The sequence below is a fragment of the Dendrobates tinctorius genome, unplaced genomic scaffold, assembly GCF_039654945.1.
Source record: "Dendrobates tinctorius isolate UK_male_01 unplaced genomic scaffold, ASM3965494v1 ptg000032l, whole genome shotgun sequence".
NCBI classification, from domain to species: domain Eukaryota; kingdom Metazoa; phylum Chordata; class Amphibia; order Anura; family Dendrobatidae; genus Dendrobates; species Dendrobates tinctorius.
Genome location: NW_027361700.1, coordinates 3,808,680 through 3,952,858, shown reverse-complemented (window position 1 = coordinate 3,952,858; position 144,179 = coordinate 3,808,680).

The following is a 144,179-nucleotide window of genomic DNA, read 5'->3' as shown; positions in this document are numbered from 1 at the left end:
GGAAGACGATGAGGAGATGCCTGTGCTGAATGCAGAGATGGAGCAGGAGGAAGAGGGGGATGGTGACACTGTGCAGTTAGCTGAAAGTGCAGATGTAGCAGAGCCCACCCTGCGGGATGTATTCCAAGCTGTCTTATACTGCAAGACTGCCTTAACTGCTCTAACAAAGCAAGTGAATTGCTTGAAAGAAGAAATGGGAGGCATAAAAACATCTATGCAGAAAGTTATAGCCAGATTAACTGAGGTGGAGGACAGAGTTGGTGTAACAGAAGATCACTTAACCTCAGTGCAAAAGACACAACAACAGCACACTCAGAGGATCACGGTAGTAGCCAATAAAAATGATGACCTGGAAAACCGGTCACGTAGGAACAATTTGCGCATTGTGGGCATCCCTGAGAGAGCTGAGGGTGCTGACCCCACAGCCTTTATTGAAACCTGGCTGCTGGACAAGTTTGGTGCTGATAACTTGTCGAGAGTGTTTGCGGTGGAGCGTGCCCATCGCGTACCCATGAGACCCCCAGTGCCGGGAGATGGACCTCGCGCGATGCTAGCCAGAATCCTGAATTGCAGAGACAGGGACACTATCTTACGAAAGGCTGCAAAGTTGACAGATCTTAACCTGGAGGGCAAACGAATCGAAATATACCCGGATTACTCAGCCGAGGTGCAAAAGTTGCGACTGCGGTATGGCGAAGTGAAGAAACAGCTCCGCTCTTTGCATTTGAAATACTCTACAATTTATCCTGCTAAATTAAGAGTGGAAGCTTTTGGAAAGGTCATTTTTTTCCCGTCACCGGTTGAGGCTGCTTCGTGGTTGGAGCGCAACCGGAGCAAATTGAGAGAAGATAATGGCAATATGACCACATGACCCTGCTAGACTGATCACTGGACAGGGTTGTGGCGCTGCTTTACTCTGCGAAATAGGAGCGCAGAGGAGGGGGAGAACTCCCCACTGGGATCTACGTATTATGGTTAATTGTTTGACTAATGGTTCGGGACTATGCATACTGTTGACAATATGGCGGAGAGGCTGCCAATGATGGAGGAGGACACGACGCATGTTGAAGTGCGGAATACTGAGAAGTTGCTCAGGTTCTTTGAGCTCCCACTCTCATGTTGGGGAGAGAGTGTCAACTGCAAAAGGGGAAGGGTGGGGGGAGGGGAAGCGGAGAGGGATGAGGGGAGGTGGGTGGGGCGGATTTGTAGGGAGATGGGGGTTTTCATGCTGTTTGACCGGGTATGATTGGGACCACAATGTAATGATGTTACTTGATGATGATGGATTGTTCTTTCTAATGCACAATGAGTAACCGTACTGTTCGGATGTTAAGTTGGAATGTACGTGGTATATCTGATAAGGTTAAGAGGGCGGCTGTTCTGAATCATATCAAATCCTGTGAACCTATGATCGCGTGCTTGCAGGAGACACATCTCACTAGAGACACTATGCACTGGTTGTCAAGAGCCTGGATGCTAAAGACCTATCATTCTACTTATTCCTCGTACTCCAGGGGGGTGTCAGTCCTAATACACAAAAACACACATTATGAAGAGCTGGAAGTGCATGTAGACAGTGAAGGGCAGTATGTATGGATTGCTTGCAGATTGTTCGGACACAAAATGATTTTAGTGGCTTTATATATCCCTCCACCTTACTCTAAAAAGAAACTACAAGCAGTACTGGAACTGACGGGCAGATGGGGGGAGACTCCATTGTTGATTATGGGAGATGTTAACAACACTATGAATGATTTTTGGGATAAAGTACGACCGGCAGGTACGGAAGCTGGACAGGACAGGATGACTGCCTTTGGCAAGTATGTAGGGGAACTTGGGCTGGTAGATCTGTGGAGAGTACGAAATGAGGGTAAGAGAACTTTTTCATGTCATTCGGCAACACATGGAACACTGTCAAGGATAGACCTGGCTTTGGGGGATACCGCTATGGACGGGATGGTGGGGGAGGTGGAATACCTACAGAGGACTCTCTCGGATCATGGTCCTATGGTGGTCACGCTTCTGGTGAGATCTGCTCGGGGTCAGAGGGGAGGTTGGCGTCTTCACCCGACGTGGCTTAAAGTGGTGGATATGGGTGGCATAACCAAAGAGCTAGAGCGCTTCTTCCAAATGAACGAAGGGAGTACTGAGGCCACAACGGTATGGGATGCCATGAAGGCATTTACGAGGGGACTTTTTATAAGTGAGATTGCGAGGTGTAAGACCAAAACTAAATTGGCAGATCAACAAATAAAGGATGACCTGACAAGAGCAGAGGCAGACATGATTTTGGCGCCAACGAGTGAAGCTCACAATAGACTAAAATTGGCTCAGGAGGCAGTTGATAAACTGCACATGATGCAAGCTGAGAGGAAAAGGGCATTTCAGCAAGCTCAATTCTTTGAAGAAGGAGTAGGTCACTTGTTGGCGGTGATATCTGCGGCACAAAGGGAGTCTTCCAGGGTGTATAAACTGAGTGATCAAACAGGGGCGACTCTGACAGACACAAAGGACATACTGGAGGTCTTCAAGGCATATTACATGGCACTGTACACTTCGAGAGCACGGGACACAGAGGGGGATGTGGAGAAAGTTTTGGAAGGCATTTCACTACCTAAATTGTCTGAGGAAGATAGGTTGAGGTTGAAAGAACCTGTGAGTGTGAAGGAGGTGGAATGTGCAATACTGTCTATGCCCAATAACAAATCACCGGGAGCTGATGGTCTACCTGGGGAGGTGTACAGGGAGTTAGTGGAACTGCTGGCTCCGAAATTGAAATCTGTGCTTGATGAGGCTTTAGTGACGGGGGCACTGCCGAGATCAATGGAGGAAGCGGCGATAGTAGTTCTGCCGAAGGAGGGAAAAGATCCCATGGACGCGGAGTCGTACAGGCCCATTTCGTTGTTGACAACGGATGTCAAAATACTCGCTAAGATCCTGGCCACCCGGCTCACCGGGGTTGCGCATACCATTATACACGAGGACCAGTCGGGCTTTATGCCTAACCGCTCCACGGCTGTTAACTTAAGAAGATTATTTCTTAATATGCAACTGCCTGCTGATAATGGTGGCAGGAGAATAGTGATGTCATTGGACGCTAGGAAAGCATTTGATAGCGTGGAATGGCAATACTTATGGAAAATCATGGAACTGATGGGATTCGGCCCCGCGTTCATGGCCTGGGTGAAGTTATTGTACTCATCCCCAAAGGCGGTAGTTAAGGTGAATGGAGAACAGTCCGGGATGTTTGACTTGCATAGGGGCACAAGGCAGGGGTGTCCGCTGTCCCCGCTATTGTTCGCGGTGGCAGTGGAGCCCCTGGCGGCCAAGATTAGAGCTGAGAGGGGAGTGGTCGGATTTAAATTTGGGAAGCTGGAAGAAAAAATATCATTGTATGCCGACGACATCCTGTTGTTTTTGGAAAGTGCAGGAGAGACACTGGGGTGCGCGATGGATGTAATTAAACAATTTGGGAGCATTTCGGGACTGGAGATAAATTGGCACAAGTCTTATGTCATGGCTGTGGATAGAGCAATAGAAGCGGAGGAGATAGATGAGAGGGGGAAACAACTCCAGCTAGTTTCACAGTTTAAATACCTAGGGATATGGGTAGCTCTTCCACTGTCCCGATTCACAGATCTGAATTTGGTTCCTCTGCTAGAGAAATTTAAAGGGAAAATAGGTGCATGGTGCAAATTGGCTTTAACGGTAACGGGTAGAACTAACCTGATTAAGATGGTCCTTATGCCACAACTAATGTACGTTTTGCACAATTCGCCGATATGGCTACCAAAAAAACGGTTTCGGGGCATTGATTCTATCTTCAGATCCTTGATATGGGGCAAGAAGCAGGCACGGATTAAATTTGGAACTCTGCAAAAAGGAAAGGAAGAGGGAGGACTGGCCGCACCAAATCCATGGGTCTATTTCTTGGCAGTACAGGGCCAGCATGTCAGGGGATGGAGAGAGCTCAATTGTGGAGGAGCAGCTCACCGGGTGCTGGTACATGTGACGGGGAGACGCCCACTTATCCAGGGTCTAGAGGATGGTACCTTTAAGAAACTGGGAGCACCATATCCTACCATAGGCATGATTCAGAAGGTATGGGACACCATTAAAAGGATCAGAGGGGTGGATGAGCTAACTAGGTACTCACCGGTGTGGGACAATGAGCATCTGCCGGAACTTAATAAGCTGCGTCAAATGGGCAATTGGAAGGCGAAAGGAGTAAGATATGTGTGCCAGCTGCAGAGTGGAACGGACCTGAAGACCTTTGAGACATTGAGAGAGGAATTTGATTTGCCTTCGGTATGGGGGTTTCAATACTATATGCTTCGACATGCTTGGAGGGCACAGTGTAGATTGGGAGCCATGACGGTTCAGGGCGACATTGTACTAGAATTTGTGTGTATGAAAGGAGGGACGAGGGGAGTTATATCGAGCATATATCATGATCTACTACACTCCTATCTGGGGGACAATCACCTCACTGCAAAGAGTAAATGGGAGAGGGAGGTGGGTACCCTCACAACAGAACAATGGGAGACTATTCTTGAATATGTCCCGAAGATCTCTCTAAGCGAGCAGGCATGGCTCTCCCAATTATATGTAATACATAGAACATACAAAACACCGCTGGTCCTATTCAAGGCGGGCTTGAGGGGAGACTCTAGCTGCCCTAGATGTGGCACAGACCAGGCGGGACTGTTACATATGTTATGGTCGTGTCCGCGGCTGGTGGCATACTGGCTGGTCGTTATCAACAAAATTGAGAGAGCTTATGCATGTACGCTTGACAGGAATCCAGTGCTGTGTGTTTTGGGGGAGGTGGATGGGATACCTGTCTCATAACATTACAAAGTGGCAATAGCGAGGTTGCTGTATGTGGCACGCAAACTAATAGCACGAAAATGGAAGGATTCGGAACCCCCCACTAGGAGGGAATTTATTGCTCAGACACGTACGGTAATGCATTTAGAGGAAAGCATTTACAGGCGAAGGCATGGTGAAAGCACTTTCGAAAAAATATGGTCCGCCTGGATGGCGGTGATATGATTGCTAAGACTCTCAAGTATACCCGGCATAAGGAGTATTGGGGGAGGGGGGAGGGGGGGATGGCTTTGATTGTATTACTACAAGATATGTGAATTGTTACATTTATATTGATATCCACTGTTTATTGTTTAAAATCTTTTGAAACCTAAATAAAAATAACTGGTTTACAGAAATTGTGGGACAAATTTTGGTGTCATTTTTACCCACTTTCTGTGTGAAAATGTAAAATCTGGGGCTAAAACAAAATTTTGGTGGTAAAAATGTAGTTATTTTGTCTTCACTGCCCAATGTTATAAAATTCTTTGACACACCAATGGTGTCAATATGATCACTGCACCCTTAGATGAGGTCAATGAGGTGTAGTTTGTAAAATGGGGTCACTTATGGGGGGTTCTGCTGTTCTGTCACCTCATGGGCTTTCCCAGTAGGGCATGGCACCTGCAAATCATACCAGTAAAATCTGGCTCTTTTTGCATTCTGAGCTTTGCACTGTGCCTCAAAAGTAGTATTCCCCCACATATGGGGTATCAGTAAACTCAGGATAAATTGAACAACAAATTGTATAGTGCAATTTCTCTTGTTACCCTTATGAAAATCCAATATTTTGTGCTAAAAAAACATTTGTGGGGAAAATTTGATTTTTTTTCTTTTTACTGCTCTACGTTATAAACTTCTGTGATGCACCTGAGGGTTCATTGTGCTCTTCACATATCTAAAGTAGATCAGTTCCCTAAAGGGTCTAATTTCCAAAATGATGTCACTTGTGTGGGATTTTCACTGTTCAGGCACATCAGGGGCTCTCCAAAGGCGACATGGAGTTGGCCAATTGTTCCAGCAAATTTTGCACTCAAAAAGTCAAATGGCACTCTTTCCATTCTGAGCTATGCCATGCGCCCAGTGTTTTTCTCCCTCATATGGGGTATCAGTGTACTCAGAAGAAATTGCACAACAAATTTTGGGTCCATTTTTTCCTGTTAAACTCGTCAAAATAAAAAAATTGGATCTGAAGTTAATATTTGGGAAAAAAGTTAAATGTTCATTTTTTTTCCGGAATGAGAGTCCTCATTTTTTTTCCACATTCCAAAAATTCCTGTGAATCACCTGAAGGGTTAATAAACTTCTTCAATGTGGTTTTGAGCACCGTGAGGGGTGCAGTTTTAGAATGGTGTTACTTTTGGGTATCTTCTATCAAATAGACCCCTCAAAGTGACTTCAAATCCCTTAAAAAAAGGTGTTGTAAAAATGAGAAATTGCTGGTCAACTTTTGTTTTTTTCATAAATCCTTTTTATTAAGTTTTCAAATAAAGACAAAACATATAAGTACAAAAATCAAACTTTAGTAGTGCATCTCATAAGTAGCTTTACAAATACCCGCTTAATATGAACACTACAGAATTGCTTTTAGAAAACTGCCAAATATTATTACATTGTAACTCCCCCCTCCTCCCCCCTTCCCTCTAGTTTATCCATGTAATGCTTTCTGAATCATAAATGAACTTTGCATATCTCGACCTGGTTCTCCCTCTACTTTTTTGCCCCCTGTTTCATTACTGTGGATCTACCCCCAATCTCAAGCCACCCAATGTGCCCTGCAGGTCCTCTAGGTTGTATTAAGAAGTGTTCCTGAAGGGTGAAACCAGGGCGTGAATGTCCTCTCTGGAGAGTTGTTGAAGAATGAAATCCTTCCATTTTGAAAAAAAATTTGTCGTCTTACTGTCTTTGTCGCTCTCTGCTTCTACTTTCTCTAGAGTCATTACCCTCTTTAATTCCACCAACAGCTGATGGAGACCCGGTGTACTCCCCTCCACCCATTGTCTTAAAATAAGTCTTTTGATCAAGATTGCAACCGTATGCAATAGCTGAGTGTTTGATTTGGTCAGCCTTAAATCAGTGCTCTTATGGAAAATCCACAACGACTTGTCTAGTGGGAAGTGTATGTTCATCAAGCCACCTGCCCAATTCCTAACTTCCTCCCACTGAGTGTGTACGAGATCGCATTCCCATATACCGTGGAAAATATCTGTCCTGAGGGTGTCACATTTTGGGCAAGCCTGTCGCCTCTCCTTGTGAGTTTGTGTAACCGGTAGATTGAATCCTAATATGGCTCTGTGCATCATTCGGAAGTGAGTATCCCTCCATCTTTCATTGCTTACATGCTTACGCAGTTTATTCCATCCAGACAGAATCGATTCCCCCACCATTGGTTCCTGCAGTCTAGTTTCCCAACTCTTGAACAGTTCTTGTGGGCCCGAAGGCAGTAAGTTCCTCCCCATGGTCCGGTAGATGGTTGAGATATTCACGTCAGATATGTGTCTTAAGAGAAGATTGTCGAGTTCAGAAGAACAACATTCTTTATGTATGCCCCGTAATTTGGGAAATAAGTGATGTCGCAGATGATCATATTGTAAGATATGGGAAGGGTCAAGTCCCCACCCGGAAAAAAATCTCGTCTGCCGTTAACCATCTATTCTCTGGAATTTGCATCAGGTCCTCCATAGTTCTAATTCCTTTTTCCCTCCATATTTTAAACAGAGCATTATCTTTTCCCTGATGAAAGTCAGGATGTCCCCAAGGTGTCAAATATTTAGATATCCTCCATGACATGCCTAGTTTGCATCTTATAGCTTTCCAAGCCTCCCTAGTGTCCCGAAAGATCACTGGATTCCTCACCCTGTGGTCTAATGTCGCGCTTGAGGAGTGAAAAATCGCTGTGAGGTCCCAGGGCTTACACCAGTCGGACTCCAATGTGTAGTCTGAATGTTTGCTAGTGTGTCTTATCCAATCAAGAATGTGCCTGGTGATGCAGGCCAGATTGTACCCTCTAATGTTGGGCAATGCTATCCCCCCTCCTCCCTCGGTAGCATCAATGTACGTTTGCTAATTCTACTTTTTCTCCCTCTCCATAGAAAGTCAGAAAAGGCTTTGTTGAGCTTATTTATATCTATGTGTCTTAAAAGGAGGGGCAGTGTTTGCAGGGGATATAGTAGGCGGGAAAAGCTGATCATCTTGATCAAATAGTTCCTTCCCAAGAGCGACAGTGGCAAATCTTTCCATCTTGTTAGTTCTTGTATTATTTTATTTATAATGGGGGCAAAGTTGAGTCTATAGATGTCTCTAGTGTCTTTTCCCAAAAAGATCCCCAAGTATTTTATCGCCTTGCTTGCTATAGGTATTCCATGTATGGAAGCATGACCCCGTTCTAGTTGGCCAACTCCTTGAGGCCTATGAATAAGAAACAAAGCTTCACACTTAGTTATATGAAGCCTAAACCCCAATATCTCTCTGAAGGCATCCAGCTCCCTCATCAATCTAGGAAGGTCTCTATTTGGGTTTGCCATATAAAGGACAATATCGTCCGCAAATAAACTAGATTTTATCTCTCTTTCGCCCACTTTAATCTCCTGGAAGCTGGGGCCCGCATTAATAAACTTGCCAAGTGGTTCAATGGTCAAATTAAACAGTAGTGGTGAAAGGGGGCAGCCCTGTCTCTTGCCTCTCCCCAATGATATTGTGTCTGACAGAAACCTCGGTGTGTGAACTCTAGCTTTGGGATTAGAGTAGATCGATGACAAGAAGTTTCTGAAACTTCCCTGCACGCCAAACTTGTCCAGCACCTGCTCCAACCATGGCCACCCCACACTATCAAATGCTTTCTCTGCATCTAGCAGGACCATGGCCGGAGCTCCTCCCTTTTGGTCTCCCAACCTCACGGCCTCCAGCACCATCAATAATCGTCTTATGTTGCCTACCGCCGATTTTTCCCTCACAAATCCCGCTTGTTCAGGTCCCAATAGTTTAGGAAGAATCCCTGCCAGTCTGTCTGCCATAATTTTTGTCACGATTTTTAGGTCCTGGTTGATCAAAGAGATAGGGCGAAAGTTGGCCGGGTTATCCGTGGGTTTATCGCCCTTTGGGATGAGTTTAATATAAGCTGTGTTCATATGATCAGAAATGGTTCAGCCTCTTAGAAAATCATTGTATAGATTTTTCAAATGCGAGGCAACCTGGTCCTTCAAAATTTTATAGAGGCTGGAGTCAAACCCGTCCGGTCCAGGGGCCTTATGGATATTTAGATCCCTGATAACCCTAGAAATCTCTTCCTCCGTTATTTCCCTATTTAACTCTGATAGATCAGTTTCAGAGATCGACGGGAGTTCAATACCCTCCAACCATCTCCTTCCTTGCACCTGATCAGACCGTCAGGGCTTGTACAGAGAAGCGCAAAACCTCCCCAAAATGCTGTTTATTTCTCGCGGGTTAGTCGTTATGGAGTCATCCTGCCTTTTAAGTGCTGCTATTTGAGTCCCTGGGCGTCTACCTTTGGCTAGGTAAGCCATCATGCATCCAGCTTTGTCACCAAACCTATGGCACTCAGCATCCCTCAATGACTTCCCCACATCTCCTTCTTTCTAGCCCATGTGTCAAATTCTGACTTCTCTTCCAACCAAGCTCTTTTATTGACCTCAATGGGGTGCTCTTGGAACTTATTGTATGCTTGTCTGACAAAGTTACTTGTCTTTATATATTGTCACTCTCCTCAAAATCACTAAAGTGTGTGCTATGATTTTACCTCTGAGAACGGCTTTAGCCGCCTCCCAGAGTAGTGTGTGGTCCGTTGTAGATTGGTGGTTGTGGTGCAAGTACTCTGACCACCACTCTCCCAACAGTTTGGCAAAGTCTTTGTCTTTTTTTAAGAAATGAGGGAACCTCCATATTATGTCTGAGCCCTTTAGGTGCATATCGAATAAAGTCAGGACAACTGGGGCATGATCAGAAATGACTAGATCACGTATCTCAGCCTCTTTAACCTTGGCATTTAGGCTCTCACTAACCAGGAGCATCTCAATATGGGACCATGAGTTGTGCGGGTGTGAATAGTGGGTGTATTGCCGCTCGACCGGGTGTTGTTGCCTCCATACATCTCTGGTCCCCCCCATGTTAGAGCTACTTCCACCCCTCCCACATCTCGATCTATCCTCCGAATCCAGCATGACCTCATTCATATCTCCTCCAGTTATCAAGTTATGCGCGCCAGAAGTTATAATTGAGGTGCAAAGGGCCCGGAAAAACACATCCCTAGCCGAGTTGGGGGCATAAACATTGTGAATGTCTAATGTTCCACTAGGAGTTTCTAGGACCACTCTGACATGCATTCCCTGATCATCATATTGATACGTTACCAGTTTGTGTGGAAGAGTTTTATTGATCAGAAAGATCACCCCCGCCTGTCTTCCCTTGGCTCCCGATCCATAAACCTCACCCACCCAAAGTCTGTGCATGCGGAACATGTCATGTTGAGGCAAATGTGTCTCCTGGAGCAGGACTATGTCACCACGTAACCTTTTCAGGTGCCTGTGTACCAAAGACCTTTTTTCTGGGGTCTTAAGACCCTTAACATTCCATGTTATGATCTTAAGCATTCGTGTTAGCGATGTGGCTCAATAACAAACGGTCCGCCTGTGTATAGAGTACTGAGCAGGTTAACCAAAGTCCGCCCTCAGGTGTGTTATGAGGAGTGAACCAAATCTTGGCGAAAGCATCTGAAGTGCTACAGCACATACCAAGCCAAACCCACCTGGTCCCCAAACTGAATACCCCAACATGTGAAACATTTTCAACATTCCCTTCCCCACCCATCCCTCCCCCTCCTCCCCCTTGCCATGTATATCACTAGTACTTCCATTTTTTCCAACGTGACCCTCCACTACCTTCTCCTCATCCTGACCAACTTGACAGAATTGCAGTACCGGCTGGTTATAAAAAAAAAAACTTTGGAAATATAAAAGCCATGAAAATTGGAAACAAATAGAGAGCAATCAACGTATATCTACGTGTCCAGATGAGCGTGCTGTAACAACTCTCAAAAGTTTGTGAGACTTTCTTCTCTTTCGAGTAATCACGCAGCGTTTAAAGAACAGCATCAGTAGACAATGCCAGTGAGATCCTCCTGCCTGGAGATGTCCTTGTCGAAAAGTCTTCCCAGTGAAACTCTCATTCCTTCAGGCGAAATAAACGGTTGCCGTTTTCCTCACTTTCTCTATCCTCGTTGTGGTGTCCATTGGGAGATCTCGTGGAAGATGGCATGAGCTCCCTCATGGCTTCGCTGGAGTCCCTCCAAATTTTAAAGGAGCCATCCGTGCGCCTCGTTTTGAGGACAGCAGGGTAAAGTAGCTGGAATTGGATGCCTTTCTTGTAAAGAAGGTTGCAGACCTCACTGAAGGCCCTGCGTTTTTAGTGACTTTGGGTGAAAAGTCCTCAAAGATGACAACCTTATGCCCTTGGAGTATGAGTGGTTGTCGCCTGGCTCTAAAAAGGCGCAGAATTTTATCGTTATCCTTAACGTCCAAATATTTTTGCAATAGCCTGGCGAGGCTTCGGGTGCGTTGATCGTCGCGTCCCGCTCCACTTAGGCTAGTTTCACACTAGCTTATTTTCCATGCAGCGCTCGGCGCCGCTAAGCCCCGCCCCCTGCCGGCTCCCTGCCCGCCCCGTCCGGTCATCGCCATCTACTATCGCACACGGCTGCATGCGATCTGCGCACCTTATCTTTAGCATAGGGTGTGCAGACCGTGCGCTGACCGTGCGCTAGTAGGATTTTAGCGTGTGCTGCGCACTTTTGAAGGTGCGCCGAGCGTGCCAAAATGCAACATGGAGCGGTGATGACCAGATGGGGCGGGCAAGGAGCCGGCAGGAGGCTTAGCGGCGCCGAGCGCTTCATGGAAAATAAGCTAGTGTGAAACTAGCCTTAGACGCGTGTCTCTCGCCGGGTTCCCTCCAGGCGGGCCCACTCTGTGTGCTCTTTCAACCCTGCACTTATCTTGTACACCTAGGGCTGTAGGCAGTTCTTGTTCAAAAATGTCATTGAGTTGTTGATATGTGACAGATTCGGGCAGCCCCACTAACCACAAGTTATTTCTTCGGGACCTATTTTCTAGGTCCTCAAGTTGGTCCCTCAACCATTGCGCCTTGTTTTCGTGACGCTTCCAGCTCCTGTTCAAGCTGAATTGTCCTATCTTCCATGTCCGACACCCTCTGCTCCAAGTGTTCCAGCCTACTGGTGCTGCGCTGATATTTCATGAATCTCTTCCAAAGCGCCGTTTACTGCCTCCTTCACTGTGATTCTTATATCGCTGGTCAACTTTTAACCCTTATAACTTCCCAACAAGAAAAAATTTTGGTTCCAAAATTGTGCTGATGTAAAGTAGACATTGGAGAAATGATATTTATTAAGTATTTTGTGTGACATATCTCTGTGATAAATTAAAGTTGGAAAATTGCGAAATTTTAAATATTTTCACCAAATTTCTGCTTTTTTTCCACAAATAAACGCATGTCATATAAAATAAATTTTACCACTATCATGAAGCACAATATGTCAAGAAAAAGCAGTCTAAGAATCACCGGGATCCATTGACGTGTTCTAGAGATATTACCTCATAAAGGGACAGTGGTCAGAATTGTAAAAATTGGCCTGGTCATTAACATGCAAATCACTCTCGGGGGTAAAGGGGTTAATGCCCTAAAAAAATGCCAAAGAGAAAGCTGCTCTAAATAAAGCCACTTTGTCCACATTTCTACATACTATCACAAGTATCCGCATCAATTAAACCAATAATTGATAAGATATTAGAAGACGCTTGTACAAAGCCACTGTCTCTTTACCCCAACCCTTCACTATTTGTCTCACTGCAAAAACTTTTGTCATGTCTCTCTTCTGTAATTTCAGAAAAAAGGCTATCCCGACTAAACAAATAGACACCTTGCTCACCGACGCACTTGTTTGTCTTAATTCTCTTATATATTCTAACGTTACCGATAGCAATCCCGCTGCATCCCCTGGTACAATATCCTTTGCACATACCATCCAATCTTTCCACACTTTTGCATATCCTTGCCATGTTTCTGTTGACAATAAATTCCATACTAAACTGTCAAGTTTGTCTCTACTATGCTCCATAAGAAATTTGGGCAAGGCCAACTAACAGGATCCGCTGACCGATGAAGCTCTTTGAAGACTTGCATTTGAGAACAGGATAAAGCATCAGCCACAACATTCTACGTTCCTGGGACATGCTTGGCCCTCAACCAAATGTTGAAAACACCTATTCACTACATGTCTTATGCTAAGACAAGGAGAAATGTTGACGTTTGTGTATTGACAGCCGATACCACTGCGTTATTTTCCGTCCAGCAACAAATCCTTTTGTTGCTAAACATAACGCCCCACAATTCTAAAAGCCCCCATCACACATAGCGATCTCGCTAGCGAGATTGCTGCTGAGTCACAAGTTTTGTGACGCAACAGCGATCTCACCAGCGAGATCGCTGTGTGTGACACTGACCAGCGACTGACCCCCCTGTCCGTTATCGCTGATCGTCCTGGAATAGCCAGGATATTTTTTTGATCGCTGGTCTCCCGCTGGCCAGTACGCATCGCTGCGTGTGACAGGCGGGAGACCAGCGATCAGCGTGCTGGTAACTAAGGTCAATGCAGGGTTTCTAAGCACCAGGCGGTGCTTAGAAATCCGATGTGTACCTTAGTTACCAGCGCGCTGATGCAGGGAGCTGGTTACCAAGGTACACATCGGGCTTCTAAGTGACGCATGCCCCTTAGAAACCCGATGTGTACCTTAGTTACCAGCTCCCCGCATCAGCGCGCTGGTAACTAAAGTACACAGCGACGTCGCGCGCTCGGCGTCGCTAATGCTGATCACTGGTGAAGCTGTCTGTTTGACAGCTCACCAGTGATCATGTAGCGACTCACCAACGATCCTGACAAGTTGATATCGTTGTCGGGATCGCTGGTGAGTCGCTATGTGTGACCGGGGTTTAACACCACTACTATTTATTTATTTTACTCATTTATATAGAGCCATTAATTCCACAGCGCTTTACAGACATTAATGGCACTGTCCCCATTGGGGCTCACAATCTAGATTCCCTATCAGTATGTCTTTGGAATGAGGGAGGAAACCGGAGTACCCAGAGGAAACCCACGCAAACACTGGGATAACATACAAACTCCTTGCAGATGCTGTCCTAGGTGGGACCCCAGTGCTGCAAGGCTGCAGTGCTAACCACTGAGGCACTGTGCCCCTCAATAGATGCCACTGTGCCAAGTCATTTATTGGGGAGAACTCCAGGACTGTCATGATTCTGGTCAGACCCTCCTCCAACCAATAATTTGGCCACAGCCCCCCTACACCACTGATTACCAAATACCATCACTTCCCGCTAAATTCATAAATAGGCCAAGGTCATCACTGTAACACCTCCTCCTCTTGGAATAGTGTCCTACCACAGAAGGTATGTAGAAATTCTTTCCAAACCATTAGATTTTAGTTCATGTTCCGTGTCACTCTAATAAAATGGTGCTATTGCAAAATACCTCTAAAGACATTCTCCTGGTAAAACTCTACCCATGGGAATCATGCAAAAATCATGGAACCCAACAAAACCTGTAACTAATGTAAAATGACTTTCTACCATATTTTTCAGACTATAAGACGCACTTTTTTTCCCAAAAAACTTTGGGGGGAAATGGGGGTGCGTCTTATACTCGGAATATACTTACAAAATACTGTGGCGGCGGTCCCGGTCTGACGCTGCAGGGCGATGCAGCCTCCCTTCCCAGGCTGGTGCGGCGGTGGTGCTCTGTGGTGCAACGGAGGTGCGACAATGATGCTCTGTGGTGCGGAGGGCTCCGACGGTATTTTATTAAAGCCCAGAGGCCACCGCAGATCCATTGCTGCGATGCGGTGGCCTCCAGGAAAATGGCTGCCAGGGGCGGCTCATGCTCAGATTGAGATCTTGGGAAACGAGAACTCAAAGTGAGATCTTGCTGCCAAGATCTGAATCTGAGCATGTGCCGCCCCCAGAGGCCATTTTCCTGTAGGCCATCGCATCACAGCAATGGATCTGCGATGGCCTCCGGGCTTTCACAAAATGCCGGCGGAGCCCCACCACACCACAGCATCACCGCCGCACCTGTCGCATATTGCCGATGGAGCCCCGCTGCACCACAGAGCACCACCACCGCACATGTCGCAAAATGTCGGCGGAGCCCTGCCACACCACCGTAGAACCTGTCTCAAAATACCAGCAGAACCACCCGGAACCCCAGAGCACCACCGCCGCACCAGCCTGGGATGGGATTTATCCGAGGCAACTGCACCAGCCTTGACCACCAAACAACCCCTGTGAACACGCTCCCCTGTGACCACTCCACCTGTGCCGATCCCCCGGTAAGCTGAATTCGGACTGTAAGAAGGACCCCCATTTGACATATTTTTTTTCTCTATTTTCCTTCTGAAGATTTGGTGTGCGTCTTATGATCCGGTGCATCTTATAGTGCAAAAAATGCGCTAATTCTTAGCACTACTGACTTAAACCATGATGTGCTGAAATTTCTCGACTTTATCTATCCGCAGTAGTGATGAGCGAACCCCTGGATGCTCGGCCGAACATTTTAAAAAAGTGACATCAAGCTCATGAGTTAGTAATGGAGAGGCATCTATAAGACGTCTATCCATTACTAACCCCACAGTCATATTGTAAATAAAAAGCACCCAGAATAAAGTCCTTTATTTTAAATAAAAATTCACACCCTGTTTTACATTTGTATTTAACTTAAAAAACAAAGTTATACTCACCTACTCCCATTCAATAGAAGCCCTTGTCACCTGTAATAAACAGAAAATAATAAACAACCGTATCCCTCACTTGTCCTATGTGCAGATAATTCATACTGTCCCATGACGATTCGGATGATTTGGAGAGCGGTCACATCATTGATGGCTCTCCCTGCCAGCTGGCACACACTGGCAAGAGTGTAGTTGCTCCTATCAGTGTCTAGCGCTGAGCTCCCACAGTGAAAAAGTTCACTTGAGTTCACAGCTAAACCCCAGTGAACTTACGGCACCACTCGCTGTTTGAGAAAGTTCCACCTCCTTCATCAATTTTTCCCTAATTAAAACCGTATCAACTTGAACGGATTTTAAATTCGAACTAAACAATGACACTGCTGAAAACTGAAATGGTATCTGGAAACCCTTACAAAACCCCTTCCGCAGCATCTTTGCATCCTCCCTCTTGGTGTACCACTCTAGCCAATACAGCAAAATTTCCTTTTTCACTGGCATTCTTACTTGTGCTGGCGGCGCCCATTCTGGAGTTCTGCTTCCGTCTATGGAAGCACCACAATATTTTTATAATCCTGTACATCTCCCTTAAATAAATGGGTTTCCAAGAAAAGGTGCAAAATGTCTAGCATGTAACCCAATGATCCACATCTTCTGAGTGAGACCTCCTTGCATATTTAGGGTGCTATCACTATGACCTTCTTGGTATTCCAAAGCTGCATATTAGGCCAATGCTGACATTTCATACACATTCACAGTTTTATTCCTTCATCTGAATGAATGTAAATCCTTTCTGTCATTTGTAATTATGATTTCAGGGGTCCTGAGTGTTAATCTGATGGGCTGCAAGTGATCAATTGCTTTAAGAGTCCCTTGAAAGGCACGCTACTTAGTGCCAAAGCAATAAATATTGCACAATACTTAGTAGGTCATGGCTGCTATCCAAGCAGTAAGCAGCAGGATCAGATCGGACTCTGCTCAGCTACATGTCATCAGATGTCATGACAAAATGTCTGTAGCATTTACATTCCTTCCCAACAGATGTCAGCTATGAGGTAGCTGATCGTTCGTCAGCTTCTTGCTCATGGTCAAGTTCCCATGATCTGCAATCTCCAGGATCTCAGCCTTCAATTTTCTAAAAAAAATGGTCTTTTATTAACAGGCTCTATGATGCTATACAGTAGATGGAGGTTCTGCCTAAAAGCAGTCATAATCTCATTTGACCAAGTTCTCTCAGTACTTTTTTTTTTTTTTTGCTTCAATGCGTTTAAGCGAAAATAAAGCAACTTAAAAATAATAATAATGATCTCCTACAATTGTGCATCTACTGCTCATATGCAGTCTCCATGGTAACAGACTACACACAAATTATGTGTAGTCTGATCATATCCACTTCTATCTATCAGTTACCTCCTGAATGTATACTGTATAATATTGTACCAGAGGCTTCTGACTGGGGGTCAAAGGATAATGTTTCTACTTGGGGAGAGTGACATTCCTGACATGCCAGGGTAAGGAGACTTATAGGCCATGCAATGCTCCTCTGGGAAATTAAATATGCAAATTTTCTCTTCAGAGAGGAAGAGCACGTGAACGGCCAATAAGTCTCCTTACCCTCGAATGTCAGGCATTTCACTCTACATTAAGAGATATGCAATCCTTTACTCCACAATCAGGGGCCTCTCAATAAGTCAAATCAGATCTCAGGCTTTGCACTGAGGAGGGGCAACACCTCAAAACACGTGTCTGCAAATTAGGAATCTGGTTAGGCTTTTAATCTAAGTCATGTGGAAAGGCTAATTAAGGGTAGATATGGATGTTTAGGTTTGTTACTTTCAATAGGTGACACTAAAGTTCATGTCCTCTTCCTTTCTGAAGTGACAATTTGCATTATAATTATAGTAACCGTTATAATGATACTAGATGGAGGCCTGATGCTATCGCATCAGGAGGGTGGTAATATCACGATGGGGCAGTCTTTCCAGCGTTGAGAATCTCCCCCCCATGTGCTCACCCACCTATCCACTCTCTCTTTCCTCATGTGCTGACTTCTCCCATCTGTGCTCTCTTCTTTGACCTGTATACCCCATGTGCTATCCCACTTGTCTGCTGTCTCTCTCCTCCCTGTGCTGTGCTCTCCCCTCATGTGCTGTCCCGTTTGAGCTGTCTCCTCTCTGTGCTCTGTCTCTCTCACCCCTGTGTCTGACCGTGTACAGAACATACCACAGCACCTGGGCAGGGGAGGAAGCAAAAGACAATACTGACATTACAGCAGGAGATTGCAGAGGATATATTTTGTGAGGTAAAATATTGTTTAAAAACAGTCAGTGAAATATTTTACCTCACCTGTGATCCCCTGCTGTAGTATCAGTATTGTCTTTTGCTTCCTCCCCTGCCCAGGAGATGTGGTATGTTCCATACGCAGTCAAACACAGACAATTTTTAAAGTGAACTTTCGTTCATGGGAAAACCCCTTTAATGTGACCGGCTTCCTGTGCCTGTAGACATGTCGCGCATCTGCGCCTGCGTGGGATTCGCGCAGGCGCAGTGTGACGTTGTTCTGCCGGTGGTACTGCGCAGGAGGCTGCGTGAGTGTGAGTATGAGTGAATGTGAGTGAGTGTGTGACTGAGAGTGTGAATGTGAGTGTGTGTGTGTGTGGTGCGTACGGTGTATAGAGTGTGTGTGTGTTGCGACGGTGTTCCGCTGGTGGTACCCATCACTTGGGTGTCCCAATATGGCGTTCGGTGAACTTCCTCCGCTTGGAATTCTGGGATACGGTGACATCTGGACAGAACAGGAAATGAAAACATTACAAGGCAATTAAATACATAGATTATGCTATAGTTTATCAACTCGCTATGCAAGCTTTGCACAAGACTAGTGTCAATGATTTTTTAGATTTTGTACAATGCGCATGTTATTTGTATATTGTACTACTTTTGCTTTGGATGTCTTCACCAATCAGTCTTCAGGCTTTTTATGGGCGTCCATGTTATCTTGGAGTACTGTGTCAAGGGGTTGGTTGAAGACCTTGGAAATCTTGGAATTAGTTACAAAAGACAGACATCTAGCCTGAGGTGAAACATGACCACAGGTACAAGAGACTGACTATAAAGTAATGACTTATTCATCCGCACCTTCCTATCCCATAATTTATTTTTAGAGTTTGCTTGGCTCTTGCCATGAATATGGCTTTCTCATTATTGTCATATTCATAATAATTAGCACTGTCAGCTTTTTTCAGGTCAATTGACTTTTTGTTCTATGGAATTTCCTGCAATTAAGAAAAAAATGGCAAGGAGAATGGGTAATTAAAGATAACACCAGTCTGCATACTAAGACCTTCGTTACTGGGTGCCAGGAAAATGCCAGTTCCAGTTCAGTGTGGAAACATAAGTTGAGACTGTGAGAAGTTTTCTCTGATAGGCCGCGATAAGCCCGGCAGCTATATTCTCTCTGTGAAGAGGAAGACTGAGTGCAATACTGTAGACAGGCCGACTCTTTCTATTCCCCTAAGATAACTTTCTATGTTACTATGCTCCACTAAGTGCTTCCTCGCCTGCATCCAATAACATGACAGGTGATTTATCAAGTGAAATGAGCTTCACAGAAGCAGTTAATTCAAAGCGAAACTTTACTATTTATACTATCATTTCACTATACATTTGCTATATTAAAATTGTAACTTTAGTATATTATGGCATAATTCTATTTTTTTTTTTCTTTACAGTTGTACCATTTGTGCTATTTATAAGCAGTGGATTTTTCTCGGTATTAGCATCTTTACTTTTGGGAAGCTTTATGACATTATGGTCCATGACTGCTTAATATAAACAGCCGTATAACGATGTGTTCACACGTTCATGTTTTTTTTATGTGGTTTTTAGATAAAAAGCCAAAAATGGATTTTAAAAAAGGGCAAGTGTCAGTTCAAAACTTTATACTGTATGTGTCAACCATTTATTATCTGCTCATGGCTTTAGCATAAAAAAAACGGTATAAAAAAACCCTGAACTTCTAAAAACACATCTGAAGAAATGACAAAGAGGCGGTAAATATGAATTACGGTACATATGTAAGAGAGGTGAAAATAAACCTGCCACACATTTTAAAGAGAATAATAGTAATAATAATTTTGGCATTTATATACAGCTCTGGAAAAAATTAAGAGACCACCACACCAAAACCCTGTCATGGGCAGCCCATTTTCCAGACCTGAACCCCATTGAAAACCTCTGGAATGTAATTAAGAGGACGATGGATAGTCACAAGCCATCAAACAAAGAACTGCTTAAATTTTTGCGCCAGAAGCAGTGTGAAAGACTGGTGGCAAGCATGCCAAGACGCATGAAAGCTGTGATTAAAAATCATGGTTATTCCACAAAATATTGATTTCTGAACTCTTCCTGAGTTAAAACATTAGTATTGTTGTTTCTAAATGATTATGAACTTGTTTTCTTTGCATTATTTGAGGTCTGAAAGCACTGCATTTTTTTTTTAATTTTGACCATTTCTCTTTGTCAGAAAAAAAATACAAAATGTATTGCCTGGAAATTCGGAGACATGTTGTCAGAAGTTTATAGACTAAAAGAACAATTTACATTTTACTCAAAAATATACCTATAAAGGGAAAAATCAGACAAACTGAATATTTGGAAGTGGTCTCTTAATTTTTGCCAAAGCTGTAGGCACTGACTAGCCACTTAACTAGAGACACTTGCCAATTCAGGATTAGAGCTTTCCTGGATGGAAATTAGATACCATAGGTTACCTGGAGAAAACCTAAGTTAAAGCAAGGGGAGCAAATACCTTGGAGTAAATAAATAAATAGCAATAGTGCATGAAAATAAGGTATTTACGTAACATAATTTTGATATAAAAGTTAAAGCTTTCCCACCACATCAAGGTGACCCTATTTGGGATAGTCCTAACCTCTAGTGTTAAAACTTCTCCTCTGCTTGCTGAATTATTGCTATAATTCATCTGTTGCATTGTACTCAATATTCACTGCTGTATATCCATGGCTGGGGTCATTGTAGATATTATCTTGGGAATGGTGTTATAGCATACAGATGAAGCCAGGAGTAGTGTCTTTGATCATCTATCCACCCCCTGGTGTGTTGGAGCAGCTGCTAAATTATCCCAAACCAACTCCCACAATCCCTCTCTCCTGACCCTGTAGTGTGTCCTATAAATTTAGAAGCATTCTAAGGGGTGCATGCAGTGTGGTGTGCATGCATCCCCTCAGCAAAGCATCTGTAAGGATCTGAATTGCGTACCTGTTTTGCCTGGTCTTGCCCTTAGTTCTGCCAGATCTTGCCCTTATCTAAGATGGAGTTAGTGGCTTCATGGGGGTCATCTTGTTTCCTGTCTGATATTCCTTGTTTCCTGTCTGCTGCATATATGAAGGGACTGCACACTCTACCTTGCTTGTGTATCTCGTACTTCACCTGCTGCCAAGCTAGAAGGACTCGTATCTTGCCTGTCTCTTCTGTTCATCAGGATACCGCATTTGCTACTGGTCTGCCTCTCATCTGAAAGACTCTACTTCTCCGGATCTGCTCTGCACCCACCTCCGCTGTGGCCTGCTCTCTGCTAGGAGCCCAGTTCGGGCTCCGGACCTCTGGATCCTGCATTCCTGGGCTTGAACTCTCATAATCGGTCTGTACTGACAACACCCTTATATTCCTGAGTATGCCTTGTCTGCCTTAGAGCCACTGTTTGCATTTCACCTGTTAACTTAAACCTGTTTTCCTACAATATACTCTATTAAAGAGAATCTGTCACCCCATTTTTGGCCTATAAGATGCGGCCACCGCCATCAGAGGCTTATCTACAGCATTCTGTTGAGGGCAGAGTAAAGTACTGCAGTGTGCAGGCGCTGGGAAAGGTCAGAGAGGTCTGGTGCCGGCGCACTGCAGTACTCTGCTCTGCCCTCAACGGAGCAGATAAAGTACGCATGCACAGGAGCCAAGGGAGAAGCAAGGAGGAGGACATCATCGTATGAAGATGGGAGGCGCCGGATGGGACGGCGACACCCATCGGACCGGACCAAACGCCAGGGTGAGTATAATCTAACTCTTTTTTCTTATCTTTCAGGTTACATTGGGGCCTTATCTACAGCACAACAGAATGCTGTAGATAAGCCCCTGATGGTGGTGGCCGCAGCTGATAGGGCTAAAATGGGGTGACAGATCCCCTTTAAGTCTTGATATACCGTGTCTTTGTCTTCACTCTGATCCATGTCATCGGTCTCCATAGAATATCAAAACAATCTAATGACAACATCCCAGCAGCTAAGCATCTAGACAAAGCAGTTTATCCATGGCAGGAGACAGGTAACCCACACTTTGCTCTCCCTTTTAGCCATGTGCTTTATTTCTATCCTCCTGCGTTCCCTTGCCATCCACATTCACCGCCCCATCCCCCTCCATCATGACTCATACACATCAGCCCCTCTATACTTTCCTCTCCCATGTACAGCCTCCATGCACTTCTCACCTTCCTGAAAAACCTCAGCCCATCTTGCCCAAACACGTCACACAAAAAAACTTCTTAAAATTCCAATAACTATATAATCACAGAAAATTGCCCAATTTTATCTTTTATCCCCAATCATGGGTAATCTACCACAGTATAACTATATCACTTTTATGGTAACCAAAATGTAAGAAAAGATGGGTACCACACAATGGGGGCAGAGGGACCTCCAGGGATCTCCACCAGCTGATACTGGTAGGTACCAGAGATCATTGGCCTTACACCCTTAAAACTTTCACATGGTTAGTGCTGTTAGGAGGATTTCCAGAGAGGTAGCTGCACACCAGTCACTTTAAGCAATATATGCCTGTGGTAGTTAATTGTAATATTATAGGACATAATGGGTGTTTGCTTTCCCAATATCATTATTGGTGCATGATATGGGTGTTTCTTTGTGTCAATGACATAGATGTACTCTGCTGTAGTGGGATTTCCCATGGACTATTAAGTCCCTCTTTATTTCTGTTTAGCATCTTTCTCTTTGTATGTGTCATGATCCATGCTGGATCAGGACTGATAAAAAGCACAGGTAACCTTTTTATTCTTAAGCTGTGCTTAAGTTTGGTTTTTGCCCTCGGTGGCCATTAGGATTATTGCAATGTGGTGTCTTTTGTTCTAAGTTTGCCCCTAGTGGTGGTGAGCGTCATTGCACTCTGGTTTCTTTAGTTAAGTGCACATGATTATAATGCAGGTGTGATTGCTCTGGCTCTGCTATAAAAGAGTCACAGGGGTTGCAATCAGTGTTGGTGATAGTGTTCATTTCAACCATCCTTGGTGGAGGAAGTAGCTGGAGAGCATTCCTTGCAGCACTGTTTAGCCCTGATGTGGAAGGAGTCATAGGGGATTTCCTTGTAGCTCTGACAGAGCTTGGTGGCAGCGATTCAGGAGGAGAGCTGCATTCTGGTGGTGGACTCTGTTGCCAGGAGCAAGTGCAACAGAGTAAAGCTAAGTGGTGTTTCCCTGTTTGTGTTTTTCCTTAGTGTGTATTAGTACAGTGGTGGGGCCAGTGCCTGCGCCACTCAGCTCCCTAACAAGGGATAGGTGTAGTGTTATGAGCTCATTTTCTGCTCCACCAGTTGAGAGTTCCCTTTCCATTCTCCCTCTGGTGGTGACGGGAGATAGTGAGGTTGGTTTGAGTGGTAGTGATCTGCCACCTGGTGAGGAAGATAATGATTGGATCTCTGGAATATCAGACTGGATATAAGACAGCCAACGCCCTATCCAGGTGCTTGTGATTCAGTCTGCTTCTCAGGTCTAGGACTCAACTCTGTTCCAGTCTTCTCAAAGATAAGTTTGTTTTTTGCTAATGTTCACACTTGCTCTTGTTGTTCTTTTCAGTTTTTTGTGCGGTCAGCCAGCCCGGCTGGGCTGTGCTGAATTTCCACTCTTATTTGCCAAATTGCCTTTTTTTTGTCCCTTATTAGATTGGCCTCTTTTTGCTCTGTCTCAGAATATTACAGAGTGCTGATATAGTGGGAGAAGTCTAGTGACTTCAGGGTTAATTTTGCGATCAGTTGTGTTGGACATTTTGTAGGGTTTTTTTGGCAGACTGCAGACAGTGTCTTTCCTGTCCTTTCTAGTTAGTCGTGCCCCAGCGTTTGCTCAGCCTATTTTCCTGCCTTTGTTTGTGTTTTCAGCTTTTTTCACCATCAATACATGTGGGGGGCTGTCTCTCCTTTGGGGTCTGCTCTGGGGCAGGTAGTCTTCCTCTTTTCCTGCTTTAGGCTTATCTAGTTCTCTGGTTGTGACGAGGCGTCTAGGACCACAGTAGGAACACTCCACGACTGCTGCTAGTTGCGTGTTAGGATCAGGGGTCTGCAGTCTGCATAGTTACCATCCTCTTTGGTTTTCTGAGACTTAGCTTGTACTGTTTTTTATTTCCTCCTCGGCTACCCGTTCATAACAGTGTAGGGTGTGCTAGGGCGACAGGTTCCTGATCGGCGCCCGGTGCGGAACCGGCATAGGGAACGTTAGGAGCGTTAGGGACACTGACTCAGGGGAGTGCAGGAGGTCTCCACATCCCCTTTCCCTATCGCAGGGCCCACCGTTGTAACTGTTTCCCCTTTCCCCGTGTCTTGTTGTTTTAGTTACCGGCCAGTGGGTCGCGTCACACAGGACGGGTCATCGTGACCTTATCAAAAAAACAAACTTAAGCACAGCTTAAGAAAAAAATGGTTACCTGTGCTTTTTATCAGTCCTGATCCAGCATGGATCATGACAGTATGTTGGTTTTTATGGTAATAAAGGATGTAATTTTAATTGATATACCATTGTGTGGTACCCATCTTTTCTTACATTTTGGTTACCATAAAAGTGATATAATTCCAATAACTACTTGCTCTTTATCTCCCTACGCCTACTGATTTCGGGGGACATCTCCCCCGGTCCACAATCCGTCAACCCCTACTCTACCTCACATCGAAACCTTACTAACCTTATTAATATTAGTTGCACTCCCTCATCTCCTTCTTTTAATTGTGCCCTCTGGAATCCACGGTCTGTATGTAACAAAGTTCCGTTCCTGCACAATAATTTTCTGAACAACTCTCTTAATCTGTTGGCCCTCACTGAAAACCTGGATTCTGATACTGTCTCTCCTGCTGCCATTTCCCATGGTGGCTTACAATTCTCCCATTCGCCGAGACCCACACACAGGCTTGGTGGTGGAGTCAGCATAATCCTGTCCCCACAATGCACTTTCCAGGTCATCCCCCCAGTTACATCACTCTCATTCCCTTCTTTTGAAGTCCACACCATAAGGCTCTTCTGTCCCCTTTCCCTCAGAGTAGCTGTCATATACTGGTCCCCAGGTTCACCCACCCACTTCCTTGACCTTTTCTCTGCCTGGATGCTGCACTTCATGTCCTCAGAACTCCCAACCCTTATCCTGGGAGACTTCAACATCCACATTAACAGCCCCACTTATACATCTGCATCCCAGCTTCTATCACTAACCACTTCTCTCGGCCTCTCACAGCTCTCGACCTCTCAAACATACAAAGACGGTAATACCCTTGACCTAATCTTTGTCTAGCTCTTTTCAATCTCCTACCTTGATAACTCACCACTTTCCCTCTCTGACCACAATATTCTCTCTTTCACGCTCACAAATCCTGGCCCACCCCAGCACAATCCTGCCTACCACACATTCAGAAATCTACAAACCATTAACCCTTACACTTTTAGACTCCCTACACTCAACACTGTCCCCAATCTCCTCTTTTTCCTGTCCTGATCTGGCTGTACACCACTACAATGACACTCTTAGAAGCTCCCCTCACCCTCACAACCTCCAAGCACAAGTAAAACAGGCTTGGCTCACATCGCAAACTTGACTTCTCCAGCGATGCTCTAGGAGTGCTGAACTCTTATGGAGGAAAACTCGCACACCAGAAGACTTGATCCACTTCAAATTTATTTTAGGAACCTATAACTCTGCCCTTCACCTCGCCAAACAGATCTACTTCACCACCTTGATCTCCTCACTATCCAACAACCCCAAGAAACTTTTAACACCTTTCACTCCTTCCTCAGGCTGAAAGCACAAGCCCCTATCACAGACATTTGTGCTGATGACCTGGCCTCCCACTTTATAGAGAAAATAGATAATATCCATCAGGAAATCTGCTCCCAGCCACCAGGTACCGTGACTCCGATCCCTCCCTGCATTTTCCCTGGCTCAATCTCCACATTTAACTCCATCACAGAAGAAGAATTCTCCAGGCTCCTCTCTTCTTCTCGTCCGACTACATGCACTACTGACCCCATTCCCTCACAGCATCTCCAGTCTCTTTCTCCAGTTGTCACAGCTCACCTAACTACAATATTTAATCTCTCCCTCTCCTCGGGCATTTTCCTTTCCTCCTTCAAACACTCTATCATTACTCCATTATTAAAGAAACCCGCTCTCGACCCATCCTGTACAAACAACTACAGACCAGTCCCCAATCTCCCCTTGATTTCTAAACTCTTGGAGTGCCTGGTCTACTCCTGCCTTACCCGTTACCACGCCACTGACTCCCTTCTAGACCCTTCACAATCCAGCTTCCGCCCCCTGCATTTGACAGAAGCTGCACTCATCAAAGTGACTAATGACCTTCTGACAGCAAAATGTAATGGTGACCACTCTCTGCTCATTCTTCTCGACCTTTCTGCAGCTTTCGACACTGTTGACCACCATCTCCTACTCTCTAGGCTCCAGTCACTAGGCATTAAGGACACTGCTCTCTCCTGGTTCTCTTCCTATCTTTCTCACCGCTCCTTCAGTGTTTTGTTCGCTGGCTCCACTTCATCTCCTCTTTCTCTCACTGTTGGGGTACCTCAGGGCTCAGTCCTTGGCCCCCTTCTCTTCTCTCTCTACACGGCCCCAATCGGACAGACCATCAGGAGATTTGGGTTTCAGTACCATCTTTATGCTGATGACACACAACTATATATGTCATCCCCTCACTCCGCTGTACTGCAGAACGCCAGTGACTGTCTGTCCGCAGTCTCCAACATCATGTCCGCTCTCTATTTGAAACTTAACCTTTCCAAAACTGAACTTCTTCTGCTCCTGCCATCTACTAACCTCCCTTAATCTGACATTTCCCTTTCCGTGGGTGGCACCATAACTACACCCCGGCAGCAGGCGTACTGTGTGGGTGTTATGTTTGACACCAATCTCTCCTTCACCTCCCATATACAATTTCTTGTCCACTCTTGCCACTTACACCTAAAGAACATCTCTAGAATCTGCCCTTTTCTCACCATGGAAACAAAAACTCTCACTGTCGCCCTGATCCACTCCCACCTGGACTACTGTAACGCTCTATTAATTGGCCTCCCCCTCACTTGACTTTCCCCTCTCCAGTCCATCCTTAATGCAGCAGCCAGGGTCGTCTATCTGGCTCGTTGGTACTTGGACGCCTCCGATCTTCACCAGTCGTTACATTTCCAGCCCATTCATTATAGGATCCAATTCTCACCCACAAAGCTCTCCACTGTGCGGCACCCCATTACATCTCCTCCCTAATTTCTGTCTATCGGCCTAGCTGATCGCTGCGCTCTGCAAACGACTTTTGACTAACCTCTGCACTGATCCGTACCTCCCACTCCCGACTCCAAGACTTCTCCCGCGTTGCGCCAATCCTCTCGAATGCTCTACCCCAAGAAATTAGGACTAGCCACAACTTGCACAGTTTTAGGCACTCCCTCAAAACACATTTGTTCAGAGCAACCTTTCACGTTTCCTAATCAAAGTCATTTTATGTGTAAGTATGTGTGTGTGGAGCCCATTCTCTATCTCTATCTATCCCCCACTCCCTCAAGATGGCTGGACCATCATTGTAAATACACCCCTGTACTTTGTATCTCCCCCACCTCATTGTAGATTGTTAGCTCTCACAAGCAGGATTGTTTTATTTTGCTTTAATTATTGTATTATTGCTAACGTTGTTACTTATGACTAGAGTTGAGCGACTTTGGTCGGATCGGGTTTCATGAAACAAAATTTGAGTCGGATGAAACTGGTCCGACTAGGGCAAAAAAAGTCGGAGTTTCGTCCGAAACCCGACCCCAATGCAAGTCAATGGGGAATAAAAGTCGACATTGAGGAGATGAATGTCATCCACTCATTGCCGACTTTTATTCCCCATTGACTTGCATTGGGGTCGGGTTTTCGGACAAAACTCCGATTTTTTTTACCCTAGTCGGACCAGTTTCATCCGACTCAAATTTTGTTTCATGAAACCCGATCTGACCAAATTCGCTCAACTCAACTTACGACTGTGGTGTTTGAAACTGTTAAACTGTAAAGTGCTGCGGAATATGTTGTCGTTATATAAATAAAGATTATTATTATTATCATTATTATTTACCATATGTCAAATGACGTAAATGTGAATAAGTGCCGAGCAGGACCAAGACCCCGACTAATGGACACCCATTAGACACCCATTAGACACTGAGCTGAACATCACGTTTATTTTCTGCAGGGTATTTGCTCACGTTGTTTAGGTTTTGTCTGTTTAGTTGCCTACCCGTTGCATGCATTCCAACTTATATTCCCGTTCATTTCTTTAGGTTTTTGTTTCAGGTTACTTGGAGAACAGAATGCCATTGTTAAAAGGCTCAACTTGTCAGATGGATCCTCTAAGCCCAGATCTGGGTGGGCATTGATTCAGCAGTAGAAGGCACATATGAAGTGAGGAATTGAAGCATTGGAGGCCACAGGCAGACAAGTCACAGGAAAGCAGGTATGGAGCACGGACTTGAAGCACTGGAGGCCGCTTGTAGACAGGACACATGAAAGCAGATAGTGCACAGTAAAGCTCACAGTACCCAAGAGTCTTAATTCCTTGGTGGGCCTTATATACACCTAAGTAGATGATCAGATGGGAGAACATTGGGCCACTTGTAAAACTCTGGGTGGAAAATACTAATGTGGAGAATAGAAACAACATGTTTGGGGTACCCATTATGAAATCATCCATTAAATTTTTGGGAATACATCTAGGTTGAACAACAGATTCAAATTATAGCCTTAATTACAATCATTTGTTTGTGAAAATAGAGAGGGAACTGAAGAATTTGTCTGGTTTGCCAGTATTGTTGTTGGGTATACGGTAAATGATCTACTAAAAATTATGGAGTTTCCTTAGGCTACTTTACCCATTACAAATCACGACTGCTAAAACACAGAGACATAAATAGGCTGAATACGTTATTCACCTGTTTTCTATGGAGAAATAAGAGCCCTAGTATCAGTGCCATTGGTGGGATAAATATGCTTAACATTAGAGGATATAATTTAGCTTGTCTGATGAGACATGTAATTGACTGGAACCAACAGCACACAGGCAAAAATGCTCTATATATATATTTTTTTTTTCAGGGTGCAGCTGGGCCAAGATGGCTCTGTATACTGTGGCCTCTGTTCACACGGTATGCATTTTTTTAGTACTGGCTGACCCGCCTGATCTAATGATATGGGCATCATTAATAGGTTCAGCCAGATGCTTTGCATTTTCTGTGTGAACACTGCCACTACAGATTTTATTTTTTGCCGAAATACCAAGCGGCCATTTCCTGATTGTAGGCTGGCTGCCTCATCGGGTATTTTTGCACCTGTGCCATCTTATTGGGTCCGCTGCACCTTGTTAGTGCATTTGTTCTGTGGCCTGGGCAGGTAAGCATATTTGCCTGTGTGCTGGTGGTTTTTGTCTAACTTAGCCTTTTTTGGTGTTTTTCATGTAAGTGACTGGGCAAGAAAATCTAGTCATTATTCAGAATTTGCGTTGGAAAAAGAATTTTGTAAACCATAGAGCCTGAGCTCAATTCTTCACACATCCCTTGACGTCAGCGGTAGTCACTGACGCTGCGCAGACTCCCCTCCCAACCGGTGGTGAACTGACAGCGTGGGAATATGTTCAGAAACTTTCCCATGCTAATCAGTTCATCTCCGGTCAGGCGGGGAGGCTGCGCAGGCAGCTTTTCCTTCATTCCTCCTTGGTTTACAGCCGGGCCGGTCGCATTAGTGCCGCTCCCGGTTGTAAACTATTTAACCCCTTCAGATGGATTGCAGCGTGGGACTTGACTGTATGGCGGACAGGTATGGGAAATTGTTGCTTTTTTATTTTGAATTTTTTACAGGAGAACGATGGCTTTGATTGGATTGGAAGTGAAATAAAGATGGAAAAAATGTGTGTTTATTTATTTCATTAAAAGCCTTTATTCTTAATGTGTGTGTGTTTGTGTTTTAACCCTTTCAGACTAGTGGATTAATAATGGATAGGTGTCTTATTGACACGTCGTCATTATTAACCAGGCTTAATGTCACCTTACAATAGCAAAAACACAGCTCCAAAATTTAACACACATACACTACTAACATTATTAGTGAGGGGCTTATATAAATCTAACGGATATGCAATGGTTTACTGTATATAACCCATGTCTTATATCCTGTCGGCTTTTGCAATTATTTTACAAAAGCTGACAAATCAACCATCACCTATTCTGCTATCTATCTCTCCTTCAAATATATATATATATATATATATATACTGTATATACAGTATATTTGTGTGTGTGTGACATATACAGTGTATATATATATATATATATATATATATATATATATACAGTACAGACCAAAAGTTTGGACACACCTCATTCAAAGAGTTTTCTTTATTTTCATGACTATGAAAATTGTAGATTCACTCTGAAGGCATCAAAACTATGAATTAACACATGTGGAATTATATAATTAAGAAAAAAGTGTGAAACAACTGAAAATATGTCTCATATTCTAGGTTCTTCAAAGTAGCCACCTTTTGCTTTGATTACTGCTTTGCACACTCTTGGCATTCTCTTGATGAGCTTCAAGAGGTAGTCACCGGAAATGGTCTTCACTTCACAGGTGTGCCCTGTCAGGTTTAATAAGTGGGATTTCTTGCCTTATAAATGGGATTGGGACCATCAGTTGTGTTGTGCAGAAGTCTGGTGGATACACAGCTGATAGTCCTACTGACTAGACTGTTATAATTTGTATTATGGCAAGAAAAAAGCAGCTAAGTAAAGAAAAACGAGTGGCCATGATTACTTTAAGAAATGAAGGCCAGTCAGTCCGAAAAATTGGGAAATCTTTGAAAGTGTCCTCAAGTGCAGTGGCAAAAACCATCAAATGCTACAAAGAAACTGGCTCACATGATGACCATCCCAGGAAACGAAGACCAAGAGTCACCTCTGCTGCAGAGGATAAGTTCATCGGAGTCACCAGCCTCAGAAATCGCAGGTTAACAGCAGCTCAGATTAGAGACCAGGTCAATGCCACACAGAGTTCTAGCAGCAGACACATCTCTACAACAATTGTTAAGAGGAGACTTTGTGCAGCAGGCCTTCATGGTAAAATAGCTGCTAGGAAACCACTGCTAAGGACAGGCAACAAGCAGAAGAGACTTATTTGGGCTAAAGAACACAAAGAATGGACATTAGACCAGTGGAAATCTGTGTTTTGGTCTGATGAGTCCAAATTTGAGATCTTTGGTTCCAACCACCGTGTCTTTGTGCGATGCAGAAAAGGTGAACGGATGGACTCTACATGCCTGGTTCCCACTGTGAAACATGGAAGAGGAGGTGTGATGGTGTGGGGGTGCTTTGCTGGTGACACTGTTGGGGATTTATTCAAGATTGAATGCATACTGAACCAGCATGGCTACCACAGCATCTTGCAGCGGCATGCTATTCCATCCGGTTTGCGTTTAGTTGGACCATCATTTATTTTTCAACAGGACAATGACCACAAACACACCTCTAGGCTGTGTAAGGGCTATTTGACCAAGTAGGAGAGTGATGGGGTGCTACGCCAGATGACCTGGCCTCCAGAGTCACCAGACCTGAACCCAGCCGTGTGCATTCCTCAAAACACTGAAGGACTTTACAGAGGTCTTTCAGCTTCGACCACTGTACACCAGACAACTCCATGTCTGCCTGCAAACTGCCTGCCCGTGTATCCTTCCACAAATGAATTACAGCCTGCCTCTGTTCGCACAGCCTCTGAACCATGTGCAGGGTGGAGTTCCACCATGTTGCAAAGTTGATAATTAGGCGGTGCTTGGGAAGGTGGAGCAATCGCTGCAGCTTCTGCATACGACTAGAGTGTACGGGCGACCGGCGGATGTGCGAGCACAGTCTTCGCACCTTTTGGAGCAGGGGTGTTAACTCCGGATAATTATTGAGGAAGCACTGCACCACCAGGTACAAGGTCTGAGCCAGGCAAGGTACGTGTCTGAGTTTTGAAAGGACTATGGCTGCCACAAAATTCCGGCCGTTATCACTAACTACCTTGCCTGCCTCAAGATGTAGACCGACCAGCCATGGCTCAGTTTGTCACTGCAAGTAGTCGGCCAGTACCTCCGCGGTGTGTCTGTTGTCACCCAAACACATCATCTTCAACACAGCCTGCTGACGCTTACCACTAGCTGTTCGATAGTGGGACAACTCGTGTGCAACACTGGCAGCTGCGGATGGAGTGCTCGTGCGACTGTGCTCTGTGGACAAGCTTTCGCTTCTGGAGGAGGGTCGAACACCTACAGCCAACTGTTTCCTATACCGTGGGCTAGGCAGCACTGTCCCACCGCTGCTGTCCCCTGTGGACCCTGCATCCACCACATTAACCCAGTGCACAGTGATGGACACGTAATGGCACTGGCCATGCCTACTGGACCATGCATCTCTTGTGAGGTGCACCTTTCCACTCACTGATTGCTTGAGTGCATGGACAATGCGGTGTTTCACATGCACGTGGAGGGCTGGGATGGCTTTTCGCGAAAAGAAGTGCCGACTGGGTAGGTCATAGCGTGGTACTGCGTAGGCCATGAGCTCGCGGAAAGCTTTGCTTTCAACCAACCGGTAGGGCATCATCTCTAACGAGATTAGTTTGGCAATGTGGGCGTTCAAAGCCAGTGTACGCGGATGAGAGGATGAGTACTTTCTTGTCCTACTCAGAGTCTCTGGTAGGGTGAGCTGGACTTGAGAGCTGCATATGGTGGAACTAGCGGTGGACATGGCAGACTGAGAGAGGGTTGGTGATGGTGATGGTCTTGGTGGTGTTGCTGATGGCCTAGATTCAGTCTTTCGTAGCAATAACATTGTGATTCCATGACTGCTTTGCCCTTGCGACGACACCTCGACATTTGCTGCTGGTGGTGTGCTAACCGGTGGGCTTACAGTGGGGGAAGCGATGTAGCGTTGCTGACTACCTTCATTCGGAGCAGGTGCACATGTGGTACGTGAGGTTTGGTAGTCCGTCCACGCTTGCAAGTGCATGGTGGTTAAATGTCTAAGCATGCAACTGGTATTCAAATTTCTCAGATTTTTCCCTCAGCTAAAGGTCTTTGCGCACTTCTTGCAGGTAACTTTTGCCTGATCATTAGGATTTAGTTAAAAAAAGTGCCTACTATGGAAGACATTTTGAGACCTTGCACGCTGTGCTAATTTGACCATCTGGCCAAGCTGTCCTGCAACTCTTTTGGTTTTTGTAACATGTTTTTGGACTGCTACGGTCATGCCAGATAACAGCTGTTGCGATGTCGTTGCCTGCTGCGGATCCTCCTCCTCCTCTTCTGAGCTTTTGGCAGCGGCACCCTCTTCACCCAATGGATGCCAATCTGGTCAACAACTGGGTCATCCGTCACCTCCTCTTCAATTTCATGTGCACCTTCCTCTGTGTCACTGTGTAAGGTGGTATAGTATGCGGGAAGGGGCACCTGAGTTTCATCAGGTTCTGATTCTGCCTCAGTACACTGCGAGGACAATATAGTGCTCTGAGTGAATGTACCAGCAGAAAAATCTAGCAGTGGCTGTGCATCAGTGCACTCCATGTCAGATTCATCTTGGACTGTGGAATTCACGATTTGACTTGCTAACCCAGGTATGGTATGTGAAAAGAGCTCCATGGAGTAATCGGTAGTGTGGCCTGCCACATCCTTCACTTTTGGTAGGGGTGAATGACACAAGGAAAGGTGTTGTTCCTGACCAGGAGCCTCCACTGACAACTCAGTGCTTTTATTTTTTGAAACTTCAGAACAGGAGGCGAGAGAGCTGAAGCTCCGGCTTTAAAAGTGGTTTACCTACTCACAAAAAAGAGAGCCTTCGAGGCCTTGTGGAGCCAGACGATGATGCAGGCTCAACACCTCCTGCCTTAGGTGCTATTGTGCTTTTGCCACTACCAACAGATGCAACACCACCACCACCATCGGGACCAGCTGGCAACCCCCGCCCACTTCCATGGCGTCTTCCATCATACTTCCTCATTTTTGTGAACATGTACCCAAAATACCACCAGCTATATGGTACTGTAAAACAAGGTAGAAGGTGCATCTACAATTGGTGAGAATTTGAATCTCACTATAGATTTGAGGACGCAGAACTATTGTCTCAGGCCCAGTAGAGATTACACCTCAATGTAACAGGCTGAAATTGGATGGTGTATGACAAGGTGGAGGGTGTCTATAGGATTGGTGAGAATTTGAATCTCACTATAGATTTGAGGACGCAGAACTTTTTTCTCAGGCCCAGGAGAGATTACACCTCAATGTAACAGGCTGAAATTGGATGGTGTATGACAAGGTGGAGGGTGTCTATAGGATTGGTGAGAATTTGAATCTCACTATAGATTTGAGGATGCTGAACTATTGTCTCAGGCCCAGTAGAGATTACACCTCAATGTAACAGGCTGAAATTGGATGGTGTATGACAAGGTGGATGGTGTCTATAGGATTGGTGAGATTTTGAATCTCACTATAGATTTGAGGATGCAGAACTATTGTCTCAGGCCCAGGAGAGATTACACCTCAATTTAACAGGCTGAAATTGGATGGTGTATGAAAAGGTGGAGGGTGTCTATAGGATTGGTGAGAATTTGAATCTCACTATAGATTTGAGGACGCTGAACTATTGTCTCAGGCCCAGGAGAGATTACACCTCAATGTAACAGGCTGAAATTGGATGGCTTATGACAAGGTGGAGGGTGTCTATAGGATTGGTGAGAATTTGAATCTCACTATAGATTTGAGGACGCAGAACTATTGTCTCAGGCCCAGGAAAGATTACACCTCAATGTAACAGGCTGAAATTGGATGGTGTATGACAAGGTGGATGGTGTCTATAGGATTGGTGAGAATTTGAATCTCACTATAGATTTGAGGACTAGGAATGGGCGAATCTACTCGTTAGGACTCGTTACTCTGCGAGTAGTAGGGGACTCGCAGGAGTCGGTACTCTGCGAGTTTCCAAGCGATTACTCGCACAGTAACGAGTCCAATACAAATCAATGGCAATCCTAGTTTTTTCAGAGTTTAATACAAGCAATCCTAGTTTCTTAGCGATTTTGTGTCCCCCGCTGACACAAAATCGATAAGAAACTAGAATTGCTTGTATTAAACTCTGAAAAAAAAAAAAAATAGGAGTCTTAGGTCTCTCTCTCTCTCTCTCAGCACAGGAATCGCTGCAATACTCGCATCCCCATTCATTAACATTGGACTCGCTAGACTTGCAACGAATAGCGAGTTTCCGACTCGGACTCGTTACAGTCTAGCAATTCCGAGTATTTCAGGATTCGCCCATCCCTATTGAGGACGCAGAACTATTGTCTCAGGCCCAGTAGAGATTACACCTCAATGTAACAGGCTGAAATTGGATGGTGTATGACAACGTGGAGGTTGTCTATAGGATTGGTGAGAATTTGGATCTCACTATAGATTTGTGGACGCAGAACTATTGTCTCAGGCCCAGGAAAGATTACACCTCAATGTAACAGGCTGAAATTGGATGGTGTATGACAAGGTGGATGGTGTCTATAGGATTGGTGAGAATTTGAATCTCACTATAGATTTGAGGACGCAGAACTATTGTCTCAGGCCCAGTAGAGATTACACCTCAATGTAACAGGCTGAAATTGGATGGTGCATGACAACGTGGAGGTTGTCTATAGGATTGGTGAGAATTTGGATCTCACTATAGATTTGAGGACGCAGAACTATTGTCTCAGGCCCAGGAGAGATTACACCTCAATGTAACAGGCTGAAATTGGATGGTGTATGACAAGGTGGAGGGTGTCTTTAGGATTGGTGAGAATTTGAATCTCACTATAGATTTGAGGACGCTGAACTATTGTCTCAGGCCCAGTAGAGATTACACCTCAATGTAACAGGCTGAAATTGGATGGTGTATGACAAGGTGGAGGGTGTCTATAAGATTAGTGAGAATTTGGATCTCACTAGAGATTCGAGGACGCTGAACTATTGTCTCAGGCCCAGTAGAGATTACACCTCAATGTAACAGGCTGAAATTGGATGGTGTATGACAAGGTGGAGGGTGTCTATAGGATTGGTGAGAATTTGGATCTCACTAGAGATTTGAGGACGCTGACAATGATGCTCTCAGTCCAAGTATGGACGCAGGCAGCCTAATAAGCAGGACTGCTGCACACACAAAAGGGTGGAAAAATGAACGCTTGGTAACTGTGCAGAAAAGAGGAAGAAAAGTATTTTTGCTTTTAAAAAAGCAGTTTGCACAGCAGTGTGCAAACAACAATGCAGCTATCAGGGAGCCTTATAAGGCAGCCTAATAACCAACAGAGCTGATGCACAAAAATAGAGCCTCTCCTGTCACTGCACACAAAGTGTTGTGTTGTAAGTGGAAATCGCTAACAGCAGAAGCAGTTTTTTGGTTCTTCTTCCCTGCCTAACGCTCTCCCTTATTCTGAATCAACAGCAGCAACTCTCCCTAATGCTAATATCGGCAGAAGTAAGATGGCGGTCGGCATTCACGCCCTTTTATAGCCCATGTGACGTCACACAAACCCAGCCAATCACTTGCATGCCCTTCTCAAAGATGGTGGTGACCGATGCCTATGTCATCGCGTTGCCCACAGTGTGCATCCTCCATCATTGGCTGAAAAAGGGCGCTGGAAGCATCTTTTGAAACGCGACTGTGGCGCTCTGGTCGCCGACCTCGTGGCCGACCTCACGCTATGATCGGGTTTCGTTTCATGAAACCCGACTTCAGCGAAAGTCGCCGACTTCTGAATATGACCGACCCGTTTCGCTCAACTCTAGTGTGTCCTACTCCCTTCAGAGGAGAGCACAAACAGGCTCTAACCAGAGTAGAAAGTGGGAGGCCCCACTGCACAACTGAGCAACAAGACAAGTACATTAGAGTCTGTAGTTTGAGAAAGCGACGCCTCACAGGTCCTCAACTGGCAGCTTCATTAAATAGTACATGCAAAACGCCAGTGTCAACATCTACGGTGAAGAGGCGACTCCGGGATGCTGGCCTTCAGGGCAGAGTGGCAAAGACAAAGTCATATCTGAGACTGGCTAATAAAAGGAAAAGATTAATATGGGCAAAAGAACACAGACATTGGACAGAGGAAGATTGGTAAAAAGTGTTATGGACAGACAAATCCAAGTTTAAAGGGAATCTGTCACCCCTTTTTTGAGATATCATATAATGATATCATTCAATTGTGTGTCACATAAGGATTCTCTTAGTACTTTTGCTTCCCTTGACCCCACACCTTTCATACATAAATACCTTTTTTATATCGGTTCAGATGTATGTAAACTGCCACTGTCCGGTCCGATGGGCGGGGCTTATTCACCTGCTCCCCCCCTCCCTGTCTTGCTCTACGCATTTCTTCAGTTGAATAAGCCCCGCCCATCAGACCGGACTGTGGCAGTTTACATACATCTGAACTGATATAAAAAAGGTATTTATGCATGAAAGGTGCGGGGTCAGGGGGAAGCAAAAGTACTAAGAGAATCCTTATGTGACACACAATTGAATGATATCATTATATGATATGTCAAAAAAGGGGTGACAGATTCCCTTTAAGGGTGTTTGGATCACACAGAAGAACATTTGTGAGATGCAGAAGAACTGAAAAAATGCTGGAAATGTGCCTGACGTCATCTGTCAAGCATGGGGGAGGTAATGTGATGGTCTGGGGTAGCTTTGGTTCTGGTAAAGTGGGAGATTTGTACAAGGTGAAAGGGATTTTGAATAAGGAAGGCTATCGCTCCATTTTGCAATGCCATGCCATACCCTGTGGACAGCGCTTGATTGGAGCCAATTTCATCCTACAACAGGACAACGACCCAAAGCACACCTCCAAATTATGCGAGAACTATTTAGGGAAGAAGCAGGCAGCTGGTATTCTATCTGTAATGGAGTGGCCAGCGCAGTCACCCGATCTCAACCCCATTGAGCTATTGTGGGAGCAGCTTGACCGTATGATAAAATGAAAAAGTGCCCATCAAGCTAAACCAACTTGTGGAAGGGGCTTCTGGCAGCATGGGGTGAAATTTCTCCAGATTACCTCAGCAAATTAACTGCTAGAATGCCAAAGGTCTGCAATGCTGTAATTGCTGCAAAGGGAGCATTTTTTGACGAAAGCAAAGTTTGAAGGAGAAAATTATTATTTCAAATAAAAATCTTTTTTTCGAACCTTGTCAATGTCTGGACTAGATTTTAAATTTATTTGGCAACTCCTTTGATTAATAAAAGTATGAGTTTTCATGGAAAATACAAAATTGTCTGGGTGACCCCAAACTTTTGAATGGTAGTGTATATATATATATATATATATATATATATATACACACCTATACTATGTGTATATATTTATTCTATCTATTCTATTCTAACTTATTCTACTCTTTATTGTATGCGGCATCTGCCATCTTTTACTCTATCTATATATGTTTTGAAGATTACTTTGTTTAAAAACGATGTGTACTTTTTTTTACAATGCTATTTTAACATTAGCTTTTACATACAGAGAATTGCTCTATGTAAATCCTCATGTTAAAATCGCATTGCATATGGATTGCATGTCATACGCATGTCATACGGATGGTTCCGTGGAAAAATCGCACGGAAATCGCATTACACTCCCATGGCACTCGTCTGTTTTTTCGGTCTGGAAATCGGACTGTTTTTTTTCTTGCAAATGGGTATGAGCCCTAACACTAGGTGACTGAGAAAAGGGTCTAAGCCAAGAAGTGAGAGATAATGTATTGTGACTAGTGTTGAGCATTCCGATACCGCAAGTATCGGGTATCGGCCGATACTTGCTGTATCGGAATTCCGATACCGACTTCCGATATTTTTTCAATATCGGAATTCGGCATCGGAATCGGAAGTTCAGTTGATTGACAGCCTGACGTCATCATGATGCGCGGTGTGTGCGCATCATGATGCGCCGTCATTTCGGGCCTTCCGGGGGTCTCTGCCGGCCTGCCGGGGGGCTGTGCCGGCCTGCCGGGGGGCTGTGTGGACTGCCCGGGGTCTCTGCCGGCCTGCCGGGGGGCTGTGCCGGCCTGCCGGTGGTCTGTGCACCCTGTGGGGGTCTGTACCGGCCTGCCGGGGGGCTGTGCCGGCCTGCCGGGGGGCTGTGCTGATGTCCGGGGGTCTGTGCAAGCATCGTCCGATGGGACTACAAGTCCCATCGGGCGATGCCTGCTACCATGACAGTGATTGACACATTAGCCAATGATGGGACAGTAGTAGTCCCATCATCCGGCTAATGTGTTAAATGTTAAAAAAAAAAAAAAAAAAAAAAAATACTACATACATACTACATGCATGCTACATACATACTACATGCTACATACATACTACATATATACTACATACATACTACATACATGCTACATACATACTACATGCATGCTACATACATACTACATGCTACATACATACTACATGCATGCTACATACATACTACATATATACTACATACATACTACATACATGCTACATACATACTACATACATACTACATGCATGCTACATGCATACTACATATATACTACATGCATGCTACATGCTACATACATACTACATGCTACATACATACTACATATATACTACATACATACTACATACATGCTACATACATACTGCATGCTACATACATACTACATACATACTACATACATACTACATGCATGCTACATACATACTACATACATACTACATGCATGCTACATGCATGCTACATACATACTACATGCATGCTACATGCATGCTACATACATACTACATACATACTACATGCATGCTACATGCATACTACATATATACTACATGCATGCTACATACATACTACATGCTACATACATACTACATGCTACATACATACTACATATATACTACATACATACTACATACATGCTACATACATACTGCATGCTACATACATACTACATACATACTACATACATACTACATGCATGCTACATACATACTACATACATACTACATGCATGCTACATGCATGCTACATACATACTACATGCATGCTACATGCATGCTACATACATACTACATGCTACATACATACCACATACATACTACATACATGCTACATATATACTACATGCATGCTACATACATACTACATATATACTACATGCATGCTACATACATACTACATACATACCACATATATACTACATACATACAATACATACATAGACATACAGTACATATAACATAGAGTAACATACTTACCAATACTTGTCACATTGTTCCCCGAAGCCATTGTCTTTCCGGAATAAATATTAACATAACAAACCACAAAAATACTCACCCACGATCCGAAGCAGTCCACGAGTGTGTCCCACGACGATCTTGGGTAGAGAACGGCAGCATCAGATGATGCTGCCGTTCTCTACGGGCTGCAGGAATCCAATGACGGAAGGTAGGTATCCTTCCGCACTGTATTCCTCCGCCACTTAAAAAAAAAAAAGTCCCTAGTCTCACTTTATGCCATTGCTGCGTGGGAATTTCCCACACAGCAATGGCATAAAGTGAGACTAGGGACTTTTTTTTTTTTTAAGTGGCGGAGGAATACAGTGCGGAAGGATACCTACCTTCCGTCATTGGATTCCTGCAGCCCGTAGAGAACGGCAGCATCATCTGATGCTGCCGTTCTCTACCCAAGATCGTCGTGGGACACACTCGTGGACTGCTTCGGATCGTGGGTGAGTATTTTTGTGGTTTGTTATGTTAATATTTATTCCGGAAAGACAATGGCTTCGGGGAACAATGTGACAAGTATTGGTAAGTATGTTACTCTATGTTATATGTACTGTATGTCTATGTATGTATTGTATGAATGTATTGTATGTATGTAGTATATATGTGGTATGTATGTAGCATGTAGTATGTATGTAGTATGTATGTAGCATGCATGTAGCATGCAGTATGTATGTAGCATGCATGTAGTATATATGTAGTATGTATGTAGCATGTAGTATGTATGTAGCATGCATGTAGTATATATGTAGTATGTATGTAGCATGTAGTATGTATGTAGCATGCATGTAGTATATATGTAGCATGCATGTAGCATGCATGTAGTATGTATGTAGTATGTATGTAGTATATATGTAGTATGTATGTAGCATGTAGTATGTATGTAGTATGTATGTAGCATGCATGTAGCATGCAGTATGTATGTAGCATGCATGTAGTATATATGTAGTATGTATGTAGCATGTAGTATGTAGCATGCATGTAGTATATATGTAGTATGTAGCATGTAGTATGTATGTAGCATGCATGTAGTATATATGTGTTATGTATGTAGCATGTAGCATGCATGTAGCATGCATGTAGTATGTATGTAGTATATATGTGGTATGTATGTAGCATGCAGTATGTATGTAGCATGCATGTAGTATATATGTAGTATGTATGTTGCATGTAGTATGAATGTAGCATGTATGTAGTATGCATGTTGTATGTATGTAGCATGTAATTTTTTTTTTTTTTTACATTTAACACATTAGCCGGATGATGGGACTACTACTGTCCCATCATTGGCTAATGTGTCAATCACTGTCATGGTAGCAGGCATCGCCCGATGGGACTTGTAGTCCCATCGGACGATGCCTGCACAGACCCCCGGAGCCTGCACAGCCCCCCGGCAGGCCGGCACAGCCCCCCGGCAGGCCGGCACAGCCCCCCGGAGCCTGCACAGACCACCGGCAGGCCGGCACAGACCACCGGAGCCTGCACAGACCCCCTGGCAGGCCGGCACAGCCCCCCGAAAGGCCCGTACAGACCCCAGAGAGGCTGTACAAGGGCAGGAAAGGGTTTTTCTTATTCCGATACCGGAAGTCCCATAGACTTGAATGGGACTTCCGGTATCGGAATCGGCGATACCGATACTTTTTTTAAAGATCGGCCGATACCATCCGATACGATACTTTGAAGTATCGGACGGTATCGCTCAACTCTAATTGTGACATACTGATACTGACACAGAGAATGTGCCAGAGTTAAGAATAAAGCTGCTGAGGAGATAGCCAGTCATGAGATGGCAAACACAAAAAGGAATAAAGTGTCTTAGATAATAGTAGATTGGCTATGAAAATACAGGAAAATGTAACCAGACGAATTGTCCTCATTCATTAGAACACCTACTCTTGTGTTTAGCCCTATACAAGCTCTGACAGTGAAATAATCATAATACAGGTGACTGTGGAGCTATATAATTAGCATATGCACAATTAATAGCAAATTAGCATTCTGTGGTTTGCTTTAGCTCAGTTTTGTAAGAGGCAGGGCATCATTATCTTTACAAGCCATGATTGCTGTTTATTCTGCTATTATAATTAAAGGACCAGACGGAAGAATGCAACACACTTTTTATGGGGTTGATCTGGTGCATATTTTGTTATAGATTAGGTTGCATAATGTATTAATTTAATCACATTTACCCAGAATTTTTTTTTTTAAATCTGTGAGCATGGACAAACTACGAGTTGCTTTGTCTTATAGGCATTAAAGGTCATGTACTCTTTGCAAACCAAATGCAGGCCGCACTGTAATTTAGATGGCTCTAAGTTATGCTTCTCCACATTAATTCTGCTTTGTAGCTGGGATTGATTAGACTCATTGACAGTGTAAGGAGGTGACGGGGAACCTCACGTGCCTTCTTTCTTTTGGTCGCTGTTTGCACGATTGCATACGGCACCTCCTGGTTTATTAATGTTATATAATGTGATGACATGTACTGTAATGCAAATGTACTGTGTGTTGCTGTATTGTGTACATAATGTGTACTGCATAGCATGAGGGTTAAGATAGGATCTTAGATAGCATAGAGCCATAGGGTTTAAGGGGCCTTTACACATAGCGATATCGCTAGCGATATCGCTAAAGCGTCACCGATTGTGATACTTACCTCCGACCGGCTCCCCCGCTGTCTGTCGCTGATCGCGCGAGATCGTGCAGTTCCATTTCTCGTTGGTCGCTTCCTGCTGGGCTTTCTGCTGGCGTCGTCGAGCGACACGTGGACGCAGGCGGGAGGACATCAGGATCGCCGTGTCTGAAAGGTAAGTAATGACCGCTGCTGCGTCGCTACATCGCTGTGAGATCTGCCTGTGTGGCAGCTCACTAGCGACCATTTAGTGATGCACCAGCGATCCTGACCAGGTCGTATCGTCGGGACCGCTGGTGCATCGCTAAATGTAAAGGGGCCTTTAGAGTAGAGGGGGGCATTATAGAGTTAAGGGATAGAATTGCATAGAGTGATAATAGAGTATAGGCAGCACAAGGTAACTAAATGGGAGGAACAGCGCAGAGCAGGGAAGTATAGTCAGGATACTTCCTAATTAGAGCCAGAAGCCCGGGCAGCCTGCCCAAGGGCAGGACACATGCAGTGTAGGAGACAGTTGCAAGCCATGGGGATAAGCCTGTGGATGGCAGTAAGGGGCCCCAGGCTGGGGAATAGTGCAGATGGTCACCAGCTCAGCAGGACCATCCCCAGGAAGGATCAGGGGTCTATGACTGGGGCGGAAGTCGTTAGGATGGCACTCCCGGTACCTTTCGTAATTGGAACAGGACAAGGGGCTGACAGGGAGCTGGTGGCGCAGGAAGTACAGATGGGACATGGATTGTCCATGGAAACGGCCAGAATTGCCGGGAGAACAGAAGGAGAGAATATAGAAGGAATGAAGTCTGCTCGGAAGGCAGAGAAAGTGCAGGATATTCGGATCTGTGTGAATTGTGCTGCCAAAGTGATGAAAAAGTGATCAGAAAAGCTGAACTGTTTGAAAAAGACTGTGACTCTGCAGTGTTTTATGGAATCTGGAAACCCGAAGCTGGAGTGACAGAGACCGAGGGGACTCCAGCAACTGAAGTGAGTACTCTGCTGTACACATCACACACACAACAGAAAGGACTGTGTATTTTATCTGTAGGGCGTCAGGGTGTGGGAACACTACAACTCGTTGCCATGACTACCACCCTGGCCTCCTTACAGAACTGGCGCAGTCGACAGGATGCCGATACTTTATGTGCAGAGAGCGGAGAAGCCCTGAAGATAGCAGTTGTGAGAAAGTTAAAAATGGCAGCTGTTAATGACTTAACGATGGTGCCGAACACTGACAAAAAGATGGCGGTCAGTGGCGTGAAAACAGAGCGGTGCCGCCCATTGTGGGCGTCCTAAGAAGGAAAGGTGAAGAAGCAGTGGCCTGAGACGAGGCCACGTCCCAATGTGACTTGTGCCCGCCCAAGATGGGAGCAGGAGGAGAATGGGAGCTCTTTTTGCAGTGTATAGTGTACAGGTAATACAGGGAACACCAGTGACATTATACACAGGAGCTCTGTATATTGTGTCAGTGTACATGCAATACAGTGATCACCAGTGACATTATACAGAGGAGCTTTGTATATAGTGTCAGTGTACAGGTAATATAGTGATCACAAGTGACATTTTACACAGGAGCTCTGTATATAGTGTCAGTGTACAGGCAATACAGTGATCACCAGTGACATTATACAGAGGAGCTCTGTACACAGCATCAGTGTACAGGTAATACACTGACTCACCAGTCATTTCTGTAGTTGAAGTCCTTCATCTTCTTTCAGTGCAGACCGCCATCAGTTCTTCCAGCCAGGACTCGTCTCTGCAGAAAACAAGACACAGTTATCTATGGCTGATCGCTTCCATAGCACATTCCTCTCTTTTTTCCCCTGACTTCTACACATCAGATGAAGAAAAAAAGAGACATAGAGCCACCCTGCACAGTAACAGTAACAGGATTCACCTTTTGTTCTCCCTCAAGGAAGACAGTATCCTCAAAAGTAAATTAAATTACATCAGTAATAATGTCCCCTGATTGGCCCTTAAAGTAATTATGTCCTCATTTGCCACCATAACCCAATAATGTATGTTCCCCATCCTGACCTCCATACAGTATTTATGTCACCCCTTTATTTGTTAAGGTGCCAGATCCTGGGCTCCCTTTATTTTTAAGTCCCCATCCTGGACCCTCATGTCCACTTTAATAATGGTCCCCATCCTGGGCCTCTTCCAGTTCCAGTAATAATATCCCCATTCTGGGCCCCTTTGTTCAATGTCCCCATCCTAGGCCCCTATGTCACCCTGTCCTGGGCCCCTATGTCAGCCCTACGTCCACTACCTTGCCCAGTCATGGGGGGGATTCTTTTCACCTTCCCTGCTGCCAGCCTATGTGACGCCGACAGCCTGTCGCACAACAGAGTGCCCTGTCACAGCTGCAGCCAGCATTCATCTTGATGTTTTTTTTTTTTTTTAATCATATATGATCCACCATAAATGTACTTAGGCTGGTTTCACATTTGTGTTTTTTTGCGCTGCGTTTTTGTGCATATATGCGCATGCCTTTTTTTCCCTATCTTTAACATGGGTGAGCATTAGTATGCGTTTGTATGCGTTTTTCGTGAGCTGCGTTTTTTTCCGGTGTGCGTCCATAATTTCCAGACTCTACATGTTGCATTTTTTTGACCGCCCAACCGCTTTAAAAAAAACGCATGCGCACGTATGCTCAGGTTTTGCGCAAAAAATTAACATTACAGTCTATGGGTTCGCATTGGCATGCGCACGTATGCATTTTTTTGCACATGCGTTTTTTAACCCCTTAACCCCCAAGGGTGGTTTGCACGTTCATGACCGGGCCAATTTTTACAGTTCTGACCACTGTCCCTTTATGAGGTAATAACTCTTAAATGCTTCCATGGATCCCGGTGATTCTGACTTTGTTTTCTCGTGACATATTGTACTTCATGATAGTGGTAACATTTCATTCATATAACTTGCGTTTATTTGGGAAAAAAACGGAAATTTGGCGAAAATTTTGAAAATTTCGCAATTTTCCAACTTTGAACTTTTATGCCCTTAAATCACAGAGATACAGCACACAAAAAACTTAATAAGTAACATTTCCCACATGTTTACTTTACATCAGCACAATTTTGGAACCAAAATTTTTTTTTTGGAAGTTATAAGGGTTAAAAGTTGACCAGAGATTTCTCATTTTTGCAACACCATTTTATTTTTATGGACCACATCACATTTGAAGCCACTTTGAGGGGTCTATATGATAGAAAATACCCAAAAGTGACACCATTTTAAAAAATGCACCCCTTAAGGTGCTCAAAACCACATTCAAGAAGTTTATTAACCCTTCAGGTGCTTCACAGGAATTTTTTGAATATTTAAAAAAAATGAACATTTAAGTTTTTTTAACAGAAAAATACTTCTGGTTCAATTTTTTTTATTGTACCAAGTATATAAGTAGAAATTGGACTGGAAAACTTATTGTGCAATTTGTCCTGAGTACGCTGATACCTGATATGTGGGGGGGAACCACTGTTTCGGCTCATGACAGAGCTCAGAAGGGAAGGAGCGCCGTTTGACTTTTTCAATGCAAAATTGGCTGGAATTCAGATCGGATGCCATGTCACGTTTGGAGAGCCCCTGATGTACCTAATCAGTGGAAACCCCCCACAATTGACCCCATTTTGGAAACTAGACCCCCCAAGGAACTTATCTAGATCTGTGGTGAGAACTTTGAACCCACAAGGTCTCCACAGAAGTTTATAACGTACAGCGGTACAATTAAAAAATCATATTTTTTCCACAAAAATGATCTTTTCACCCCCAATTTTTATTTTCCCAAGGGTAACAGGACCCTAAAAGTTATTGTGCAATTTGTCCTGAGTACGCTGATACCCCATATGTGGGTGTAAATGACTATTTGGGCGCATGGCAGAGCTCGGAAGGGAAGCAGCGCCATTTGACGTTTTTGGCTGGAATTGAGATCGGACACCATGTCGCGTTTGGAAAGCCCCTGATGTACCTAAACAGTTGAAACCCCCCACAAGTGACCCCATTTTGGAAACTAGACCCCCCCAAAGAACTTATCTAGATATGTGGTGAGAACGTTGAACCCACAAGGGCTTCACAGAAGTTTATAACGTACAGCCGTACAATTAAAATATCATATTTTTTCCACAAAAATGATCTTTTCACCCTCAACTCTTACCTTTCCAAGGGTAACAGGACCCTAAAAGTTATTGTGCAATTTGTCCCGAGTACGCTGATACCCCATATGTGAGTGTAAACGACTATTTGGGCGCATGGCAGAGCTCGGAAGGGAAGCAGTGCCATTTCACGTTTTTGGCTGGAATTGAGATCGGACACCAAGTAGCGTTTGGAAAGCCCCTGATGTACCTAAACAGTTGAATCTCCCCACAAGTGACCCCATTTTGGAAACTAGACCCCCTAAGGAACTTATCTAGATGTGTGGTTAGCACTTTGAGCCCCCCAGTGCTTCACAGACGTTTATAAAGCCCGGGCGTGAAAATAAAAAAAATCGTATTTTTTCCACAAGCATGATCATTTAGTCCCCAATTTTTTTATTTTACCAAGGGTACCAGGAGAAAATGGACCCCAAAAGTTATTGTCCAATTTGTCCTGAGTACACCAATACCCCATATGTGGGAGAAAACTACTGTATGGGCACACGTCGGGGCTCGGAAGGGATGTAGTGACGTTTTGGAATGCAGACTTTGATGGAATGGTCTGCGGGTGTCATGTTGCCTTTGGAGAGCCCCTGATGTACTTAAACAGTGGAAACCCCCCACTAATGACACCATTTTGGAAACTAGACACACTAAGGAACTTATCTAGATGTGTGGTGAGCACTTTGAACCCCCAAGGGCTTCACACAAGTTTATAATGCCCGGGCGTGAAAATAAAAAAAAATCGTAGTTTTCCACAAACATGATCATTTAGTCCCCAATTTTTTTATTTTCCCTAGGGGACCAGGAGAAAATGGACCCCAAAAGTTGTTGACTGTTATGAGCTCATTTTCTCCTTCACCTTTGATGTCCGATGAACTCCCTCTGCTTGTGAAAGGAGGTAGTGAAATTGATTTGGATGGGAAAGACCTGTCATCTGAACAGGTGGAGTGTGATTGGACATCCGGAATCTCTGAGTGGATTTAAGGCCGCCGACGCCCTGCTGGGTTGCTGGTGATCCTCTCTGCTCTGAGCTCTGGCCTCCAGTTTAGTCCTGTCTACTAAAGCTAAGCTTTTGCTCTGCTATTGTTCCATGAGATTTTGTCTGGTTTACTTAGTGTTTGTGTTCAGCCAGCCCTGGTTGGGACTGGCTGAACTCCATTTTTGTCTCTGATCAGTTGATCTCTTTGCTCTGATTTCAGAATATACCTGAGTGCTGATATAGTGATTTTGAAGTCTAGTCTGTTTTCTCTCAGAAAGGAAATGGAACATCAACTGTTATTCACTGTCCTATTAAGGGAATAGAAGAATCCAGGATATCTATAAACAGAAAGATAGTGAGGAAACACTTAGCTAGCCTAAATGAATTCAAGTCTCCAGGTCCAGATGAATTACCCCCCAGAGTACTGAAGGAGATAGCAGAAGAAATTTTTGAACCCCTCTCTATAATCTTTGAAAATTCTTGGAGAACAGGAGAAGTGCCAGAAGACTGGAGAAGAGCAAATGTTGTTCCTATCTTCAAAAAGGGGAAGAAGGTGGACCCAGGTAACTATAGGCCGGTGAGTCTGACTTCTATACCAGGAAAGATCTTTGAACAAATTATTAAACAACATGTATGTCAATACCTGGATAAGAATGAAGTGATTAAACAGAGTCAGCATGGGTTTGTAACTAATAAGTCATGTCAGACTAACTTAATTTCCTTCTATGACGGTATCACTGATTGGGTGGATCAAGGAAATGCTGTAGATATAGTATATCTTGACTTCAGCAAAGCATTTGACAAAGTCTCTCATACAATCCTTATTGAAAAAATGACTAAGTATGGAATGGACAAGGCAACTGTTAGGTGGATTCATAACTGGCTTAGTGATCGGACCCAAAGAGTGGTCGTAAATGGCTGCACATCCAGTTGGAAGAATGTCTCAAGTGGGGTACCACAGGGCTCTGTCCTGGGCCCTGTATTGTTCAACATCTTTATCAACGATTTAGATGAAGGAATTGAGGGTAAACTGATTAAATTTGCTGATGACACAAAGCTAGGAGGGATACCTAATACTAGAGAAGAGAGAGAGAGGATTCAAAAAGATTTCAATAAACTGGAGAAGTGGGCAGCAACTAACAGAATGGTTTTTAACAGGGAGAAATGCAAAGTACTACATCTGGGCAATAAAAATGGAAAAAACATATATAGAATGGGAGGAATAGGGCTAAGTGACAGCACATGTGAAAAAGACTTGGGTATACTAATAGATCACAGACTGAATATGAGTCAACAGTGTGATGCAGCAGCAAAAAAGGCAAATGCAATTCTAGGATGTATTAACAGAAGCATACAGTCTAGATCACGTGAAGTCATTATTTCCCTCTACTCCTCTTTGGTCAGACCTCATCTGGAATATTGTGTCCAGTTTTGGGCACCACATTTTAAAAAAGACATCAACAAACTGGAGCAAGTTCAGAAAAGAGCGACCAGAATGGTGACCGGTCTGCAAACCCTGTCTTATGAGGAAAGGTTGCAGGATTTGGGAATGTTTAGTTTGCAAAAGAGAAGACTGAGAGGAGACTTAATAGCTGTCTACAAATATCTAAAGGGCTGTCACATTGTAGAAGGATCAACTTTATTCTCATTTGCACAAGGAAAGACTAGAAGCAATGGGATGAAACTGAATGGGAGGAGACACAGATTAGATATTAGAAAAAACTTTTTGACAGTTAGAGTGATCAATGAGTGGAACAGGCTGCCACGAGAAGTGGTGAGTTCTCCTTCAATGGAAGTCTTCAAACAGAGGCTGGACAGACATCTGACTGGGATGATTTAGCGAATCCTGCTTTGAGCAGGGGGTTGGACCAGATGGCCCAGGAGGTCCCTTCCAACTCTACGATTCTATGATTCTATGATTCTATGACTTCAGGGCTTTTTCTATCAGACGTGTTGGACATTATTTTTTGGCAGGGTTTTTGCGTGATTGCAGACAGTTGCTTTTTTTTTTCCTGTCCTATCTAGTTAGTGAGGGCCCCATAGTTTGCTCAGCCTGTCTTTCTGTCTGTATTTGTGTTTTCATCTGTTTTCACCGTCAATACATGTTGGGGGCTGTCTATTGCTCTGGGGTCTGCTCTGGGGCAGTTTAGATTTCCCCCTTCTTTCTTTAGGTTTATTCAGTTCTCCAGCTGTGAACGAGGTGTCTAGGACCACCGTAGGAACACCCCACGGCCACTGTTAGTTGTTGTGAATAGGATCAGGGGTCTGCAATCCGCTAGCTACCAACCTCTCCGGTTTTCTGGACTTAGCTTGTATTTTTGTTTTTTTCTCCTCCGGTGACTCATTTATAACAGTTGACCAATTTGTCCTGAGTACACTGATACCCCATATGTGGGAGAAAACTACTGTATAGGCACACGTCGGGGCTCGGAAGGGAAGTAGTGATGTTTTGGAATGCAGACTCTGATGGAATGGTCTGCGGGTGTCATGTTGCCTTTGGAGAGCCCCTGATGTACCTAAACAGTGGAAACCCCCCACAAATGACACCATTTTGGAAACTAGACCCCCTAAGGAACTTATGTAGATGTGTGGTGAGCATTTTGAACCCCCAAGGGCTTCACACAAGTTTATAATGCCCGGGCGTGAAAATAAAAAAATCGTAGTTTTCCACAAACATGGTCATTTAGTCCCCAATTTTTTTATTTTCCCAAGGGTACCAGGAGAAATTGGACCCCAAAAGTTGTTGTCCAATTTGTCCAGGGTACGCTGATACCTCATGTGTGGGAGAAAACTACTGCATGGGCACACGTCGGGGCTCGGAAGGAAAGTAGTGATGTTTTGGAATGCAGACTTTGATGGAATGGTCTGCGGGTGTCATGTGCGTTTGGAGAGCCTCTGATGTGCCTAAACTATTGAAACTCCCCACAAGTGACCCCATTTTGGAAACTAGACCCCCCATGTAACTTATCTAGATGTGTGGTGAGCACTTTGAACCCCCAAGTGCTTCACAGAAGTTTATAACGCCCAGGCGTGAAAATAAAAAAATCATTTTTTTCCACAAAAATGATATTTTTGCCCCCAATTTTTTATTTTCCTAAGGGCAACAGGAGAAATAGGACCCCAAAAGTTGTTTTGCAATTTGTCCTGAGTAGGATGATACCCCATATGTGGGGGTTAAACACTGTTTGGGCGCATGGCAGAGCTTGGAAGGGAAGGAACACCATTTGACTTATTCAACGCAGAATTGGCTGGAATTGAGATCAGACACCATGTTGCGTTTGGAGAACACCTGATGTGCCCAAACAGTGGAAACCCCCCAATTCTAACTCCAACCCTAACCCCAACACACCCCTATCCCTAGCCCTAGCTCTAGCCTTAACCCTAGCCCTAACCCTAGCCCTAACCCTAGCCCTAGTGTGGCGCCCCTGAGGCTCGGTTGCCACAGAGGTACTGCACCTTCTCCTAAGGTGTGGTGCCCCACCATCGAGGTAAGGTGGGAACTCCTGACCACACTCCAACACCCGCATCCCACACAGAGGATGGTTCAGCAGGGCCACATTGCAGCTTCAGGCTCGGGGTAGCAGAGCACCGTTCGTGGAACCCTGCTTCATAACACGAGATGTGCTGGGAGGTGGGTGGAGTTAGATATAAAAGAAGGGGAAAGTGTAGGATTTGAGGTCAGTCTGCAGAAGAGGGCAGGCGGAGTAGGAGATGACAGTCACTCAGTGAAGAGTGAGGATCCCTGGGAGAAGGGATGGAGGAAGGTGTGCTGCAGCTGCCTCAGTGACCTGAGCCAGCTGGCACGGAAAGGAAAGGAAGGAGAAGAGACGTAGATCTGAAACTGCAGCTTCCATAAAAGAGAAGGATAAGCACGGAACGAAGGAGAGAGAACAGAGAGGAGTCGTGGGTTGAGAGAGGAACCCTGCCTATAGGTTCTCAGCGCAAGGCCGGGCCCTGGTCTCTGAGGTTGTACGAACGCTTAGGCTACTTTCACACATCAGTTTTTTGCCGTCAGGCAGGATCCGGCTATTTTTAGAAAAAACGGATCCGGCATAAATTTTGGAGAACTGTAGAAACGGATCCGTTTTTCTGTTGGATCCGTCTAGCAGGTTATATCTGTTTCCTGGGGGCTGGCCAATTGGATCTGAGCATGCGCAGACTTAAAAAAACGGATCCGGTGGCTGGATCCGTCTTTTTCTGGATCCGGCGCATTCCGGCGCCCATAGACTTTCATTGTGGCAAAAAGCCGGAAGCGTCGGATCCGGCGCGTCCGGCTTTTTCGCCGGAGACAAAAAACGTTACAGTAGCCGTTTTTTCCAGACGCCGGAATGAGACAAGTAGCCGGATCCGGCAAAAAACGGATGAAACGCAATGCCATCCGGCGCTAATGCAAGTCAATGGGGAAAAACTGGATCCGGCATTGCATTTCGCCGGATCCGGTTTTACAAAAAAAAGCCGGATTGCGCCTGAAGGCAAAAAACTGATGTGTGAAAGAGGCCTTATGGTTCTGCAGCAGACACCGGTGGAGTAGTTAGCTGTAAATGCACTACTCCCATCAAAGACTTGGGACACAACAGCAACTGAATAGAGAGCCGGGATCCAGGAGGTCCCCGAGCAGACTACAGCTGTCTGTCATACAAGTAGAGTTCTAGGAACATCTGAAGAGAGGCATTCCAGGGTAACTAAGTACTGGAGTGCTTCGCACTTAAAGGCGCTATAGAGGAGATGTTCAGGAAAGGTACATGTTGGCGGAGTATGGGAAAGGAGAGTTCCATCTTGCCTGGAGGTTGACCGAGTCTCTCACCCGGAGGACACAGCGCGGAGGCAGGCACAGGGGTGCACTACAGACTGAGAGTAAAGCCTTGGATCTACAACCTCTGGTGTCCTCCATTCATTCAGCGCTGACACACTCAGCCCTGCTACATCTGGGCACCAGCGCCTACACTGCCCTGGGACTACAGCTCCACCTGTGGGGAGCTTCACCATCTATGCTGCACACACCATCAGTCCCAGCAGATCTGCATGCAGCATTGGCTTAACATCTTACTTGCCAAACACCACGGGTGGCGTCATGAACTATACCCATAAAAACTATAACATAAACCACCATTTTATTGGGCGCCCAGGGCCATGGACCAGGTGACCGCCACCGCAGCGCGTCCCCCTGATACCAGCCCGGGACCGAGTACCCCGCTCGCCCTGGGAGGGCGACCCACTAGCCCTAACCCTAGCCCAAACCCTAGCCCTAACCCTAGCCCTAATGGGAAAATGGAAATAAATACTTTTTTTAATTTTATTATTTTTCCCTAACTAAGGGGGTGATAACGGGGGGTTTGATTTACTATTTATGGCGGTTTTTATATTTGGCAGCTTTCACACGCTAAAAGACGCTTTTTATTGTAAAAATAGTTTTTGCATCACCACATATTGAGAGCTATAATTTTTTCCATATTTTGACCCACTGAGTCATGTGAGGTCTTATTTTTTGCCGGACGAGTTGACGCTTTTATTGGTATCATGGTCGGGCACGTGACGTATTTTGATCGCTTTTTATCCCGATTTTTGGGACGCAGAATGAACAAAAAACAGCGCTTCATGAATTTCTTTTGGGGGGTGCATTTACACCGTTCCGCGTGCGGTAAAATTGATAAAGCAGTTTTATTCTTCGGGTCAGTACGGTTACAGCAATACCTCGTTTATGCTTTTTTTATGTTTTGGCGCTTTTATGCAATAAAAACAATTTTATATAAAAAATAATTATTTTTGCATCGCTTTATTCTGCAAGCTATAACGTTTTTATTTTTTCTCTGATGATGCTGCGTCATGGCTCGTTTTTTGCAGGACAAGATGACGTTTTCAGCGGTACCATGGAAATTTATATGCGTATTTTTGATCGCGCGTTATTGCACTTTTTGTTCGGCGGTATGATAATAAAACATTTTTTGCTTCGTTTTTTATTTTTATTTTTTAAGGGGTTTACTAAAGGGGTTAACTAATGGAACAGTTTTATAGGGCAGGTCGTTACGGATGCGGCGATACCAAATATGTGTACTTTTATTGTTTTTGTTTTTTTTCCAAAAAATGAATTTATTATTAGGGAATTATTTTTTTTTAAATTTATTTAGCGATTTTTTTTTTAAAATTATTTTTACACTTTTTTTATTTTTAACTTTATTAGGTTGTCCCAGGGGGGACATCACAGATCACTGTGACAGATCAGCGATCTGTCACAGGCATTGAAGAAGACTTCCTCTTGCCTGCGCTTGGCAGTTACTGAGGAAGCCAGCTCCCTGCAGGCCCCCGAAGGTCCCCGTCGCCTTCTTGGATTCGGGGACCTGCAGGGAAGGAGACACCCGCAGCAGCGCTGCACATTGCGCTGCTGTGGGGGGCTCAGGGAAGCATGGAGGGAGCCCCCTCCCTGCCGATGCTTCCCTTTAACCCCGGTACACCGCGATCGTGTTTGATCGCAGTGTGCAAGGGGTTAAAGTGCCGGGGGCGGTCCGTGACCGCCCATGACACATTGTGCCGGGTGTCAGCTGTGATAATCAGCTGACACCTGGCCGCGAGCAGCGGCGCTCACCACGTGGGCACCGCTGATCGCTGTGACGTACTATCCCGTCCCTGGGAATTAAGTCCCAGGGCACATGGACGGGATTGTACGTCACATGGCAGTAAGGGGTTAAGTCAACATTGACTAGACACATGAAAAAAAACCCACCCTCCAAAAAAAACATGTCTATATAAAAGTAGGTGTCTGCCAGAACTGTACCACAACTATAGAGACAGCCTGGAGAGCAGACAGACTGCAAAAGAAGTCACAATTTTAAATTCCAGCTTCAGCGGCAAGAATGTGAGTATTATATCTAATGTATGCCTGTCCTTTTAAATTGTATATGTACTAATGCTTTGTATTATTTTAACATGCAGTATGTTTTCGGAATCTGAATATTCACCATCCCGGCAGGAACTAGCGCAAGCAGACCGTGAGGTGATTATTTTCGTGCGTTTGGTAAGTATATCTGCTGCTTCTCAAAATATCTAACATTTTACAAAAATTTTTATATTAACTTTATTATTTTTCACATGACAAAATAATGTTGCAAAAAGAGAATGCCTCCAATTTGAGGAATTTTCAGGCTAAGGACATTATTATACACTATGTTACAAAGTTCATTAAAATATATTTAATAATCAATTAGGAATTAAATATTAACATTACTGCCTAAATTGCTCCTTACAATATATCTGATATTGATCATGCAGCCTATATCACCACCCAGTAATAAGCCAGACAACTCCCATATGACACTATAATATCCATATCCCAAATGTTACAATAGCGATATCAATCACTAGAATATGTCTGTTTTATCTGAGTAATTAGAACTACAAATTTGTAGGTAATTCAATTCCCAAATAATTCGCCAAATGTCTTAAAGAACTTACATAAAGTGCGATGTCCAGTCCTTATTCCTCTCCCCGAAGCGCGTTTCGTTACACACTTCCTCAGGGGGCGTGTCAGGGAAGAGGGATGATGGACATAAAATACTCTCTGCTAACCAATCAATTCATTACAAGCGGGTCACGTGTAAATCCTAATCGTCACCTGGGAGTTTTCCACGGCGCGTCCAGTATCGCTACCACGATCCCACAAAATGCTCGTCATCTCCGGTCTTTGGACCGCAAACACCCAGGCATCATAATGATCAACGCAATGCCTGCCAGCTGATCACATGATGCCGGAGATCAACGAGCATGAAAGTGGCATAAGACACATAGCGCAGCCTGTCGCACAACAGAGTGCCCTGTCACAGCTGCAGCCAGCATTCATCTTGATATCCATCATCATCAGGGCTGGCTCCAGGTTATCGTGGGCCTCGGGCAAAAGAGTCTCAGTGGGCCCCTTTAAGACATACTACGATTCCTGATGCACAGATAAGAAATACAGGTATAGTACAGTATATGGGCACCACATTGTCCTCTATACAGTATATAGGCCCAACATAGTCCTCCAAACAGTATATGGGCACCACATAGTCTTCCATACAGTGTATGGGCACCACATAGTCCTCCATACAGTATAATGGGCCCCGTATATTGTTCCATACAGTATAATGGCCCCACACGGTGCTCAATACAGTGTAGTGGCCCCATTTATTACTCCATGCAGACTAATGACCTTGCATAGTGCTCCATACAGTATAATGGGCCCCACATATTGCTCCATACAGTATAATGAGCACAACATAATGATTCCGTAACCAAGAGTATGGCTTTATAAGCCAAAACGCGAAGGTTTGTTAGGCCACTGGAGGAACTGTCACCTGTTTTACATTATTTAATTAACTGTCGATTTTATTTTTCACATACCTGCTGTCTCGCTGGATTTTTGTTTTCTCTGCTTCATATACTGTATGGAGCATTATATGGGGCCCGTTATGAATGGAGCAATATATGGGTCCCATTACATATGGAGCAATATATGGTGCCCATCATATACTGCATGGAGTAATATATGGGGCTCTTCATATACTGTATTGTTATGAATGGGTCACCGAGGAGGACAACAAAAAGCTAAGTCCCAGGAAACCAGAGAGGTTGGTAACTATGCAGATTGCAGATCCCTGATCCTAACCACACAACTAGCAGTAGCAGTGGAGCGTTCCTACGATGATCTAGACGCCTCGTCACCGCCGGAGGACTACATAAGCCTAAAGCAAGAAATGGGAAAAACTAACTGCCCCAGAGCAGACCCCAAAGGAATAGACAGCCTCCACACATATATTGACGGTGAAACAAGATGAAAACACAAACACAGGCAGGAAAATAGGCTGAGCAAACGATGGGGCCCAAACTAACTATAAAGAATAGGAAAGGAAAGACACTGTCTGCAATCTGCCAAAAGCCCTACAAAAATAATGTCCAATACTTCTGATAACAAAAATTAACCCTGAAGTCACTAGACTTCTCCCACTATATCAGCACTCTGAAATATTCTGAGACAGAGCAAAAAGATTCCAATCTAATAAGGGACTGAAAAGCAAATTGTCAAATGCAGATAAATAAGAGTGGAAATTCAGCACAGCCCCAGCCGGGGCTGGCTGACCACACAAAAAACTGAATAGACCAACAAAATCAAGTGTGAACATTAGCAAAAGCACTTATCTTGAGAAGGCTGGAACAGAGCTGAAAACCAAGACCTGAGAAGCCAGAAGCAGTAGCCGTGGAGCATACCTACGATGATCCTAGATGCCTCGGCACAGCCGGAGCGCTAACTAAGCCTAAAGCAAGAAAGGGGAAATCTAAACTGCCCCAGAGCGGACCCCAAAGGAATAGATAGCCCCCAAACATATATTGTCAGTGAGACAAGATGAAAGCAGGAAAATAGACTGAGCAAATGATGGGACCCACACTGACTAGACAGGACAGGAAAGTAAAGACACTGTCTGCCATCACGCAAAAAAAACAGCAAAAGGTCCAACACGTCTGATGCACAAAAAACACTGAAGTCGCACGACTTCACCCCCACTATATCAGCACTCTGGTATATTCTGAAAGCAAAGCAAAAAGAGACCAATATAACAGGAAACAAAACAAACTGGCACAAGCAGTAACATATGGGCGGTGAGTCAGCACAGCCCCAGCCAGAGCTGGCTGACCTGCACAAAGCAGAGATAGAGAAAACCAGATCAAATGCAAACAGAATAGCAAATTAACCACTTAGCTGAACCATGCAGGGACATAGCAGGAGACATCAGACCTCAGAAGGCACCGGAAGAAAATCACCAGCAGGGATAGAGGGAGTCAGCTGTCCTAAATCCCAATCAGAAACCCCAGATCTCCAATCGTTCTCCTCATTATCAGGTGGCAAGCCTCTGTCAATCAGATCAGCTCCACTACCTCCAGTAACCACCAGAAGGAGCACAGAAAGAGAACTAGCAACCATTCTGTCAATCTGACCAGCTCCACTACCTTCAGTAATCACCAGAGGGAAGCCAGAGAGAGAAATCACAACATGGAGCATTATACGGGGCCCATCATATACTGTATGGAGCATTATATGGGGCTCATCATATACTGTATGGAACATTATATGGGGCCCATTCTGTATGGAGCAATATATAGGGCTCATTATACTGTATGGAGCATTATATTGGGCCCATTATGTATGGAGCAATATATAGGGCTCATTATACTGTATGGAGCATTATATTGAACCCATTATGTATGAAACAATATATGAGTCCCATTATATATGGAGCAATATATGGGGCCCATCATATACTGTATGGAGCAATATGTGGGGCCCATCATAAATTGTATGGAACATTATATTGGGCACATTATGAATGGAGCATTATATGGGGCCCATCATATATTGTATGGAGCATTATATGGAGTCCATTCTGTACGGAACAATATGTGGGACTCATTATACTTTATGGAGCATTATATGGTGCCCATTATACGGTATGGAGCAATATATGGGGCTCATTATTCTGTATGCAACACTATATGGTGCCTATTATGCTGTATGGAGATCTGTACTGTCTGGTTTCCAAGCTATTGTAGAATTTACAATAGTTATCACTCATGTAATGTAAGAAGTAACATCTTTGGCATCTGTGCATTATGAATTGTGGTATGTGTTAAAGGGGCCAACTGAGACTCTTTCGCCTGAGGCCCACGAAAAATCTGGATGTGGCCCTGCCTGTGTGTTATTTATAACAGGTACAGTATATATTAATATATGCTCCACTGGGGTCAGGGGTCAGTCCCAGCCTGGATTTGTTACATCAGTAATGACAGGAGGCAACCTGTCAGAGATTACAGCTAGCAATTTAGGGACAGTGTTTCCGAGCTCTGAGCTCTCTAGTCGATGCTGTGTGTGGATAAGAAAAATGATCCTGCACCGACCAGACAGCACAGAGTTCTTGGGTCACCATCAGTAAATCACTGCTTCTAATCTCTGACTGCAGCCCCAGCCTCCCCTGATTACTCTGCTAAACAATCAGACACATTCAGGCGATTATTTCCTGTTCATGGGGAAAGTGAGGTCCTGCACACAGCGGCAGATTAATTCCAGCCCTGAGTGTGCAGATGACATTCCGCACAGGCTAGAAGTGTGTGCATGGAGCGGGAGGCGATCTCACAGACAGGACGAACTGAGTGGAGGAACTTTATAGATAGGAGACACAAGATGCTGAGTTGTGGAAGCACAGCGGCGTGCATGCGCTGAGAGGCCGGCTTGGCGACGCTGCTTAATTGCACACGTTAGGCACAATAAACTTTTTTCAAAATTGAAAACCGCAGCATTGAACTTGAAATCCAGGGCAGTGCACTTATGATTCAGGGTGCAGGCCCAGAATCAAAGAGCCTAGCAACGTCCATGCTTTGTAGTGCTCTTACTGCACTTGGTGGCCCTGGATTGCTGCTAAGTGATAGCGAACAACCCCTTTTACCCCTGGGGCCCGGTGAGCAGAAGCAGAGTGAGAGGGGGGCCGAACTGCCAGCGTGTTCGGGCCCCCCTTCTTTGCTTCTGCTCACCGGGCCCCATACACCAGCAATGGGAGGAATGCCCTTATGGCGGTCCTGACCACTGCATTGGCAATAAATTAAAACTTCTGTTTTTCTTGAAAACACAAAGTAGTTTTAATAAGGAGTAAATTGCAAATTTAATTGTTTCTATAAGCACGTTTACGTTTTACAATTTTAAAAGAATGAGACAATGCCTTTAGTGGGGTTTTATCATGAAGCCAATACTATTTGGGATAGTCCTCTATGAGCCAGAACAGAGATCCACTGCCAGCAGGAATGTATAGACATATCTGACTTCTCAGATCAATGAAAGCTGATCAAGTGTCAAGTTCTTTGTTCTTTAGAAAAGCCAAAATAAAGAGCTGCATGTATGTTAAATGGGACTTCGCACCCAACAAAGCCTGGGTAGTCAGTCACCATCTTATATGAATCTGATCTCGATGTAAAAGCATTTTATTAGTCATAGACTTTTACACTGATTTCATAAAAAGTTTTAGAAAAACTGAATTCTTCACATCTGGAATCTGGATCTCATATAATAACCTAATATGGCTCTCAGATACAATGTTCAATTCAGAAATGAATTCCCAGACCTCCAGTAAATAACATTTCCTTAATGTGAATCATTATCTAAACTAATAAACTTTAGTTTGCAGGTGGATGGTAAGAAAAACAGTTCATTGCTTAATGAAGTATCTTCGCCACGTGAACACTGAGGCTAAAAACAAAAACAGAAATACAGATCTTCCCCATATTACACCATCAAAACTAATTATAAATCCCACAAGTATGGAGCTTTTATAAGACCTGCAGCTGCTGTGCCGCAGTATTTCCAGAATTATAATAGCTTATAAAGAAGTAAAGGTGCAGATGTTGGGTCTATAGAAGGAGCATCAGCAACAGCAATTTTTAAAGGATTGGAGATGGGCAAATGACTAATACAGAGGGCATGGAAACTCACTAAACATTTATCATAATCAGGGAAATTGAAAACTACCTTATTGAACGCTGGGAGACTAACCAATGAATGAATGGAATGAATGGAGCGAAGGGTCATATGTTGGATCTCCGTTCCTTTTTCTATGGGACTGCTGGAGAAAGCTGAGTACAGCTTTAAGCTATTTGTTTCGGGTTCTAAAGCCCCATTTTCTATGTGCCCGAGGAGTCAGATGTCAAGCAATCAGTAAATTATCCCTTATCCTGTTTTATATAAATATGTGACTCTTCAGATTTTCAGCGATACTGACCATGATGAAGAGACCTAAGTAGTCTTGGAAGCTAGTTGTTTGCTACCATCTTTTCAGTTAGCCATTAAAAGGTATCAACCACTGAGGACCCTCAAATTTCTATTTACTGTGGAAAATGGAAATTTATAAAAGCCTCATATCTTATTATGAGAAGAAAAGTGGATGCATCGACCAGAGTAGCAGGAATAGCAACTATGAAGACATCCAAGTAGATCATCTCTTCTTTAAAGTAGATTAAAAACACGTGTGACATGCACACATATGAACAAGTCGGTAAGACACTGTTCACACCACCCACTGACTCAAACACAAACAGAGAGCACAGAGTGACAATTGTGCAGAAATATCCTGCAGTAAAACATGTAACAGTAATCATCAAGTGCTGATGAAAAGATGATAACAAATACATGGTATTTAGTCGATACGTTATTTTGCAAAAAAATATATACCAAGCTGCTCCACCTCGTCAAGGTAACCCTGATTGAAGCAGTCCCTATCTAATGTATTTAAAACCTGAACATGTGAACAGAGTCTAAATGAACAGGATGAAGACAGGCGCTTCCTAGTATGGGCACGTGGTGTAAGCCACCTCATTTTCTATGTGCCCGAGGAGTCAGATGTCAAGCAATCAGTAAATTATCCCTTATCCTGTTTTATATAAATATGTGACTCTTCAGATTTTCTGTGATACTGACCATTATGAAGAGACCTAAGTAGTCTCGGAAGCTTGTTGTTTGCTACCATCTTTTCAGTTAGCCATTAAAAGGTATCAACCACTGAGGACCCTCAAATTTCTATTTACTGTGGAAAATGGAAATTTATAAAAGCCTCATATCTTATTATGAGAATAAAAGTGGGTGCATCGACCAGAGTAGCAGGAATAGCAACTATGAAGACATCCAAGTAGATCCATCTCTTCTTTAAAGTAGCCTAAGTGGTTAGTGAAAAGAGGTTGGTGATCACTTTGGGTAAGTCTAAAACTCGTAATACACAAATATTTGTACACTAAACCATTATTTTCAACCAAGCATCCATGTGTTCTGTGTGGGGTTACACACTACCAGACAATTCTATTATGTATCAGGAGAGATTGAGGAAGTTCTAACACACATTAAGCTTCATACAGATGTCTGTGACGTCAGCGTATGGACCACGATGCATGGACCGAATGTTGGTCTCTTACCCAAACTTAGCAACTTCATAGGCATATAAGAGGCAGGTTAAGAGATCCCCAGCCAGTCTGTACATCATGGTCCATACATCACGGATGTCTGAATGAGAGTTAAAAGGGTTTCTGGGATTTTATCATTGCTTGCCTTTCCTTAGGATACATCATCAATGTCTGATTGGTGGGGGTGCAACACCTGGCACCACCGCCAATCAGCTGTTCCCAGTGTCGGCGGAAACTGCACAGTGCATCTCCATCAACGGAATAGTGGCCACTGCACTTCCACCCTCTATTGATTTGAGTTGGAGGCGGATGTGCAATATCTGGCTGCGGCCACCAGCCACTATACAGCCAACGCAGCTGTGGTGTGCAGCTTCGCAACTGTGCAGTTCCTGCCGACACTGGAAACAGCAATTCCGTTCGCCGACGACACTGGGAACAGCTGATCGCCAGAGGTCCCAGGTGCCAGGTGTGGCATCACCAGCAATCATACACTGATGACCTATCCTAAGGTTAGGCCATCAATGTTAAAGACAACCCTTTTAAATAGTACATAACTCCTCCTAAGTTCAGGGAAGAGTATTGTGTTTGTGAAGACCATGATTAGTTTACAATAACATTAATTGAACACAGTCAATACTTTTGGTGGTCTTTGCAGGTGGTGACCTCATGACATTGTCTTTGGGCTCCATGATTACTTGTTACACCCCAGATAAGAACAGTTCAGCAACTTTATATTAGACACTCTCTCTTTATGTCAATATGCAAATATATTCCCCCCCATGGTGAATTCTTTTCATATAGTCCAATATTCTGTAAAACAGCAGATTTTTTTTCCATTAGTGACATCTGGCATAATGCTTACCTACAATGTAATTTCACTAGTGATGGCTGGTTGGCTGCTAATCTGAAACTCGCTTTATTCATAATTGCTGCTGCTCTTAGCCTACCTTTGCTTTACACTGCAGCTCTGCTTTAATGATTTGATGCACATGCCACACATGTACTGAGCCAAATGATCTGCAATAAGGAGTCATTGGTGGAGGAAAATGAAATTGGTTATAAATTGATGTTATTGCCTGGAGATGAGCATTAGATCTTGATGTGCTACAGTAGTCTCCAAAGTAATCTCTCCACTTCTTCTATTGTCATTGTAATTTTAAACTATGAAAGGAATTCACTCAGCACAATAAAATTTCAGAAGGAAAAATAAATCTTTATATATTTCTTGGCACGCAGCAGCACATATTTTTTTCATATTTTTACAGCCACCTTTGTTCCATAGAGAACAGCTGCTGGAATAAATAGAAATACCTTGTGCTTTACTGACTGACTGCAGCATAAGCCACTCTTATTGAAAAGATGGAAAGACACATATTTCATATGTTCATAATGAGGATATGTGTTGCTCACCTTTTGAAGTGGATGAATTTAAGATCTGTATCTCTGATGACTCTTGTCAACACCAGTTTTCAGCTATTGTATGAAAATATAAACTTGACCTTAAAGGACTGAGGAATATATAGCCTTCTGAAAAGAGGTCAGTGGCAAACTGCCTGTGTACTACTTGTTAAATGTAATTTAGGATGTGTATTAATTACATACATAGAGCAGAAGCAGAAATTCATAGTGACAGCCCATCTGATGCTACTCAAATTGCTGTACCACCCACTCAAGTAGAGGTGTATTTGGTGCTCATTCCGTACGATTTCATCTGGTGTTGTAGCCAACCTCTCATTTATTATCATTATGCCAATGGAAAGAGAGAGTTGAATTCAACCCATTGGATGGGTTATAATTAGTGTTGAGCATTCCGATACCGCAAGTATCTCGTATCGGCCGATATTAGCTGTATCGGAATTCCGATACTGACTTACGATACTTTTTTCATATCGGATACCGGAATCGGAAGTTCCCATAACGCTATGAGCTCGCTCGCTTTGATTCAGCCAATGGGAATCCTCTGAAGTGTGGGCACATCCTGTTAGGCATGTAGGCATGTTAACTATTGGCATGGCTGTGATTGGCTGCTGAAATGATGTCATGATGCACTATAAAAGCTGCCGCCGCCATTTCTGGTCACTCTGCTGTGAATTCAGTTAGGGACAGGCTGCTGTTGAAGACTGTGAGGGACAGTTAGAAATAGCGATTCTCAAAACAATATCGTGCTTTACCCAGGCTACATAAACCACCACTGTAGCTTTCTTTTCCCTAGCAGCCGTGTTCACAGCTGTCTGCAAGGGCTGTGTGAGTGCAGCTCACGCTGTGGAGTGGGTCCTGCAGCCACGCCTGGTTGTAGGCCACCCAGCGTGCCTCACTACTGCCTCATACATATTTTTCTTTTTGAGCTGCTTATTTTTAAAAAAATATATCTAGTGTGCTTCCATCCGTATCCATATACGTTGGTTGCAAACACTAGTAGTAGACAGCGGAGCCTTTCTGCAGCCTTTCAGTGCTAGTGCCCACTTAGCTGCACTGTTCACGGCTATCTGAGAGATCTCTGACTGTGTGTAAGTGCAGCTCACACTGAGTAGTTTGTCCTGCAGCTACGTCTGGTTGCAGGCCTCTCAGCGTATCACTGCCTCACACATTTTTCTTTTATTGCAGCTCATTTTTTCTCCTATTAGTGTGCATCCATCCGTATCCATATACAGTGGTTGCAAACACTCTAGGAGTAGACAGCAGAGCCTTTCTGCAGCCTTTCAGTGCTAGTGCCCACTTAGCTGCACTGTTCACGGCTGTCTGAGAGGTCTCTGACTGTGTGTGAGTGCAGCTCACGCTGAGTAGTGTGTCCTGCAGCTACGTCTGGTTGTAGGCCGCTCACTGCCTCACACATATTTTTCTTTAATTGCAGCTCATTTTTTCTTCTCCTATTAGTGTGCATCCATCCCTATCCACCTACATTGGTTGGTTGCAAACACTATATAGGAGTAGATAGAAGAGCCTTTTTTTGGCTTATGCCCTACATCTGCAGCCAGATTAGTATTACCCAATTTTTTTGGAGCCTCATCTTTTGCATTGTAGGTTACCTGCCTGCATTGTAATAGCTCCAAAAAGTTGGTGATACTATCACTGTCAAATCTTTGGTCACATCCTTTTAGTTTTTTTTCACAAAAAAAACAATAAAGTTCACCAAACACTACATTTGAAAGTTGTGTAGGCCACATTAGCTCCTATTAAAGTGTAGTCCACACACACACACACTTCATAAAATTAGTGTTTCTTCTACCTGTAACCAGCTGTTCAGGAATAAGCACACTAAGCCCCCCCTTTGTACTTTTCTGCCTATCTTTATCAGTCTAGCAAGATGAAGAAGGCAGGGAGTAAGGCACGTGGGCGTGGGCATGGAGTTTCAGCAGGGAGAGGACGTGGGGATTCTGTAGGGAGAGGACGTGGGGATTCTGTGCCTGCTGCGGGCACCAGTGAGTCAGCAGCCCCCAGTTTTAGCAGGCAACAGTCCTTTATGCGCAGCTTTTTAGGACCTCGCCGTACCCCACTGCTGCGGGAGGAACAAATTGAAGCCGTTGTCGGATGGATGGCAGCTAACGCATCGACTTCAATGACTTCCACATCCTCTCAGGGCCAGAGCACCGAAGAGCAACCATCTGTCTCTTCACCACCTGCCAAAGTGCCCAGGCAGTCAGAAAGCCTGGACAGGAGCCATCACAGTCTCTACTTCTGTTCTCTGAATCTGTTGGCTTGGAAAGAGGGGTCCAGCCAAGCAGCATTCCAGAATGTGAAGAAGAGGAAGTATGCAGTGATGCGCAACTTCTTTGTCCCTCTGAATCTGAAGAGGCGGGTGGGCCAGTGCCTATGGTCAGCACACCTCAGTACGCATCAGATGATGACGAGACACAGGTGCCACTTTCTGGTGCGTATGGTGCTGGCGAGACAACCCAGGAGAAGCAGGTGTTTGAAGAGGTGAGTATAGATGATGAGGTCGTTGACCCATCATGGCCTGAGGAACAGGAAGGTGGTGGGAGCAGCTCTGAGGAAGAGATTCCCCGAACGGCCAAAACAGGAGGGAGAGGGAGGGGGCAGACTTGGTTGCCTGTAGCCTCCACTTCGGCACCCGTTAGGAGCATTTCCTCTTTCAAAAGGCAAAACGGGCGCTCCCAAGACTTGCAGTGCGTGGTCCTTTTTTGACACAGTTTGCTTTGTCAAATGCAAGCTGTGTCATCAGAGAGTCAAAAGAGGGAAAAATGTCAGCAACCTCAATACCACTAATATGTGGAAACATGTGCGGACCAAGCACGAGGTGGCGTTACACAGACACACTGAAGACGTAGGCCAATGTACAGCACCACCTACCACCTCTTCAGCTCGTGTTGGGGCCTCTTCCTCCAGCTCACACACAGCTGGTTCGACTTCCTCACAGGATCGCCAAGGAAGAGCCTCTGGCACTGTTGTCCGGAGACCCTGTGACATTCCACCCACAGCACCACGTTCCCAGTCATCCTCACACTCCCAGGCCACTCGACAGCCATCGGTAGCACAGGCATGGGATAAAAGGCGGCCATACTCGGCAAACCATCCCCGAGCACAGGCTCTGAATGCTGGCATTGCCAAACTACTGGCACTTGAAATGCTGTCATTCAGGCTGGTGGAGACTGACACCTTCCAGGACTTAATGGCATTGGCAGTCCCACAATACACCATGCCCAGCCGCTTTTATTTCAGCAGGCGAGCCGTCCCTGCCCTGCAGAAACATGTGGAGGGAAAAATAAAACATGCGCTACTAAACGCCGTTAGTAGCAAGGTCCACCTGACCACCGATGCGTGGACCAGTAACCATGGATAGGGACGATACCTTTCCCTCACTGCCCATTGGGTCAATGTTGTGGAGCCTGGTACAGATCTGCCAACTTCACGGATTGCAGGAATCCAGTCTGTACACATAGACTCCTCCTCCTACTCAAGTTCCTCAGAAACAGCGCAGCAGGAGCCTGCTACGACCGATATGAGCACAGCCGTGGCCAAACGTCAACAGGCCGTACTCAAATTAATTTCTTTGGGGAATCGAAGCCACACAGCGCAGGAGCTCTGGAATGCCATCAAGCAGGAGAGCGACGTGTGGTTTGTGCCAGCGAATCTCCAGCCGGGCTTGGTAGTGTGTGACAATGGCTGAAATCTGGTGGCAGCTCTTGGCCTAGGCAACCTCACTAACATCCCATGTCTGGCACATGTGCTGAACTTCGTCGTACAGAGCTTTCTGAGGGACTATCCGGATCTTGATGCACTGCTGCACAAGGTCCGCATAGAGTGTGCTCACTTGCGGCGTTCCAGCACGGCAAGATCGCGACTTGCTGCTCTGCAGCGCCGATTACGCTTTCCGGAACATCACATCGTATGTGACCTACCCACCAGGTCGAATTCAATGTTACATATGTTTGAGCGGTTGTCTGAGCAGCAGGCAGCAGTCATGGAGTACCAGCTGCATCAGGCGCAAACATGTCGCATTGTGCGCCGGTCACACTTCAGCACCACTGAGTGGGCCTCTATGAAGGACATCTGCCTCGTTTTGCGTGCCTTCGATGATTCCACGCAGATGGCGAGTGCAGATGATGCACTAGTCAGCATGACTGTCCCCCTTATCTGCCTGCTTCAAACAACACTGCAAGCACTAAGGGATGAGGTTTTGGAAGAGGTGGAGGATGAGGAGTCCTAAATGCCATCTGCTTCTGGACAGTCTGTGCTACGTGGTTCCTCACAAAGGCCTAGGCAGGGGACACTTTGTGAGGAGGATGAGGAGGAGTCGATGGAGGAGGAAGACATCTCTCCAGAGGAGGGAGGTACACAAAGCTCTAGTCAGTATGTACAGCGAGGGTGGGGTGATGCAGAGCAGGCAGAGATCACGCCTCAAGCAGGGGACAGCGGTTCTTTGGCAGTTGGGAGTCTGCAGCACATGGTTGATTTCATGCTGCAGTGCCTGAGAAACGACCGCCGCATCGCCCACATTCTCTACATGGCTGATTATTGGGTGTACACCCTCCTAGATCCTCGCTACCAGGACAACTTACAAAGCCTCATGTGAAGATCTAGAGTTGTGGGTGTTAGTAATCACCTAGGCAGGTTAACGATGCAACAAGTTTTATTTGTATCCATACAAGCATTTCAGTAAGTCCAGGTAGATGACCCCAATGTAATGCCTCAGTCCACGGGTTCAGCAACAAGTCAGTAAAAATAGTCCATGGGATAATTCCTAGGGGAATATAGATCTCACGACCGAAGCCCGAGAAAACTTAGTTCCAAGTTCGATAGTCCATTCATGGGTTCCAGGAGCGGCCTTAACTCTGCTACTTTCGCTTCAGATGCCCAGACACAACTGCCCTCCCCCATCAAGTCTCTCAACTCTACACCCAACCCCCTAACCAATGTATATTGAATTCACAGCCAGTGAAGTCTCCGGCCAGTCTGGAGTGGTGTGAACCCAAGTGGCCCCCCTGCCGAGAGAAAGAAAGGCACATATTCCCCCACCAGATAAGGTCATTGCATGTAAATACAACATAAATTGAGGTAACTAGTCATCTGTGCTGGGAAAGTATTTCAGTTCCTCACATTCCTCCCCCACTTTTCCAGCACGGCAAGTATTGGGCTCCAATTCATGAAATTGACTATCCTTCTTCTGATGACAATTACCAGAGTTCGTGGCTTCCTCAGTCTGTCTCGATAGTCCATCAGCATTGCCGTGGTCTCTCCCACACTGGCGGGAGGTTATTTGGCATGTCAAGGTCTTCTGATGCAGCGGGAATGAGTCCTTGGCTTCGGGTTGCGACACTGGTCCAGTGGCACACCAACCCTGCTCCTAAGCTGTTGCCCAGCAACACATCCACAGGTAGGTGTCGCACTACCCCCACATCCACCATTCCCTTGCTGTGTCCCCAGTCTAAATGTAGTCGGGCTGTCCGAATGTTCAGAGATTCTCCTCCAGCTACGTGGACTCAAATGTGCCCGGCCTTCCCTGGCAAAGTGTCCCCTGCGCCCGCAGTTATGGCAGCTTAATCCACCTCGCCCTGATGTGGGCCGTACTTGGGGTTTTGGGGGACCTCCCGCTCTTTTCTCGCCCCCAGCATTCCAGCCCCATTGCAGTACACTGTTCACAGGTTGGAAATGCGGATGACGTGGACCCGAATGGGCCCTGCATTCCCTGGCGAAGTGTCCCATGCGTCCACAGCTATGGCAGCTTAATCCCCCTCGCCCTGATGCTGGCCGTACTTGGGGTTTTTGGAGACCTCCCCCTCTTTGTAGAGTACGAAATCCTCGCAGTTCCTCCTCTCGCTGGACCATGGGTCTCGCTGGCCTCTGGGGAAGCCCCTGTTCCCGACTTGCCGGAGCTGTTCTCCCACACCGCCCTGGACGATTGGCAGACCAATCATCAGCCAATCTTGCAGCCTCCTCCAGACTCCGTGGTTTTCTATCCGCCACCCATTCCTTTATGTCACGTGGGAGCTTGGACATAAATTGCTTCCGCATGAATATATCCAAGACATGTTCAGCTTCCCGAGCTCCCAGTCCTTCAATCCACCGAGCACATGCTGTACGTAATGTGTTGGGAAACTCCCGGTGCGTATGTGCATTGGGCTTTTCAGTCTCCCGAAACTTCCTCCGGTAGGTTTCAGGTGTGACGGCATACCTCTCCAGTAATGCGCTGCGAATGGTAGCGTAACACCTCTGATCCCCAGAAGACTAGTTATTAAAAGCTTGTCTGGCTTTCCCGGTCAGGCCAACACTCAAAAATCTCGGCCAGTCCTCAATGGACACCTCATGAAGCAGGCAGAGGTTCTCAAATATTCGAAGATGGTCATCAATACACGTGGTGTCTTCATTAAACTGTGGTATGTCCCGGTACCTCAAAGATGCGGGTCCCACTCTCCCGTTATCCACTGTCATCTGCGCAGAGGGTGGTGGGGTTACGGCTACATGGACACCCAGATATTTGCTTATCACAGCCGCCCGTTCTCTTTCTGTGGCCCGCTCTCCTAGCGCAGCCAGCACCCGTCCCAACTCGGTCAAACGATCCTCTGCCATCGGAATGATTGCCCGCGGCTGTTGTCCGTCCACTGCGCTGTCCTCTTCTACATCTGGACTGATCTCCTGCTGTGGGTGTTCTCGATCCCACTCGTCCAATCGTTGTATTAGGGCCATCCGGTTGTCCGCCATCGACCACTCCAGCTCTCTCCCAGAGCACAGGGCTCTCAGCTGCTCCTACTTGAGTCTCTTGTAGATGGAGTCTGCCATCTCTTCTGCCAAGTCACCATCAGTAACTTTCTCTGTTACGCTGTTCAGAGATAGGCGATCCCACCGCTGCCACCACTTGTGAAGATCTAGAGTTGTGGGTGTTAGTAATCACCTAGGCAGGTTAACGATGCAACAAGTTTTATTTGTATCCATACAAGCATTTCAGTAAGTCCAGGTAGATGACCCCAATGTAATGCCTCAGTCCACGGGTTCAGCAACAAGTCAGTAAAAATAGTCCATGGGATAATTCCTAGGGGAATATAGATCTCACGACCGAAGCCCGAGAAAACTTAGTTCCAAGTTCGATAGTCCATTCATGGGTTCCAGGAGTGGCCTTAACTCTGCTCCTTTCGCTTCAGATGCCCAGACACAACTGCCCTCCCCCATCAAGTCTCTCAACTCTACACTCAACCCCCTAACCAATGTACATGGAATTCACAGCCAGTGAAGTCTCCGGCCAGTCTGGAGTGGTGTGAAACCCAAGTGGCCCCCCTACCGAGAGAAAGAAAGGCACATATTCCCCCACCAGATAAGGTCATTGCATGTAAATACAACATAAATTGAGGTAACTAGTCATCTGTGCTGGGAAAGTATTTCAGTTCCTCACACCTCATACCAACGTTGAACCGGGAGCGTAAACTGCGGGAGTACCAAGACACACTGGTGCAGTCCATCATATTTTCCATTCCACCCAACAGCAGTGGTGCTAGGGCTTTACAAAGCAGCTCTGTGCGTCGAGGCAGTGGAGGAAACTCAGCACAAAGAGGCAGCAGAGGCAGCGCCTCAGCACAAGGCAAGACCACTGTGGCCCAAATGTGGCAAAGTTTTGTGGGTCCGCCACAATTGTCTACACCATCACAGACGGCTCCAGTCAGCAGGAGGCAACGTTTCCGTCAGATGGTGACAGACTACATGTCTTGCCCTGTCAGTGTACTCCCAGATGGCTCTTCCCTCTTCAAGTTTTGTGTCTCTAAGCAGGATACATGGCCAGAGCTTAGCCAGTATGCATTGGAGGTGCTGGCTTGCCCTGCTGCCAGCGTATTATCGAAACGCGTCTTTAGTGCCGCAGGTGGTGTACTAACAGACCGTCGCACGCGACTATCTTCCGATAACGTCGACAGGCTTACTTTTCTGAAAATGAACAAGGCCTGGATCTCTCCAGAATTTGCCAGTCCGATTCCCGACTAAATGATTGGTTGGCAACTGTATCCAGGTCTCCTGTTGTGTTCATGTTTCTACCACCTGAACTATAATCCCTGGGCTTCAACACAGCCAGTTGTCACTCAGATGTGTCGTCTGCACAGAGAAAAACACACTAACTCCCTGAGTTAGTGGGGTTCAGTAACGCCAGCTGCTCCCCTGCTGTGTGGACGGCAAAGTCTCCTGCTCCATCCACATTCAAACTCCTACTGATTTTTAACCGTGCTCCCCTTAGGCCTCTGGCTCCACTGTCTCTAGTATTTCCCCTGGCCTCCAACCCCGCCAGTTGCTGCTCTGAAGTGGCGTCTGCACAATCCACACTTGTTCCTGAGTTACTGGGGCTCAGTCACGTCAGTTGATCCCCTGATGTGTGTCCGGCAAGGTCTCCTGCTCTAAAGTAGATATGACAGGCTCAAACCCCAACTTAGGTGCTCTGGGGAAAAAAACAAAGCTAAAGTATAGGAGTAGCCCCGGCACTCTAATGACAAGAAAGTAGAGTCTTTGCAACGACAGTCTTTTTTGTTGTGATTTTATTTTTTGTGGAAAAAGATGGTGGTGGTCTTTAAAAAAAAAAAAATTACTGCTATTCCATTTGATTGGGCTAAAGCTCTATGCCTTTAATGTCTCCTACACCTCCCACAATACATTCTACATTATTATTAGTTGTTTTTCTTCATGTAGAATTAACCTGTTCCATTGACTTGAATGGGACTTCCGGGATCGGAATCGGCGTATACCCTATACTTTTTTTAGATCGGCCGATCCATTCCGATCCGATATTTTTCAGTATCGGGTGGTATCGTTCAACACTAGTTATAATGTAAACCTTTGCTGATGCCCCTTTTTACATGTTTTCATGGGTATGGTCATAGGTATTTCTTAGTGCTTTATATGAATTTCCCAACATTTTGTAAAATGTCACAAAGAACTGATTAGTTTAATATCTTTTAAAAAAATGAAAGCATTAATCCCTTGCCTCAAACGTAAGCAGATGTCTCACTGACCATTGGTCATCTACCCATTTACCAATACATGGTGTCCTCAAGCGTACCGGATGAGATTAGAAAAAATAATTAGCATTTTTTTTTTGCCATGAAGAGCACTAAATCAGTCCTTGGCATTACTAGTCAGCTCCATTGAATAAAACAATAACTAATAGATTACCACAACACTCAATAGCCTTGCAGGGAAACCTTTATTTAAAAAACATCTTTGGTTTCCATGTGATGTACAATGGTGGCCAAGTGGCCAACGTTTCGTCCATAAAGGAACTTGGTCATGCCTTTTGTTCCATTTTAGAGCAGTGTGTGAGAACTTGAGGAACTCCTAGGGTGGACCCCGACAACGAACCTCTCTCGGGCGAGCTGACGTGGTGAACCACCCCCTATACAGGGAGCGTTAAGGGCAGGCCCAGGGGAGACTATCGCCATGGCAGCTGGTACCCAGGAGTGGACAACAGGAGTCACAAGCAGGAATAAGATGGGCTGGCAGAGAGACTGGCATGGCAGAGACACAGGATGGCGGGCATGGCTGAGACACAGGAACATGGGCAGGACTGAGGCACTGGCAGGCAGACACGGCTGAGACAAAGGAACACGGGCAGGAGTGAGACTCTGACAGGCAGGCACGGCTGAGGCACAGGGACACAGGCAGGATGGAGACACTGGCAGGCACTAGGAGAGAGCAGAGCCTTGGTGAGAACTGGGGGTAAAGCAGCAACAGCACACGGCGGGGCAGGCAGGCAGGGAACAAGAAACAGCAGTGAATCGTGGGGCCAGAATCAAGTGTGAGGCTCAAATGATAATCAGGCATAGCCAGGAGGAAGAGGCTGTCTGATAAGCAGAGCGCACCGTGGGACTTCTGGATCAGGGTACTCCTGGGGCATAGAGGGGGCAGGAAGGAGCAGCCGGGGTCAGACAGAGAGGTGTGCGCGTGTGCTGCAGAGGCCAGCGTGGGATGCGCGCACGCGCACCCGACGGGAGCCAGGACCTGGCCCACGAGAGCAGACACCGGGTGACGCGCAGCGGCTCCGGGAGCGCGCCGGGACACCAAGGATCGCCTGTGTGATCAGAGCTGTAGCACACTCCTCTATGATGAGATCCCAGTGTGGTCATTGGTGGAGCCTACTCCTCTGTAATGTGATCCCTCTGTAAGGGGGTGAAGTACAGGAAGAGCCGAGGGAGAGTTGCCTCCTCTGCTCTGTGCCCGGAGCCATTGCACAGGGCAGCAGGTTCCCCGGGGCAGACAAAAGCAGCCTGTTCAGCAGCCAGGAAAAGGAAGGGAGGGGAGCAGAGAGCGGGAAAACAGCGCACGCTTTTCTCAGAGCTGCGCAGACAGCAGAGAGGCAAGGACGCTGACACAGACTGGGAGAGACAGAGGTGTTGTGAATTCCCTTGCTCGGAGTTCTGAGCCAAAGCTCCCACTGCTCCCTCTGATGGTTACTGAGAGTAGTGGAGCTGGCCAGGTTGATGGAGGTTCCCCTCCTGACGACGATAATTGGGAACCTGGGATTACTGGCTGGGAGCATATAATTGAGCTGGCTGCTCTTGGAGGTTGCTGGTGATTTCCTCCTTGTGCATTTGGAGTTCTTTTGTCCCCTGCCTGATCTGCATGGTTCAGCTAAGTGATTATTTTTCTAATCCTTTGCATCTAATCTGGTTGTGTCTTTTTTTGCTTTTTGTTTTGCTGCTAGGGTCCTGCTTCATATGTTGCAGTTTGTTCAGTCCCCTGTTATGTTAGTATCTTTTTGCTTTGCTATCAGTTTATACCAGAGTGCTGATCTAACGGGGGTGAGGTCGTGTGACCTCAGGTTTTTTGTATATCAGAAGTGTTGGATTTTTTTAGGGTTTTGTGCTTGATTGCGGATAGTATCTTTTCTGTCCTGTCCTGTCTAGACAGCTTGGGCCCCACCGTTTGCTCAGTCTGTTCTCTGCCTTTGTTTGTGTCTCATCTTGTCTCACCGACAATATATGTTTGGGGGCTGTCTATTCCTTTGGGGATCTGCTCCGGGGCAGTTTAGATTTCACCTTTCTGTCTTTAGGCTTAGTTTGTTCTCCGGCTGTGACGAAGCATCTGGGGCATCGTGGGAACGCTCCAAAACTACTGCTAGTTGTGTGGATAGGATCAGGGGTCTGCAATCCGCTTAGTTACCAACCTTTCTGGTCTTCTGGTGGCTTAGCTTGTTCCTGCCATCCTCCTCAGTGACCCATTCATAACACAGAGGTCTCTGGTGCAACAGCCAGAGTCAGAGGGACCTTGTGCAAAGACTGCGGACCATGAGTACATGAAGCTGGGTACTGCAGTGACAGGAAGGTTGCGTGCTCACCTCAGTGATAAGACATTTCCCTGCAAAGAGACTGTGTGCTGTGACAAGACGCTTCCCTGCAAAGAGACTGTGTGCTGTGACAAGACGCTTTCATGCAAGGAGACTGTGTGCAGTGATAAGACGTTTCCCCGCAAAGAGACTGTGTGCTGCGCTAAGACTTATCCAGGAAAAGAGACTGCACCCAGTGACAGGGCTGTGACCTGCTTAGAGTGACTATTCCATGTACAAAGTTCCGGTGACCCTTGTGTTAATGCAGAGCCCCTGATTCCGGTGGGAAAGCACCGTTGTGGAGTTGGAAAGAAGGACTTGGAGCATAGGGGATATCGTTTGTCTCATGCCCCTCTGGCTCCCGCAGTAACCCCACATATTTCGGCTGGACATTGTTAAAGGCACAGGATACAGAGTACTTCAGACTACAAGCGCTGCTGGTGATTCGGTGCCAACGTTGGAGAAGAGTGACTCCTTCAATCAAGACCCCTGCAGACTGATAAGTTCCCCATAGGAAAATTACCTTTATTGCTGTTCAATAAGTTTCATGCTTTTTGGCTGCTTGCCTAACTTGTTTTCATATTATATTCATATCTACACTGTTAATTCTGCCAGTGTTATTCCCTGTAAATAAACCTCCCTTTAATTGTTGGTCCGTCTGTTCCGTGGTGACATACTCTTCTCCTGAACCTTATTACACTTGGCGTAGTCGGCAGGATGTCACACGAAGGCGTGGAAGGGGCGGTCCAAGCAGTCAGGGAAGGCCCCAAGACTAGCATTTTCCTGGGAACTATGTTGAATAATCTGCCGAAGTTTACGGGGACAATGTGATGTTGTGGAACTGGACGGAGAGAATTCAGGGGCTGTTGCAGATGCACCCCTTGGCACCAGCATTAGAGGCAGAGATTGCGTTAATGGCCCTAGAGGGGGAGATACGGGACTCTGTCATGCATAGCCCCCCCCGGGAAAGAAACACCTTGGACAAGGTGCTGCGTATACTGGAGGAGACTCATGGGGACCCCACCGACATGGGGGAACTCCATATGCGACTGTTCCACCGGGTACAAAGAGAGGGGGAGTCCGTGACTCAGTTTATGAACGCCCTACAAGAGCTCCACACTGCTATTAAACGGAAGGACGGGGTAGGTGTAGGGTCAGTAGATGTGGTGCTCAGAGACCAGATGGTGACGGGGCTGCGTGACGGAATGATGAAGCAGGCTATGCGAGAGCGCCTGCCGGTAAAGCCAGACATGACCTTCTCTGAAGTTGGTAGTGAGGCGTGCACGCGCAAGACGTGACAGGGCCAGTGGGAAAGGTGCGGAGCGGGGAGGCAACCGCCCTCACAGACAAAGTCCACCGATGGATAGAAGACCTGAGAATGGAGATCAGCCAGTTCCACGAAGAAATGACGGCTTCCAGGAGGACCCAGGCAGAGAGGCCCGGTTCACTGGTGCAAGATAGAGGAGCTGTTCCCCGAAGAGAAGTTGCAGCTACCCAGAGGAGACATCCCCTCACAAGCTATACATGTAGAGAGCCCGGTCATATTGTCCGATGGTGTCCCCAGCAGAGCCGACCATCCCCACGGCCTCCGTTAAACTAGGTGGCTCCGAGCACGAGGGACACCGCCCGGAGCGTGAAGAGCAGAGGGGGAGTGAAAAGAGTCCCACCAGCCTTGTTTCCACGGTCTGGGCCGAAATCAATGGAAGAGCTGTGCAGTGCCTGATAGACACCGGTTTGCAAGTGACAACCATGCCTGAAATTTATTTTCGCAGACACTTCACGGAGGCGCTGCGGCCTGAATGGGGCCCAGTCAACAAGCTTACGAAGGCCAACCACTTACCCATCCCGGTCGCAGGGGTGGTATGGCTGAACATAGAAGTCTGTGGAAAATATGTGGGGAGAAAAGGAGTAGTGCTGATAGATGGAGAAGCCGCTAGGGATCATACCATAACCCTGGGCATGAACTGCTTAAAGACCTCGGGAGTATTCTTCTCAATGAGTCTCCAGACCAATTCCTGCAACAATGGCGCGTCCAGACCCCACAGAAGAGGGTCTTTCAGCAGCTGATACAGACAGCCCAGGTTCGGGAAATATGCAGCAGCGGAAAAGAACTAGGCAAGATCATCACCCCCGCTTCTTTGAATCGAGTGTTGCCCCCTGGACAGACCGTGCTTCCCCTGCCTGTCCGAGCAGGTATTCCCCTAGAAGGAGTGGAGGTCCAAGTGGAACCCAGCCAAGCTGATCAATTACCGTCAGGGATATTGATCGCACGGACCTTAGCCACTGTGCGGGATGGCACTGTTCTTGTGCGCTGTGTGAATTTGGGAGAGACTGACGTGACTCTGCCTCCAAGGAGTGAAGTGGCCCACATCTTGGGCGTGCCAGATGAGTTGGTACCATCTGAAACAGTACAGCTGACTGCAAATCCAGAAGACCTGTGGCTGGTGACTGTAAAGGCAGAGGCCACCCCAGATCCCAGATTGCTGCAAGAAGGCCGACGGATACTAGAGCACATGCGGGTGGAAGTCTCAGAACTGCCTCCTCAACAAGTTCCTCGGGTGGAAGCCTTGTTAGGAAAATACCAGGAGATGTTCGCAAAAGATGAAGATCGTTTTGGGCGCACGACGGCTATCACCCACGAGATACCCACTGGGGATGCGGCACCGATATGGGAGCGATATCACCAGATACCCCCACAAATGTATCAGGAAGTAAAAGGAATGCTGTCGCAGATGTTGAAGAAAGGATTGATCTGTGAGAGCCAGAGCCCTAGACAGCACAGGTCCCCAATAGACGGCACAGGTCCCCAATAGACAGCACAGGTCCCCAATAGGCAGGCACAGGTCCCTAATAGGCAGCATTGTTCCCAAATAGGCAGCACAGGTCCCCAATAGGCAGCACAGGTCCCCAATAGGCAGCATTGTCCCCTATAGGCAGCACAGATCCACAATAGGCAGCACAGGTCCCGAAAAGGCAGCACTGTTCCCTATATGCAGCACAGGTCCCCAATAGACAGCACAGGTCCACAATAGGCAGCATTGTTCCCCAATAGGCAGGCACAGGTCTCCAATAGGCAGCATTGTCCCCTATAGGTAGCACGGATCCCCAATAGGCAGCACAGGTCCCCAAAAGGCAGCATTGTTCCCTAATAGGCAGCACAGGTCCCCACTACACAGCTCAGGTCCCCAGTACGCAGCACAGGTCCCAATACGCAGCACAGGTCCCTAATAGGCAGCATTGTTCCCCAATAGGCAGCACAGGTCCCCAATAGGCAGGCACAGGTCCCCAATACACAGCACAGGTCCCCAATACGCAGCACAGGTCCCCAATATGCAGCACAGGTCCCTAATAGGCAGCATTGTTCCCAAATAGACAGCACAGGTCCCCAATAGACAGCACAGGTCCCCAATAGACAGCACAGGTCCCCAATAGGCAGCATTGTTCCCAAATAGGCAGCACAGGTCCCCAATAGGCAGGCACAGGTCACCAATAGGCAGCATTGTTCCCTATAGGCAGCACACGTCCCCAATAGGCAGCACAGGTTCCCAAAAGGCAGTACAGTGCTGCACAAGTCCTCTGTCCACCCCAGACTCCTCTGTCCCCTCTAGTCCTCTCTGGACTCCTTTCTCTCCCTCAGACTCCTCAGTCCCCTCTGGACTCATCTGACCCCTCTAGTCCTCTGTCCCTTCTGTCCCCTCCGGACTTCTCTCTCTCCCCGCAGACTCCACTGTCCCCTCCAGACCTCTCTGTCCCCTCCGGACTCCTCTCTGTCCCCTCCAGACCTCTCTGTCCCCTCCGGACTCCTCTCTGCGCCTGACCGCATCCTCACAGCACCACAGCATCCACACACTCTCTGGGTACTAGCTGCAGGACGGGGTCGCATCTGCTTGGTGATATACGGTAGCTGTAGTTCCGGGTTCTTGCTTCCTGGGGCTAGGCTGGAGGTGAGCTCTGTGCTCCCTGTGGATGTGACATGGCGATCCCCGCACTGTGCTTGGCTGCAGCTCCGGCCCCTGTATAGTCATCAGAACCGGATCGCGGCTCTGAATCTCCACGGTTCGGGGAACAGGCTGCTTTTTTAACAACCGGTTCCACCGAACCGGGGAGAACACGCTGAATCCCACCCCTGCTGCCAGTACCCGCTGGTTAAGTCCAAAGTGGCGAGGTACCTAGCTGATTTTAGTGCTGCTAGAGACTCCTCTATGCGCGGTATGCATCTTAGTGAGTAATTTTGTTAAGTTGTCTGTAATCTACACACATGCGCATTGTACCATCTTTCTTTTTGACTAACACCAGGGGAGCTGCTCAAGGACTGTAGCTATCCCTGATTACCCCTGCTTGTTTCATTTCTTTTAGCATACCTTTTGCACACTGATAATAAGCTGGAGGTACAGGACGATACCTTTCTTTGATAGGTGGGTGATCTCCTGTGGGGATGTTATGTTGAAACCCTTTTACCTGCCCAAAATCCAAGGGATGCTTACTGAAAACCCTCTCGCGTTCTTGTACCACCCGCTGCACTCCATTTTTCTGATGTACAGGAGTGGAGTCGGTGCCAACATGTATGTTTTGTTATCATTCCTTTGTCTGAACAGAAGAGCCTTTGCCATCCGTCGCTTCTGACGGATCCAAGGGTTCTACAGCCTGAATATCATTGTTGATGACTGTGAATAGTTTGGCTATGGTTGCATAACGGGGCAAGCAAGCTTCCTCCTCTCCACAGTTCAGAACACGTACCGGGACCCTGCCCCTTTTAACATTAACAATTCCCCTGGCTGTCAGCACAGTAGGTCTGCTATCTGAATAGACTGGTTCAAGGAGAGCTTGGTAGTCCCGTCCTCTGATGCCTATGGCTGCTCTGCACCAGATAAGGGTCTCACTCCTAGGGGAAAGCATAATGGAGTGGGGATCACTCACCCTTATGCTACCAATCTCTCCACCAGTTAACACCACTTGCTGTTGCTGCACAAGGGCCTTGATTTCTTTATTGAGGGCATGCTGTTCTTTGTATGGGGCCGACTCGGCTATGTCTTTCAAAATGGTGATGACCTCACTTAAAAAATTTTCAGTTACATCTGTGCCTAATGTTATGATAGGTTGACACTCTGCTCTGTCCACTTCTACCACCACGAGACCTTTAGCTTTGAGCTCCACTTTCCCCACTTTAATAACAACCTCCTTGTACCCCACCTGTGTCAGAGGTGAGAAATCCAGAAGTGGTGATGTATTTCTATTATACTTTTCCTCTGATTGTTCATCTCCTGGTTTTGGCTAACAAATACTGAGGTAACATACTGAACATGTGAACATGGCCTGATAGCGTGTTTCTGTTACTTCTGACTTCCCGCAGACAGAAGTTGCAGTCACAAAATGGTGCCTTTGAAGGACAGGACCAGTTCCTCCCACGTCACCAATGTGACGTAACTACACAGGCACAGCTCTCCGACGCCCCCTTTGTCTCTCAGGTCAGTAAGGGAACTTCACCTAGAGCAAATGGCCGCCGGGGAGGATGTCCTGTTACCCGCTGGGTATTCTAAGATTCGTAATCAGAGTAAAAGCATCAGCCCAAGATTAATTTTATGGTTTAATTGCCTTAAGGGCGCATTAGATAATTACAGAAATATACAATAAGCTATACAATGGAATTACAGTGGATTTGCAGTCATAATAAAATATAACAATAAGGGTACAAGACTTAGAGAAATTAAGCTGGAGGTCAATTTACCAGGTTGTAGGTTGCATGCGGATGCCGGGAGCTCTGCAGTCCACATATACAAGAATCTTAGTTGCCAGACAGACCCCAAAGCGCGGACCACTGCTCCCCTTGGCAGATCTGTCCCCAGTTCCTTCTTGGATCATCATCGTCTGGTTCTTCTGTGAGAGAGTGAGTGTCTCTGCCATGTGCTGCTAGTTCTTAAGCATGCTGGGTTCCTCCCCCTGTGTCAGAGGGTGGGCTAATAATCTCCACCCTTTAGCTCTCTGCAGAACTTATTCCCAATATCTAAGAAAGGGGGTAACTTCGTCCAGGATGATGGGATCAGGACACGAGAGGTACCAGTGAATGCGGTTTGTTTTGCCTGTCGTGTGGAGAGCAAACATGGCCCCATTGGGTCGCTGTGTAGGGCCAATCTCTATATCTCAGGTCCCTGAGCCCTCACCGACCCAGGAGTCACACTGCCAGATGCGCGATTTCTTCAGGGTCACGTGGATATTTTTTATGAGTCTATAACTCGAAAGGTGCACTCATAATACATGATCCTAGGATGGAGCCGGAGCAGCTGGGAGAGACAATGGATGTGTATTTCTGTGTCCAGCTGACAGGTATATTCTAATTGAAGCCCCCAGGCACCTTCCTGCCCCATGCTGGCGTGGCTCCTACTCAAGCTTTGAAGTTCTGTTTTGGCCTTCTCTCATTATCATACTAAAAGGCCTTACTATTCAACATTGGAGTACTAAATCCTGCTTTCTTCAATATGCTTACAGTCCCTGGGGTGGTAGGAGCAGTTAACTCCTTCATCACACCTCCCTGCTTTAGAGGGCGCTAGGGGGTATCACATTCCTGTGTTCCCCCATGCACCCTTCCGCACCCTCTCCTTGCCGGGACAACCCATCAGCGTTACCATGGTCCCTGCCTCTTTCGTGGTGAATAGTGAAGTGATACTGCTGGAGAGCAAGGCAACAGCGTAGCAACCACCCATTCGTCCCAGAGACCGTGTGTAACCAGCTGAGGGGATTGTGGTCTGCTTCCACGGTGAATTGGTGTCTGTACAAGTATGGCTGCAGACGCTGCAGGGCCCACACAATTGCCAGACATTCCTTCTCCATCATGGAATAGGCCACTTCCCTCGGCAGGAGCTTCCGGCTCAGGTACAGAATGGGGTGTTCATGGCGCATAGTGTTGACCTGGCTGAGCACAGCACCGAGGCCGAAGTCGCTGGCATCAGTATGCACTACGAACGGCCACGTGAAGTCGGCCGTCTGTAGTACAGGAGAGCTAGAAAGGGCGGTCTTGAGCGCCTGGAAAGATGTCTCGCAGGCGACTGTCCAGTTGACTGCGACGGGCAGCCTCTTCTTGGTGAGGTCCGTCAGGGGCTTGGCCAGGGCACTATAGTGTGGAACAAACCTCCTATAGTACCCGGCAGTCCCCAAGAAGGACATCACCTGCTTCATGGACCAGTATGCGATGGCATCCACCTTCCCGGGTTCTGTCTTCAGAGCTCCCCCACCTACCCGGTGTCCCAGGTAGTGGACCTCACTCATACCCAGCTGGCATTTTTACAGCTTAATGATCAAGCCTGCTCGCTGGATCCGCCCGAGCACCTGTGCCAGGTGCTCTAGGTGATCCTCCCAGGTGGAACTGAAGATGGCAATGTCATCTAGGTGCATGGTTCCATACCCTTCCAGTCCCTCGAGCAGCGTGTTGACCATCCTCTGAAAAGTGGCAGGGGCATTCTTCATGCCGAATGGCATCACCGTGGACTCGTACAGTCCGAATGGGGTGATAAAGGCAGAGCGTTCCTGTGCCCCAGGGGTCAGGGGAATCTGCCAATACCCCCCCTGCTCAGATCCATGATAGTCAGGTACTTGGCCCCGGCCAGCTGATCGAGCAGGTCATCGATGCGCGGCATTGGGTACGCATCGGTGACCGTCACAGCGTTGAGCCCCCGATAGTCCACGCAGAACCGCGTAGTTCAGTCCTTTTTAGGGACAAGGACTACAGGCGAAGCCCACATGCTGCTGGACACTTGGATCAACCCCAGCTTCAGCATCTCATCTATCTCTTGGCGCATGTGCTGCTGCACCTCAAGAGAGACCCAATACGCTGAACGCCGGATTGGGGGGTGATTGCCGGGGTCCACGTCATGAACGGCTGTCTCAGTCCTTCCAGGCAGGCTGCTGAACAGCTCCCGAAAGGGGTGCAGGGTGACCCCCAGCTGGGAACGTTGGTCCTCTGAGAGCTAGTGGCCAACCCCCACATTCTCGATGGATCCACCCACCTTGGCTTGGGTGAGCAGATCCAGGAGGGTTTCTACCTCTCCTTCCTCGGGAAGGTTGCACACTGGGTGGGCACAAGCCTCCCGCTCATGATGGGCCTTCATCATGTTCACATGGAAGGCCTTCCTCCTTCTACGAGCGTGGTCCAGGGTGACCAGATAGGTGACAGTGTTGAGCCGCTGGTGCATGAGGTATGGACCCTCCCAGGCCACCTGAAGCTTGTTTTGAGGTATGGGGACCAGTACCCACACCTTTTGACCCACCTGGTAGGTCCGCTCACAAGCATTCTGGTCTTACCACCGCTTCTGGTCAGCCTGGGCTTGGGCCATATTGTCATGCACCAGCCGTGTCAAGGCCATCATTCTGTCCCGGAAGCGCACGACATACTCAATCACCGACACTCCAGGGGTGGCCAAATCCCCTTTCCATGCTTCCTTCACCAGAGCAAGGGGCCCCCGTACACATCGCCCGTTCAGGAGCTCAAAGGGGGAGAACCCCGTTGAGGCCTGTGGGACCTCCCGGTAGGCAAACAGCAGGTGTGGGAGATACCGCTCCCAGTCTCTCCCGTAGGAGTCAACCAACATCTTCAGCATCTGCTTTAAGGTGACATTGAACTGCTCAGACAGGCCATTGGTCTGGGGTGGTATGGGCTGGCTACCTGATGTTGCACCTGTATCTACTTACAGAGAGACTCCATCAGCTGTGACATAAACTGGGTCCCTCAGTCGGTGAGCATTTCCTGGGGAAACCCCTCTCTGGAGAAAATCTCCAGTAAGGTAGTGGAAACTTTGTCGGCCCGAATGGATGACAAAGCTAACGCCTCCGGGTACCGGGTGGCATAGTCCACTACCGTTAGTATGAAGCATTTCCCGGAGCTGCTGAGAGTGGACAGAGGTCCAATGAGATCCACAGCCACCCTCGAGAAAGGCTCTTCGATGATGGGCAGAGTTACCAGTGGGGCTTTGGGGCGCCGCCCCGCCTTCCCCACCCTCTGACAGGTGTCACACAAACGGCAGTAGGCAATCTCCTCGGTCCTCATTCCCAGCCAGTAGAAATGCTGAGCTAGCCTGGCCCTGGTTTTAGTGATCACTAGGTGTCCGGCCATGGGAATCTCGTGTGCGATCCGCAACAATTCTGCCCTGAACAGATAGGGTACCACTAACTGTTGGTCCCTGGGCCACGACTCTGGTGATCCCTGCTGGACCATTACCCGGTACAGCCGTCCCTGGTCCCAGACCACTCGCTCGCGGTCGGACTCCAGGGGAGGCTGTGCCGCCTCCTCCTTGAGAGCTTTCAGGCTAGCGTCAGCTTCCAACGCTGCCTGAAATCCCTGACTCGATGTGGCAAGAATTGACAAAACTGCCACATCCTCTGTCAGCTCCCCGGGATCTGTCTCCAGCCACTGTCTGATTCGGCAGCCACTTGGTCGGAGGGGGGAAACCGTCGGACCTCCGCGAGGCCCCTTGGGCTCCGGCGCTCCTACTCCTGGTAACAGCGGCCACGACCGCTGAGACCACAGGTAGCGCCTGCTTCCCCCCGGCCTCTGACCAAGTCGCCGGGTCAGGCAGACTTCCCTGGCCTCCTGACATACCGGATGCGGGGAACTCCTGCCCTGAGGTCTTACCTGGTGGCTCCTCTCTCGGGACGCCCCCTCCCCCCATGGCTTGTTCCTCTTTCTGCAGAGGCCCTAGACTCAGCAGGCTGGATTCACTTAGGGGCCCTACACTGCCCTTAGCAGCCCCTCTCTCCACCTCTGAGCTCTCCCCTGAAGTCTTCTCACCTGTCCTTACTGTGAGCCCTGTGTGTGTAGTGTCAGTGCATGGCTTACCATCATGTTTCACTCCCTCCTCCACTGTTGGGGGCACATTCAACACATTAACATTAGCATTCACAGTAGAGTCATGACATTCTTGGGGAGCCGGACTTGGGGGTTCAGTGGCCACATACTGAGACACTAGCCACCCCAAATCGGTCCCAAGCAACACTTTGGCAGTAATATTTGGCGTTACTCCCACCTCCCGCATTCCCCTCCCGGCGCCCCAGTCCAAAAACACCTTGGCGACAGGCAGCGCCAGTTCAACGCCTCCAATTCCGGAGACGGAAAGGGTTTTCCCAGGCACCAAGTCTTGAGGGGACACCACCTCAGGATGTACCAGGGTTCGTTCAGCGCCTGTGTCCCGCAGTCCCATGACCGCTAGGTGGCCGATAGTGACGGGTTGGTAATTGTCCAGGGACCTACCACCACCCCCTCCCACACACAAAACAGTGGACGGTTTCTGGGACAGGGATGGGGCGTTATGGCGCTGGGGACAAGCAGCCTTAAAGTGTCCCGGCTGGTTGCAATAATGAAAATGTCTGGGTTCTGCTCCTGGCCTGGAGAGTGCAGCAGGGGGGTACACCCCTTGCACTCTGGGGGCTGGGGGGACAGGGGCAGGATTGGGCTTACCCCCTCTCCAGGTGCTGCTGGCAGGCTTCTTTGGCTCAGACGCCCTGCTGTTGTCATACTCGTCTGCGAGGGCGGCTGTAGCAGAAGCCCCCTTTGGTTTCCGGTGACGAAGGAACTGCTGGAGGTCCTCTGGGCAGTTCCACAAGAACTGCTCCATGACGAACAGTTCCTGGACCTCCTGGCGGGTGGTGAGCTCTAGACCCGAGGTCCAGTGCTCCGAAGCTCTCAGCAGTGCCCGCATGTGGTCGGTCCAGGTGTCCTTTGAGCCCCGCTGCAGGCTCCGGAGCTTCCTGCGGTACAACTCCGTGGTGAGGTTGTAGTGCTGGATCAGGGCCCGCTTGATGCTGTTGTAGTCCTGCTCCTCCCCGGCAGGTAAGTCCCCCAAAACTTCCAGGGACTTACCCCTCAAACGGGGGGTCAGGTACCTTGCCCACTGATCCAGGGCCAGATGGTGTTGGAGGCAGGTTCTCTCGAAGGCCAGCAGAAAGGAATCCAGGTCTCCATCCTTTATCAAGCAGGGGGAAGTCCTCCACCTGGACCTTGGAAGCCTTGGTCCCCGGTGGGGCTGGAGCGTCCAGCGGGAGCCCGTGCTGAGCCATCTCCAGTCAGTGCAGGCGCTCCGCAGCTTCACGGCATCCTGCAGCACGCGTTCGGCATGCTCACGCTCTGCCGCCGCTTGTGTGGCACCCCTGAGGATTCAGTTGCCACAGAGGTACTGCACCTCCTCCTGAGGTGTGGTACCCCACCATCCAGGTGAATTGGAGGCTCCTAACCACGCTCCAACACTCGCATCCCACACAACATGGTAGTTCAGCAAAGCCACATTGCGGCTCCCTGCTTGGAGTGTAGCAGAGCACCTTTGGTGGCTCCCTGCTTTGAACACGAAACGTGCTGGGAGGCGGGTGGAGTTTAGAATACATAAAGAGCGGGAAGGTTTAGGTCAGTCAGTCAGTCAGTCAGTGAGTCAGAGAGAGTCACTCAGAGAGGAGAGAGGAAAGAAGATCCCTGGAAGAGGGATGGAGGAAGGAGTGCTGCAGCTGCCTCAGTGATCTGAGCCAGCTGGCACAGGAAAGGAAAGAAGGAGAAAGGCATTGGACTGAAACCCGATCTTCTGTGAGAGAGAGGGATTAGTACGGAACGAAGGAGTAAAAGGGAACAGAGAGGACGTGGGTTAGAGGAGAACCCTGCCTAGAAGTTCTAAGCGCAAGGCCGGGGCCCGGTCCCCGAAGTTGTATGGATACTGAAGGTCCTGCAGCAGACACCGGTGGAGTAGTGGGCTGTAAATGCACTACTCCCATCTAAGACTTGGGGGCACAACAGCAACGTGAATAGTGAGCCGGGACTCAGGAGAGAGGAGTCCCCGAAGCAGGCTACAGCTGTCTGCCGTACAAGTAGAGTTCTTGGGAACATCTGTCAGGAGGCACTCCAGTGTAACTCAGTGCTAGGAGTACTTCACACTTAAAGGCGCTATAAGAGGAGACGTTCAGAAAGGCACATGTTGGCGGAGTGTTGGAAGGGAGCATTCCATCTGATCTGGAGGTTGACTGAGTCCCGGACCCGGAGGACACATCACGGAGGCAGGCATCTGTGTGTGCTACATACTGTGAGTAAAGCTTTGGAACTGCACGCCCTGGTGTCCTCCAATTATTCCTGCGCCAACACACCCTGTACCACTACATCTGGGTACCAGCTTCTACACCGCCTGTACCTCTCCTCTGCCCCTACATCTACACTGCCCTGGGGCTACAGCTCCACCTGTGGGGAGCTTCACCATCTTGGCTGCAACACACCACCAGCACCAGAGGATCTGCATGCAGCGTCGGCCCAACTTCTCACTTGCCGAACACCACAGGTGGAGTCACAAACTATTCCATTAACTACAAACCACCATTCAACACCCCTGATTACTTGGGCACCCAGGGCCATGGACCGGGTCACTGCTGCTGTGACACATCCCCCTGACACCGGCCCGGTACCGAGTACCCCAAGGCCCTGGGAGGGCGACCCACTTGCTCACGCTCCGCTGCTTTCTCTGCCGCCACCAGGAGTCTGTCATGGGCGGCGTCGTTACCAGCCTCGAGCTGTGCCATAGCCGCTTGGAAAAGGGCCTCCGATCTGGACAGGTTGGGGCGGGCAGGTGGTGGACTGTCCACTGCGGGACTGAGCACGGGGGTCTGGCTCCTTGGGGAGCCCTGGCTGAGCTTCCCCTCGCCTTCATTGGTATTGTCCTCCACCACCTCCTCATAGACAATAGCATTGGCCTCCCCCTTTTCCTTACTCCTGGTGCCTTCCGCCATCTTGGGAACCTTTGGTTACTGACACAGCTGCAACCCTGACCTCGCACACAACTTATTATATTTGCACTCTGACCGTCTAGTGCTGGGCTGACCTTAAGACCCCAGCAGTGAAAGTTACCGCTGGTAGTCTTTAACGTCTGGGAGTAGGGGTTCCACGCACACTATTACTCTGATCCCACCGCTGCCACCAATGTGAAGGACAGGACCAGTTCCTCCCACGTCACCAATGTGATGTAACTACACAGGCACAGCTCTCCGGCGCCCCCTTTGTCTCTCAGGTCAGTAAGGGAACTTCACTTAGAGCAAATGGCCGCCGGGGAGGATGCCCTGTTACCCGCTGGGTATTCTAAGATTCGGAATCAGAGTAAAAGCATCAGCCCAAGATTAGTTTTATGGTTTAATTGCCTTAAGGGGCACTAGATAATTACAGAAATATATAATAAGCTATACAATGGAATTACAGTGGACTTGCAGTCAGAGTAAAATATAACAATAAGAGTACAAGACTTAGAGATATTAAGCTGGAGGTCAATTTACCAGGTTGTAGGTTGCATGCGGATGCCGGGAGCTCTGCAGTCCACAGGTACAAGAATCTTAGTTGCCGGACAGACCCCAAAGCGCGGGCTGCTGCTCCCATTGGCAGATCTGTCCCCAGTTCCTTCTTAGATCATCATCAAATGGTTCTTCTGTGAGAGAGTGAGTGTCTCTGCCATGTGCTGCTAGTTCTTAAGCATGCTGGGTTCCTCCCCCTGTGTCAGAGGGTGGGCTAATAATCTCCACCCTTTAGCTCTCTGCAGAACTTATTCCCAATATCTAAGAAAGGGGGTAACTTCGTCCAGGATGATCGGATCAGGACACGAGAGGTACCAGTGAATGCGGTTTGTTTTGCCTGTCGTGTGGAGAGCAAACATGGCCCCATTGGGTCGCTGTATAGGGCCCATCTCTATATCTCAGGTCCCAGAGCCCTCACCGACCCAGGAGTCGCACTGCCAGATGCGCGATTTCCTCAGGGTCACGTGGATATTTTTTATGAGTCTATAACTTGAAAGGTGCGCTCATAATCCATGATCCTAGGATGGAGCCAGAGCAGCTGGGAGAGACAATGGATGTGTATTTCTGTGTCCAGCTGACAGGTATATTCTAATTGAAGCCCCCAGGCACCTTCCTGCCCCATGCTGGCATGGCTCCTACTCAAGCTTTGAAGTTCTGTTTTGGCCTTCTCTCATTATCATACTAAAAGGCCTTGCTTTTCAACATTGAAGAACTAAATCCTGCTTTCTTCAATATGCTTACAGGCCCTGGGGGGGTAGGAGCAGTTAACTCCTTCATCACAGTGCCGATGAAAGGTGAAGACTGCAGAAGGGAGTATAGGAGCAGGGCAGGGACCTTAGGTAAGAAGCACCACTCCAGGGCAACCCCCCCAAAAAAGCACAAAGTGGTGCTTAGAGTCCAGAATCCCAGCATTAAATCTACACCAAAAATACATACACTGGGAAACCTAAAAAATACAGCAATGACCCAATAATCGGAGCAGATGGTTAACAACAAAAAAATCTATATATTAAAGTCAAAATGTGGAAAAAACGCAGTGTTTCTACATTTAGGACCATGGCACAGGAGGCAGACAACCTGGATATATCGGCAGTACCCAGGGTGTAAGATTTGGGGCCATTTTTCTGACACAAATTACTTGTGAATAAAACTGGTGATTAGAGTTGAGCGACTTTTGGTTTTTTAGGGTCGCGTTTCGTTTCGTGAAACCCGACTTTTCCAAAAGTCGGGTCGAGCAAGATCGTCCGATTATAGGGAAAAGTCGGGGTCGTCTCGAAACACGAAACCCAATGTAAGTCAATGGGGAATAAAAGTCGGCAGTGAGAGGAGGACAGGAAACACACCTACAGTGCCCATTTGAATGCCAAAAGCATCAATTCTTCTTACTTAAGCTTGTCAACCTTAATTAACTTCATAATACAAGTTACGCACTGAAAAATGGGGGTTATTTGGCTAAAGTTGTGGGGGGGTAGGGCTGGCTCCAGGTTTTCATGTGCCCTGGGCGAAAGAGCGCCTCTTTAACACATACCACAACTCATCATGCTCCGATACGGCAGAGAAATAGCGGTATAGTACAATGAAAAATACTTCACTTTTTACATCTCATGACGAGGCCCATCTATTTCTCCATACAGAATCATTGGTCCCATATAATGTTTGAAACAGTATATGATGAGCTCCACATAATGCTACAGTATATGTTGGTCCCCATGGATGAAGCTCCACTGTCTTATGGGCCCAAATAATGCTCCAAACATAATGGGCCCCATTTCTACTGCTCTAGTGTATAATGGGCCCTGTAAATGCTGCTCCAGTGTCTGATGTCCACCTTTGGAATGTTCCAGTGTATGGTGGGCACCATCTATCATTCTCCAGAGTATAGTGCTCCCCAAAAATTGCTGTCCCAACATTGAAAACAATCAAATAAGTCTCCTCGCTAGGGAATCCCTGTACTTGTCTGGACTCCTCGTCGTCCCCATCTTCCATCTCACTGCACAGTATTTCAACTTTGCAAGTGCTGTGATCCTGAGCAAGCAGGGGGGGGCCCACTCGTTGGCGACAGCACTGGCACGGGGCCCTGATAGTACGGTGGTGTGTCTGATGGCGGGTGGGCCGAACCTGCACTTTCATCTGCAGCTTCCTCTTTGTCACCGTGTAAGATGGAACTGTATATGGGAAGGGTAACCTGAGTTTCATCAGGGTCAGATTCAGGCCGGGTAGCGTGCGAGGGGAATGTAGTGGTCTGGGTCAATGTACCAGCAGATTCATGGAGCAGTGGCTGGGCATCAGTGCACTTGTGTCGCCCCCAGGAGTACGGTCGCCACAGTGGCATTACCTTCCTCCTAGGGAGTGTGATGTCATGCTTGGGAGCAACGAAGGATCTCTCTAGCAGGTTAACTGATTGGGCGGCGTTATTCCCACGAGTCATGACCCTCCAAACAGCGTTCATGAAGGCAAAGTGTTTGTTTTACGTGGGCAGTATGGTTGCAAAGCTGAACCTTAAAGGAATGTCCAGAAGGGCACCACCAGGAGTGGAGCCTACGGTTAAATTCGACTCCACCTGGGAAACCTCAACCATGCCTGCTACAGAACAGATGCACACATTGCAAGCTTAATTCCGTTAACGAACGAGACTCCGTCATGCCCCGCGGTCCGGCTTACTAGAGGGACACGTGAGGCTCTGGCACATGACATTGGCCAATAACTGGTGTGTCATGCCATTACATGTCCGTGGCTGCATGTGCGCTACACTGAAAAGGCCAGCGTTTGTCGCTTACAGGTGCAGATAACCCGCTGAACAACGTTAGTGATGGGGATCACTGATGACAATTATTACCCGCGAACAATGATTTCCCAGTAAGTGCAGGTCAACCGCAGTTCCGGAATTAGGCCTAACCGTCATTCCTGAAAAAATGAAAAACTTATGTGTGCAAACCACAGGTGCTGTAGCTTGCTTAACAGCTCGCCAGCCGTTCTCACGCCCAGTATGGATTGCACGTGATTGCACAAAGGTTAGAAAGGGTACCGTATCCCCGGATAACATGTATGGATAGCGTACACATTCAAAATATATGTCTGTACATCAGGAGGCAGGCTCAGACGGTGTTAGGCCCAGTATGGATTGCACGTGATTGCACAAAGGTTAGAAAGGGTACCGTATCCCCGGATAACATGTATGGATAGCGTACACATTCAAAATATATGTCTATACATCAGGAGGCAGGCTCAGACGGTGTTAGGCCCAGTATGGATTGCACGTGATTGCACAAAGGTTAGAAAGGGTACCGTATCCCCAGATAACATGTATGGATAGCGTACACATTCAAAATATATGTCTGTACATCAGGAGGCAGGCTCAGACGGTGTTAGGCCCAGTATGGATTGCACGTGATTGCACAAAGGTTAGAAAGGGTACCGTATCCCCGGATAACATGTATGGATAGCGTATACATTCAAAATATATGTCTATACATCAGGAGGCAGGCTCAGACGGTGTTAGGCCCAGTATGGATTGCACGTGATTGCACAAAGGTTAGAAAGGGTACCGTATCCCCGGATAACATGTATGGATAGCGTACACATTCAAAATATATGTCTATACATCAGGAGGCAGGCTCAGACGGTGTTAGGCCCAGTATGGATTGCACGTGATTGCACAAAGGTTAGAAAGGGTACCGTATCCCTGGATAACATGTATGGATAGCGTACACATTCAAAATATATGTCTATACATCAGGAGGCAGGCTCAGACGGTGTTAGGCCCAGTATGGATTGCACGTGATTGCACAAAGGTTAGAAAGGGTACCGTATCCCCGGATAACATGTATGGATAGCGTACACATTCAAAATATATGTCTGTACATCAGGAGACAGGCTCAGACGGTGTTAGGCCCAGTATGGATTGCACGTGATTGCACAAAGGTTAGAAAGGGTACCGTATCCCCGGATAACATGTATGGATAGCGTACACATTCAAAATATATGTCTATACATCAGGAGGCAGGCTCAGACGGTGTTAAGCCCAGTATGGATTGCACGTGATTGCACAAAGGTTAGAAAGGGTACCGTATCCCCGGATAACATGTATGGATAGCGTACACATTCAAAATATATGTCTGTACATCAGGAGACAGGCTCAGACGGTGTTAGGCCCAGTATGGATTGCACGTGATTGCACAAAGGTTAGAAAGGGTACGGTATCCCCGGATAACATGTATGGATAGCGTACACATTCAAAATATATGTCTATACATCAGGAGGCAGGCTCAGATGGTGTTAGGCCCAGTATGGATTGCACGTGATTGCACAAAGGTTAGAAAGGGTACCGTATCCCCAGATAACATGTATGGATAGCGTACACATTCAAAATATATGTCTGTACATCAGGAGGCAGGCTCAGACGGTGTTAGGCCCAGTATGGATTGCACGTGATTGCACAAAGGTTAGAAAGGGTACCGTATCCCCGGATAACATGTATGGATAGCGTACACATTCAAAATATATGTCTGTACATCAGGAGGCAGGCTCAGACGGTGTTAGGCCCAGTATGGATTGCACGTGATTGCACAAAGGTTAGAAAGGGTACCGTATCCCTGGATAACATGTATGGATAGCGTACACATTCAAAATACATGTCTGTACATCAGGAGGCAGGCTCAGACGGTGTTAGGCCCAGTATGGATTGCACGTGATTGCACAAAGGTTAGAAAGGGTACCGTATCCCCGGATAACATGTATGGATAGCGTACACATTCAAAATATATGTCTGTACATCAGGAGGCAGGCTCAGACGGTGTTAGGCCCAGTATGGATTGCACGTGATTGCACAAAGGTTAGAAAGGGTACCGTATCCCCGGATAACATGTATGGATAGCATACACATTCAAAATATATGTCTGTACATCAGGAGGCAGGCTCAGACGGTGTTAGGCCCAGTATGGATTGCACGTGATTGCACAAAGGTTAGAAAGGGTACCGTATCCCCGGATAACATGTATGGATAGCGTACACATTCAAAATATATGTCTATACATCAGGAGGCAGGCTCAGACGGTGTTAGGCCCAGTATGGATTGCACGTGATTGCACAAAGGTTAGAAAGGGTACCGTATCCCTGGATAACATGTATGGATAGCGTACACATTCAAAATATATGTCTGTACATCAGGAGGCATGCTCAGACGGTGTTAGGCCCAGTATGGATTGCACGTGATTGCACAAAGGTTAGAAAGGGTACCGTATCCCTGGATAACATGTATGGATAGCGTACACATTCAAAATATATGTCTGTACATCAGGAGGCAGGCTCAGACGGTGTTAGGCCCAGTATGGATTGCACGTGATTGCACAAAGGTTAGAAAGGGTACCGTATCCCCGGATAACATGTATGGATAGCGTACACATTCAAAATATATGTCTATACATCAGGAGGCAGGCTCAGACGGTGTTAGGCCCAGTATGGATTGCACGTGATTGCACAAAGGTTAGAAAGGGTACCGTATCCCCGGATAACATGTATGGATAGCGTACACATTCAAAATATATGTCTGTACATCAGGAGACAGGCTCAGACGGTGTTAGGCCCAGTATGGATTGCACGTGATTGCACAAAGGTTAGAAAGGGTACGGTATCCCCGGATAACATGTATGGATAGCGTACACATTCAAAATATATGTCTATACATCAGGAGGCAGGCTCAGATGGTGTTAGGCCCAGTATGGATTGCACGTGATTGCACAAAGGTTAGAAAGGGTACCGTATCCCCAGATAACATGTATGGATAGCGTACACATTCAAAATATATGTCTGTACATCAGGAGGCAGGCTCAGACGGTGTTAGGCCCAGTATGGATTGCACGTGATTGCACAAAGGTTAGAAAGGGTACCGTATCCCCGGATAACATGTATGGATAGCGTACACATTCAAAATATATGTCTGTACATCAGGAGGCAGGCTCAGACGGTGTTAGGCCCAGTATGGATTGCACGTGATTGCACAAAGGTTAGAAAGGATACCTTATCCCCGGATAACATGTATGGATAGCGTACACATTCAAAATATATGTCTATACATCAGGAGGCAGGCTCAGACGGTGTTAGGCCCAGTATGGATTGCACGTGATTGCACAAAGGTTAGAAAGGGTACCGTATCCCCGGATAACATGTATGGATAGCGTACACATTCAAAATATATGTCTGTACATCAGGAGACAGGCTCAGACGGTGTTAGGCCCAGTATGGATTGCACGTGATTGCACAAAGGTTAGAAAGGGTACCGTATCCCCGGATAACATGTATGGATAGCGTACACATTCAAAATATATGTCTATACATCAGGAGGCAGGCTCAGACGGTGTTAAGCCCAGTATGGATTGCACGTGATTGCACAAAGGTTAGAAAGGGTACCGTATCCCCGGATAACATGTATGGATAGCGTACACATTCAAAATATATGTCTGTACATCAGGAGACAGGCTCAGACGGTGTTAGGCCCAGTATGGATTGCACGTGATTGCACAAAGGTTAGAAAGGGTACCGTATCCCCGGATAACATGTATGGATAGCGTACACATTCAAAATATATGTCTATACATCAGGAGGCAGGCTCAGACGGTGTTAGGCCCAGTATGGATTGCACGTGATTGCACAAAGGTTAGAAAGGGTACCGTATCCCCAGATAACATGTATGGATAGCGTACACATTCAAAATATATGTCTGTACATCAGGAGGCAGGCTCAGACGGTGTTAGGCCCAGTATGGATTGCACGTGATTGCACAAAGGTTAGAAAGGGTACCGTATCCCCGGATAACATGTATGGATAGCGTACACATTCAAAATATATGTCTGTACATCAGGAGGCAGGCTCAGACGGTGTTAGGCCCAGTATGGATTGCACGTGATTGCACAAAGGTTAGAAAGGGTACCGTATCCCTGGATAACATGTATGGATAGCGTACACATTCAAAATACATGTCTGTACATCAGGAGGCAGGCTCAGACGGTGTTAGGCCCAGTATGGATTGCACGTGATTGCACAAAGGTTAGAAAGGGTACCGTATCCCCGGATAACATGTATGGATAGCGTACACATTCAAAATATATGTCTGTACATCAGGAGGCAGGCTCAGACGGTGTTAGGCCCAGTATGGATTGCACGTGATTGCACAAAGGTTAGAAAGGGTACCGTATCCCCGGATAACATGTATGGATAGCATACACATTCAAAATATATGTCTGTACATCAGGAGGCAGGCTCAGACGGTGTTAGGCCCAGTATGGATTGCACGTGATTGCACAAAGGTTAGAAAGGGTACCGTATCCCCGGATAACATGTATGGATAGCGTACACATTCAAAATATATGTCTATACATCAGGAGGCAGGCTCAGACGGTGTTAGGCCCAGTATGGATTGCACGTGATTGCACAAAGGTTAGAAAGGGTACCGTATCCCTGGATAACATGTATGGATAGCGTACACATTCAAAATATATGTCTGTACATCAGGAGGCATGCTCAGACGGTGTTAGGCCCAGTATGGATTGCACGTGATTGCACAAAGGTTAGAAAGGGTACCGTATCCCTGGATAACATGTATGGATAGCGTACACATTCAAAATATATGTCTGTACATCAGGAGGCAGGCTCAGACGGTGTTAGGCCCAGTATGGATTGCACGTGATTGCACAAAGGTTAGAAAGGGTACCGTATCCCCGGATAACATGTATGGATAGCGTACACATTCAAAATATATGTCTGTACATCAGGAGGCAGGCTCAGACGGTGTTAGGCCCAGTATGGATTGCACGTGATTGCACAAAGGTTAGAAAGGGTACCGTATCCCCGGATAACATGTATGGATAGCGTACACATTCAAAATATATGTCTGTACATCAGGAGGCAGGCTCAGACGGTGTTAGGCCCAGTATGGATTGCACGTGATTGCACAAAGGTTAGAAAGGATACCTTATCCCCGGATAACATGTATGGATAGCGTACACATTCAAAATATATGTCTATACATCAGGAGGCAGGCTCAGACGGTGTTAGGCCCAGTATGGATTGCACGTGATTGCACAAAGGTTAGAAAGGGTACCGTATCCCCGGATAACATGTATGGATAGCGTACACATTCAAAATATATGTCTATACATCAGGAGGCAGGCTCAGACGGTGTTAGGCCCAGTATGGATTGCACGTGATTGCACAAAGGTTAGAAAGGGTACCGTATCCCCGGATAACATGTATGGATAGCGTACACATTCAAAATATATGTCTGTACATCAGGAGGCAGGCTCAGACGGTGTTAGGCCCAGTATGGATTGCACGTGATTGCACAAAGGTTAGAAAGGGTACCGTATCCCCGGATAACATGTATGGATAGCGTACACATTCAAAATATATGTCTGTACATCAGGAGGCAGGCTCAGACGGTGTCAGGCACAGTATGGATTTGACGGCCCAGATTACACAGCGGAGGAGCAGGGAGAGGTAAAGATTGCAAATGCTGGGGCCCTGCCCAAGCAAGGGGGGCCCACTCGTGGGCGTCGGTACTGGGCCCCTCATAGTACGGCGGTGTGTCTGACGGCGGGTGTGCACCACCACCGTCAGAGACACTTGATTGCACTATGAGGGACCCTGTGCCAGTGCCCGCACCCAAGAGTCGGCCTACCCACCTGTCCAGGGCAACGGCACTCACACGGTGTCATGCGCTAGGTGGTGACCCCGGCCTTGGGGGGGGAGGCAGCACAGTTAGGGAGTTTTAGAAAGTGGCATATGTTGATGTTGGACATTCAGCTGATGCAAAAGGCGAAATAGGTGAAGTCCCAGGAAGAGGTGGACCAAAGCAAGCCATTTTTCTGTCACCCTATGTGTCATCAGGGGAAGGTGGGACAAAATCCTTGGAAACCCATGCATGGTTCATTTTAATGAAGGTTAGATCATCCACATTTTGGGTTGACAGACGGGTCCTTTTTTCTGTCAGGATTGATCCAGCTGCACTGAAGACTCTTTCCGATAGCACACTTGCAGCTGGGCAAGCGAGCTCCTGTAAGGCATATTGGGCCAATTCAGGCCAGGTGTCCAGTTTAGTGGCCCAATAGTCAAAGGGGAATGACCTGTGTGGGAGAACATTGATATGGGAGGAAAAGTAGTTTGTAACCATAGTTGACAACTGCTGTCTCCTGTCACTTTCCATCGATGCAGTATTACCAGTTGTGTGAGCGGTATTTGAAAAATCAGTCCACAACATTGTCATGAAACCCCTGTCTCCAACGCCACTTCTGCTGTGTGCACCACGAACACCTCTGCCAAGCTGCCCCCGGCCCGTACGGCTCGTGTGAGAACCATCACCGCTGCTGTGTGCTGGGAATGCCTCAAGCAACCGATTTACCAGAGTTGCTTGTTTATTAGCCAATATTAGGTCAAGGTTCTCCTGTGGCATGATGTTTTGTAATTTGCCTTTATAGCGTGGATCCAGGATGCTGGCCAACCAGTAGTCGTCATCGTTCATCATTTTGGCAATGCGTGGGTCCCTTTTTAGGATCTGCAAGGCATAATCTGACATGTGGGCCAATGTTCCCGGTGTCAATGATGCAGTGTGAGTGCTGGGTGGAGGAGCACTTTCTGGCAAATCCACATCCCTCCAGTCACGCACAAACCCTGTACGAGACCTTGCCACGCCAACATTTTCATTTGCCCCACGAGATGCATCCTCCTCCCCTAAGTAATCATCCCCATCATCCTCCTCCTCCTCCTCGTCCAGGAGAGGTCCCTGAGCAGACAATGGCTGAATGTCATCAAGGATTCCCTCCTCCTCTTCCTCCTCCTCAACATTGGCTGTAGACGCCTGCTCCTTAAGGTGCGTCAAAGTTTGCATGAGCAGACGCATAAGTGGGATGCTCATGCTTAGGATGGCGTCGTCTGCGCTTACCAGCCGTGTGCATTCCTCAAAACACTGAAGGACTTTACAGAGGTCTTTCAGCTTCGACCACTGCACACCTGTCAACTCCATGTCTGCTCTCAAAGTGCCTGGCCGTGTATCCTCCCACAAATGCATTATGGCCTGCCTCTGCTCGCACAGCAGCTCCACCATGTGCAGGGTGGAGTTTCACCTTGTTGCAATGTCGATAATGAGGCGGTGGTTGGGAAGGTGGAGCAATCGCTGCAGCTTCTACATACGAACGGAGTGTAAAGGCGACCGGCGGATGTGCGCGCACAGTCTTCGCACCTTCTGGAGCAGGGCTGTTAACTCCGGATAATTTTTGAGGAAGCACTGCACCACCAGGTTCAAGGTGTGAGCCAAGCAAGGTATATGGCTGAGTTTTGAAAGGGCTATGGCTGCCACAAAATTACGGCCGTTATCACTAACTACCTTGCCTGCCTCAAGATGTACACTGCCCAGCCATGACTCAGTTTGTCGCTTCAAGTACTCGGCCAGCACCTCGGCGGTGTGTCTGTTGCCCAAACACATCATCTGCAACACAGCCTGCTGACGCTTTCCACTAGCTGCTCGATAGGGGGACACATCGTGTGCAACAGTGGCAGCTGCAGATGGAGTGCTCGTACGACTGCGCTCTGTGGACGAGCTTTCCCTTCTGGAGGAGGAGGAGGAGGGTCGAACGCCTACAGCCAACTGTTTCCTATACCGTGGGCTAGGCAGCACTGTCCCACCACCGCTGTCCCCTGTGGACCCTGCATCCACCACATTAACCCAGTGCGCAGTGATGGACACGTAACGGCCCTGGCCATGCCGACTGGACCATGCATCAGTTGTGAGGTGCACCTTTCCGCTCACTGACTGCTTGAGTGCATGGACAATGCGGTCTTTCACATGATGGTGGAGGGCTGGGATGGCTTTGCGAGAGAAGAAGTGGTGACTGGGTAGGTCATAGCGTGGTACTGCATAGGCCATGAGTTCGCGGAAAGCTGTGCTTTCCACCAACCGAAAGGGCATCATCTCAAACGAGATTAGTTTGGCAATGTGGGCGTTCAAACCCAGTGTACGCGGATGAGAGACTGAGTACTTTCTTGACCTACTCATAGTGTCTGGGAGGGTGAGCTGGACTTGAGAGCTGCATATGGTGGAAGTAGCGGTGGACAGGGCGGACTGAGAGAGGGTTGATGATGGTGATGGAGTTGGTGTTCTTTCTGATGGCCTAGAATCAGTCTTTCGTTGATATAACAGTGGGATTCCCTGACTGCTGTGGCCTTGCAACGACACCTCAACATTTGCTGCTGTGCTAACTGGTGGGCTTACAGTGGGGGAAACAATGTAGCGTTGCTGACTACCTTCGTTGTGATCAGTTGCACATGTGGCACTTGAGGTTTGGTGTTGTGTCCACGCTTGCAAGTGCATGCTGGTTAAATGTCTAAGCATGCAACTGGTATTCAAATTTTTCAGATTTTTCCCTCGGCTAAAGGTCTTTGCGCACTTCTTACAGATAACCTTGGCCTTATCATGAGGATTTTGGTAAAAAAAGTGCCACACTGCACTCTTCCTACTTTGGCAGACATTTTGCGGCCTAGCACGCTGTGATCTTTTGACCCTCTGGACAAGCTGTCCATCAACTCTTTTGATGTTTGGAACCTGTCTTTGGAGTGCTCCGGGCCTGCCAGATAACAGCTGTTGCGATGTCGATGTCTGCTGTGGATGCTCCTCATCTGAGCTATTGGAAGCAGCACCCTCTTCCCCCAATGGATGCCAATCTGGGTCAACAACTGGGTCATCCATCACCTCCTCTTCTATGTCATGTGCACCTTCCTCTGTGTCACCGTGTATGGTGGTATAGTGTGCGGGAAGGGGCACCTGAGTCTCATCAGGGTCAGAATCTGGCTCTGTACACTGCGAGGACAATGTAGTGCTCTGAGTGAATGTACCAGCAGAATCATCCATCAGTGGCTGTGCATCAGTGCACTCCATGTCAGATTCATCTTGGCCTGGGTAATTCACCATTTGACTTGATAATCCAGGCATGGTATGTGAAAACAGCTCCATGGAGTAATCAGTAGGATGGCCTGCGTCATCCTTCAATCTTGGTTGGGGTGAAGGACACAAGGAAAGGTGTGGTTCATGAACATGAGCCTCCAATGACGACTCAGTGCTTTTACTTTTTACAACTGAAGAAGAGGAGGCGATAGAGCTGGAGGCTGAGTCAGCAATGTAAGACAAAACTTTTTCCTGATGCTCTGGCTTTAAAAGCGGTTTGCCAACTCCTAGAAAACTAAGTGTTCGAGGCCTTATGTAGCCAGACGATGACGCAGGCTCAACACCTCCTGCATTCGGTCCTATTTTGCTCTTGCCACTACCATCAGATCCACCACCAACACCATCATTACCAGCTGCCAACCCCCGCCCAATTCCACGGCCTCTTCCACCAGCCTTCCTCATTTTTGGTAGAAATGTAGACAAAATCCAACAAACTATATAGTAATGTAAAACAAGGTACAAGGTGTCTATAGGACAGGGGAGATTTTGAATTTCTGCAGACACTTGTGGACACTGGACACTTTTGGATTGTGTGAGGCCCACTGATATCTGAGCGCTATGTCACAGGCTCGATGGCACAGCTGTGACAAAAGTGACGAGAGGATAAGGGAGATTTTGAATTTCTGCACACACTTGTGGACACTGGACACTTTTGGATTGTGTGAGGCCCAATGAATATCTGAGCGCTATGTGACAGGCTCGATGGCACAGCTGTGACCAAAGTGACTAGAGGATAAAGGAGATTTTGAATTTCTGCACACACTTGTGGACACTGGACACTTTTGGATTGTGTGAGGCCCACTGATATCTGAGCACTATGTCACAGGCTCGATGGCACAGCTGTGACAAAAGTGACTAGAGGATAAGGGAGATTGGATTGCTTTTAAAAAAGCAGTTTGCAGAGCAGTGGGTAAACAGCAATGCCAGCCTGTCAGGAAGTCTTAAAAGGCAGCCCAACAACCAACACCACTGATACACCACAATATAGCCTCCCCTTGCACTGCACACACAGTGACTGGTGTGTTGTGCAGGCCAAATCGCTAGCAGCAGAAGCAGTTTTTTTTTCTTCTCAGCAGGACAAAAAAAAAAAAATGGGAATGCTTTTAAAAAAGCAGTTTGCGGAGCAGTGGGTAAACAGCAATGCAGGAATGTCAGGAAGCCTTAGAAGGCAGCCCAACAACCAACACCACTGATACACCACTATATAGCCTCCCCTTGCACTGCACACACAGTGACTGGTGTGTTGTACAGGCCAAATCGCTAGCAGCAGAAGCAGTTTTTTTTTCTTCTCAGCAGGACAAAAAAAAAAATTGGGATTGCTTTTAAAAAAGCAGTTTGCGGAGCAGTGGGTAAACAGCAATGCAGGAATGTCAGGAAGCCTTAGAAGGCAGCCCAACAACCAACACCACTGATACACCACTATATAGCCTCCCCTTGCACTGCACACACAGTGACTGGTGTGTTGTGCAGGCCAAATCGCTAGCAGCAGAAGCAGTTTTTTTGTCTTCTTCCCTGCCTAACGCTCTCCCTACAGAATCAGCAGCAACCTCTCCCTATACTGAGATCGGCAGAAGTAAGATGGCGGTCGGCGTGCACGCCCTTTTATACCCCCTGTGACGCCCACCAAAGCAAGCCAATCACTTGCATGCCCTTCTGAAAGATGGTGGTGACCCCTGCCTATGTCATCACGTTGCCCACAGTGTCCGTGGATCCTGATTGGCTGAAAAAGAGCGCAAAACAAACTTTTGAAACGCGACTTTGGCGCGTAAGTCGCCGACCTCGTGGCCGACCTCATCCTAGGGTCGGGTTTCGTTTCATGAAACCCGACTTTGCTAAAAGTCGGTGACTTTTGAAATTTTTCGACCCGCTTCGCTCAACTCTACTGGTGATAAACCTTATAAATTAGTGCTTAGTAATAGGGTAATAAATGCTGTAAAGAACAATGGAGATTCCTCCTGCTTTGTCCCAGCTCCGCACCTTCCTGGGAGCAAACATTGCCGTGTGCACACAGATAGGGCTGCCACTAGGAATTTCAGGGCCCCATACTGACAAAATTTTTGGGGCCCCCTTGAGACTCCGCCCAGGCTCCACCCCAGCCCCCCTCCACCCCTCGAACTGTCCACAGTCCCACCGCCCTCTCTTGGAAAAACTGCACTACTCACCAATCACACATTAAAAGTTCCCATAACCAGATCACACATATAGCCAGCAGCTTTTGTTTTGGCCAAAAGAATTTTTAAGCAGCCACCATGACAAGGTAGACTCTTTTGGCCAGGCCCTACTCTACTCTAACCTATTGAACATTTGTTAAAATATCCAATACAATTTAGGTATATTTTTAAATTTTTAAAATGATCCATAACATCACATACAGGGGATAAATACCACCGCACCATGACCAAACCATATATTACCACCACATAATGACCTATAATACCACATACAAGGAACAAATACCACCACACCATGTCCATCCCTATGGTGCTCTCTTGCACATTTCTAGGCTAGTTTCAAGGCTCTGTCTTGACCTGGCTCTGGGCTTTGGCCTACGCTCCGCTGCTAGCTCTATGTCTCTCTACCCGGCTCTGGGCTCTAGCATATGCTCCATTTTTCTTCTCTTGTACCCGGCTCTGTGCTACTGCCTACGTTCCACTCCTTGCTCTGTACCTTGCCTCGCCTTGCCTTGCCTTGCTTCTTCGCGTGCCCTTTGCACGCGCCTGGCCTTCCTAGCCTTCCTGTCTGTGCCTCAGCCGTGCCCACCCTAGCCGTGCCCGCCTGCTTGTGCCTCAGCCGTGCTTGTCGGCCAGTGACAGCTGTGTCGCCTGCTATGCCTCAGCCGGGTTCGCCTCAGTCTTGCCCGTCTGTCTGTGCCGCAGCCCGACCAGCTAGCCAGTGCCCCAGCCGTGCTCTCTGTGCTCCCTTGCACCCACGCTGTCTCTGCACTGTGCATTGAGTGCTCTCTAAAGCATGCGCAGGCCCTAGCCTGTCCCTTGGCATACCTTCCCGTCCTTCTGTAAAAGTATGCGCAGGTCTTGCCACGTACCCTGTCGTGCCCTCTTGCATGCACGGGCCCTAGCCTGAACCCTGGCGTGTTTCCTAGCATGCGCAGGCCCTTGCCTTAGCCTGAACCCTGGCATGCCTCCTAGCACGCTCAGGCCCTTGCCTTGAACCCTGACTTTGGCTTGCACCTCAGCACGTGCAGGACCTTGCCTTGGACCCGGGCGTGTCCCTACGCACGCACCCTGTCTTGTTCTTTGAATTTTGACCCTGGCATGTTCCTACACACGCACCCTGTCTTGTACTTTGAACCCTGGCGTGTCCCCTACACACGCACCTTGCCTGGCACCTTGCCTTGGACCTTGGTGTGCCCCAAGCATGCACCCTGCCTGGAACTTTGCCTTGGACCCTGGTATGTTCGCTATCACGCGCCATGTCTTGGACTCTGTCGTGCCTCCTTGCCTGAACCCTGGTTTGCCTGCCGGATGCCCAGAACCTGCCGTTCGCTGCCTGGGATCCTGAGCTTGACAACTGCGGCCTGATGTCCGGAGCTAATGTCCGCAGCCTGAAGCCCTGATCCTGTTGATCGTCGCCAGCTGTCAGGTGTCCGATGCCATCGACTCCTTGCCGGTATCCTGGCGTGCCACCTGGCACATACCATGCCATGGACCTTGGCGTGCTACGCACGCACCTTGCTGTGTTTTGCACCTGATGTTACCCTGAGTTTGCCTTAATGAAGATACCTTGAATTCACATCTTGTCTTGTCTTGTTTCCTGCATGTCCTTTGTCGTCAGACACTCGTACTTAGTGTCTACCTGAGCCGGCCATCTGGTTCCAGCTGTCGTGGTGGCTCACCCCCTTGGTCTTGCCCCTGACACTCCCTGTATAGGGGGTGGTTCCTCACAAGGTCAGCTCGCCCTAGGTGGGTTGGTGCCATGACCCAGAGGGAGAAAACAACTTAGCGTAAGCTGACTCCATCACAGAATACTCACACCATGGACTCCGCTGGTACCTCAGCCACTGTTCTGATGAAGAATCAGACCGGCCCATGTCCTCTGAACTCGCTTGGAAAACTGTAGCAGCCAGAGAAAGAAGACTTCTTTGTCTACTTGCAGTCCTCCCCACTGGATCCCCATGTCTTCGTCTCTGGCTCCTGTATCTTGACCGGTGCAGGTGTCCGTTTCAAGATGGCGGATCAACGTTGTTAGGAGTGTCTTGTACTAAAACTCTGGATTCTGCCAAAGAATTTTTTTCCAGCCCCGATAAGAGGGGGCTTAAGGAGAGGGGTACTGTCATGTCCGCCATGTCTGTTATGCCGCATGACCCCTGGAGCAGTGTGCACGCGCACCGAACTATCATGCCCGCCATGTCTGTTATGCCGCATGACCCCTGGAGCAGTGTGCATGTGTACCAAACTATCACGCCCGCCATGTCTGGTATGCCGCATGACTCCTGGAGCAGTGTGCACGTGCACTGAACTATCATGCCCGTTATGTCTTATGCTGCAAGATCCCTGGAAGCAGTGTGCACACGCACCTCATGACTGTTGTGCTGCAAGGTGCCTGGAGCAGTGTGCACGCGTGCCTCATCTCATGGCTGCCTGCCATTGCCAGTGCGCATGTGTGTTTTTACCTCATGGCTACACGCCATTGCTGTGTGACCAACCGTCTCTGCTCTGCCTGCAGCAGTCCTCTCTGTGTTCCTGGAGACCCTGATCATGTGACCTTTCCTATGTTCCAGCACAGTCTGATCCAGCTATCCTCTCTGTGATCCTGGAGATGCTGACCATGTGACCTTTCCTATGGTCCTCTCTATGGTCTTGGAGGACTCGACCATGTGATCCTCTTTATGATCCTGGAGGAACTGAACCGGAAGTCCTCCCCTGGTCCTGACCCGGAAGTGCAGGTGCTAATGCCCTATATCAGACCGCCCCTTCCTATGGTCGGGGCCTGAGTATCATGTTGCTTCCCTGCATGGCTGCTTGGTCTGCTCAGTCACTCCCTGTATTCTGTGCCCCTGCATTCTGCCCTGTCGTGCGTCTCTGCACACGCTCTGTGCTTGTATTCTGCCTCTTGTCCTGTGCTATGTCTTGTGTTGTCCTTTGTGCCATGTTTTGTCTCTGTCATGCTTTGACTTGTAGTCCTTCCTATGTTCTTTGCCTGCTTTGCCATGTCTTGCCTTTGCTATGCTTTGACTTGTAGTCCTTCCTATGTTCTCTGCCTTTGCCTGTTTCGCCATGTCTAGCCTATGCTATGCTTTGCCTTGTAGTGCTTCCGCTTCCCCGTTTCTGCCTGGTCTTCCTTGTTCTGTCTTATGGTGCTCTGTTGTGCCTCCTGGCACACACCATTCCTCTTCTTTTACCTATGGTGCTCTGTTGAGCCTCCTGGCACACGCACCATTCCTGCTCTCTGCCCTATGGTGCTCTCTTGCACATTTCTAGGCTAGTCTGAAGGCTCTGCCTTGGCCCGGCTCTGGGCTTCGGCCTATGCTCCGCTGCTAGCTCTATGTCTCTCTACCCGGCTCTGGGCTCTAGCATACGCTCCGCTTCTCTTCTCTTGTACCCGGCTCTGTGCTACTGCCTACGTTCCACTTATTGCTCTGTACCTTGCGTCGCCTTGCTTCTTCGCGTGCCCTTTGCATGCGCCTGGCCTTCCTAGCCTTCCTGTCTGTGCCTCAGCCGTGCCCACCCTAGCCGTGCCCGCCTGCTTGTGCCTCAGCCGTGCTCGTTGGCCAGTGACAGCTGTGTCGCCTGCTATGCCTCAGCCGGGTTCGCCTCAGTCTTGCCCGTCTGTCTGTGCCGCAGCCCGACCAGCTAGCCAGTGCCCCAGCCGTGCTTTCTGTGCTCCCTTGCACCCTCGCTGTCTCTGCACTGTGCATTGCGTGCTCTCTAAAGCATGCGCAGACTCTAGCCTGTCCCTTGGCATACCTCCCCGTGCTTCTGTAAAAATACGCGCAGGTCTTGCCACGTACCCTCTTGCACGCACAGGCCCTAGCCTGAACCCTGGTGTGTCTCCTAGCATGCGCAGGCCCTTGCCTTAGCCTGAACCCTGGCGTGCCTCCTAGCACGCGCAGGCCCTTGCCTTGAATCCTGACCCTGGTGTGCCCCTCGGCACGTGCAGGACCTTGCCTTGGACCCGGGCGTGTCCCTACACACGCACCCTGTCTTGTACTTTGAACTTTGACCCTGGCGTGTTCCTACACACGCACCCTGTCTTATACTTTGAACCCTTGTGTGTCCCCTACACACGCACCTTGCCTGGCACCTTGCCCTGGACCCTGGTGTGCCCCTAGCACGCACCCTGCCTGGAACTTTGCCTTGGACCCTGACATGTTCGCTAACACGCACCATGTCTTCCCTGAACCCTGGTTTGCCTACCGGTTGCCCGGAACCTGCCGTTCGCTGCCTGGGATCCTGAGCTTGACGACTGCAGCCTGATGTCCGGAGCTGATGTCCTCAGCCTGAAGCCCTGATCCTGGTGATCATCGCCAGATGTCTGGAGTCCGATGCCATCGACTCCTTGCCGGTATCCTGGCGTGCCACCTGGCACGTACCATGCCATGGACCTTGGCGTGCTGCGCACGCACCTTGCTGTGTTTTGCCTGTTATCACGTTTTGCACCTGATGTTACCCTGAGTTTGCCTTATTGAAGATACCTTGATTTCACGTCTTGCTTGTCTTGTCTTGTCTTGTTTCATGCACTTCCTTTGTCGTCAGACACTCGTACTTAGTGTCTATCTGAGCCGGCCGTCTGGTTCCAGCTGTCGTGGTGGCTCACCCCCTTGGTCTTGCCCCTGACACTCCCTGTATAGGGGGTGGTTCCTCACAAGGTCAGCTCGCCCCAAGGTGGGTGGGTGCCACGACCCAGAGGGTCCACTCTAAAGAAAACGACTCAGCGTAAGCTGACTCCGTCACAATATCCATCCTGCCCCATCCATCTCCAATCCTGCCCCATCTGTCTACATCCTGCCCCTGCTCTATTATGCCCCCCGTGCTATTATCCTGCCCTCTGAATATAGTCAAGAGTAGAAATTTTTAAAAGTTTCTGCAATATCAGAGACAAGGTGTTTGCTTCTTTGCATTTGATCCATTAAAGAAGGAATGCACTTGTTCGCGCTCTGTAATCTAAGGGCTCTGGCCAAAGAGTGTTTATGTGATATCTCTAGTTTTTTTATTTCTCCCAGCAGACAATTAATCTTCTGAGCACGTTCCCATTTCCTATGAGCTCCGTGCTTAATGAGGATACCTCTAATCACACACGTGTATGCCTCCAATACAATGCAGGGGTCTGTTCCCTCAAGAGAATTTACTGCAAAATATATGTCCAGAGAATTTTTTAAAACCATGCTCATGATTGGATCATTAAGGAGAGCGGAGTTCAGTTGCCAATGACACTGTTTGGCCCTAAAGGCAGGAAGAGCTAGAGAGACAATAACAAGTGCTTGATCCGAGAAGATAATATTATCTATACTGGCTCCAAGTAGCAAAGGGATGTCTTGATGTCTTAACAAGAAATAATCGATTCTTGTATAGATGTCATGGGAGTTAGAATAGAAGGAGAAGTCTCTTTCTGCCGGGTGGAGAAGTCACCAGGTATCAATCAATTGGTGTTCCTGCTGGCTTTTCAGTATATGTTGTTGTGTGGGAAGCGAGAGGATTCTCCCATGGAATTGTCTATAGAAGATCAAAGGCTATATTAAAGTATCTCCCCAGTATCAGCATTTCCTCTGCAAAAGTCGACACTTGGTCTAGATATGCAGAAATTGCCTTGTGTTACGTGCATGCCGCTAGGTTCAGATAGGGGCGGAACAAGTCTCATGAATAATAGCTGTCTACAAATATCTAAAGGGCTGTCACGTTGTAGAAGGATCAACTTTATTCTCATTTGCACAAGGAAAGACTAGAAGCAATGGGATGAAACTGAATGGGAGGAGACACAGATTAGATATTAGAAAAAACTTTTTGACAGTTAGAGTGATCAATGAGTGGAACAGGCTGCCACGAGAAGTGGTGAGTTCTCCTTCAATGGAAGTCTTCAAACAGAGGCTGGACAGACATCTGACTGGGATGATTTAGCGAATCCTGCTTTGAGCAGGGGGTTGGACCAGATGGCCCAGGAGGTCCCTTCCAACTCTACGATTCTATGATTCTATGATTCTATGATTCTATGAATTCTTTGGAACTCTGTGGGAACCGTTACTCAGGGTGACCTTGTACTGCAGCTTCCTCAGACACAAGATGGATCCACTTTCTCACACAGATTCAACTAATAGTGTCCTCATGAACATGAACAGTGTAGTTTAATGTCACAGCACATTCAGTACAATTCAAGTCTCTTAAGCACATGCTTTATAACAATACAGCTGCTTCTTGACTAACAGTCTCTTTTGTTAGCACAGTTCAGCACAGATCAAGACTCTTTACAAAGGCACAGCAGTACACAGCATTTCTGCTAGCACAGTGAGGGTTTGCTGAGGGAGATTACCTTGTGACCCGTCGCGGTGTCGGCACTCGGGAGATGGTGCACGCCACTCACCTGAATACGTGCTGCTACAGGTTGGCGCCAAGCTGCCTGCTGCTGCGCGCACTTTTCTTTTTATATAACCCCACCTCCCCAGGTCATGAGGTTGGTCCGGCTCCTCATTCTTCCTCTCGGCAACAGGGGAGGCAGCCTCAACAGTTCCAGACCCCGCTCGGCACAGGTACACACAGCCCGGTCCTTCTCCTTGCACACCCACAGTACTGAGCAGGATATGAGTATGCAGGAACCTTTGGACATGGAATCAGGAGAGGAACTGTGGTACGCCATTGGAAATCTATAATTAGAGAACTTATAGGGTTTATTTTGACAGCACTGCGTTTCCTGCAGGAAAGCGATGTCCATTTTCCTTTTATAATGGAAGTTTAGTGGAATAGACCTTTTCTCAGGGCTATGTAGCCCTTTAACATTCAAAGAGCCCACCATAAGCTCTGAACAATGTTTATGTGTCATTTTGTATTAGGTTGGTAACTTGGTATAGGTAAGGGAACAGGAAGAGAAAGGAATAGATAGTGGTTTGGGTAGAAGACATAAAAGACGGACAAAAAATAAAAAATCTCTAAACACCAAAAGAATAAACAGAGGTATCAAAAAGGAGAAGAACAAAGCTAACGCTAATTGTCCAGGAAAAATTCCTGAACAACCTCCAAAAACTTAGTGGTTAAGGGGGAAGAAGAAGGTAACCCATAGAGGGAAAGAGGGTACCATAAAGCCCCCGTTACACACTGCGATATCGCTAGCAATATCGCTGTAAAGTCACCGATTTTGTGACGTTGCAGCAATATCGCTGCATATGATACTTACCTCTGACCGGCTCCCCCGCTGGTTATCGCTGATCGCGCGAGAAGCTCCTGGACCATTCGTCGTCGGCCACTTCCTGCTGGGCTTCCTGTGGCGCCGACGAGCGACGCGTGGAGACGGGCGAGAGGACGTCAGGATCGCCACGTCTGACAGGTAAGTAGCGACCCCCGACCCCAGCGATGTCGCTGGTGAGATCTGCCTGTGTGGCAGCTCACTAGCGACCACCTAGCGATGCACCAGCGATCCTGACCGCGTCATATCGCTGGTCGGGAACGCTGGTGCATCGCTAGGTGTAACGGTACCCTAAGGGCAGCAGACACCTACAGCTGAGTGTATCAGTACAAAAATCACTGCTCAAATCTAATTCTCCCATTCCTAAATGAAACTTGACAGTATATTATTAATAGACCTAATATAAACTGGATAAACTATCAATCAATACCCTGTCAAGAGATAGTACTGAAAAACAGAGAACGTACAGATTTGTTTCCCATAAATGCTACTCCTTCCCCTCTTTTCACCACCCACCTGACTCCCCTGCTGCCCTTGTTTGTCTACCAATAAAAGACCATATCTGAAACAATATACAACAAAGAGATAACCAACCAGAGTCCCAGTGTATCAGTCCATATGGCAAAACTAATAAAAAAGGATATAACAACTTGGTTGCTGCAGATGAGTCTTCTTGAATTGGTGGGTGTTGTAAGAAAGTTCAGTACAGGACAAAGGTCATCAGGTATGTTGACTGAAGCAGAAAGGATATGCTCGACTCAGGTAGGATCTTGTGGCGGAAGGTCGCGTATTCTCTGTCGTGTTTGATGTGGCAAAGGAGGATATCCTTTTTTTTTTAAACAGTTAATTTAGAAAGATTTTCTATTTTCTTGTACAAATAACATCACAAACACAAGTATGGTTGTAGCAAAATTATGTAAAACAATGCAAATCATTTTAGAAGTTTTTTCCAGTGGCACAGTGAGCAGCAATGCTGCTCCTACTAACATAGGGAAAAAGTCAGGGAGGGGGAAAAGACACAAAAGAAGAAAAGAGGCAAGAGGATATCCTTCTAATGAGAGCCAGTTGGAAATAGGAATTGGTTCTTGTCCCATGAATTTAAAGAGAGCAGGCAGATTTGTGTCTCATTTGAGGATGAAAGTAGCTCTCTATTTTTTTACAATATGGTGGAAGGGATGGCCCCACCTATAAGAAGCACCAGTTTCACTATTTTTTGCCAATAGTAGTTGTAAGAGATGCCTCATGTAGAGCGTATGCCTTGATACATCTGGGAAGTTTGATATCCGCACCATCAATAGATATAGGGTCAGCAAATCAAGCGTTCCGCAGAATGTCCTCCTTGTCTGTGAAGTCTGCAAAAAAGTCTTTTGGATTATGAACATCTATGGGGCCCATTGTAGTGACTGTGCACTGTGTCGATGACAAAGGTGTAATCCAAGGGTATTCATGAGACCTTGTTAAATAAGGTGGCGACCAAATATTTAAGGTCTTCCTGGCCTCTACCCTTTGGTAATCCCTTAATACGAATATTGTTTTTTCTTACGCCATTTTCTTCGTCGTCGAGAAGAATGACTCATGTTTTGTACCTGGGAGATGAGAGTTTCATGTTTATCTTCCAGGATTTGGATCCGGTCTGAGCGATGCCTAGAGGTACCTTCTCTGTGACTGTTGTCCTAGAGGACAGAAGATTGATTTCCTCTTGTATCGAGTCGATGGCCTGTTGGTGTGAGGCCTTGATCCTCTGTGCCAGGGAGTAAATATCTTGTTTTGTTGGTAAGGCCTGTATTAATTCCCGTCCAAATGCTTCATAGGAGAAGATGAAGATGTGTTTCCCTGTTGAGTCATATGGCAGAGCTGACTTGTTTGTGTAGACCTTATTGCCTCTAATCTCTTCACATTACAGAAATGCTCTGTCCCCTGGAGATAGGGAAATAGAGGGTGACTCCTTCTGAAAATCATTTGAGGCCTTGCGAGTAGTGTCTCTGGGACACTTGGTGGTTGCCCGTGAGTTGATTGATGAGTAAGGCATTGGTGCCATTTTAGGTAAAGAGGGGTTAACATGTGTGAAAAAACACCCAATGGTGTTTTTCTGTACTTCTTCACTGCGTGTAGTTGATGTGGGAGATCTTGTGTCCAGATCTCTACATTTTCTGAGCGTCCCCAGATTAGCGAGTAAAAATAAGGTAAGAGAGTTATTCCTTGTCAGATGTCTGGGGCCATAAGTCATAGGTGGCTTCTATTTTCATTCCATCATGTCTAGTTCACAGCAGCACCAATTATTTCCAAGTGTGATGCAATTGAGCTAAAACTGATGTTAAATCGTATATATTGAGGCTATTGTGGAAGTCGCATTTGGACATCTATTGTAGCTGAAGAGCATAAGGTCATTTTACTTTATAGTTTTCCACTGGTGATATAATTCTGAAGCTTGCTATATTCCATAGTGAACACTAGATGGTGTTAGCACACTGAAAATACTTGTTTTATAGTGAGTCCTATATTCAGAAAATCACCATAAGATATCAGCTGAGGATTATGAAAATAATATATTTGTATATTTACAAAGATGAAAAGAGGTATAGTAATCCACTATTTATTACAACCCCTGTAATGTAGGATCATGGTTGTCAAATAAGGCTGTATAGGGCTTTAATCCTTATGTAGGAGGAAGCCCCTTGTATGTCTCTATAGCAGACAGCAGCATCTTCTGCTGTTATCATGCCAGAGTGCCTGCAAGATGGCTGTGCATGGCGGGAGAGATGCAGGGAGGCGGCATCCAGGTTCCCATCCGCTCTCCCCAACCTCTCCATTGGGTCACAGGGAAGACAGGTAATCTGGTACATGGGGAGATCCCCAGATGAAGAGGAGTGGAGCAACTTGTATGCAGAGAGGAGAGAAATCACCCGCAGGTAAGTTGTACAGGTCTCTTATCAGTCCCTCGAGTCTCCTCGCACTGCTAGCAAGGGGATAATGAGGCACATGGACTCACCCAATGATAATGTCTTAGGGTCTCCTCCTTCCTGGACCAAGCTTTTCTGTCCAGTACTCACCACCCAATAAGGCAGAAGATCACCTCCATCACCAAGGCACGCACTGACCCACAATAGATTCCACGGCTTCGGACCTTGTTTGAAATTTGTGGTCTGGCGTTGTAAGGAGGAAGACCGGGCCACGGGTACTAGTACGATGCCCGGTCCGGAACTGTCGAGGCTGGGCCCAGTATTGCCAGGGGGAAAGAATGAGGGAGCGGACAGGTCCCATGACCCGGGAGGAAGGCCCTCAGTTTCCCGCCGGCAGCGATAGGAGAGACAAGTGTGAGCAGGTTGCGGGATGCAGTGATGGACAGGAGGCAGAGCAAAGGTTAACAGATTTATTAGCAGAGATATACTTCACACATGGAGATAATGGGTTAAGCAGGGGGTATGAAAGGTAGTATTAGCACGGTATGGGTGCAAGGTGAGGTATAAGGTAAAGCAACTGTTCATGAAAGGGTTAACTTATTAGTCCTCCAGCTTCCTGGCTGCAGAGCCTTGGGTTCCAATGGTGGCGCCCACACAAGTGGCACGTGATGACTCCGGTGTCGTCCTGACGAAGTTGGGGGTCCAGTTCCCAATGAAGGCAGTGAATCCTTGTTGTCCTAAGCGGGGTCCTGGATCCACAATTCTTTGTACGGGATGCAGCACAGTCTGTGATACCGCCGGAGCGTGACTCAGCTTGGTGGTGTATGCGGGTGAGGAATGACACAGTTCTAGATGAATCACCTGGTCTGTCTCAGGCTGCACGCACGCAGTAATCACCGGCCCGGAGAGTATGAAACTTTCAGTCATGGGAGACAACGGGCACACGCCAGATTGCTGTATACAGTCAGTGAACACGGATGCAAGTAATGTACAGCGGGAGCCTGCGCTATGTCAATGCTTAAAGGGCAGAGCACCAACCTTTCCCTGCTGCGCGCTCTGTCTTCCCACCAAATCTCTCCTCCCTTTCCAGCGCACAGTGCCTTTTATCCAAGTCACGTCCCCTGCTGTCGAGTGCAAAGGTCAGTACGGGTCGGAAAACTTTCCCCCGGGGAACAATGGTGACAGCCCCGACAGTTCCGGAACTGGTGCAAGAGAGGTACCCCCGGTCCGGTCCATTTTCTTACACAAGCGTGCAGCACGCTCCGCCGCGTGAGAGACTGCGAGGTGCTGAGCTGCATCAGAGCCTTCATGTATGGGCCATTAAGTCAGTGGGTGTGCAGAGCACCGTGCGCCCGGCTAAGCAGAGTGCAGCACTCAAGCGGAGGAGCAAGGGCCGTGTGCAGGACCCTGAGGTGCGTTCCCCATTGCTGACGGATGCGCAACGACACCCGTGCTGGACAGAGACTAATGCAGGGATCCTCATTTCAGCTGCACAGATTTATGGACTAGGGGATCAGCGGGCAGAAGCTGGACTGGGATCTGTTGGGATCCACCTAGAAGACTCCATACCGGCTGTTGCTGGTGCTACCACCTCCAGTGGATGGCCTGCGGCTCAGGAACTTAAGGACACGTTAAGTTTAATAACCGGACTGCTGTTACATTGCAATTTCTATTTTCAATTTAACTGTTATCTCCCTGCGAGGAGCTCCTTTATTGTTATAATTAAATTGTTTTACTGTTAATGTGGTGCCCCCAGGGGTATGGTCGCCACAGTGGCATTGTCTTCCTCCTAGGGAGGGTGATGTCATGCCTGGAAGCAATGAAGGATCTCTCTGGCAGTTAACCATAACATGCAACACAGTTCCCACTCCGGGCCAGCAGAGGGAGCTCTGAACCAATACTAAGGGGAAGAGCTTCTCTCTGGGGGCCAGGAGGGGAAATGAGTCAGTTAGTGTGAGGAGGGCGTCGTGTGCAGACGTGGAGGGGAAGAGCTGGGGAGACTGAGGAAAGTGAAGAGCTCAGTCCCAGTGATAGCGCATGATCTAGAGCCTGGTCTCCAAGGGTGTATGGATACTAATGGTCCTGCACCAGAAACCAGAGGAATAGGAAGCTGTAAGTGCCTTATTTCCACATAATCCTCGGAGGCACAACAGCGACGGGTGAGCCAAGAGAGATAGAAGGCTACGGCTGTCTGCCATGCGAGTGGAGTGTGGATAACATCAGAAAGGAGGAACTCCAGTGTAACTCAGTACTGGGAGTACTTCATAGAGAGCGCTAGTAAGGAAACTGCACAACCCATCTGCCAGAGTGATTCCTGATTAGCTTCCAGGCTAACCAGCTCCTGTGCTTTCTGTACTCTGGACCCTGGACTGCATTTGCCAAGTAAAGGTAAAGAAACTGCAACCTATTGTGCGCTTGCCTTCTTGCTGGAACCTCCCCGGCACTGCTACATCTCTGTGCCAATGTGGTAGGGGCCGGGGATGGGGGGTGTACCACTGCTTACCATGACCAAATGACACGGACACCAGATGACGTAAGGATGAGGCAGAGACAGAATGCAGTTGTAACAGTTTCAGGTTTATTTCCTCGTCCTCCTGACGACCACCAAACACGCACTGCAGCTTCTTCACACTATCTCCAGGCCCGGGTACCTGTGCCTTCGTTCCAGTCGCAGTAACGCACCTCGCGGATCTTTCACTGGGGGCTTTCCTAGACCAGTCTACCCCCAGCGCCTCACCTGTCCGAGGTCGTCGTCCAGTCGGTACTCCCGGGGCTTCACTTGTCCTGCGGTACGTCACCCCGCCTGTCCTGCGGTACGCCGTATCCGACCAACCGCCTCGTCTGTCCTGCGGTACGTCGTGTCAGGGCCACCCCCTGACTGTCCTCTCCCGTCAGTCCCCCTGTCAAGCTCTTCTCCGTTTCTGACTTCCCTTCTGTTACGGCGGCGGAACACGCTTAAAAAAATATAAATAAACGTGTTCGCCGCCCGAGGTCCACCGTGCGGCAGGTGTAATAACCGCTGCTGAAAAGGCAGAGCACCAGGACGGTGATGTGCACAGGAAGAACTGAACCTGGTGCACAAAAGCAAACTTTGTTAAGACTCACAGAGCTGTACCCAAAACACAAATGCAAAAAACACTGAGTCTGTATTAGCCTCACAGACACTCAGTGGCACTCGTGCGGTAGCCAAAGCCGGAGTAGTTAAGAACAGCACTACACCCGAATGGACTTACCGTATGTAGGCGTGTGCACGGCGTCGCAACTGCGAACGCCAAAAGCGGGCTGCAAGCGCGATATAGCAGGCGCGAAGCAGGACGCTGGCTGCTGCAACTGGTGGAGCTTGAGCGCGCTGGCGCTAGCGCGCACACTGGCTGTATCCCAATCACTCACACATTCGTATTATCAGAGGGAAGGGCTTTCTTAATAAGTCATTCACCAGTCCAAGCATCCATCACCAAACACACAGCAGCAAGTATGGAAAATACTAGCGCATGGCATAGCGGCCATGCGCACTTTTTATAGCGTACGGGACATGCCGGAAACCTCCAGAGCCCCGAGCATAACCAATCAAATCGGGAGCAGGACCTGAGCACCTGACTCCTGAACTCCAATGAGAGCTAGTCCCGTGAGCATGCTCAGAAGCAGGGAAAAAGGACTTAGCCTCTGGAGACAAATATGAGAATCTGGGTTGCTGCATATGCATGGAATGACCCAGATTCCTAACATTACCCCCCCTCCTAGGGCCCCCTCCTCCCTGAACCCTCCGATCCACCCGCCTGTGCCCGACAGCAGCACAGGTCACAGACTCGTCAAAAGGCGAGCCTGATCTCCCGGTAGGTGAAACCGAAAACCGGGAGATGTGGACGGTATCGGGGGAGACCAGATCACCAGGTCTCAAGAGGGACACCCGGGAAACAATAGGAGTTTTAGGAGAAGGCCGCCGTGTATCGGCGGGCATAGCCGCTCTCCGTTCGGGAAGACTATCCCGAGCACATAGGGTGCATGCCCGAATGAATTTCTTTACATCCCGAGCTCTGTGCGGCCACCAATACGAACCGGCCAGTGACTTCGTGGCCTGCATATAGCCACGATGGCCGTCCACATTGGGCGCGTGTGCCCACGCGAGAACTTTAGGCTGCTGGCGAGGAGGGACAAAAGTCTCACCAACCGATTCGCAATCAGACCATTGCGGGGCGCTGTCTTCCTGAGAAGCAGCAGGCGGATGGTGACAACCGCACATGGTCTCTTGCACCGGACATGTCTCCGAAATGGTGCGAGACACCTCCATGGGCTCGGGGGGTAGAACCTCTGGCTCGGGCAGATCCAAAGGCTCAAAAAATTTGGGAGCAGGAGTACCTCTACGTTTGGTGTAAGCACGCTCCAAACCACTCTCCGAAAAATGGAGGTCAATACGGGAGGAGATGGAGATTAGCTCCTCCAGAGTGGTAGGGATCTCTCTAGTGGAGAGAGCATCCTTCACGTGCTCGGCTAGTCCTCTCCAAAAAACTGGGATGAGTGCCTTGTCAGACCACTCTAACTCAGACGCCAGTGTCCGAAAACGGATGGCGTATTGGCTTACTGAGAGTGATCCTTGAGACAAGGCAAGCAATTGGAGTGAGGTATCGTGTGTAACCCGTGGACCGAGAAACACCTGCTTAATAGCGGTAAGGAGACTAGCTGCGGTCCGAACATCCAGGTCACCACGCTCCCAAAGTGGCTTTGCCCATTCCAGCGCCTTGCCCGACAGTAGGGAAATGATAAAGGCCACCTTGGCCCGTTCTGTAGGGAATTGCGCAGCCAGCAGCTCCAGATGGATTGAGCACTGGCTGATAAAACCCCTACAGGAGGCGCCATCCCCAGAATATTTCTCAGGTAACGGGAGGCTGGTAACTGTCGGCGCAAGGGCGGACATGGACATACAACCCACCGCGTCCGTAAGTGCCTGGACAGCAGCATCCGTGGCCTGCGAAGCTGCGAGGGCCCTCTCAAGGGTAGTCAAGCGAGCCTATAGCTGTCGCACGCATTGCACGAGTTGCTGCTGATCTGCCATTTAGCCAGACTCTGGCACTAGTATTATGTTACGGCGGCGGAACACGCTTAAAAAAATATAAATAAACGTGTTCGCCGCCCGGGGTCCACCGTGCGGCAGGTGTAATAACCGCTGCTGAAAAGGCAGAGCACCAGGACGGTGATGTGCACAGGAAGAACTGAACCTGGTGCACAAAAGCAAACTCTGTTAAGACTCACAGAGCTGTACCCAAAACACAAATGCAAAAAACACTGAGTCTGTATTAGCCTCACAGACACTCAGCGGCACATGTGAGTAAGTAGGCGTGTGCACGGCGTCGCAACTGCGAACTCCAAAAGCGGGCTGCAAGCGCGATATAGCAGGCGCAAAGCAGGACGCTGGCTGCTGCGACTGGTGGAGCTTGAGCGCGCTGGTGCTAGCGCGCACACTGGCTGTATCCCAATCACTCACACATTCGTATTATCAGAGGGAAGGGGTTTCTTAATAAGTCATTCACCAGTCCAAGCATCCATCACCAAACACACAGCAGCAAGTATGGAAAATACTAGCGCATGGCATAGCGGCCATGCACACTTTTTATAGCCGGAAACCTCCAGAGCCCCGAGCATAACCAAATCAGGAGCAGGACCTGAGCACCTGACTCCTGAACTCCAATTAGAGCTAGTCCCGTGAGCATGCTCAGAAGCAGGGAAAAAGGACTTAGCCTCTGGAGACAAATGTAAGAATCTGGGTTGCTGCATATGCATAGAATGACCCAGATTCCTAACACGTTCCAAGTCTTCTGTCGAGCTCCTCCCGGGACTGACCAAACCCGAGCCCCGCCTTCTTCTATTTATCCCCTCTCTCACAGGGGAATTCCCCTCATGGGCTCCTATCTCCCCGCCCCCCATGACTGTGCATTTCTCGAGCCATAAGCCGTTGTCAAGTCCAGAGCTACTCTCCCCTGCCATCTTGTGGTCTTTTCTCGGTACTGCACTCTCCTATCTCTCTTTCCTAGCTGTCACCCTTCTAACCTGTCAATCTCCATCTCCAGTGCACAAACCGTCCCCTCCTACTACTACCAGTCAAGTCTGTCTGTCAAGTCACCTTCCCCACACCTGACACTGCACCTTCCTTCCCAACACCCACCTACACTGCCCTGGGACTACAGCCCTGCCTGTGGAGGGCTATAAAATCATTGCTGCACTACACCATCTGTTCCAGAGGATCTGTCTGCAGCGTCAGCTTAACATTTGCCGAACACCACAGGTGGCGTCACGAATCATCTATTCATAAACTTTATTCCATCACTTCACTCCCTTACATGGACGCCCAGGGCCACGGACCGGGTCACCGCTACTGTGACACTTCGCAGTGAAATACCGGCCCGGTACCGAGTACCCCAATGCCCTGGCGGGCGATCCATTAACCCTTGCTCAGCCTTCCCTGCGTCACTGCATCCCGTAACCTGCTTACACTTGCCGTAGTCTGCAGGATGCAGTCTATGAGCGCAGAGGCAGCAGACCAAGCGGTCATGGGTGCCCTGAGAGCCAGCTTACCACTGGGGGCCATGCTCAGCAATGTCCCAAAGTTTACGGGGAGAAATTCACTGCTGTGGGACTGGACTGAGCGAGTTAAAAGAATGCTGAGGATGCACCCTATGACCCCCGCTATGCAAGCAGAGATTGCTGTGATGGCCCTGGACGGGTTACATGTTCTGTAATATTTCGGCCCTCTCATGAACGGAAAACCTTCACCAAAGTGTTGCAAATTTTAGAGGCGATGTATTGGGCCATGTTCAGAGAGAGGGAGAATCTGTGACTCAATACATGAATCATGAATGTACTCAAACTTCCAATACAACTATGGGTATTTAGTAATAAATATGCAAATCAATATTCCAAGTGGACTTATACCCTTTCATTTACCCATAAAGTCTCAAAGACTGTAATGTATACTCCAAAACATAAACAATTACAAAGAAAAAATGGAGTTCTATACACAAAAATAAATTTTTTATTACATCAAAAAAGTTTCAGAAATATAAAAAACCCACAGTGGTATGTCATATAACCCTACTATTTTTAACATGGATCCGGGGCATATACCAAGCAAATATTGTAAAAAAGTACAACAAAAACAGTGAAATACATAACATCACATGACCAAACGCCAATGAAAAGAAAAAATAAGTGCTCACAAACAAAGTGCCCTATTGCTTACCCATTAGTATGGTGCATGAGTGCCGAGGATACACGTGCCAACCCTGATGCGCGTTTCGCGTTAGCGTTCTCAAAAGGGAATGAAGAGGATTTCCACTGCCAGCATTTTTATAGTAAGCTAAATTACATGGTGTGCTCTCAATGCGCATGCGTCCCGACGTAATCACTGGGGGAAGTGACGCCGCCTCCCAGCATTCACCGAGTGTGCACGTCATGGGGAAATCCCCGAATGACATCGCTAGACATGCGCACTAGGACAATTGAAGCCAGAAACACGACGTCCCCGAGAGAACGCGGGGCGCATGCGCTCGAACACAGGCGCATTGTATGTACTCACATATAGAAAAGGCATGGGAACCCTATATACTGCTCAAAAGCACCAGGCGGATACGCAAAAAAACGCATTACCACTTGCCACCACTGAAATATAGAGGGAGAAACTAGCAGCCATTTTTTTTAAGCCAAATTAAATCAATCAATTGCAAATATTATTTTTTCATACAATACCAGTGAAAACTGCTAAGTGCTACTTAATAATAAAAAGATAAAAAGGTATAGAAAAATAAAAAAAGATTTAAAATAATTATACAATATTCAATAAGTGCAAGAAATGAATATATATAAATATATTATACACGGTTAATACAGTGCAAAAATTGTGTATATGTGAACATAAATACAAGATACCAGACAATAAAGTGCAATAATTGTGTATACATAAACATGAATACAAAATACCAGTCAATACACAATATATCAAATAAATACATAATGAACGTTATAATAATAATCTTTATTATTAACGTTATGTGTTATGAGCTCATTTTCTGCTCCACCAGTTGAGAGTTCCCCTTCCGTTCTCCCTCTGGTGGTGACGGGAGGTGGTGAGGTTGGTTTGAGTGGTAGTGATCTGCCACCTGGTGAGGAAGATAGTGATTGGATCTCTGGAGTATCAGACTGGATATGACAGCCGACGCCCTATCCTGTTGCTGGTGATTCAGTCTGCTTCTCAGGTCTAAGACTCAGCTCTGTTCCAGTCTTCTCAGTTAAGTTTGTTTTTTTGCTAATGTTCACACTTGCTCTTGTTGGCCTTTTCAGTTTTTTGTGTGGTCAGCCAGCCTGGCTGGGCTGTGCTGAACTTCCACTCTTATTTGCCAAATTGCCTTTTTTTTGTCCCTTATTAGATTGGCCTCTTTTTGCTCTGTCTCAGAATATTTCAGAGTGCTGATATAGTGGGAGAAGTCTAGTGACTTCAGGGTTAATCAGTTGTGTTGGACATTTTGTAGGGTTTTTTGGCAGACTGCAGACAGTGTCTTTCCTTTCCTGTCCTTTCTAGTTAGTTAGGCCCCATCGTTTGCTCAGCCTATTTTCCTGCCTTTGTTTGTGTTTTCATCTTTTTTCACCGTCAATACATGTGGGGGGCTGTCTCTCCTTTGGGGTCTGCTCTGGGGCAGTTAGTTTTCCTCTTTTCCTGCTTTAGGCTTATTTAGCTCTCCGGTTGTGAAGAGGCATCTAGGACCACCGTAGGAACGCTCCACGACTGCTGCTAGTTGCGTGTTAGGATCAGGGGTCTGCAGTCTGCATAGTTGCCAACCTCTTTGGTTTTCTGAGACTTAGCTTTGTTGTTTTTTATTTCCTCCTCGGCTACCCATTCATAACAGAATCACCAGCCATACCGCAGATTCTAGGGTACTCAAAAGCAGGAAAGAAAAAAAAAAATAAAAAGTGTCAGAATTTTTTTTTTTATATATATGCATTTTTTCCTCTTTTTCTCTGGGGCCGTAGGAGGATTTTTTCCTTAATGGAGATTAAGCAATTTTCTGATCGTGTGGAGCAGCTCGCTGTTGAACCCAAAATCCCCACTCCTGATGTGTTTTCTGGGGATCAGTCTAAATTTTTGAATTTTAAGAATAATTGTAAATTATTTCTTGCCTTGAGGCCTAACTCATCGGGAAGCTCTGCGCAGCAGGTTAAAATTGTCATCTCCTTGCTGCGTGGCGATCCCCAGGCGTTTAATACTCCGGAGGGACATTTTGAGTACCTGGTGATGCCTTTTGGGCTCTCCAATGCCCCTTCTGTCTTCCAGTCCTTTATGAATGAAATTTTCTGAGACTTTGTGGATAAGTTTTTGATCATCTATCTGGATGATATTTTGATCTTTTATAATGATTGGGAGTCCCATGTGGAACATGTCCGGACTGTGTTTCGGATTTTGAGGGAGAATTTCCTGTTTGTTAAGGGATCGAAATGTCTCTTTGGTGTAAAGAGGATTTCATTTTGGGGATTTATCTTATCTGCATCGACTATTGAAATGGACCCGGCCAAGGTACAGGCCATTTATGATTTGGTTCAGCCTACTTCTTTGAAGGCTCTTCAGAAGTTTTTGGGTTTTGATAATTTCTATCGTAAATTTATAGGTAATTTTTCTAGTATTGTCAAACCACTGACTGATCTGACCAAGAAGGGAGCTGATGTGCTGAATTGGTCTCCTGAGGCTGTCTCAGCATTTCAGGAGCTTAAGTGGAGGTTTACTTCAGCTCCAGTTTTACGTCAACCTGATGTCTCACTTCCATTTCAAGTGGAGGTAGACGCTACTGAGATTGGTGCAGGAGCTGTTTTGTTCCAAAAAGACCCTGTGACTTCTAAGATGAATCCCTGTGCCTTCTTTTCTCGAAAGTTCTCCCCATCTGAACGCAACTATGACGTAGGGAATCGGGAATTGTTGGCCATGAAATGGGCATTTGAGGAGTGGAGACATTGGTTGGAGGGAGCTAGACATCAATTTGTGGTCCTCACCGATCACAAGAATCTGACTTATCTGGAGTCGGCTAAATGCTTGAATCCTTGACAGGCTAGATGGGCCTTGTTTTTCGCGCGTTTTAATTTTGTGGTCTCTTTTCTTCTGGGCACTAAGAATGTTAAGGCAGACGCCCTTTCTAGGAGTTTCTTTGCTGATTCTCTTAATGTGACCGAGCCTACTACTATCCTAGGTGAGGGGGTAGTTCTTTCCGCCATTTCGCCCGACTTGAGACGCGCCCTGGAGGAATTTCAGGAGGATAAACCTGAGCATTGCCCTATGGGAAAATTGTATGTTCCGGACCAGTGGAGAAAGAGAGTGATGTCTGAAGTCCATTGCTCCGCATTGGCTGGTCATCCAGGTATTTTTGGTACCAGAGATTTGGTGAGTCGGTCGTTTTGGTGGCCTGCCTTATCTCGTGATGTCAGGAATTTTGTACAGTCCTGTGGGACTTGTTCTCGGTCTAAACCCTGTTCTCGTTCTAGTGGGTTGCTAATACCCCTGCCGGTGCCCAAGAGGCCATCGACCCATATCTCAATGGATTTTTTTTCTGATCTTCCTGTCTCTCAGAGAATGACTGTTATCTGGGTAATCTGTGATAGATTTTCGAAGATGGTCCATCTTGTACCACTCCCAAAGTTGCCATCTTCCGCTGAGTTGGTACCCTTGTTTTTACAACAGGTGGTTCGGTTACACGGGATTCCTGAGAACATTGTGCCCGATAGAGGGGTCCAGTTTGTTTCCAGATTTTGGAAAGCCTTTTGTTCCAATCTGGGAATTCAGTTATCCTTCTCCTCCGCAGTTTCATCCCCAGACCAATGGGCAGACTGAGAGAACAAACCAGACCTTGGAGTCTTATTTAAGATGTTTTATATCTGCTGATCAAAATGATTGGGTCTCATTTTTGCCCTTGGCCGAATTTGCGCTAAACAATAGAGCTAGTTCTGCCACCTTGATGTCACCCTTTTTCTGTAATTTTGGGTTTCATCCTCGATTCTCTTCAGGGCAAGTAGAATCTTCATCCTGCCCAGGTGTGGACACTGTGGTTGTGAGAATGCAACAGATATGGGACCAAGTGGTGGATAAATTGTATCTCTCTGGAAAAGGCCCAGCGTTTTTCCAACCGGCATAGGACCATTGGTCCCCAGTTTAAAGTGGGTGATATGGTTTGGTTGTCATCTAAGAATATTCCTATGAAGGTTGCATCTCCAAAATTTAAGCCAAGATTTATTGGACCTTATAGGATTTTGGAGATTCTTAATCCTGTTTCTTTTCGATTGGCTCTTCCAGTTACGTTCAAAATCCATAGCGTATTTCACAAATCACTGTTGAAGAGGTTTGTTGAGCCAGTGGTTCCTGTGGCGGCACCTCCTGACCCAGTGTTGGTTAAAGGCAATATGGAATATGAGGTAGAGAAAATATTGGATTCTCGTTTGGTTAGACGGAGACTCCAGTATTTGGTCAAATGGAAGGGTTATGGCCAGGAGGATAATTCTTGGGTCTCTGCCTCTGATATTCATGCCAATAAATTGGTTCGTGCTTTTCACCGGGCCCATCCTGATCGGCCTGGTGGCATGGATGAGGGTTCGGTGACCCCTCCTCAAGGGGGGTACTGTTATGAGCTCATTTTCTGCTCCACCAGTTGAGAGTTCCCCTTCCGTTCTCCCTCTGGTGGTGATGGGAGGTGGTGAGGTTGGTTTGAGTGGTAGTGATCTGCCACCTGGAGAGGAAGATAGTGATTGGATCTCTGGAGTATCAGACTGGATATATGACAGCCGACGCCCTATCCTGTTGCTGGTGATTCAGTCTGCTTCTCAGGTCTAGGACTCAGCTCTGTTCCAGTCTTCTCAGATAAGTTTGTTTTTCTGCTAATGTTCACACTTGCTCTTGTTGGCCTTTTCAGTTTTTTGTGTGGTCAGCCAGCCCGGCTGGGCTGTGCTGAATTTCCACTCTTATTTGCCAAATTGCCTTTTTTTTGTCCCTTATTAGATTGGCCTCTTTTTGCTCTGTCTCAGAATATTTCAGAGTGCTGATATAGTGGGAGAAGTCTAGTGACTTCAGGGTTAATTTTGCTATCAGTTGTGTTGGACATTTTGTAGGGTTTTTTGGCAGACTGCAGACAGTGTCTTTCCTTTCCTGTCCTTTCTAGTTAGTCGGGCCCCATCGTTTGCTCAGCCTATTTTCCTGCCTTTGTTTGTGTTTTCATCTTTTTTCACCGTCAATACATGTGGGGGGCTTTCTCTCCTTTGGGGTCTGCTCTGGGACAGTTAATTATCCTCTTTCCTGCTTTAGGCTTATTTAGCTCTCCAGTTGTGACGAGGTGTCTAGGACCACCGTAGGAACGCTCCACGACTGCTGCTAGTTGCGTGTTAGGATCAGGGGTCTGCAGTCTGCATAGTTACCAACCTCTTTGGTTTTCTGAGACTTAGCTTTGTTGTTTTTTATTTCCTCCTCGGCTACCCGTTCATAACAGTTATGTGTGCATAATACATATTTGCAAAATTTCACATATACTGGCAGAATAACCAGGGATGGCGGAATGCACTGAATATTAAATAACAGAACGTGCGTTCGCCGCCCGGGGTCCACCGTGCAGAGCTGTTAAACTGCTGCTATATAATGGCAGACGCACAATATGGCGGTATGGCACACGCGGGTTGAACGTCACCCGCGAGTGCTGGCGAGCTCTGGTATAATCACAGAGGCGCCAAAGGCATAAACATAAATTCCAAGCCTGTTGACCTCACAGGTCTCAGCGGTGTGCACACACGGTATATGGTCACAGGACTAGGCCCAGACTCAAGGTCAGCGTCCGTCTAGACCTACCGTGTGTACGGCGTCGCAACCGTGGACGCCAAGAGAAGCTGCTGACTGCAGCGCGGCAACAGACACTGCCGCTATATGACAATGCCTGGAAGCAGGCGCACTGTCGGACGCTAGCACTGTGGTGGATGAGTACTGTGGCCTGTAGCTTGCCACTGACTGGTGCTGACTCTATTACTAGATCCCTATACACACTCGTGATATCAGGGGGAGGGGAATCTTAATGAGTCATTTGCAGTCCATACATCCATCAACATTCACACAGTAGCAATTAGAGTCTATACTAGCGCATGGCCAAGCGGCCATGCAACCCTTTTATAGCCGGGACCTTCTGGAAGCTTCCAGATCTCTGAGCTGGACCAATGAGATCTGGAGAAGGACCTGAGCACGTGACTCCCAATCTCCAATGGGAGATCGTCTCGTGAGCATGCCCAGTAGCGTGACGGGAGGACTTAGCCTCTGGAGTGGCTTGCTGCAGAGCAAACTGCGCTAATATTGCTGGCTCAGAGGTGGCAGCAACAACCAGTCCTACAGAGCTGGTCTGAGCCGAGTGTCTGGAATGCCAGGATTGCTGTGCGGGCTCCTGTGTGGTCGGAGGAGACTGGGAGACCACTGAATGCAAGGCTCTGGATTCCTGCTGTGCAGTTGGAGGAACCCGACGCCTAACACCAATCCCAGGCATTCCAATAGCTGCAGATGAAAAGACCTTATGTTTCTTCTTCTCTCAAGGATTTCTCTCATATTTCCATTATGATGCATAAGGATCCATAGATATTATTATGTTAATTCTTTTTTTATTTTTTAATCCTCGACACCTCCATTCTTCAGCTCACAGTAAACTCAAAAAACGCTGGACATAAAAAGAAACCTAAATCTGCGGGTGCAAAAGTTGAATGAAAAAGAGAAAGCAATGATAAATATACGCAGTTAAAAATATAATAAAAAATAAAATATAAAGTAAATAAATAAAAAATAATAAAATAAAAATAAAAAATCTTATCCAGACATATGCAGCACAGGGTAGGAACAAGGTGGAACAAAAGATCCACTCCTCACAAAAAAGTAGCAAAGCTGAGTTTTTCTTTTAACCCTATAGGTGTTATGGAGTCTAATTCCACAAATCACTTGCACTCAGTATGCGCTAACAGACATTTAATGTTACCACCTATACTACCGCAATGCACCAGATCAATCCCATTAACCCATAATCCCATAGGGTCACCATTATGCATTGTGCGGAAGTGGTTTGGGAGAGTTTTGAGGGTATTAATATCCTCAACTTCTTGAGCATTCATAATATCCCTCACATGTTCTCTTACTCGAATGCGGAGCTGACGTGAAGTCAACCCCACATATATCTTGGAGCAAGGACGTGGCCAGACAGATGACATGTGTGCTACTGCAACTTAGATGATGTTGAATCAAAAATGTTTTTCTCCCACTAGATGACATGAATTGTGTACCTCTGATCAGATTTTTTTGAGCACAGGCCAAAAAATCTCCACAGTGGTTACATCCCCATACTGGATGTCTATTGTTTGGATTTAGAGGATTAACACTTTTTGCCACATAGTGGCTCTTAACCAATAGGTCCTTGATACTTTTGCCACGTCTTGCTATATATTGTGGTCTATCTGGAATAATTCGAGACAAAACAGGGTCTGTCAAAAGCACAGACCAATGTTTACCAATTATTTCTTGCATCCGCCTCCAATAACAATTATAGGTGGAAATGTATCTAACATTAAATTCAGAAGTTACTTTTTTCTCTTTTTTAAACAATAATTGATGTCATTGCATTTTCTTGGCGCTCACATATCCATTTTTTATGCAGCGATTACAATATCCATGCGATTTGAACCTATTCCTCAAATCTTCTGACTGTGCTTCAAATTTGCGATCTGTTGAGCAGATCCACTTCATCCTGAGGAACTGTCCAACTGGGATGGCTTTAATAGTGTGTGGGGTGTGGAGGATGATGCATGCAACAAGAAATTTACAGACGTTTCCTTTCTGATAACGTCTGTATGCACCATTCCCCCATCATCTACCTTCAACATAATATCCGAAAATTCAATTTTTCGCTGATGAGCCGTATATGTTAATCTGATGTTATATGAATTGAGGTTGAGCAGACCCATAAAATCGGCAATGTCTGATTCACTGCCTTGCCAAATAAAAAATATGTCGTCTATATACCTATGCAAACACTGCACCCGGTCAATGTGAGAGATCCCATCCTGATGGAAAAGTGATCTCTCCCAGTAACCAAGGAACAAGTTGGCATAGGCTGGGGCACAAGCCGCCCCCATGGCAATACCACATTTTTGTAGGTAGTAATTATCTTTAAAGACAAATACATTATGGGTCAGCACAAACCGCAAAAGCTTAATCATGAAATCACACAAATCGCCATCCCAGTTGCTATTCTCCAGGAAGAAGTGGACCACCCTCATGCCATCATCATGGGAGATACAAGTATACAGTGACTCGACATCCGCCGTCACTAACCACATGTCCAGCTCCAAGATCACTCCCTCCATTTTAGTGAGCATGTCAGTGGTATCACATACTGTAAATATGAAAGTAGTGTCTCCACCATTAACTTTAAATAAAAATCAACAAACTTACATGCCGAGTCACAGAAACTATCAATGCCTGAAACAATTGGTCTTCTTGGAGGATTTGCCGTCTTTAAGAATTTTTGGTAGGAGGTACAGGGTTGGTATTTTTGGAAACTACACCCTTAAACAACCATCAAAAACTTTTTTATTTATAGTTCCCAAATCTAAAGCATTTTGCAACATCTTATTAAATTCTAGTTTATATGTGGTTATTGGGCAATGAGACAGTCGAGTGTATGTTTCCTTACAACTCAACTGTCTGAAGGCCTCTTTCTCATATTTTGCAGTAGGCCAGATCACGACATTCCCCCCTTGTCCACCGCTCTAATGACATCATCCAGACCTCTCAGCTCAATCAAAGCCTGACGTTGAGATCCTGATAAATTATCTTTTGTAACATAGTTTGGAATTTTTTTAAAAATCCTCCAATACTAACCTTGTAAAGATCTCAACTTGTGGGCATATGGACAAAGTGGGGACGCCGTGTTTCCGGCTTCAATTGTCCTAGTGCGCATGTCTAGTGACGTCATTCGGGGATTTCCCCATGACGTGCACACTCGGTGAATGCTGGGAGGCGGCGTCACTTCCCCCAGTGATTATGTCGGAACGCATGCGCATTGAGAGCACGCCATGTAATTTAGCTTACTATAAAAATGCTGGCAGTGGAAATCCTCTTCATTCCCTTTTGAGAAAGCTAACGCTAAACGTGTATCAGGGTTGGCACGTGGATCCCGGGCACTCGACCACCATTCTAATGGGTTAGCACAAGAGCACTTTGTTTTGTGAGCACTTATTTTTTCTTTTCATTGGCGTTTATGGTCATGATTTAGGGCAGGTCCCTTTGTACGAAAAGCGCCAGTACAATTACCTTGATATACGGTCATATTGATGGCAAGAGGGATTCAGTAATAAAAAAATTATATGATTCTGGATATGTGATTTTATGTATTTCACTGTTCTGTTTTTTTTATACTTTTTTACAATATTTGCTTGGTATACGCCCCGGATCCATGTTAAAAATACTAGGGTTATATGTGACATACCACTGTGTGTTTTTTATATTTATGAAACTTTTTTATGTAATAAAAATTACTTTTTTAAAATCTATTTTAATGTATACAACTACATTTTTTTCTTTTTAATTGTTTATGAATCATGAATGTGTTGCAAGAGCTGCACGCCGCGATCGCCAAGTGGGATGATGTGGGCGTGGGACCCCCTGATGTGATCATGAGAGATCAACTTGTAGCGGGCCTCAGAGATGTGTCTCTTAACCCCTTCATGACCAAGCCTATTTTGACCTTAATGACCAGGCCATTTTTTGCAATTCTGACCAGTGTCCCTTTATGAGGTAATAATTCAGGAACACTTCAACGCATCCTAGCGATTCCTAGATTGTTTTTTCGTGATATATTGGGCTTCATGTTAGTGGTAAATTTAGGTTGATAATTTTTGCGTTTATTTGTGAAAAAAATTGAAATTTGGCAAAAATTTTGAAAATTTCGCAATTTTCAAATTTTGAATTTTTATTCTGTTAAACCAGAGAGTTATGTGACACAAAATAGTTAATAACATTTCCCACATGTCAACTTTACATCAGCACAATTTTGGAAACAAAATTTTTTTTGTTAGGAAGTTATAAGGGTTAAAAGTTGACCAGCGATTTCTCATTTTTACAACAAAATTTACAAAACCATTTTTTTTAGGGACCACCTGCCATTTGAAGTCACTTTGAGGGGTCTATATGGTAGAAAATACCCAAAAGTGACACCATTCTAAAAACTGCACCCCTCAAGCTACTCAAAACTACATTCAAGAAGATTTTTTCCAACAAAAATTTTCTTTTAGCATCAATTTTTTCATTTTCACATGGGCAATTTCTCCTGAGTACACGAATACCTCATATGTGGTCATAAACCACTGTTTGGGCGCACGGCAGGGCTCAGAAGGGAAGGAGCGCCATTTGACTTTTTGAATGGAAAATTAGCTCCAATCATTAGCGGACACCATGTCTCGTTTGGGGAGCCCCTGTGCACCTAAACATTGGAGCTCCCCCACAAGTGACCCCATTTTGGAAACTAGACCCGTGAAGGAACTTATCTAGATGTGTGGTGAGCACTTTGAACCCCTAAGTGCTTCACAGAAGTTTTTAACGCAAAGCAGTGAAAATAAAAAATCATTTTTTTTTCCTCAAAAATGATTTTTTAGCCCGCTATTTTTTATTTTCACAAGACTAACAGGAGAAATTGGACCACAAAAGTTGTTGTGCAATTTGTCCTGAGTACACCGATACCCCATATTTGGGGGAAACCACTGTTTGGAAGCATGGGAGAGCTCAGAAGGGATGGAGCGCCATTTTGGAATGCAGACTGTGATGGAATGTTCTGCGGGCGTCATGATGCATTTGCAGAGCCCCTGATGTGCCTAAACAGTAGAAACCACCCACAAGTGACACCATTTTGGAAACTAGAACCCCCAAGGGGCTTACCTAGATGTGTAGTGAGAACTTTGAACCCCCAAGTGCTTCACAGATGTTTATAACGCAGAGCCATGAAAAAAAAAAATTTTTCCTCAAAAATGATTTTTTTAGCCCGCTATTTTTTATTTTCCAAGGGTAACAGGATATATTGGACCCCAAAAGTTGTTGTCCAGTTTGTCCTGAGTATTCTGGCACCCCACATGTGAGGGGGAACCACTGTTTGGGCGCACAGCAGGGCTCAGAAGGGAGGGAGCGTCATTTGACTTTTTGAATGGAAAATTAGCTCCAATCGTTAGTGGACACCATGTCGTGTTTGGAGAGCCCCTGTGTGCCTAAACTTTGGAGCTCCCCCACAAATGACCCCATTTTGGAAACTAGACCCCATAAGGAACTTATCTAGATGCATTATGAGCACTTTGAACCCCCAAGTGCTTCACAGAAGTTTATAACGCAGAGCCATGAAAATAAAACAATATTTTTTTTCCTCAAAAAATTATTTTTAGCCCACTATTTTTATTTTCACAAGGGTAACAGGATAAATTAGACCCCAAAAGTTGTTGTCCAGTTTGTCCTTACTACGCTGGTACCCCATATGTGGGGGGAACCACTGTTTGGGCACACGTCGGGGCTCGGAAGGGAAGTAGTGACGTTTTGAAATGCTGACTTGATGGAATGGTCTGCGGGCGTTATGTTACGTTTGCAGAGCCCCTGATGTACCTAAACAGTAGAAACCCCCGACAAGTGACCCCATTTTGGAAACTAGACCACCCAAGGAACTAGGGGAGACCAATATTAATTTGTCAACTTCCAAAAGTTAATATGAAACCCAAGAGATGGGAAGTAGCAGACAAAATAAAATTATTGAAATTTTATTAAACACAATTAAAAATGAATCATAGTCACAGAATGCTGCTCCATGGTTGCTCCATGCAACCAAAAAAGTAGAATCAAGTGAGCAGATATACAAGCAAAAGAAAACACTATGGTGGTAGCAAACAGGACCCTGACCACTATATTCACAACAATGATAAATCCATGCGGATATAAAAACAGTGGACTAGGATCTTTGTAGAACAATTCATATACATAAAATTATAGTATGTCATGTAAAGTGCATAGTGCTTAATTATACAGTGTCATAAATTCATAAATTCATACAAAGTTTATACCAAAGTGCATCGTGCTATAAGGATAATCATTATACTAATATAACCCCATGAGCCCAGGGAATGTCCCAGTTGCAGTAAGCCCAATTGTGCCAAGCAGCAGTGCTATAAGGTGCATGAAATAAGGGTGGTTATTCATAGGCTGGCCAGGAGGCTTAAATAGTCAAGTACAGTGTATACCTGTCAATTGGTGGCATGGAGATGAAAAACCCCGACGCGCGATTCGCTGAGTCACTTCTTCCAATGGGGCGTCGGGGTTTTTTATGGCTGATCTCTTGATCAGCGAGTCACCAGACGCTTTTCTGGACCGATGGAGCCCATGAACCCCCCAGAGGAAGGTGTTTCAACAATTGATACCGGTTGCCCAGGCCCAGGAAACGTCAAGTGAAGGGAAAGTTCTAGGAAAAGTGATAGTCCCTGCAGCTGCTAAACTCTTTCTACCGTCTGGTCATTCTGTGCTCACGTTGCCCAAAGAGGATCCATTCTGACCAAGGCGCTTGTTCTCAAGGTTGAGTGATAGAGGAGTTACATCGTCTGTATCAGATTGAGACGTCAAGGACGACTCCCTATTATCCTCAGGGGAATCGAGCCTGTGATCGCTTCAATCGGACGCTAACTGACACATGGTGAACGAATGGAGAGGATGGTGCAGAAGTATCTAGAACTAAATATAAATACCATTAGGGAGGGTTTGGACCCTTTCCGATTTTGGTCTTCAAAAATGGATGAGTGGCCTGAGCTTGCCTGTCACGCCTTGGGGTTTTATCATGCCCGGCAGAATGTGTCTTCAGCACTGCTGATGGGGTCCTGACAGATAAGAGCAGTGGGGTCTCCCCTAAAAGTGTAGCTGTCCTAACTTTCATCAAGATGAACAAGTCATGGATTTTCAAAGACTTTGCACCCCAATCACAGACTGTACAAACTAGGTGATGTTGAAGTTTTTAGTGTGCTACATTGATCTCACGTAATTGTAGTCTGCAATATCTCTAGTGTGGCTTCTGTGCTCGTTGCTGTTGCTGCAGATGTTAACACAAATTTGTGGAAATTTAAACAGTCATGGTCTCCATCTGCTGGGTTGGCTGTACTGGAAGTCTGTCTCTCTTATACTATTTCTATTCTCTTGAAATTGATGTCACTTTGTTGGTGTTTGCCACAAATTTTTGAAAATGTGAACACTCCTGATTGGGTGTCCACGTGCTGGGTTGACTGTAGTGGAAGATGTGTCAGTCCCTATTATACTATTTCTACTGTGGTGAAATTGATGCCACTTTGGTGGTGTCTGCCAATAATTCATGGAAATGTGAACACTTCTGCTTGGGTGTCCATCTGCTGGGTTGGTGTGGCGCCCCTGAGGCTTCAGTCGCCACAGAGGTACTGCACCTTCTCCTATGGTGTAGTGCCCCACAAACCAGGTAAGGTGGGAGCTCGTGACCACACTCCAACCCCTACACCCCACACACAGGATAGTTCAGCAGGGGCCCATCCATACATATGCTGGAAAGGTAGTAGAGTACATTTTGTGGTCCCTGGCTTCGTAACACGAGAGGTGCTGGGGAGGTGGGTGGAGTTAGTATAAAAGAAGGGGAAGGTGTAGGATGTTAGGTCAGTCTTAGGTCAGTCTGAGGACGGTCAGAGTGAGAGAGTCTGGTGAGGACACTCACTCAGTGAGGAGTGAGGATCCCTAGATAAAGGGATGGAGGAAGGAATGCTGCAGCTGCCCCAGTGATCTGGGCCAGCTGGCACAGAAAGGAAAGGAAGGAGAAGAGATGTAGACCTGAAACTACAGCTTCCATAGAAAGACAGAACAGATCAGAACGAAGGAGAACAGAAGGACGGTGGGAAGTGGGTTAGAGAGATAGATAACCCTTCCAGTCCAAACCGCAAGACCTGGCCCGGTCCCCGAGGTTGATCGGATCCTTAATATCCAGCAACAGACACCGGTGGAGTAGTGAGCCGCTAACGCCTTACTCCCATCATAGACTTGGGACACAACAGCACCTTAATAGTGAGCCAGGACTCCAGAGTGAGGAGTCCCCAAAAGAGGCTACAGCTATCTGTCATACAAGTAGAGACTAGGAACACCTAGAGAGAGGCATTCCAGGGTAACTAAGTACTGGAGTGCTTCGCACCTAAAGGTGCATTGGAGGAGACGTTCAGGAAGGAACATGTTGGCGGAGTGTGGAAGGGAGAATCCTATCTGCCTGGAGGTTGGCTGGAGCCCTGACCTGAAGAACACGGTACGGAGGCAGGCACCTGTGTGAACTGCAAACAGTGAGTAAAGCTTTGGAACTGCACACTCTGGTGTCCTCCAGTTATTCAAGCCCCGCTACACTTGGGTACCAACTTCCCTACCATCTGTGCCTCTCCTCCATAACTACATCTACACTGCCCTGGGACTACAGCTCCGCCTGTGGGGAGCTTTACCATCTATGCTGCACACACACCATCCATCCCAGTGGATCTGCACGCAGCTTTGGCTTAACATCACACTTGCCAAACACCACAGGTAGTGTCCCGAACTATTCCTATAAACTATCACAAAGAACCGCCATTGTATTTGGGCACCCAGGGCCACGGACCGGGTCACTGCCACCGCAGCGCATCCCCCTGACACCGGCCCGGTACCGAGTACCCCACAGCCCTGGGACCGGGGCGACCCATTGGCTGTAGTGGAATATGTGTTGGTCTCTATTATACTATTTCAACTGTGGTGAAATTGATGCCAATTTGGTGGTGTCTGCCACTAATTTTTGTAAATTTGTAGACTTTTGGTTGGGTCTTCTTCATGTGTGCTGCCTGTAGTACTAGGCCTCTGAGACCAGCAGGCCTCCACTACCTTTGAATCAATTACCCGTGTTACTAACCTTAGATTTTTCTGACAATAATAGTCTACAAAACTGATATTTGTGCCACTTGAGTGTGGCTGAGCATGAAAGCAGGTTGAGCTGTTGCATTTAGTATCAGAGCTCCCAGCACAGGAGGCCTACTCCTATGCGTCACCCACTTTGTCTTAATTTGAAGTTCAATTCAAAGCTGTAAATGCTGGCCAAGACCCTGATTCCTCATGCATGGCTGATTGCTACCTTGGCATTCTAACATTTGTACTATGGGTGAATTGAGTCCACTTTCCTGGTGACTATCCCTAATTTGATGTGTTTTGGCAGCTTTTGGGCCTGTTTTAAGGTGTTGTGTATGTATTTATTTTTGCCTCCTATTGACTACAATGGCGCTCGGCTATGTCCGGAGAATATTCGACAAATAAATCGGCGAATATTGCAAATTCGGTGATCATAATCGAACCGAACATTGCAATATTCGCTCATCTCTACTCATCAATAAATGCCATCTTGATTCAAAGGCTTCCTACATGATTAAAAAGGTCCCTTAGTCTGTTTCAGGAGGCTCCACAATCATGGGGAAGACTGCTGACTTGACAGATGTCCAGAAGGCAGTCATTGACACACTCCACAAGGAGGGTAAGCCACAAAAGGTCATTGTTAAAGAAGCTGGCTATTCACAAAGTGCTGAATCCAAGCATACGTATTATTTGAACGTTGAGTGGAAAGAGAAATCTGGTAGAAAAAGGTGCACAAGTAACTGGGATAACCGCAGCCTTGAAAGGATTGTTAAGAAAAGGCCATTCAAAAATTTTGGGGGAGATTCACAAGGAGTGGACTGCTGATGGAGTCATTACTTCAAGAGCCACCACACACAAACATATCCAGGACATGGGCTACAAGTGTTGCATTTCTTGTGTCAAGCCATTCATGACCATTAGACAAGGCCAGAAGCATCTTACCTGGGCCAAGGAGAAATAGAACTGAACTGTTGCTCAGTGGTCCAAGGTGTTGTTTTCAGATGAAAGTAAATTTTGCATTTCATTTGGAAATCAATGTCCCAGAGTCTTGGGGGAAGAGTGGAGAGGCACACAATCCAAGCTGCTTAAGGTCTAGTGATGTCATCTGCTGGTATAGTTCCACTGTGCTCTATCAAGACCAAAGTCAGCGCAGCTGTCTACCAGGAAATTTTAGAGCACTTCATGCTACCCTCTACCGACAAGCTTTTTGGAGATGGAAATTTCATTCTCCAGCAGGACCTGTCCACACTGCCAAAAGTACCAATACCTGGTTTAAAAACACCAGTATCACTGTGCTTGATTGGCCAGCATACTCGCCTGACTTTAACACCATAGAGAATCTATGGGGTATTGTCAAGAGGAAGATGAGAGGCACCAGATTCAACAATGCAGACAAGTAAAGGCTGCTATCAAAGCTACCTGGGCTTCCATAACACCTCAGCAGTGCCACAGGCTGATCCCCTCCATGCGACGCCACATTGATGCAGCACTTGATGCAAAAGGAGCCCCAACCAAGTATTGAGTGCATTTACTGAACATACATTTCAGTAAGCCAACATTTTGGATTTTAAAATCATTTTTCAAGCTGGGGTTATAAAGTATTCTAATTTACTGAGATAATGACTTTTGGGTTTTCATTGGCTGTAAGCCATAATCAACAACATTAACAAAAATACGTAAACACCTGAAATATATATGTTTCACTTTATGTATTGAAGAACTGAAATAAACTTGCTTTTTGATAATATTCTAATTTAGTGAGAAGCAATTGTATATTTAAGTAGGAAACCATCTACTGCTTGAGGCTGAGTGCACACAGGGTTTTTGGACCTGCAGATTTTTCTGCACAGAATTGAAGAAATCCGCAGGTCAAATGACCTGCATTTTTCCTGCGGATTTCTTCCTTTTTTCGTGCAGTTTTCCTGCGGTTTTTGTGTGGTTTTCCACTGCGGTTTTCCCCCTGCGGATTTGGAGACAGGGGAGGTGGAAAACCGCACAAAAGAAGTGACATGCTGCGGATTTTGTACCGCAGGAAAACCGAGCGGAAAAATCCGCAGCGTATGCACAGCGGGGTTTTTTTTCCATAGATTTACATTGTACTGTAAATCTCACTGCGGATCCGCAACGTTTCTGCATGGTAGAATCCGCTGCGGATCCACAGGAATTCTGCACCGTGTGCACACAGCCTGAGGGTATCCCATGTGATCCAGGAACAAAACTTCCTCACTTTCCTGTTTTCTCTATCTAGGAATAAAGTACATTTATTTCCAGGACCCCCCTAGCAGCCTTTGATCTGTTTGAACACTTTTTGATTCAGTGTTCACATCCCCCTGTCTCACGTGATCACCCAGGATTGCCCTAGTTCACTGCTGAGGCAGCAACAGAATAGGTGATAGGGTCAGACGCTGAATACAATTTCATATGGCTTGGCGCCACTGTATTTATGATGTGTAAGGCTGGTTTCACATTAGCGTTTTTAGCGCAGCGCATCGTGCGCATCCATGCGCATGCGCCATGCACCCCTATGTTTAACATGGCGGGCGCATGGTCTAGCGTTTCCACACGTTCATATGCATTTTCGTGCGCATGCATTTTTTGTAGTGTGCGCCTAGGCGCGCTGGACACAACCTGTTGCATTTTTGGTCCATCCAACCTGTGTCAAAATAACACACGGAATAGCACGGAATGCGACAAAATAACACATTACAGTCTATGGGAATGCAGGCGTGCGCATGGACATGCGCACGCCTGCGTTTAAAATTGCATGCGTTTTAAAAGTTAACGTGGCTAGAAACTGGTTAAAACGCCTGGCCTAAAAAAAGCAAACGCATGCAAAACGCATGATGCGTTTTTTGCATGCGTTTCTATTGCGCACAAAGCGCAGCGCTAAAAAACGCTAATGTCAAAGTAGCCTAAGTGTCGTGCTATGACACTTACACATCAGTAAATAAAAATGGCAGGTCCCAGTGACTTAGTTGAAACTTTATATATAGTGTAATGACCGGAGGTCCAAATAAGATCCAGTGGGTCAAAAACCGAGACTGAGGCAGAAATCCCAAAACAGTCTTTACTCAAACAGCAGATAAATTAGAATTTAATATATGGAAGATACAGATTGAAACAGTACAGTACACTTATACAATACACTCACTCAGCCAGCGCTGAAATCACTATGCCAATCCCAAGGTTCCCTGAAGAGCATATTAAACAGGGATTTGAAATAAATTTACCTATCCGAAAGGTCAATTCAGGTACTCAGAGAACAGGTGTAAATCGAATGTAGTGATATCAAGGGATCCCCTGGAATGGCACACTGAGTATAACCTATGCAAACCTAGAATAACAATACATATACCATATATACTAGTATATAAGTCGACCAGAGTATAAGCCGACCCCCCTAATTTTGCCACAAAAAACTGGGAAAACTTATTGACTCATGTATAAGCCTAGGGTGGAAAATGCAGCAGCTACTGGTAAATTTTAAAAATAGATACCAATAAAAGTAAAATTAATTGAGACATCAGTAGATTAAATGTTTTTGAATATCCTTATTGAATCAGGAGCCCATATAATGCTTCATACAGTTCATGATGGCCCCATAAGATGCTCCATACAAAATACACCCCATATAATGCTGCACAAAGGTTAATAATGGCCCCATAAGATGCTCCATAGAATATGTCCCATATCTGCTCCATAAAGGTTATGGCCCCATAAGATGTTCCATAGATTATGCCCGATATGCTGCCCCATAAAATGCTCCATAGATTATGCCCCATAAGATGCTCCATAAAATGCTCCATAGATTATGCCCCCATAAGTTGCTCCATAAAATGCTCCATAGATTATGCTCCATAAGAAGCTCCTTAAAATACTCCATAGATTATGCCCCCATATGCTGCCCCATAAGATGCTCCATAGATTATGCCACTATAAGATGCCCATAAGATGCTCCATAGATTATGCCTCCATATGCTGCCCCATAAGATGCTTCATAGATTATGCCCCATATGCTGCCCCATAAGATGCTCCATAGATTGTGCCCCATATGCTGCCCCATAAGATACTCCATAGATTATGCCCCATAAGATGCTCCATAGATTATGCCCCATATGCTGCCCCATAAGATGCTTCATAGATTATGCCCCATATGCTGCCCCATAAGATACTCCATAGATTATGCCCCATAAAATGCTCTATAGAATATGCCTCATATGCTGCTCCATAGATTATATCCCCCATAAGATGCCCCAGAAGATGCTCCATAGATTATGCCCCATAAAATGCTCCATAGAATATGCTCCATATGCTGCTCCATAGATTATGCCCCCATAAGATGCTCCATAAGATGCCCCATAGATTATGCCCCCATATGCTGCCCCATAAGATGCTCCATAGAATACACCCCATAAAATGTCCCATAAGATGCTCCATAGATTATGTCCCCATATGCTACCCCATAAGATGCTCCATAGATTATGTCCCCATATGCTGCCCCATAAGATGCTCCATAGATTATGCCACTATAAGATGCCCATAAGATGCTCCATAGATTATGCCCCCATATGCTGCCCCATAAGATGCTTCACAGATTATGCCCCATATGCTGCCCCATAAGATGCTCCATAGATTGTGCCCCATATACTGCCCCATAAGATACTCCATAGATTATGCCCCATATGCTGCCGGTGCTGCTGAAAATTAAAAGAAAAATGATATACTCACCTCTTGACGCTGGGGGCCAGGTGCCAGTGTCCTGAGCAGGCGGCGACACTGGGGCACTATGGGGGCCAGGTACTGGTATCACCGCTGGCTCAGGGTCCTGGCATCTCAGATATTCACCTGTCCCCATTCCACCACTGCCGCTCTGTCTTACGGGTCTTCTGTGAGTGACGCTCAGGCAGCAGAGGGCGCAGCGCGCACTAACTACATCACCATGCCCTCTGACCTGAACATCACAGCCAGAGGACGGGGAGGACAGAGCAGCACGCAGCGGTGAACCGAGGACAGGTGACTATTGCATACACTTACCCCCTCCTGGCACGGTTTCGACAGGAAAAGAGATATGGTTTACATATAGTAAACCATTGCATATCAGGGAGATTTATATATGTCCCTGACTACTAATGTTATTAGTGTATGTATGTAAAATTTGGGATCTGTAGGGGATCTGCGTGGGATCCTGCGCAATTTTCTCCGCTAGAGAGGGAAAGCCAGTGACTGAGGGCAGATATTAATAGCCTAGAGAGGGACCATGGTTATTGCCCCCCCAGCCACCCCAGAAAAGGCTCACCTGAAGATGCGGCAATTCCGACACTTAGCTTCTCTCTTCCCATTGCCCTGTAGCGGGTGGCATATGGGGTACATAATATTTTTCGATAGCTTCCATTATAAGGCTACTTTTACACATGCCAGGTTTTATACGGGTCGTATTGCCGTGATTTTTGCGGTCTCCTACAAAAAAGGGCCGCAAAAAACCTTCTCGGATCATCATTTTTCCCTGTTATAACAACTTGCAGGGAAAAAAAATGGCAGCAATCCGCAAATATGGTGTACCACAAAAACAAGCTACCGTTGTTTTTGTGGTACCATTGATTTAAATGGAGGTCGTGTTCGTGAGCCATGGAAAATATGGAAAATATTGAGCCGTGTATATGGCCCTTACAGCCATACGGGACATGGTGCTCCGATTTATTTTTGAGGGCCGCAAAAACATGTCAAGTGTAAAAGAAGCCTTAGGCTGGGATCATATTCTTGTGTTCTACGCTGAGCAGTTATGTCGGGAACTCCGTGCAAACCGCACAAAAGTGCAATTCAGACATAACCCTCGACAGAGCCACCCACCATAATGAGGCAGATGGAGACACTTCATATTCTGTTTGCACAGATCTGTGGTCACTCATACTTGTGTCCTAAAAAGACGCCTAATATAATGGGATACTGCCTGAACACAGACCAGAGACCAGTCCAAAGTGACTCCATCTGCCTCATAAGTGAGTGGTTCCACCAGGGGTTTTGTCTGAATCACAGTTTGGGGGAATTTACATGGAAATCCCAAAGTAAGTGTTCAGCGGAGAGTGCAGGATAAATGTGAGCCGAGCCTTATTCCGGTTTTTGGGAGGTAGAATAAACAAATAGACAGCAGTACAAGAATAGTTCTTATTTATATTTTTGCGCTGTTCACTGTGCGGTATAAGTGACAAGGCGGATTTATTCTTTGGGTCTGTTTGACTACAGCGATGCCAGATTTATATCTAGATTTTTATGACTTGTTGCTATTATACAGTAAAAATGCTTTTTTATAAAAAGTAGTTTTTTTAGTAGCCATATTCTATGAGAGCTTTTTTTTGCGAGACGAGCAGCAGATTTTTTTGGTACCATTTTGGGGTACAAAATATTTTTTGATCACTTTTTATTCTGATTTTTCAAACACAGAATGAACAAAAACCAGCAATTCAATTATTGTGGATTTTTTTGCTCCATTCACTTTGCAGTAAAAGCAATAAGACCGATTTATCCGTTGGGTTGGTACGATTACAGAGATATCAGATTTTTTTAAGCTTTGCTATTTGTTTTTGCATAGTCACATTCTGAAAGCTGTAACTTTTTTATCTTTTTGCCGAATGAGCTATATTAGGGCTTGTTTTTTGCCGGACGGTTTTGTTTTCATTTATGCAATTTTACTTTTACATACAACTTTTTGATCACTATGATGAAAAAGTGACATTTTGTGATTTGTGTGCGCTTTTTGTTTTTTTGCTTTTTTCTCATATTTTATTTTACTTTTCTTCACTGTGGGACATGTATATTTTTTAATGAATGGTCTAATACACTGCAGTACTCGTGTATTACAGTGCATGAGACTGAGTGTCTCAATGACACAGCTCAGCAATGCATCCTGATGTTCCTGATGTAGCTGAGTTGGGCTCTTCGTTGGACCTATGGATTATCGGTGGACAGGTGAGAAATGCTTCAGAGCCTGAGATCAGCCTCCAGCTGTCTGCTTTAGCTTGACTAGTTGTCAAAAATGCGGGGACCCCACACTTTTTTTTTTAAATTATTTATTTGGAGACCTCTCTCTATTAGATAACCAGCCAAGACAAAACTGAAAGCTCAGGGCTGCAACCCTCAGCAGTCAGCTTTAACCGCTGTGGTTATCAATAATAGGTGAGATCCCAAGTCTTTTTTTTATCTATTTTATTGCACAAAGGTGTGCTGTAAATACTCTTATCAGCAAGACCAGGCATATTCTGATGAGATTAATACTCTTATCAGCCGATGCTTTACCAACGGTAACCTTTTCATCCCCGGTCACAGCTGCTGGATAATGCTGTCATCTGTGTGACGCATGGGAACCACAATGCTATGACCGGCAGTAACATCGGAGTCAGTGTTTCTCACGCTATCATACATATGGCAGCAAGGGAAACTCCGGATGTTCGGCCACTTATTCATTTGAATGGGGTCCGTGTTCGAGTTCAGGTACTGCCCTTCACCATGTAACATGTGTACTATAGATATCTATTCAAGTCAGGGATCTGAATAGCGCAATACACAGGTATCAGAGCTCCATGTTAGGATCACTGGGTATAGGTGAAACGGACTATCTTGGCAATAACCCTCTAAGATAGGTACAGTTTTCGGAAAGTGGATGGAAATTATAGAAATCTTATACCTACTGTTTTTTTATGCAGCATAAACTGATCTACAATATGTGTTTTAAATCAGCAATATGTCGAGAGTTGTATGTGCAGATTTTCCCTAACGAACTGCATTAGACACAAAAAATTTCCAGGTAAAAATGCAAAGTTTTGTCAAAGCTAAATAACAGGAAGTAGAGAAAACAAAGCCGCTTTATTTAACCCTTTAGCAACCACCGATACACTTTTTAACTGCGACAGTTAAGGGTACTTAAACCACAGTGCCGTGAATAAATTGTATAGCAATTCACAGAGTCGGAATTTCTCTGATGTCTTGGCTGCCGGGGGGTAGCCAAGACCCCAGAGAACATGATTCGGGTTGGTTTTTACCCACCCGGGTGTTGAGATCGCCGTTACTAACCGTATAACTGCGACCACAAAAAAAAAGTTCGCTTTGCTATTTCATTTCTTTCTCCTCTGATGTGATCGCTCATCAGAGGAGAGCAAAATAGGGTCCCTGATCCCCCCCGATACCTCCCGGTGTCCCTGGGTCCTCCTGCTTCGCCCCACGGCCGCCAGTGTCTTCTTACAGTAAGAAAATGGCGGGTGCATGCACAGTGTGCCTGCTGAGATCTGCTGGCCGGCGCCCAGCAACAATAGGGAGTTATTAAAATAAAAAAGTAAATAAACACCCCCTTTATCACCTCCTTAGTTAGGGAAAAAAAAATAAAGAAAATGTATTTATTTACATTTTCCCATTAGGGTTAGAGTTAGGCTAAAGTGAGTTGTGCTAAAGTTAGGGTTAGGGTCAGGGATGGGATGAAGGTTTGGGTTGGGATTAGGGTTAGGGGTGAGTTAGGATTAGGTTTGTGGTTAGGGTTATGGTTAGGGTTGGGATTAGGGTTAGGGTTGTGTTTAGGGATGGGATTAGGGTTTGGGGTGTGTAGGGGTTAGGGTTGTGATTAGGGTTATGGTTAGGGTTGTGATTAGGGGTGTGTTGGGGTTAGGGTTGGAGTGAGAATTAGGGGGTTTCCACTGTTTAGGTACATCAGGGCGTCTCGAAATGCGACATGGTGCCAACTATTGATTCCAGCCAATTTTGCGTTCAAAAAGTCAAACGGTGCTCCCTCCCATCTGAGCTCTGCCATGCACCCAAACAGTGGTTTACTCCCACTTATGGGGCATCAGCATACTCAGGACAATTTGCGCAACTTTGGTGGTCTAATTTCTCCTGTTACCCTTTGGAAAATAGAAAATTGGGAGCTAAAAAAAATCATTTTTGTGGATAAAAAATTATTTTTTATTTTCACGGCTCTGCGTTATAAACTTCTGTGAAGCACTTGGTGGTTCAAAGCGCACACCACACATCTAGATAAGCTCCTTGTGGGGTCTAGTTTTCAAAATGTGGTCACTTGTGGGGGGTTTCTACTGTTTAGGGACATCAAGGGCTCTGCAAATGCAACATGACGCCTGCAGACCATTCCATCAAAGTCTGCATCCCAAAACATCACTACTTCCCTTCTGGGCCCCGATGTGTGCCTAAACAGTTATTTCCCCCATGCCAGCGTACTCAGGACAAATTGGACAACAAGTTTTGGGGTCCAATTTCTCCTGTTATCCTTGTGAAAATAAAAAATTGCGGGCTAAAAAATCATTTTTGTGGAAAAAAAATATTTTTTACTTTCACAGCTCTGCGTTATAAACTTTAGTGAAACACTTGGGGGTTTAAAGTTCTAACAACACAACTAGATAAGTTACTTGGGGGGGGTCTAGTTTCCAAAATGGGGTCACTTGTGAGGGGTTTCTATTGTTTAGGCACATCAGAAGCTCTGCAAATGCAATATGACGCCCGCAGACCATTCCATCAAAGTCTGCATTCCAAAACGGCTCCCCTTCCCTTCCGAGCTCTGCCATTCGCCCAAACAGTGGTTCCCCCACATCTCAGGTATCAGCATACTCAAGACAAATTGCACAGCAACTTTTGTGGTCCAATTTCTCCTGTTACCCTTGTGAAAGTAAGAATTTGGGGGTGAAAAGATCATTTTTGTGGAAAAAATGATTTTTTTATTTTCATGGTTCTACATTATAAAAGCACTTCAGGGTTCAAGGTGCTCACCACACATCTAGATAAGCTCTTTGGGGGGGGTCTAGTTTCCAAAATGCGGTCAGTTGTGGGGGGTTTCTACTGTTTAGGCACATCAGGGGATCTGTGTCATGAACACCGCACTGAACTTGCTCACTGAGCCAGTGCGCGTGTCCTGAGTAAAG